The sequence below is a fragment of the Lytechinus variegatus genome, chromosome 12, assembly GCF_018143015.1.
Source record: "Lytechinus variegatus isolate NC3 chromosome 12, Lvar_3.0, whole genome shotgun sequence".
NCBI classification, from domain to species: Eukaryota; Metazoa; Echinodermata; class Echinoidea; order Temnopleuroida; family Toxopneustidae; genus Lytechinus; species Lytechinus variegatus.
In genome coordinates this window covers 2,904,306-3,048,484 of record NC_054751.1, presented here as the reverse complement: position 1 = coordinate 3,048,484, position 144,179 = coordinate 2,904,306, and the positions used below count along the sequence as shown (strand labels likewise).

The 144,179-nt window shown below is 35.6% G+C and overlaps 3 protein-coding genes across 6 annotated transcripts; 2 read left to right on the top strand and 1 right to left on the bottom strand.

The window, feature by feature from the left end:
- The first annotated feature begins 8,785 nt into the window (after positions 1 to 8,785).
- Positions 8,786 to 26,075, top strand: LOC121425213 (allantoicase-like). Its single transcript, XM_041621219.1, has 12 exons — positions 8,786 to 8,868; positions 12,925 to 13,044; positions 14,427 to 14,489; positions 15,153 to 15,366; positions 16,293 to 16,378; positions 17,336 to 17,456; positions 18,161 to 18,231; positions 19,646 to 19,780; positions 21,066 to 21,170; positions 23,399 to 23,456; positions 24,237 to 24,346; positions 25,594 to 26,075. Exons 2-12 carry the CDS (start codon positions 12,994 to 12,996, stop codon positions 25,732 to 25,734), a joined length of 1,155 nt encoding a protein of 384 aa, XP_041477153.1. The 5' UTR covers positions 8,786 to 8,868; positions 12,925 to 12,993; the 3' UTR covers positions 25,735 to 26,075.
- Positions 26,076 to 62,769: 36,694 nt separating this feature from the next.
- On the bottom strand, positions 62,770 to 66,547 carry LOC121425458 (retinol dehydrogenase 8-like). Its single transcript, XM_041621518.1, has 5 exons — positions 66,134 to 66,547; positions 65,358 to 65,537; positions 64,709 to 64,802; positions 63,684 to 63,948; positions 62,770 to 63,106 (listed from the first exon to the last, which is right to left on the bottom strand). The coding sequence occupies exons 1-5, from the start codon at positions 66,396 to 66,398 to the stop codon at positions 62,987 to 62,989; spliced, it is 924 nt and encodes a 307-aa protein (XP_041477452.1). The 5' UTR covers positions 66,399 to 66,547; the 3' UTR covers positions 62,770 to 62,986.
- A 7,811-nt stretch (positions 66,548 to 74,358) lies between these two features.
- LOC121425530 (peroxisome proliferator-activated receptor alpha-like) lies at positions 74,359 to 134,459 on the top strand. Of its 4 annotated transcripts, none has more exons than XM_041621608.1 (9): positions 74,359 to 74,422; positions 99,134 to 99,798; positions 103,397 to 103,460; positions 116,595 to 116,701; positions 118,009 to 118,159; positions 123,811 to 124,022; positions 124,639 to 124,791; positions 130,503 to 130,737; positions 131,849 to 134,459. In XM_041621608.1, exons 3-9 carry the CDS (start codon positions 103,454 to 103,456, stop codon positions 132,097 to 132,099), a joined length of 1,116 nt encoding a protein of 371 aa, XP_041477542.1. In that variant the 5' UTR covers positions 74,359 to 74,422; positions 99,134 to 99,798; positions 103,397 to 103,453; the 3' UTR covers positions 132,100 to 134,459. The 4 variants fall into 4 exon arrangements, with proteins under 4 accessions (XP_041477542.1, XP_041477541.1, XP_041477539.1 ...); XM_041621607.1 differs by lacking the exon at positions 74,359 to 74,422 and adding an exon at positions 97,095 to 97,269; XM_041621605.1 differs by lacking the exons at positions 74,359 to 74,422; positions 99,134 to 99,798 and adding an exon at positions 99,820 to 100,620.
- The last annotated feature ends 9,720 nt before the right edge of the window (positions 134,460 to 144,179 follow it).

Here is a 144,179-nt window from a genome sequence, read left to right as displayed (position 1 = left end):
GCAAACCTAGATAATGCGTATAGCATTTTAAAGCAGGATTAAAGAGTATTGTCGATTATATGGGCTTAGGTGCCGGACATCATATTATAGCCAGGCGCCTTAGACCACTCGGCCATGACACCTCCAACAGTCGGTAATTAATCAAAATGGCACTGTCAATCATTCACTGCTCGGCGAATAGATGGACATGGAAAGATATAACTTTTCGCGATGTTTTTGTAATTTCATTGTTTCGCTGTCATTGGACCTATTGCTATGTCAGGAAAAATTATTACACACAATATTCTAAATACATGATAAAATTGGAAAGCTGCACAATAAGCGGGGGGGGGGGCGGGGGCATGGCAAAAACAAATAAAAATTATGTATACTCCATGAAAAGATAAAATTATGTAGTGCTATGTATCCATAAGTAAAAATGCGTTATCAGTAAAGCTGAAAATCTATCACAACACTCCTAAAACAACATGACGTCACGGGTTGATGAAACAATTACGTTAATAAAAGCCTATTTTTGAAGACCGATAATCGGAGCTAATCTTAAAGGGATGTTCCAGGCTGAAGATAAATACAGTGCGCCCCCCCCCCAAAAAAAACTATACACTTTTGAAATGGCTGCCAAATAACAAAATATATCACTATTGGGGAAAAACTATTACATTTATGGAAACCAATAAAATCAACTTTCAAATGTCACCAAAAAGCCTGGGTTGGAAAACCATTCATGCTTGAGCGAGCACTGCCCACTGAATCAAAGGGTATATGCTGGGCCGGAATAAAAGGTTATCAACAATAAACTTAGGGGGGTCTGTCCCCCATCTCAAATTGCCCCCCCCCCCGCTTCCGCCGCCTATGGTTGAATTGTGATAAATTAATGGTTATCCGTGACCAGTTTAGTTGTTTAAAATGAACTTTAATGCAGGAGTGAACACAAATTACACTTTTTGGGGCAGCATTTCACTTTTTTAATGTGGATCTCAGCAATGTGTTCATATGTGAGTCGGGAGAAGATAGGTGGGAGAAGTCAGTTTATGGAATAAGGGTCAACAGTAACATTTAGCCCCCCGCCCTCCCCTTCCCCTCCTGTTGAGAGACTGATTGTCATTGCCATGTTGTACGCGTGAAGTCCAGAGCAGAATGTTGATTTAATGATAAATTCTGAATTGGGGCATCAACTTTTTCTTATCTGTCATATTTAAACAACCATTTATCAATAAATCAACTAATTCAATGTGAGTTGTGATCAATCAAACATTCATTTCTTTTTTTCAATAAATTATTTCACATAATCAGTCAATTTCTTGGTAATATCTTTCAATGAAAAAAAGACTGACCATCAGCTACCGGTCACTTGGCAGTTAAGTTTTGAATAGACTACAATCCAGGAAGTGAGACGCATGACTTTTAATTTGTAGAAGAACACAAAGAAGAGGATTGCCCTTTTAACCAAGTCATATCTCGCCTTGTAACGGGTACCATCACATTACTCTGACTCTCACAAACAAACTGCTGAGGTCAACAAGATGAATGTGATACACTAAAATTACAATTTCTGTTCACTGATGCATCAGTTTTCAATTTAGTAACTCAAGGGGCAGATCCAGCCTTCGCCGTTAGGGGGGGGGGGATTTTTTCAGCCTTATTTTCCCCGATCGGCCGCTCGAAGATGATTTTTGGTTTCTTTGAAGGGGTAGTCCTTATAGACACTTATTAGCTTTATTCTTATGAATCTTATGAAGAAACATAAATATATAATATTATAATCCTTATTTATATAATGCGAGCATATTATGTATTTTTTCCTAAAATTTTGAACATTCTGGGCAATGTTTGATATCCTGAAAAAAGATGTGTATGTACATGAATAATTATTTCGAACATGAAGCGCGAGCAGAAATGAACTGATGGAAAAAGCATCCGTTAAAACTTGCAGTTGGCCATGAAGACGTTACATGTTTTAAAAATCAAATGATGCGAGCGCGAAGCGCGAGCTGAAATTTTTTGAAATTTTTACCTAAGGAATGATTTTTTTTTAAATTTAAACAGGTTTATAATTAAACAATTGATGCGAGTGCGAAGTGCGAGCGGAAAATTTCGAGATTTAGACCTACTGAACGAGACACTCTATTCAAGTTTTGTAAATCATGAAAAGGATGATTAATTGGGGATCTTCCTTATATTAATGCAAGTGCAGAGCGCGAGCAGAAACTTTGTATATATACGTTTTGAACTGATCGAAAGGTACCTGTTAAGGACTGCTTGCACTTAGCCATCAAATAATGCGAGCGCGCTGAAATATTTTGTTGTTTGTTGAAATATTTTGACATTTCTACCTAAAGAATGTAAAATTTTAATAAATTTTTGTAATCGTGAACAGGGGGGTGTTTCATAAAGCTGTTCATAAGATACGAGTGACTTTACGCACGACTGGTGATCCTTTCTTGTGCTATGTGATATCCCAATGTAAATGAATCATGACCTAAGAACATGTTCCAGTCGTGCGTAAAGTCATGCGTAACTCTACGAACAGCTTTATGAAACATCCTCCAGGATATAACAAAACAATTGATGCGAGCGCGAATGAATTCAGAATGCCCAGATTCTGAAACACGCACACACATGTTTATTGAAATACGCAGCTTGATCTTTATTCAAAACGTGCTAAAATTATCCAGTTTGCGCTCGCATTATTAATGTAGGAACTTCCTTTTCATGATTGACAAAACATGAATAAAGGGTCCCATTTTTAAGTCTGAAATCTCAATTTTTTCCCGCTCGCATCAATAAATTGTTTAGTTTTATACCTAAACCGTTTATTTCAAAAAGTGCTTAGAATGTCATTTTTTAGGTCGGAATGTAAAAAAAAAATCAGCTCGCGCTTCGCGCTCGCATTATCTAAAATTTGAAATATATGTATTGTCTTAATGGCTAACTGCAAATCGTCCTTAACAGGTCCCTTTTCGATCAAGCCAGAAGCCATATTAAAAATTTCTGCTCGCGCTTCGCGCTCGCAGTTATTATCTATTATCTAGTCACATACACATCTTGTTCAGATTCACAAACATTGCCCAGGATATTCAATTTTCAGGACAAAATACATGAAATTCAAAAAAAATTTCAGCTTGCGCTTCGCGCTGACACTTTTCAAATAGTGCTTATAAATGAGATTATTACATTTTTTTAATGTTATTTTATAAGAATAAAGCTAAGAATGACTGTTAGGACATCGGCGTTTTGCCCCCCCCCCCCCTCCTCCCAATTTTTTCACTACCAAGAAAAAGGGACAAAAGGAAAAGACTTAGTGTGAAATATAGGCCTACAATTTTTCAAATGTCATGTCGAAATCTATCACAAACTTTGATTTTTGTGATTAAAATATCAAAATTTTTGCTCGCTCGCAACTTTTTATTAATTTTACGCGATATGCCGTATCAAGCCCCCTCTAAATATTTGGCTCATTACGCCACTGAGACTATACCTTTCAAAGAAACAAACAAAAATCAACTTTGAGCGGCCAATTGGGAAAAATATGGGTGAGAAAAAATTTCGCCCCCCCCCCCTATTGGCGGACGCTGGATCCGCCCTGAAACATAACTTACCAATCAAAATGCGAGCGTGCAGTGCTAGCTGATACGTTTTGACAATCAGACCTGAAAAAGGTATTTTGAAAACTTTATGGAAAACACGAAAATAATAGGTACCTGATAAACAAAATTTGCAAGCGCGCAGGGCGAGCAGAAATGTTAATATTCAGAAAATAAAACTGACATTTTTACAGAGCACTTTTAAAAATAAATTTGTAAATCACACAAAATAATGAAAGTTCGATTTCCGAGGTGAAATATGTTTTGCATATTGACTAATTCCAAACTTTATATTTAACTCCATATTGAACAAGATATGAAAATCATCTAACAGGCAATGCGAGCGCGAGCGAAAATTTTAAATAGCTATAGTGACATGAAATATTCTTTTTATTTTCCAAGTCTTCCCCTCATCTTATTTTTTCACTCGTCTTCCTCATTTTCTTTTTTTCTCCTCTCTTTTCCTTCCCCCTTTTTTTCCCTCTTTTTTGCTCCGCCAATGGGGGGGGGAGGGGCGGGCCACTCTGCCCCCCCCCCTGGATCTGCCTATGTAACTCCTGAAATTTGCTTAAGAAAACAAAACTTATCTCACTCATTGATTTAGCATAATACCCTTAGCTTTGCAAGTTCCAGGAATAACCACTCAAAAAAGTGTAAGGCTAATTCCTAGCCGAGTTTAGTCTCCCAGGAGGAGAAAAGTGGGGGGGGGGTAGAGATGGAGGGAGGGGTTGCTAAATGTCCTGTTGACCTTTATCCCATCAACGTTCTTCACCTACTTAAGTCCTATCTTATCCCCTATTCTCCTGACTCTCATTAACACACTGCTGAGATCCACATGATAAAGACAAATGCTGCACTAAAAATTGCAATGCATGATCACTCATGCATTAAATTTCAATTTAATAACGCATAAAATTTTCTCAGACAACAAACTGATCACAATTGATCATCAATTCCTCACAAAACCCTCAACTTTGCAAGTTCAAAACAAGAACAAACCTGAAGGAAATTGGAAGCCAGTTAATCCGGCCCCACCTTATTTTCATACCCTTTGTTTTATGGGCAGCGCTCGCTCAAGCATGAAAAGTTTTCCAACTTTTTGGTGTAATTTGAAAGTTGACTTTATTGGCTTTCCATATACAAAGTCTCCCCCCCAAAAAAAAATATTTGGCAGCCGTTTAAAAAGTGTATAGTTTTTATTGGACACACTGTAGAGTAAAATTCACAGCATGCTGAAAATTCGATCAAAATCGGATAATAAATATAGGGGAGTTATTGAATTAAAAAATTGCATTGTTCCGGTAGGACAGTTCTATAGGAATGTCTTAATGAATATTCACTAGGTGGGCTGATGATGTCATATCCCCACTTACTTTTTGTATTTTATTATATGAAATTAGGTTTATCAAAAAATGTTCTACCATAAAGAACTAGAAAAAAAATGGATTGACAACTTCCTGATTAAATGCATTAGTTATTTATTGCAGCGAATCTATTTCATCAATTTGAGTTTCGGGCTGAAAATAAATTTATCTAAATAAATAGAATAAAATCCACCTAGCAAAAATGTTGAAAATTTCATCAAAATCCGGATAACAAACAAAGTTATAGAGTATATTGAATTTCAAGCAATATTTTGTGAAAACACTTGTATGCACATGATGAATATGCAATAGGTGGGCCGATAATGCCATATCCACACTTTCCATTTTCTTAAATTATTACCCAATAATTTCCGATTTTCATACGGGAAATTCGTCTCCCTAGTAACAAGATAAGATGCATCAATTATCTTGCAATCATTCTTTTTTGGTCATTCTTGAAGGTGGACATGATGGAGACAGTGGCGTAACTACGGGGGAGGGGGGGCATGGGGGGCACGTGACCCCCCCCCCCCAATCGTCTGACCAAAATAAAAACGGGGAAAAGGAGAAAAAGAGGGAGAAAGGAAGATAAACGTAGAGGGAAAGAAGATATTATTGTTCATTATAATGTTATATCAGTGGCGTAACTACGGGAGGGCATGGGGGGGCACGTGCCCCCCCCCCCCCAATCGGCTGACCAAAAAAAAAAAAACCGAGGAAGAAGAGAAAAAAAGAGGGAGAAAGGTAGAGAAACGTAGTGGTGAAAGAAGAAATTTTTGTTCATTACAATATGTTATATTACAATATGTCATGTTATATCATAAAAAAGCATTTTTCATCACTTTATGAAACATTATTTGCTCAGGGCCTATGTCTTCATTGTTCGTGGTGCTCGCATAGACTGTTTAACGAGATCTACAACCCTGTTGTACTAAAACCTCCCGTTTTCATATCAATATACTGTACGCCAAATATAATTTCCTCGCAATTCGAGTTATTGTTTTATGTAGTAACATTTGCTTCTTTTAATGACCACTTAAAGTGATTTAAGGTCTTAATATAAAAAATTTTCTGTCCGTGCTAACGTTCACATTAGTTGATTGGTGAGATGTCTGCTCTTCATAAATTCCTAAAATCAGTCCTTAAAATTTCAACTTTTCTGATCTCAATATTAAAAATTTTCAGCTCGCGCTTCGCGCTCGCATCATTTGGTAAGTGAAGTAAGTACGGTCTTAGTGAATCCCTGCAAACAAGCCTCTTCAGGTCTGAATTTCCTTCGCGCTCGCAGTATTTTATTAGTGAGATGCGTATGACTATGACTACAAAATGTGCTTCATGTGTTTAGATGTAATTCTAACAAAATCAGCAAAGGATGGCATTATAGCATAAGATGACTATGATGAGATATGTATACTCTTAATGGATTCCTAAAATATAGTCCTTAAAATGTCCCTGTTTGGGGTCAATATATACAAAAATTTCAGCTCGCGCTTCGCGCTCGCATTGCTAGTTTAGCGAGAGGTACGTATCGTGATTACAAACAAATTGCTTGTATTGTCCCTTTTTAGGTCTGAATATCAAAAATTTTCGGCTCGGGCTTCGCGCTCGCATTATTTAATCAGTGAGATACATATCCGTTTAATGGCACTGCATGTCCTTAAAATGTCTCTATTAGGTCAATATACCTGGCAAATGAGCGCGCTTCGCGCGCGCTCCCTAAGTGACTCAAAATTTTTGCTGGTGCCCCCCCCCAATGCCGTGACCCACGGTACGCCACTGTGTTATATTATATCATAATTATGTTATATTAAATAAGAAACATTTTTTTCATAATTTTACGAAACATAATTTGCTCAGGGCCTATGTCTTCATTGTTCCTGGTGCTCGCATTGTCTGTTTAACGAGATATATAACCTTGTTATACTAAATCCTCCCGTTTTCAAGTCAATATACAACATACTGCCAAACATATTTTCCTCGCACTTCGTGTTATTATTGTTTTTTGTACAATAGTATACTTCTTTTTTCATGACTTCTAAAGCGATTGCCCCATTTTAAGGTCTTAATATAAAACATTTCCTTCGCAGTAGTGGATTGGTGAAATATGTCTGCTCTCCATGAATTCCTAGCAGTAGCCCGGACCCGGACGAGACAAAGCATGGGGGGGAGGCACTGCATTGTCTGCGAACAATGCTGTGCCCCCCATGCTTTGTCTCCTCCGGGTCACGGTCCGCCACTGATTCCTAGAATAAGTCCTTAAAAATGCCCCCTTTTCTGATCTGAATATCAAAAATTTTCAGCTCGCGCTTCGCGCTCGCATCATATGGTTAGTGAACTACGTATGGTCTTCGTGAATTCCTACAAACAAAGCCCCTCTTCAGGTCTGAATTTCCTAAATTTTCAGCTCGCGCTTCGCGCTCGCAAGATTTGATTAGTGAGATGGGTATGTTAATCATGATTACAAGTGCTTTATGTGCATGTTTAGATGTAATTCTAACAAAATCAGCAAGCGCTTATTGGCACTCGCATTAGATGACTATAGTGAGATGTGTATACTCTTAATGGATTCCTAAAATATAGTCCTTAAAATCTTCCTGTTTGGGGGTCAATATTTACAAAAATTTCAGCTCGCGCTTCGCGCTCGCATTATTTAGCGAGACAGGTACGTATCATGATTACAAAAGATTAATTATAGTGTCCCTTTTTAGGTCTGAATATCAAAAATTTTAAGCTCGCACTTCGCGCTCGCATTATTTGACCAGTAAAATACCTATCCGTTTAATGGCACTGTCCTTAAAATGTATTCCATTAGGTCAGTATACCTGGCAATTGGGCGCGCTCACTACGTGACTCCAATTTTTTTTTATGGTGCCCCCCCCCAATGCCATGACCCACGGTACGCCACTGGATGGAAACATATAGGGCCTATATACATCAAACATAATGTCCATGGCATAGCTGTTTCTCAGAAATAATGCGAAACTGTAATAAAATGTCAGAAGACAAGTGTTATTCTTTGCCAGCTAGATGATTTTCAGCGTTGTTTATCTGATTTTTATATCTGTTCAAAAGGCCTATTTTCAGCACGGGAGTAATAAGTACCCTGAATCTCAGTTTTTATTTCGTAAAGATCCCGGCCGAGGTCCAATTTTGGCGACAACTTGTTTATGGGCCAAAATGTGTAAATAGAGCCCGCGAAAAAAACTTGTTTAGGGGGTTATTTTGCACACAGCGACTCGTTTAGGGGTTGTTTGGAAATTACATGGTCATTCGTGTGTATACAGCAATATAGCTGCCCCCCCCTGGGGAAATTGGTTGAAAGGCCCCCTCATGGCTAGACGGCCTGTCGACCTGTACCTGTTTCTGCCCACCCTCCTCTTTCCCTCCTATATTTCTTTACCTTCTACTCAGAATTTTGCGAATAGTATAGCCAACGGGGGGGGGGGGGTATCGAGATGCCCCTGCCATTTTTAGCGTTGTGGTTATATATTTCTCGTTTTAAGATCATATTTATTTTTTCTCATTACACAACATGTGAAGGTTAATGAATAACACAAAATCATTAGAATAAATTACATCTGAATATATATAAAAACAATTTCAATAATTCGAATTACATATTGCATGCCGTATCTTCTAGCCCCTGCATGTTAGAAATCTAAATACATGAAACACCAACGTAATCTAAAGTTGAACGTGTCTTATTTTTTGGCCCTAAAATTTACAATACCATAAATACAAATAATTTGAGAAAGTTATGATCCTAACCCCCCCCCCCCCCCCCCCCCGAAATATCCGACATCGATAGAATCTGACTAGCTACCGGTACGGTACCGTGTTATCCGAGTTTCAGTCTGCACTGGATCCGGAGGAGTATGTTCGATTGACGTGATCAGAATTGCAGTCAAGAAAAGGGACAGGTGAAAATTTTGTACAATAATGTTACTGATAAAATTAAAATGTGTTGAATGTTACTGTTAGATTGTAGAGGATGTTGAGTGAAAGTAAAGTAAATGTTAAAGGTGATACAGTAGCTGCCTACTTCTAGATCTTGGATTAAATGCTGGCGACCGCTGCGGCGCTGCATTTAGTAGTTCCAGGCCAGGTTAGCTCGCCTAGCTCCAGGGTCGGGTCCGCTGCGCTATGGCATGCCATGCGCCAGGTCAGGCAGCTCAGCGCCTAACTAGCCTAGACCAAAACTGGCAAAAGCTTCAGTCTCTGTATTTTGGTTGTTCCGCTGAACTGCGTTGGCTCACATAGACTGAAGAGCTTGGAGGCCCGTACGTACAGAAAACGTATTAGCAGGGCCAGTATTCAGTAATGCACGTACCGTAAAATTGTCGCTTGAGAAGTTTCATTGATGGCTTGGAAATCGACTCTGGCAAAGCCAAGCCCAAGGCAAAGCAAACAGTTCTAAACTTCTATGTACCATGACGATATCCACGCACACACGCATCATGCATCATGTATCACTTTTGCAATTTGTTATCCATTACCATTATGACTTTGTTGACAACAGGAGATATTTTTACCTCACTCCCGTATACCATGTATACCAAATCATATGATGACGAGATCTAACATTCGGCGGAAACCCGATTTTCCTATCGTTTTTTTGTATGATGGGGGGATCTAAAGCTACGCACTTTGTTTTCAAACAATAACAACTATCCCATATTTCAACAAAAATCTTTCACTAATTTGTGGCAAATATTCTTAAGATCATTAACCAACAAAAAGAAAATATCGCAAAACTCACTAATACGAAAATCCCGTCGTATTTTCCGAACCCTCTTGATTTCGCCGCCCGATGTAGAAGGGGTCCTAATGCTCCGCCTACGCACTCGATTTTTCATGCAAAAAAATAGTATTTCCTGTGCCTCAATTATTAAAATATATTCATATCATTATAGGATAAAATGAAATTGAAGCGAATAAAAATTCCAAACAGTTGTTGGTTTTCTCAGCATTTAGAGATTTATTGCAGCCTCTGTAGAAAAAATCGAATAGGAATCGTTCGTCACTCTGCAGTCACAGCTCCACACACAGAGTGCGCATTTGCCATAAAAACTGCATGCGCGATGAGTGGTGCGCAGCTTTAGGACCCCATACCATACATAAAATGTCACATTATGAAAAAGAATTCGCATTCATATTTACGAAGAAATTTTTAAAATTCAGAAATATCATACCTTAGACCGCAGTTACTGTTAATTCCTTTCAAATGATGATCAAAACATCGTCATCTTCGATCCTTTCGTTGGTCAACTTAAGTTGCCATCTTGGATGACGTCATCATCCTTACAGACGTATTTATCAGCCGCCATATATCGCGATTTTGCCGCTGCTTTGAGCTGTAGATGTGCGTGCGTTCGGAACTTGTCGCTCGCATATCGAAAATGTAATCGGAAAGCCTTGATAAAAGTACAACTCGTTGACGGTTGCCATATTTTCCTCTCTGGCAGAAAATCAAATAAATAAGGAATAACCCGGGGAATAACTCATCGGTAATGTATATTTTCAATATTTTATAGAACTTACTGAAAATAGTGGGCCTTCGTTCAAGATAATATAATGTCATTTAGAATCTAAAAGAAATTAAAATCTGGACAAAACCCGTCCTTCGAATTGTCGACCCAGATTACACATGCAGGCTCGCACTAACACTACCGTCGGTGAATGTCAGAAATTGTTGAATAAAATCCCCAGAAACGACGGTTTTTCCTGTCTACTCGGGGCCCAATCAAACAAAGTCGAAGAGACAAGAGTTACGATTGATCCAATCAATCTTTCTGTTCTCATCCCTCCGCTTGGTTCGGAGATCGGGTCCAACCCGCATGTGAAGTATCATGAAGACTGAATGTTAGCGATCGTCATACTTACATAAAGTAAATAGAGGTCTAGACAGCTGGCAGCCATCTGTTTCGAGGAGTTTAAAAAAAAAATATAAAATTTTAAAATTTCTCCTCATACAGACGGCTTGCTATCGTGCAGCAACCATTAGGGGACTTACAATGCAAAATCCCTCTTCAATTTTTGTCTTTAAAAAAGTTTAATGAATTAAACTTTTGAAAATTAAAGCGACCGAAATACAAATTGATATTCCCTGTTGGTATTAATCGCCAAATAACGAGAAAAAAATCAAGTTAAAAGGAACAAAAACAGTGACTTACCTCGGCTGTTGCGCAACTTCACCTCCCTGTTTTATCCGAACTTAGTACACATATGGCCATTAAGTCCCCTGTACAGATCGCGCTAGAACTTCGGTCTCTGTATTTGATGAGTGAAGCCAACAGAGTTCAGCTGAACAACCAACATAACAGAGACCGAAGCTTTTGGTCTAATAGAGGTGTAGATAGAAATTATGCTTTGCCTTTAGGTTAGTACAAAATGTCATTTGTCAGTGTCATTTTATATGATTGCATGCTGATGCACTTTATCTGGGATAGCGCCAAGTTATTTATGGGGGCTGGCATCACTTTCATCTCATATTGGCTCTTGCCTGGGAACACAACCTAAAGTAACTGCTGATATTTCTTATTTGAAGCAGATTGTTGTTCTGATCGATATGACACCATTTTAAAGAAAATTGTTTGAAAATGGAACAGTGCGGGCCAAAAGAAAAAAATTTGGAGGGCGTGGCCTAAAAATGCCGAGTCATCATCTCTTGAGAATGAAAAAAATCCTCATTTTTGTCTCACCTGCATAGCAGAGTGAGACTATAGGCGCCGCTTTTCCGACGGCGGCGGCGTCAACATCAAATCTTAACCTGAGGTTAAGTTTTTGAAATGACATCATAACTTATAAAGTTTATGGATTTAGTTCATGAAACTTGGCCATAAGGTTAATCAAGTATTACTAAACATCCTATTAGAGTGTCATGTCACATGACCAAGGTCAAAGGTCATTTAGGGTCAATGAACTTAGACCATGTTGGAGGAATCAACATCAAAATCTTAACCTGAGGTTAAGTTTTTGAAATGTCATCATAACTTAGAAAATATATGGACCTAGTTCATGAAACTTGGACATAAGATTAATCAAGTATCACTGAACATCCTGCATGAGTTTCATGTCACATGACCAAGGTCAAAGGTCATTTAGGGTCAATGAACTTAGACCATGTTGGAGGAATCAACATAAAAATCTTAACCTGAGGTTAAGTTTTTGAAATGTCATCATAACTTAGAAAATATATGGACCTAGTTCATGAAACTTGGACATAAGGTTAATCAAGTATCACTGAACATCCTGTGCGAGTTTCAGGTCACATGATCAAGGTCAAAGGTCATGTAAGGTCAATGAACTTTGGCCATGTTGGGTTTTTTTTGTTGAATAACCATCATATCTCTGTAAGTTTATTGGTCTAGTTCATAAAAAGTGGACATAAGAGTAACCATGTATCACTGAACATCATGTACGAGTTAGAGTAGTTTTCAAAGTCAGCACTGCTGCTATATTGAACCGCGTGATGCAGGTCAGTCGGCCAGAGGCATTCCACTTGTCTTATTTGAAGGACTATTGAGCTGATTATGGTGTCTATCTACATGTGTATGTTTACTTGGCTGATAAATTCATTGGCGTTGTCAAAAATGCCTGAAATATTCTAAAAAGTATTGAAACTTTTAACTAAGCTACATCCTTAGCAGATGTAAACAAAGAAATATGGTTTTCCAAACTGAAGACTATCTCTAGAATTTAATACTAAAATTCACACAACTCTCTGATACTTCAGATGCTCTCCCATTTATGAGAGTGGCTGTTTGCCTCTTCTGCTGAGCTGGATATCACAAACACTAAAATCTTATAAAAATTTGATTGTCATTTTTAGCTGTATTCCCTCTTGCTCTAGAATAAAACTTTCTTAATCTGTTCAACAATATTTGATTAATTGATGTCATTATGTCAAACCTAGGGCTCAATATAACTACGTGCTCATTTTGAGTGATAATGTGCCATTTTTTCTGTCCCTACAGGTCAAGGAATAGTTTGCTGTGCATGTCAGTAATTTTCCTGTGAAAGTTGAAATTTCAGAAATCAAGAAGATGGCAAACTTACCCAGTTTCGTTAACCTTACAGACCTCGTCTCTCGCAAGGTATGTTTATCTACTTTAGAGTTGTTCCCATCATCGTTATCATCATTGTTATCATCATCATCATCATCATCACCACCACCATCATCATCATCATCACCACCATCATCATCATCACCACCACCATCATCATCATCATCATATCATCATCGTCACCACCATCATCGTCAACAACATCACCATCATCATCATCATCGTCGTCAACGTCATCATCACCATGATCATCATCGTCGTCAACGTCATCACCATCTTCATCATTTGTTATTATTTTCATTATAAAGTTATAAGTGGTCGCATTTCATAAGTTGGGTATGCAAAAAGGGTGGCGTATGAACAATTTTCCACACGGTGCCATGGATAAATTGTTGCTACATCACAGCATCTTGACCAAATTTATTGAGTAATATCTCATTTTGAAGCTAGAACTATAGGCTAAATATATTACTATGAATTAGATCAATACAATATCAGGAACAAAAACTATAGCACATTAAGTATGAAGTAACAGGGGTGGTGGAGCCGGTGGATGCGGTAAATGATGAAATATTAATTAAACCTAATTAACAACTTACTATAATATGTAATATGACTGATATCCTCATATTTCTGGGCGTTTTAAAGCAGGGAACAACTAAATGTCATAAAAATTTGACAATTTTGAAAATATGCAGCAATGGAATACATGTGTATGTCAGCTCTGATCTGCAACCTTATCAATTAGTAAACCGGACAGATTTGGTTAATTATCTAATTTGTAATCTTAATTTTTAGTACAAATGTTGTGTATCATTGCAACAAACATTTCTACCCATGATGTTGTCATTTTGCCAAGCATACAAATACAGTGACAGGTATTTTGGGGGCAAAAATGTGAAATTAAATACTGTTAATTAATTAGTATAATTAACATGCATAAAATAATAGATGATTATTCAATTTTTGGTACAGATTTAATCATTGATGTTTCAAGATTATAACTGCAAAATACTAGGGTGATCCAATGTTGCATTAACTTCTGACATCATTTTATGTGCAGCAGGTCCAATTTGAGAAAAACACATTTCAAAATTCACATTTACATTGACATCTATGTAATAATTAGCTGTTAATTAGTCATTTTAAGGAAAAGTAACGGTATTCGAGACTTCAAACTTTTTCATTATTTAGAGAATGGTAATAGCTATAACATATCAAAAAATAAGATTTTTGACCATTTTTACCCTGTTCGCGAAATTGGACCACCTTATGACATGCACCCAAGTAGCAAAACTCCCCACCCTGAAAAGGGAAAATATGGGATAAAAATAACATTGTACAGCTATCAAGGCCTATATGTGATATGATGAGAGGAATTATTGTTTACAAATTCTTCTGCTTTACTCTAGGTTGGTGGAGAGATCCTTTTTGCCACAGATGACTGGTTTGCCGTTGCTGAAAATCTTCTCAAGGTGGGATGTTTTCTTTTAAAGGGGGGAGTGAACTGGTCAACAATCACATTACCTGTGTGTTTGGTCTCAAAATATAACTTTTATGAAAGCTATCAATAATGCAGAGAATGAATTAGCCTATTTGTGTAGTTGAAACTGAAATTTTTTTAGCGTAAAAGTACTTGTTTTACTTGGCAACATATTTGTAGTATTAATGTATTAGGTGAGGTTATGTTATAATTGAAATGGTCCTCTCACTCCTTTGTTAAAAGACGAGAATGTTGCATTATTAGTTTAGGAAGCTGGACAGATTTAAGTTATTTGAAGACTTTAAAGCCCAAATTCACAAAGGTAGGTTTTAAAACCATCGGTTGAACCCATCGTTTATGCAGATTTCCTGTATAAATTATGCTTATTTACCGCATATATTACAAAATGTCCAATGCCGATGCACACTTTTGTCACAGTGGACCCAATTGGTGCTTGTTGCCATGGTTAAGTACGCTATTTTATTCATGAGTCCACTGTTTGAAGAATGGACTCATTAGTTGGAGATTTGTTGTGCTACTTTTCATTCTTTTTTATTTGTGCTATAAAATTTGTTTTAAGTGAGAGGCCTTGCCTCCAAATATCTTTTATATATATTATATTTTATATATCTTATATTTTCTTATTTTTTTGTAGGAGGATGAACCTGTTTGGTGGGAAGGGGAATTCACAGACTTTGGAAAGAAGATGGATGGATGGGAGACAAGACGCAAACGCATCCCTGGTCATGATTGGTGTATCATCAAACTAGGCATCCCAGGTGTTATCCGTGGTGTCGATGCTAACACCCGACACTTCACAGGCAACTATACACCAAAAATATCCATCCAGGCTGCTTGTTTGACACCAGGTAGTTATACATTGGGTTTAAGTTACAAAAAGGGGTTAGAGATTCAACTGGAGTTTAAATCTCTACCCATTTTTTTTTAAACAAATATTTTTTTTTGCTTTAAAAAGCAAATGTTGAATATGTGTATTTCATTATACATGCACTACTAACTTTCATTATCATGAGAAGCTTGTGAGTCAAACACTTTTTCCTGAGACTTTTTAAGATGGCACAGGCCACATAGGAGAAATGAAAAAGAAATTAAAGTGATATTTAAGTTAAATGATTAATCCCAAGCAGAGGGAAGAATAACTATAAGTCAGGAGAACTATAAGTTAAATCCCAGTAAAATAATGTTAAATGACCATTTTCAGGATGGTAATCTCTTTGAAAGAGAAGCACTGTGATGGATGCATGGTGGTGAAAAGACTTAAGTCAATCAACCTCTGAAGAGCAACACTGATGAGTGATGTCACACTAAAGTGCATATAGCGGTATTTAGAAATGCACAAATTGGCCATGTGTGCTCCAAAGAGAAATATACATACTTAAATCAAGAGAGTTCTCGGAAGGTATGTTGAAACAGACAGTAAACAGAAATATAGAAATGCTGCATAGCATAAAATTCTCTTGACACTTTGGTTTAAGAACTTTCATGTAATTGGCTCAGATTTGAAAAGATATCTAAGAGGGGTGTCATCTTTGTGAATTTTTGCACTTTTGTAATTTTTTATTTTTTTAGGGGGGGGGGCTGCTGAGAACAAAGCACTTTTTTACTTCATGCTCTATACTGGGATTTTTTTTTAATTTTTGTTTCAAAATATGATCATGACTAAAAAAAGAATCTTCTAGTGAGCAAAACTCATCTTTATTGGCTAATGGAGAAAAAAACAATTTGACTTGGACTTAAAATTAAATTGATAAAATTCTGGGGTTTTCATGTACAGATGTTGAATTCCCAGACCGATCTAGTGCAATGGGATCTAAAGCAACAGAAGAACAGTTTGAGGAGATGAGGAAATTGCAAACAGAGGTTAGTTAATTTTCTACATAAAAATTCCAGGTTGACATTTTATCACCTCTTTTGTGGAATTTCTGAAACTGCTTTGAGTAGAGGCTTTATACTACTAGTACATGTATTTACTTCAGAATGGGCAAAAAATTTACCTTTTGGCTATTGTATATAAAAAGAAATCATTGACTTGCTTACTTCAATTCTGAGCCCTGAAATGATGTGGTAAATCATGTTTTGTCTATTATGTCTAATAATTTTATTACATTCTTTCGCACTGTTTATAATATACGATGGTTTCATCAAGTTTTATAAATACCTTATCGCACAGGAATTTGATTACATAAGTTCATAATACCCAAGATTTGTTATCACCTTTGTTTGCATATACTCATGCATATGGGTATATCAAAGAGAAATTCCAGTAGTTGCAGTAAACACTGATTTCATGAGAAAGTCTGTAAAACCAGGCTTAATTGTCAGAATATCATCGAGGATCTAGATCTGGTACAGTTACATAAACTGAACTTTGTGAAATCTTGAAATCTACGCTGAAAAACGTTCACACTGAAGATTACCAACACAGATAGGCACACGTGGGACAGTGTATTATTATTGCTGGAATAAAGACCCGACGGAAGTGACCGAATCCGCGCTTATTTTGCTTATTTCTCAGCAATTACACAATTTCTTCCAGGATCCTTTGGCACATATTTTTTATTCATACAAACAGACACTTGGGTGGTCATTATATCAGATTCTGTAAAAAGTCATTTTGAGATCGTTACCAAAACTGGAATTTATCTTTAAAAATGTTGATTCATACGATCAGCTTCTGGATTGCAATATGCAAATTGGTTTATTTGGATCAGAAAACAATGGGGATTAAGAAATTTTTTGCATTGTTCCTAACATTTATTTGAAAATTATACACGGTTGATGATCTAACATATTGCATTGTGTGTTTTTCTTAAAAAGACATGGGAAGAGATAGTTCCTAGATCGTCACTCAGGTCAGGTACAGAGGAAACGTGTCATAACTACTTCCAGGTCAACAGCAAGAAAAGATGGACCCATATCAGATTGAACATGTATCCAGGTAACTAAGCATTTTAGCTCAGCTGCTTGTATTTCGTCCCTCGGATAGGATGTTGAATGGAGGCCCTTTGTAGACATGTTGATAACCCACTGCACTAATTTAAGAGTAGGGGGAAACCCCTGTGTAGTGGTCCACCTACACTCCCCCAATCAGTATATTAGGAAGAGAGACCTGCGGGTCACATAGATTCAGTTCACTTTTCGCGTCCCAGGCACAGGTGTCGCCAAACGATAGTAATTTCTATTAATGCACGTAAATTGCATTATATGATATTTATCACAAACTCTTGCATACAAGGCTCTGTAATCAAGGGCTCGACTCACAAGCCTTGTTTGTGTAGGGATCATGGATGCCAGTGAAACGACTATTCGTGTATAAAATGTGATTTACATTATTTTGGTTCATATATGTATGCTTGGTTTTGAATCAAGTTATATTCATTTATTCATTAAATCTTCATACACTAAGTAATTTCTGTACTGATCATGGCTCATAGTTCACTTTAAGAATATAAATACATAGCTTTATGTCGTCTTTCTTACTTGTATTGATTATTGGTTAATTTTATAAAAACATAGACTGAGTTTTTTCAGAACAAAGTTTAATTTTCGGATTGAACAATTTTCGCCACCTTTTTAGGTTCACCCCCTCCTCCGTCATTGGTTTTGGTTTAATTTTCAATTTGCATTCTGTTTATTGAATAGATGGTGGCATAGGACGTCTGAGGATCTATGGTGATGCGAAACCAGACTGGTCACAAATTAACCAAAATTCTGTAAGTGTTTGAAATGTATTTCCCCCTCCCAAGCCGCTCAGGTTAATTATTAGGATCATATTTTTTGCTTTTCATTGTCATAGGTAAATACTGTGATGTATATCTACTTTATTTATCATCCAACTATGCTTTTCCAATATTAATTAATAACCAGATATAGTTTCTCTCTTTTAATAGCAATATAAGGATTGTAGGTGGTAAATTGGCACCTGGGGCTTGTTTCATAAAGGACTTACAACTGTTGTAACTTTGTCATTGTGGCAACTACCATGGAAACCTTGATTATGATTGGCTGCTGAGCACTGTAACCATGGCACTTGCCAAGTTACAACAGTTGTAAGTCCTTTATGAAACGGGCCCCTGGTCTTTAACCACTTTGTCTATTGTACATTGTAGTCAATGAAATCAATCGTAGAAAAATGTTCTATGATCATTGCTAAGTTTTGTGTTACGGGCCCCATATGATCAATTTGCAATTTAGCCAATTTACAAATTTGTCAAATTTTCAATTAGGCTATAATCATTACATCTAATATCTTCTTGGTTTATACTTGGTCTATGATCCCGTTCTTATTCCTAAAACTAGTGGAAAATGGAAATTGGTATAAGTATTGGAAATGCTCTACAGTGTAAGTGGTGTTTCAAACCAGTTTGGAAAAGCAAATTGTGGTTTAGAAGACCGCTTTGCCTCGTTAAACAAGTTTAAGTATAGATGAGGGTATAACCGTTCTTCGTAAAGCGATCCTTGCACATTTTGCGTGCACTACTCCACACAATGCATGTTTGAAATTATGTGCAAAACATGCCACCCCACTGAGGACGTTCCCGTAGCGATGACCGTTTTACTTAAAGTGGTTTTGAAAACATCTTACAGGTAATCAGATGGGAATACTAGCAAAGAGATCTGCCAAACTGGAGATCTGCCAAACTGGTTTCCTGCACCAGTTTCCACCGAAATTAGTTTTACGATTGTAATGAGAAAGGCTCTAAGTGATTAGATAAACCATTTATGACTTCAATTTTCATTTGAAAATGTGTAAATTAATAGGTAGGCAAAGTGGAATTTAGACCAAGTGGGTATTACACTAAATAAGAATTAGACTAAGTGGATACTAGACCAAGTGTAGTGAAGACCAAACAGCAATTAGACCAAATCGATAGTAGACCGAATTGGATGAACCCAGGGTTAACCCAATCCTTTCCCGAAAAAGAAATAAAATGATTTTCAGTGAGAGATATCTTGAAAGTGTTGGCAGGCACAAGTTTTTTGTGTGTTAATCCTAATTAACAGTACAAAATCCAACGCACATCAACATTGAGTATTTCTTTTGAAAACCCTCTGTACTGTTAACCTACATCTTATATTTATCTTTCTTTCCTTTTTATCCAAATTTTGAATCTTTTTCTTTGTTAGCTGATTGATTTGGTAGCTGTGGAGAATGGTGGAGTCTGTGTAGGATTCAGCGATGCTAAGTTCTGCTACCCTAAGAACTTGATCACTAAGGAAAGATCGGTGACGATGGCTGATGGGTGGGAGACGGCAAGGAAGGTATGGAAACAAAGGTCATAAGGTCATTTGAAGAAAACGATTCACAACTCATGAATATTGTGATTTTTTAACGCTTAGCCTCACACCCATGCAAGAATGAACACAGGTAGACAAGGGTAAATTGCCATTTCGTCTACTGCCAAGTCCTCCACTCATCACATGGTCTACTTTCATTTACAGGTAGTCTAATGCCACTCCGTCCATCAACATTTCGTCTAACAACCATTTGGTCCAATTATCACTTCGTCTAATCATCATTTCCTGTATGACCATTTCGTCTTGTAACAAGTTGGTCTAATATCCATTTCATTTTCATTCATTTTGCACCATTTAACACTTAGTCCAATTAGATCAATTGGTATATGGACTAAATGGTTATTGGACCAACTGGTTATAAGACTAAATGAAAGTAGACAATGTGGTGAATGGACGAACTGATGGTAGACCAAATGATAGTAGACGAGTTGGCAATTGGACGAATTGGCATTAGACAAATTGGAAACAAACCGTAGACAAGGTGCACACTGCATCTGTTCTAGGTAGTCCTTGTCAAATATAAAAAACAGATAAAAACAGATGACTCTTTCGTGGATGTTAATGTTATGAAGCTTGTTGAAATATGCAAGCTAAAGCATCGGTTGCCACAAAACATATATGCATTGCAATGGCCACCTATGCAAGTTATTGTCCTAACAATAATTGTGGTCTAGTGGTTAAGACTCCCGTCTTTCAATCTGAAGGACATATGTTTGATTCCAAGCCATGGTGTGTTTTCCTTCAGCAAGAAATTTATCCACATCATGCTGCACTCAACCCAGGTGAGGTAAATTGGTACTGACAGGAAGGAATTCCTCAAAAAGCTGTGCGCACCAGAATCAGTAGACTAGTGTCACAGATGAAGTAGTTTATGATTAATACTAGTATGACATCTATGTAGAAAATAGTTGAAGAAAACATGATAAGGATTCAAACAAATTGATTGATCGGTGTATCATTTTGCAACGCCTAGTTGACCTACTGACTAAAACCATGGTTAAACTGCCTTTAACTTATTTAATTTAGTCCTCTTGTTACTAAAAAATAAAATCATTTTAATGCTCGTAACGAATCCTACAGATAAGGATTTTGTGATCAATTTATAGTATGACAATGTAAATATTGTGAAATGATTACAGGAAACCTCATGATATGGAGTTGAATCACTAGGTTTCTAACTGACTATAACTATAGTTAAACATTCCAAAACTATAATTGATACTATCCTCAGTGTCTCTTTTCACTTCAGCGTGACAGACCGGCAATCCTGGAGATGGGTCGAAATGGTGTCCTAGAATTCACCAGCAGAGATTGGGCAGTGTTTCGTCTTGGGACTAAGGGGATCATTGAAAGGGTAAGTCAGGAAATAACATCGTTTCAAGGAGACATTAACCTGTATAGAAATAGCGAATGGTGCGATGGTGCGAGATTTCGCATGAGGTGAAAGAAAGATGATCTATTCAACGAGGCGTTAGCCGAGTTGAATAGAGGGTTTCTTTCTTTCACCGAATGCGAAATATCGCACCATTGCAAGAATAAGAATATTCGCTATTTGTGTTGTACAACGCCTCGGAATCTAGCGAAAATATGAAAAAACAGAGTTTTTCCCTCCAGTAATCTATGAAAAGGGAGCAAAAATATTGAAAGCGAAAAGCAAAATTCCACAAACCAGGCCCACAAGCGCACACGATCTTGGACAGCATTGCACATTTAGCCAGCGGGAAGTATGCGCATTGTCACCTTATTCAATGAAATTGTATTGTGACGTCACCTCCTAATGCCGTGCAATGGTACATTTTGGATGGTACGTCTTGCGTGCAACGGTACGAATGTGTGACATTCAGCCTCCCATTTGATCGCGTACAACAAGCTAAATAGGCGTTGTACAATAGTTGCTGACCTCCACCCAGGTGTTACATAATACATTTGGTCTAATATCACAGGATGTCTGAAGTGGAGCATTGTGACACAATGGATCAATCTTCCAACTTTGAAATAGGGTCGTGGGTTCGAATCCCAGCCATAGCGTAATTTCCTTCAGCAAGAAATTTTTCCACACTGTGCTGCACTCTACCCAATTGAGGTGAATGGGTACCCGGCAGGATTAGTTCCTTGAATGCATGAGCACTGAAAGGCAGCTCGAGCTAAAGCCGGGGTAATAATAGTAATAACGCGCCTCAGAATAGAATATTTCTAGATAGATGGCGCTATGAATGCCTATTATGATTATTATTATGTATTTCGCTAAATGCACGATTTCCTTTATTGTATAATTTCTGAATGGGAATAGTGCAGTGCCTTTATGCCGATCATACAATAATGACATTATGCTGATGTACGATGGTCCTGCGTCGATCATATGATTCCCTATGATGTGTTTAAGGGCCTCTATGATTTATAAACAAAATTGTGTCACTCTGCACTAAACAAATAAATTCATGATATTGATGATTGTGAATCTATACAAAGTCATACGATAGTTGCATGCCAACCTATAATATGGTAGGAACTGTCACATGTTTTGTATATAACGAGAATGAAAGACATTTATAAAACTGCATGTTTTTTGTGTATGCTAAACAGATGAGACACAAGCTCTGACAATATTTATGCCAAGTCATGGCATCTCTACTGAATTTGTCATATCTCAAAGAAAACATAGAATATTATAAGACAGTGTTGAAAATACCGCCCAAGTTTTTCTGAAATTTATGGCATATACATGTGGGACAACTGGAAATTACCTTCAAATTTGTAGTTGTTGTTGTTGTACAGCATGTTTTTATGTAAATATTGCCTTTTGCATTTATGTGTCATGATACATGTATTTTCTTGATGTTATGTGAGAAAAATTAACAGAGCAGTCTGATTGTTTATTCAATTAGATGATGATTTGATTTAAAATTTGAATTTTGAATTTTGAAAGTCTTTTTTATTTTCTTAAAAGAAACCAAAACCCAAGGTAAGAATCAGTCATATTTGAAAGAGTAAAATCATATGAACAATTTAAAACAAGTTTCATCATATAGAATAATCTAATGGCCAAATTGTAAGTTGTACCAGTAGTGAGTTAAGTTTATTATAAGTGCCTTGAGCACCCTAATAGGGTGGATATATTTTGCGCATTATAAATGTCTTATTATTATTATTAAGCAAGTTATGGAAGTTTGAATAGTCTTGTTGTTTTTGCCGTGAGAATCCTGAAATTGGCAAACATGCCTCAAAGTGACTAATTTTATAGACAAGTCTTCCATTTCTTTTCATATTTTCTTATTATTTTTCAAATGGCATCTTACCCCTCTTCTGAATAAAACATATATCATGGGAAAATATAATTCACATCCTATATGTCAAGGCCAGGAGGAGACAGTTGAAAAGTATGTAAAATACAGGGAAAATTTGTGTACAAAACAAATTGAAAGTTGTCCACAAAATGAGTCATTACCTTCGTATTTTATAACCAAATTTGGTGAAACTTGTAGATTACTCTTCTCATTTTCTCTTGGGTCTTGGTTCCCTTTAGATTCTTTGCTTGTTTTTGTTTTTCATGGTTTTTAATTTTCTTTATGATTTTCTTAACAGATTGAAGTGGATACAAATCATTTCAAAGGAAACTTCCCAGATTCCTGTACTGTTGAAGGTAAAATTAACTTTGCGTTCAATTCCATTTATACCCTTTCATGTGATCTTGGCCTATATTCTAGAAATCATACTTGGAAATGTCATTCTCATTAATTCTATTGACTGCCGTACAGAACCTCTTGAGAGCCTTTCTTTTTGATTTTGTAGATAACTTGAATTTGGCACTGCAAATTACTTGAAAATATGATTATTTAGTGTTGAATTAGAAAAAAAGCATTTGGCATATTCAAAGAATTATATAAATGTATAAAAATTAGAATTTGGTACAAATGACTGTTATCTCCATATTGATTGCTCAGATTTCTAATTGTAACTGCAAACGAAGGGGGAGACAATGAAAAGAATATGATGAAGGGAAAATTTATCAAAAATAAAATAAGATTATAATTTCATGTTTTTTTTTTACATTTGAAAATAGCTTCCTCCTATATCATGTATCAAAATCATTGAGTTATCGATTTCTCAAAAAATAGAAAATGGTTTTAACTGTATATCAACAGAGAAATAATTTCACACCCGCTCCTGGAAGAAGAAAAAAAATATTTTAGTCATCATGAAATGTGATTCATGCATTTTATATTACAAAGCATACAGGGCAGCTGCTTGTGCATGACATCACAAATAAAAAACTTAAAATCCAATAACTTTCTAAATCTTTGATGGCATTCCCTTGAACCTTCAACAATATTGTTTATCATTTTTTCTGGTATTTTCACAGCAGGGTGAACTTCCCCTTTAAGTTAACAATTTTTTTTAATCTCTGATTTGTTGTTAATAGGATGTGTTCTAACAGATCAAGAAGAGAAGTACGGTCAGATGCCAAGAACTAATAAACCTCATGGTGATTTTGATTCCTTCAGATGGAAGACCATTCTACCACCTGCTAAGGTAAGACATCTCTTCTGAAGTCTCACAAAATAGCGATTTGGTGGGGGGGTGTTTCATTCACAAAGATTTAATTGTGACTTATGGTCACGCTTGATATATAACACACAATCTTATTGATTGATATGCAGGAGCTCGCATCCTCTGACTTTGATTTGACCAATGCGGTGATGCCTTTTATGCCGCATTCAAATGTCAATTTACATGTGACTCTTGAGTCACACTGACTTAAGACTACAGTCTGGCCTTGGGTAATTCCACTCCCTGCATAGACTGCATAGACTATGCACTGTAAGGCTGATGGTTATGTGAACACAGTATTTGAAGAAAAGTCAACTTTTTTTTCTGATTCCATGGGTGGTGATACAATGAAGGGGCAGGGATGGGGGGGGGGTACTTCCTCTTCAAAGTTTGAATAGTGAAAGAAAGAAGGAAGAAAAAAGATGAAAAAAGTCACTGAGAAGAGAGAAGAATTCCAAGAGAGAAGTCTTGGTCGTGGTAGTTTTGTAGATTATGCCGTGGGTAACACGTGTGCCAATTTTCGTAGCTATCACGCAATCGACGGCAGAGATCATTAGGGGGGGGCTGAATCACCACCCCCCCCCTCATTCTTCTTAGCCATCAAAATAGCCCATTCTATTTACGGTTAAATCTCCTTGGTGTCAAACATGAAACTTGTTGTGGCTATCAAGATTGAAAAAACAAAATTTGAACTTCATCACAATTGATGTCTGCTAGATAAAGTCTCCATCTCTGTTTATGAGATAACACTTGCTCTTAATGGCTGACAAATGACAGAAACTATCCACTCATCAATTAGAATGAATAATCAAATATGTTATGTTAATTAACAAACAGAATATCTGCTTTCATATTGTTATTATTCATTTGTATATTTTAATTTGTATATGCATGGCATGCACATATCAGTATTGAGCAGTAGCACATGCTTAAGGGGTCAGTTCACAAATTTATGAATTGCAATATAATTACAAAGCAACAATAAAGAACATGATTACAGTAGTGTATCAAAAATTAATATCTACTTGCAAGATATACGACATGGAAGGTAAGAGGAAGAGAAAGATAAGCAGGGGGTTTGAAAGAGAGGAGAAGGGGGGGATAATGGATAATAGAATGAGAATTGAGTGAGGTAGAAAGAAAAAGAGAAAGGGGCGAAGGAGGGATAGAAGATTGAAAATGAAGAAGTGACACCATATCAAATTTCACATTTTTTCAATTTCTTCTAGCTCTCAGCTCATAAAAGACATCACTACAAAAAGGACGCATTGGTCAATGTTGGACCGGTCACTCACGTCCGCTTGACCATGAAACCAGACGGTGGTATTAGCAGACTGAGATTGTGGGGGCGAATATCATCAAGACTATAATAGTACATTGTAATAGGTAGAACATTATCAAGTGATATACGGTGCTTCACAGAAAAAAGGGAATCTTGGATTCCTAGAATTTTTTCCAACACGGGCAAATGATTTATGGTACACTGTATTCATGTACATGATCATGAATTCAATTTTCTACATTATTTTGAAAACTAATATGAACAAGAAGAGTTTAAAACTTCGATTCCATTACCAAGTTTTGCAGTAAATTAACTTATTGTTAGTATACTAACAAAGATAGAATTATAGATTGTTTCAGGACATTGTCCGCATTCAAATGTGATCCCAGTGGATTTTTTTTCTGATAAAATCAGATTAAATGTTCTTATGATTTTTCTATAAAATAGGAAGATTATTGTGTTTCTTGTTTTCTGGTTATTTTGAATACATGTATTTGTATCTATGTTTAATATAGTAATGTATATCAAAGTCAAATAATGTGAATCTTGAAAATTTTTATCATTTCTTTTTTTTTTTGGGGGGGGGGGTGGATGTGGATGCATATATAAGCATGCCACATTGTGTTATGTATCTACCTCTCATAGTCTCATATATTTCTTATGTCATTCTGTCTGATTTGAAAAAAACACACACACACACTAAAAACAAACATGATCACTCTGATAAATACACATGCATTCATCATCTAATATTAATAATATATAATGAATGTTTACAGATATGTTTATAGATCAGTGTAGTGTTACTGTCTGGCAGCACATATCCTTTGGCTCTGTTATAAGTGAATATTGAGCGTAAACAGATTCTCCAAAAGAGATTTACTTCCTTTATTAGTTTCTCTTGCTCACTCTGATAGATTTTGATCCTATCCCACAAATAACGAAGCAGAGATTTATTGATGAGTTATAACTTAATCACATACAAAAAACGACCAATCATTCTAAAGGTTAGAGTCTCCTCTGTTCATCTGGTATAACATAGAAGATTCCTCTTAGGCATGAGTAAGTTGAAAAAAATTGAAGGGTACCAACAAGTCACCTGGGAGGTGGTATCTGAATTTACCAAAGGCTGTTACTTAATACTTGCACATTACAATCTGTCCATCATGAAAGACCAGTTGGACTAATGCAATTAAAAATTCAGACAGCATGAGTTTGATGACCAAACTCAGGATCGTTATTTGCCTCGGTTTGAAGTTCTATACCATTTTGCATTCTAGACTATTTGCAGGTCTCACTAAAGCAAACTTTCTGTATCATGCCTATATTATGTTTCAAACAAACAACATGTTTGCTTGTGGTTGTACTACCTATTGCCCTCTCTTTCTATTCCCAGATATACTGGGAGAGTTACATCCTCCTTTCAGGTTTCTCTGGGAGTGCCTTTTGCTTTTCTATTTCGGATTGCTGTTTTATTAATTCCTCATGGCAGAAAATTTGGAACTTACACTGTTAAAAAAACCCTGATTTTACAGAAAAATAAAAGAAGATTTTGCAGAAAGCAATACCAGAATCATTCTGTAAATTCATGAAACAGGAATTTTTCTACAATTGAACAGAACAGGTCTGTTAGAAAAAGGGGAAAAGAGTGTTTTATTTAATAGTGGGGTATGGTGTGTCATCCCGTAGGACTAGCGTGCCAAAATTGATTTTTTGGTTGTTTTGGCTTCAATAGGGTCCCCTTAGACCAAAAACGATGGGGTTCAAATTTTCAGACCCCTCCTTCCCTTTGTGGGGGGTCCTTTTTGGCGCCATATTGGCCTGTACAAAGCCCAATAGGATAATCCATTGTTTTCAACCTTATTTCTCACTTTTCCTCGCCAATTTTATTTCTAAGTTGTCTGAGGTGTACAAGAATGAATATTTGATGATGTTGTGATGTCAATATATTTTCACTTTTACCATACGGGGGGCGGATTTTGCGAAAAATGCCCCAAAATTGTAAAATATTACCCCAAATATATAATTTTCCCCCTTTTTGGCACTAGAATTGGGACAAAAAGATTACAAAATGAAGTTTATATGTCTTGTACAGTCCAATAACAAAAGAATACATCACATGTAATTTATATGATTGTTCTTGGTAAATTAATGTAAAAGTCACCCCCATTTCAGGATTTTATGCAGTGAAAACCTAACTACAACACCAGAGGGCGCCATAACTTATGATGATGATGATATTAGTGTGGTACGGTATATCATGACACAGCTCCTTCAGGATTTTTGTGCCAAAATTGTTTTTTTTATTATTCACTTGGGTCCAATCTATCAGGAAATGATAGGGTTCCAATTTTCCCCACCCTCACCCACTGCCTGAGGGGGGGTCACCTATATCAAGACCCACTAAAATCAGGAGTATTAGTAATTTTGCGCCCGGTTAAAAAATTGATTGTTTTATGGTATTTTATCATCCCTAGACAGCTAGAATGCCTATATCTGAAGGCTTCAAGTTAGACGAGCATCCTACCAACCATATCCCCAACCCCCCCCCCCCCCCAACTGACTGGCATACAACTTTCAACATTCGGCCACTCGTTCTAGAGTACAATTTACGATTAAAGGGCTTCAATTCGAATTGTCAATTATATACTTCTCGGCTAATTTCCAATTACTGATAGACAGAAAGAAACACATAAAATATATTTTAGCCCCCCCCCCACACATGCACATAATTATTATTGAAATAAACATGTGGTGTTTAGAGAACTTCCGAACTTACATTGTTTTTCAACAGTTTTTAGTACTTATTGATCTCAGGAATAATGTACTAAAAATCTACCAAAATCTGCATCAGGGAAAGTTGTTATTTTCAAGATAGTATCAAAGATGGCCACCATTCACTTAAATTTAATGAATACGACTCACTCATTATCCACCCTAGAATCCTAATCAGTTTCATACTCCATGGTCTAGGAGTTAAAATAATTTGTTGACACAGGATAGAGTGAATATAATGACCCCAGGATACCTGGAAAATATAAGATGGCATCAAAAAAGGCTACCGTGTGCTAAAAATCCGCAATTTGATTCAATGATTTTAAGGGTGAAGTAGTAAATTGGACAGTGAATGGTCTGGTGGGTCCAAAAATCCATGATGGCTTCAAAAAATTTATTCTGAAATGGCTGCTAAACTTAAAGCAGACATAGCTGATTTCATATCGTCCATGGAAATGTGATTTCGATTTTTAATTTTAAACCACTGGTTTGGGTCAAGTAATATATAAGGATAAGTTACAAGGACAGTCAGTGGTCTGGTATGTCCAAAAATCAAAGATGAATTCCAAAAAATGATCTTAAAATGGCTGCTGATACTTAAAGCGGACATAGTTCATTTCATATCGGCCTGGGAGATATCAGGTGGGTGTTTCATAAAGCTGTTCGTAAGATAAGAACGACTTTAAGAACGACTGGTGATCCTTTCTTTTGGTAAATGGTATACACCATAGGCGATGGTTTAGCGCGTAAGAAAAGATCACCACCTTACGAACAGCTTTATGAAACGGCCCCCAGTTTGGTGTCTAAACCACTGGTTTCAAGGGTCAAATAAGACATTTGGATAAGTAAATAAGGTCTGTCAGTGGTCTGGTATGTCAAAAAATGCGATATGGCCTCCAAAATGCAGGGTCTAAATTGACTGTGGTTCTTAAAAGTAGACATAGTTCATTAAAAATGCACATTGTGGATTTGATTTTGGTGTCTACACTAGAGTTTTAAGGATCAAGTATTGTTTCAAGTTGAAAGAACAGTCGGATGTCAAGTTTATCAAAAATCCAAGATTGCTTAAATGACTGCTTTTACTTAAAAGTGGATATAGAACATTAAACATTAACCTGGGGATATTATTTTGGTGTCTACACTAGTATTTCAAGAGTTGAAATTAAAAATATTCACTAAGGACTGGCTACAATGACTATGCAGTTATCCATTTTGCCTTAAAATCCAAGTTGGCTTTAAAAATGGGTTCCAAAATGACTATTGTTATATAGGCGCTCTAGCATTCAAGGAATTTCTTCGCGCATTCAGGGAATTTCTTCCTACCGGGTACCCATTTACCTCACCTGGGTTGAGTGCAGCACAATGTTGATAAATTTCTTGCAGAATGAAACTATGCCATGGCTGGGATTCGAACCCACGACCCTTTCAAAGTCAAAAGACCAATCCACTGGGCCATAACACTCCAACGGTTGTAACTAATTTTCTGACTTTAAAAATCATGGTTTAGACATCAAACCATATTATTGATGGATATTACATGTCCACTTGTAAATAACAGTGGCTATTTTATACTCTATTGTTTAACACACTCGACCAACGACTCTCCTTGTAACTTATTCTAATGTATCATTAGACTCACTTTTCCATGGTAGTCACACACATTCATATTCCCGGATATTGAACAAACTATATCGGTTTTTCAAGCAGCAACAGCAATTTCAAACTCCATTTTTGGAAGCCATCTTGGATTTTTTAACATACCGGACCACCGACTGTCCCGGTATGTTGAGTCCAAGACTGCCTCCAAAAGTTAAATAAATAAAAAAAGGAAGCGGTATTCTTGTCCCAATTTTGATCGTTGAAACCATGGTCTAGACACCGATTCCATCTATCTCAGGTATATAAAATGTGCTATGTCCATTTAAAGTATCAACAGCCATTTTAGACTCCATTTTTGGAAGCCATCATGGATTTCTGGGTCCTTGTAACTTTTCCCGATATACTTCTTCACCCTTAAAAATCTTTGAATAGAAACCAAATAAAGGTCACTTAAGTACCAAAAAAAAGAATCCAGGATTTTTTTTATTTTAGCCTAAGGTAGCTATTTTGCCCCCCCCCCCCCCCCCCCGGGGGGGGGTGGGTAGAATCAAACAAATTAGATGCCCATACTATGAATCGGCATTGGAAATAATTGCTCTTGAAATGTGTCAGCTTTCAAATTTATTGATGAAATTACAGTGCCTAGAATTTGATTTTTTTAGGGAAGTGCTTATCATAAGTTATGGCGCCCTCTAGTGTTGTAGTAAGGTTTTCACTGCAAAAAATCATGAAATGGGGATGATTTTTACATCAATTGACCAAAAATAATGATATACATTACATGTGGTATATTCCTCTGTTGTTGGATTGTATAAAAAGACATATTCATTTCATTTTGTAATCCTTTTGTCCTAATTTTAGTGCCAAAAAAGGGAAAAATAATATTTTGGGGGCAATATTTTACAATTTTGGGGCATTTTTCGTAGAGTCCGCCCCCATATGGTAAAATTTAAAAAACATTGACATCACAACATCATCAAGTATTCATTCTCATACACCTCAGACAACTTAAAAATATAATTGGTGAAGAAAAGTGAGAAATAAGGTTGAAAACCATGGATTATCCTATTGGGCTTTGTACAGGCCAATATGGCGCCAAAAAGGACCCCCCACAAAGGGAAGGAGGGGTCTGAAAATTTGAACCCCATCGTTTTTGTCTCACCTGCGAAGCAAAGTGAGACTATAGGCGCCGCTTTTCCGACGGCGGCGGCGGCGGGCGGCGGCGGCGGCGGCGGCGGCGGCGACGGCGGCGGCGGCGTCAACATCAAATCTTAACCTGAGGTTAAGTTTTTGAAATGACGTCATAACTTAGAAAGTATATGGACCTAGTTCATGAAACTTGGCCATAAGGTTAATCAAGTATTACTGAACATCCTATTAAAGTTTCATGTCACATGACCAAGGTCAAAGGTCATTTAGGGTCAATGAACTTAGACCATGTTGGAGGAATCAACATCGAAATCTTAACCTGAGGTTAAGTTTTTGAAATGTCATCATAACTTGGAAAATATATGGACCTAGTTCATGAAACTTGGACATAAGGTTAATCAAGTATCACTGAATATCCTGCATGAGTTTCACGTCACATGACCAAGGTCAAAGGTCATTTAGGGTCAATGAACTTTGGCCGAATTGGGGATATCTGTTGAATTCCCATCATAACTTTGAAAGTTTATGGATATGATTCATGAAACTTGGACATAATAGTAATCAAGCACCACTGAATATTTTGTGCAAGTTTCAGGTCTCATGATTAAGGTCAAAGGTCATTTAGGGTCAATGAACTTTGGCCGAATCGGGGGTATCTGTTGAATTACCATCATAACTTTGAAAGTTTATGGATATGATTCATGAAACTTGGACATAATAGTAATCAAGCATCACTGAATATTTTGTGCAAGTTTCAGGTCTCATGATTAAGGTCAAAGGTCATTTAGGGTCAATGAACTTTGGCCGAATCGGGGGTATCTGTTGAATTACCATCATAACTTTGAAAGTTTATTAGTCTAGTTCATTAAACTTGGACATATGAGTAATCAAATATCACTGAACATCCTGTGCGCGTTTCAGGTCACATGACCAAGGTCAAAGGTCAATGAACTTTGGCCGAATTGGGTTTATCTGTTGAATTACCATCAAAACTATGAAAGTTAATGGATTTTATTCATGAAACTTGTACATAAGAGTAATCAAGTATCACTGAACATCCTGTGCGAGTTTCAGGTCACATGATCAAGGTCAAAGGTCATGTATGGTCAATGAACTTTGGCCATGTTGGGGTTTTTTGTTGAATAACCATCATATCTCTGTAAGTTTATTGGTCTCGTTCATAAAAAGTGGACATAAGAGTAACCATGTATCACTGAACATCTTGTGCGAGTTAGAGTAGTATTCAAAGTCAGCACTGCTGCTATATTGAACCGCGTGATGCAGGTGAGACGGCCAGAGGCATTCCACTTGTTGGTCTAAGGGGACCCTATTGAAGCCAAAACTACCAAAAAATCAATTTTGGCACCCTAGTCCTACGGGAGCTGTGTCAGTGACATACCGTACCACACTATAAGGAAATTTGTAAAATTACATACACCAAATACCAATTTCCTGTAAGATTACGCAATCTGGTAAGATTACAGGTGTTCTCGAGACTCTGCTGCAGGAACTTATTTTATTTCAAAGATGAATTTTCTAACAGTGTACGTATAACAATAAATCATGCCACATAGCATAGATTATCCTTGTACACCTCTCTGTTCTGAAATTGGCCTGTTTTTCCCTGTGTCTTCTCTTTTTTAAATAATGTCCATGGAAAATTTTGCATAGATCAGATCTGAAGGGGGGGGGGGGCATAACTTTGGTCAGAAGAGCCCACTTGAAATAGGATTGATATTTTGGATTACAGTGATTATATGTGTTCTTGCTATGTAAATGTTTTCAATTTTTTTTCTTTGTTAGTATAGTATTATAATATTTTCTTATTACTCCTTTTAATGGCATTTTTTTATTGAGTAAAGGTAGATGTGCAGTATGGAGCTAGCTGAACTTTGTATTTCTCCTTTTTTATAATCAATGCGTTAGAAATCTTCAAAAGATGAAGAATGTGCTGTAATCATTGTTGCATAAATCATGAAACCAAATTTGTGCAATTGTTTATTTGACTTATTCCATAATCATTGCTCTGTAGAAACTTAATATTTATAGTTACTTGGAAGTGGTTTCAGAATTTTAAAGAATATGTGGCATATTGGGTTCTATTCTATAAAGTTTGGCTTTTTAAATATTTATGCAATTTCTTCCTTTTTCAGAGATGTATATGTTTCCCATAGATGAACTACATATCCCACATTTTAATATTTCAGTATTCATTTAAATATATGAATGTAAGGAAAGTCTTTAAAAAGACTAATTCTGTGGTATTACCAAATCTCCATATATCATGAAAATAAATTCTCACAATAATTTATTTTTTGTCAATAGAATGCACTTACTGTTACTGTATATGAACAGTATAAATATTGTACCCATTTCATGTGATTTTCTAAATATTATTCAAAAATAACCTGCCTATATTCTTTGAATGATGGTGTGCTTCAGAATTTAAACAAAATATATTCCTTTTTTGAGATATTCTACACTGGTTTTCTTTAATTGATTTTGTTTTCTTCAACACAAGTTGTGTGTTTGCGTTTTATTTTGATCGGGAAGAATTTTTCTTTTTTAAAGGTCAAGTCCACTCCAGAAAAATGTTAATTTGAATAAAAAGAGAAAAATCAATCTAGCATAACGCTGAAAATTTCATCAAAATCGGATGTAAAATAAGAAAGTTATGACATTTTAAAATTTTGATCATTTTTCACAAAACAGTGATATGCACAACTCATTCACATGGAAATGAGACAGATGATGATGCCCCTCACTCACTATTTCTTTTGTTTTTTATTGTTTGAATTATACAATATTTCATTTTTTACAGATTTGACAATCAGGACCAACTTGTCTGTATTATATAGTATTAAACAGTGCTTATTCCACGTTCAGGGAGGAATTAATGGTTGTTTCACTTGACAACGAGGAGAAAATTAGAATATTTCATTTAATAAAATACAAAAAAAATAGTGAGTTAATGATGTCATCAGCCATCTCATTTGCATACCAACCAGGATGTGCATATATCGCTGATTTGTGAAATTAAGTGAAATTTCAAAATGTCATAATTTCCTTATTTTACATCCGATTTTGATGAAATTTTCAGTGTTGTGCTTGTTGGATTTTTCTCTTTTTATTCAAATCAACTTTGTGTTGGGGTGGACTTGTCCTTTAATGATTATTTTTGTTAGTCAATCCAGAGTCACTGAGTGAGATTGAAACATGGAGGCAGTGGTGGGGGGGGTAAAGAAGAGAGGTTTGAAATTAAATATCAGTGAACAAGGAAGAGAGGGGAGCCCCCCCCCCTTGATCCGCCTATGGTAAGATATTCCAAGTCTCATTATTAGTATCAAATTCACTGCTTATCGAGTCCCAGACCAATCATAAGGTGTGCGGTCGCCTTAATGTAAACAGTGAATTGTAATTTTGATAGAATTTAAATCAGGGGAATTTGATTGTCAAACCACATTCCTTTCATGTCATTGCCATTCTTTTCAAGAATAAAAATTTGATCAAAGTAGAATGCAAAGTGTGACAGGGGCTCAAATCTGTTTCCCTGTCCCTCCCTCTCCGTCTCACTCATCTAGCTCTTTTTCTGTATCTCCCACTTTCGACATAATTTTCTATCACAAATAACACTGTAAAACCAGATTTCTGCTTGAATTAGAAAAATGAAAAAGAAATGCCTTATTTCATCTCATATTTTAAAGAAATATATACAACCATGAATTTATTTTGATATTGCGAATAAAATCATAAAACTTGATGAAAGTGCATTCTTATACTAGTATTCATGTTCATGAATAAATCATGAATATCATAACCAGCTTGTAGATTAATAGCAGCTGCATTGGATGAATTTGTTAAATTAGCAACTTGAATTTTTTGTACTGGTTTGTTGATAGTTTGCTCAGTTGAGGATAAAGTGTTCTTGTCCAGAATGATCAACAAGTTAATTTTACAAAACAGTTCTATGCACATCCTGGCCAGTATGCACATGAGGAGATTGGTGACGTCATCCACTCACTATTTCTTTTGTATTTTATTATATGAAATATGAAATATTCTAATTTTCTCCTCATTGTCAAGTGAATCAACAATTAATTCCTCCCAGAACATGTGGTATTAGCATTATTTGATATTATATTATGGTTCAGTCAAGTTGGTCCTTATTGTCAAATTTGTAAAAAATTAAATATTGTATAATTTAATTTTCAATTTTCAATTAATTTTTCAATTTATTTATTCTTTTCCATTAAAAAACAATAAACAGAAGCGGATCTAGAGGGGGGTTGCAACCCCCCCCCACCAAAAACAAAAAAAATCCAGGGACCATTTTTTAAAAATCTTATCTTTTTTTAACTGGTAATTTTATTTTATTCTATTTCGATGTATTTATTTCACTTATTATTATTATTATTACTACTATTATCATTATTATTATTATTTCTTTTTGGGGGAGGGGGGGGGGGGGGGTGTTGGGCGAACAACTGTCACAGGGATTTGTACGGAAACATCCAAGGCGTCTCTTCTGCCAGTCCATCATATTTGACTGAGATTTGCCAGTGAGTATCTGTGACAAGCTGTTCATAATAAAAGTATTAGGCTAACAGTGCTTATTCCAAGGTTCCCAATTCTTTGTATCTGTGTTGTTAACTGGCCTTACATTGCAGGAAAATGCAACTTAATTTTACAAATTTTCATGGGGGTTAATTTGGCAACGACCTCTATACCAAAAATAGTGGTGTTTTAGATGCAAGAAAACGCCATTTTCACACACAGATTTTCAAAAATTTTCCCTACTGTGGGAGGGGGGACACCCCTACGCTCCCTCGCATACCATCCCAACCCCCCCCCTTTATAAAAAACTGGATCCGCCCCTGATAAAAATGTGTACATTTGAAATACACATGTATATACAAAAGTAGATCAAATACATAAGCATAGTAAATTAATATTTTAAGTGATAGAAATAAATGGAAAATGGAACACCTGTAGAAAGCTTTTTTAAAAAAAGCTTGTAAATGGCAGGAGTCCAAAAGTAAACAAAATACAAATATAATAATGACAATAATAATATAAGATGGCGCATGTATTTGAATTCAACGTTTTGAATAAACAATAACTCATTTAATAACTCGACTCATTTGCATGTCACTGAGTTGTGCATATCACTGTTTTGTGAAAAATAAGCAAAATTTTAAAATGCCATAACTTTCTTATTTTACATCCGATTTTGATGAAATTTTCAGCGTTATGCTAGTATAATTTTTCTCTATTTATTCAAAACAACATTTTATTCGGGTGGACTTGACCTTTAAATTTATTTTTTACGGTCTGTATAAATCTGTTTTTTGTAATCTTGACATAAGGAAGTATGCAATGGGAAGGTTCCAGGATGGTTTTATCAATCACGGACAGACAAAGCTAACAAAAGAGGCAATCTGATTAGTGATGCCTGTTCCCATTGACATTATCTTACATCTGATGGCGGCATGTTATGAAACACGAGAGGGTGTATGGGTGTGTGTGTGCGCGTGTATGCATGCGTGGCATTTCATCCCACTCTTATTTGCTTCTTTTTTTGGTAAAACTTTTGATATAAAATGAAAGTTTGTATTTTTTTGTATTTATCTCTAGTTTATGTAAATTATTTGAATGGCATCCTTTATAAAAACATATGTTGAAAAAAGTGTGTGTTTCGGTTTTTTGTCGCATTAATTTATTTTTTAATCATTTTAAGACCCGTGTTGATTGGGCACAAATAGTTTGAGCTGGATAGGAAAGACAAATAATATGAGTTAGATAGGATTGACTACTGTCTGCAGGAGATAAGTTTGCTATAACAATAAGCTTATTCCATTACTGATCCGAACAATAGAATCGCTTGAAGCATTCAAAAATCATTTCTGGTCTCTTCTCATTTTTTTGTTGAATACTGTATGTTAATGTAATTTTTTTTCTCCCCGTAATCCCTCCATCCCTCTGCGCCTTGGAATAGTTTACTAGATAGATGGCGCATAATAAATGCTGTGTATTATTATTACTGTTCAGAACAGTAATAATAATACACAGCATTTATCTCATGTTAGGCCCCTAATGAAAACTTAAATTGAAAAATTATAAGATAAGAAGTAATAAATTGTTAATTTTGAAACGTTAAATTTGCATGTTAATATGTTTTGTTAATAGAATTTCGTTCAACAGCATGGTGAAACATGAGCGATATATATGGTTGATTTCTATTCGAAAAAACATTTACATGTAGTAATGCTCACAAAAGTACGTCCATGCACCGTGATATTCAGTTATGACTATATAATAAGGCAGTAAACACCACAGTTTGGTAATTTACATTCAAATTGCTTGACATATTTTGAACAGCATCAGCATAGATCATAAAACTCTCTAAGAATCCTTATTTCCTTTTGGAGAAACTTTTACACTTTGATTTTGTCGTCAAGGTATGCCTACTAAAATGACAACAAACATATAATCCATCGCTACTCTTTGCAATTCATTTCGCAATTGTATGCATTTACCTTAATAAAATTAATTTTCCACACATTTATGAAGATCAATGCCCACCAATAATTCATCATTCACTTTTCATGCAAACTGGAGCTGCGCCACAAGGGGGGGGGGGGCGACCCCGCCCTATGATATTTAAAAAGTGCATAAACAAAAAAGAAGCACAGAGCAGAAAAGAGGGAGAAATTGGAGTGAAATTGGACACGACTGATGAGAATTTTTTTTACCTGATTAAAGGATTAAGATCTTAATGATTTGAATTTAATTTCATGTGCGGCCCAAAACTATTTAAAACTAAAATAAAAATTCAGATTTTGACTGCATTTCTTGTACCGATAATAAACAATCCTGATTTATTTTAGAAATCCCGGCATTTCAGAAAGTATTAGATTAATACCAGTTCTATCGCAGATCGATATGCAATGCTGAGATTAATTTTGGCCTGGCAGTGGAAACGGGCCGTGCATGGTGACGCCACGCGATTGCATAGTTACCACGGAAGACAGGCCGGCTGTCCCAAAAGGAAATGCGTCAAAGCAAAATGTGTTATGAAGAATGAAAGACCAGAGTGGGGAGAGAATATAGAGAGAATAAAACTGGGATTGAGGGAAAGAAGAAGAGAGAGAGAAACGTACACATAAAGAGAGAACGAGGAAGAGAGAGGGAGAAGGAGAGGGCAGAGTGGAAGCTAGAAAAACATAATATTGGTCGGTACTTATATAATGCTTTTCAAGAGCCCATTCATAATAAATCGATCTGTTTCCATCACTATTTCCACATGTTTACAGATACCCCGCGTGTGTATACTAACTTGCCTGTCCGATGGTTCAAAGGACACTGTGCGTATAGTTTAGGTTTTCAATTTACCTTTACCCGATATAATATTAAAATTTCTTCAAAAATTTGTGTTTTTCTATTCCAATTCTGATATAAGTAAATATTGTCTACTGTCGTGTTCATAACGGATCGCACGACAGTGGAACGAGGTATAATAGAGCAATGGTGACCAATCGTAGACCGAGCTGTATGCAGGGGTACATGGTTTCAGTATGGTATGGGGAATTCCTTGCTCAGATGTTGGTTCAATTAAGAGCCAATACTAAAAAAAAGTTTAAACCAATCACGCGGGCATTTTCCCCACTCTTATTTAACTCCTCCCGATAGGCATATATTATTGTGCCTAATTTAAAGGCCCCGGTGAGTACAGTGCCCTCCTAACGGAGTTTTAAAATAAGAGCTAGCAAACAAAAGAGGACAAAAAACCCCCAAACAAATAATACCCAGTAAGGTTCGAGTTGCACCTTATAAATGAAACACTGGTAGCACCTTTTGGGGGTGTTATGTTGTACCCTAAGTAAATAAATGTGTGCGCCTTTTCATTCATTTTACACCAGGAATGCTCGTTTGCACTTTGCACCTTAAAAGATGCAACTTTTCACCCTTTAAAGCACTTAATATTTGACATTAAAAGAGGTTGAAATTGACAGCTTTATTACATGGGTCTTTTTTCACCTATTTGGGTGCTTAGTGTCTCTAACTAAATACTTAAGGTGCAAAATTAGAATAATAATGATTTCGATTAACTTTAATTAACTTGATTTTACAAAACAGTTTGCTACGCACATCATAGCAAATTAGGTGAATGATTAAGCCACTCATTATTTCTTTTGTTTTTAATTATATGAAATTGAAATAATTGAATTTTCTCCTCATTGTCAGGTGAAACAAAGTTTCATTTCTCTGAGTCCCTGAACATGTGGTATTACCATTGTTCAGTCAGGTTGGTCATGTCAAATCTGTAAAATTGAAATGTTGTGTAATTTTCAAACAGTGAAAAACAAAAGAAATAGTGAGGGGCATCATCAATTCATATAACAGACTGAGGTTGCATAATATAAAATAAATTTTGTGCAAATCAATATTAATTTTAAAATGTCAAAACTTTCTTATTTTAAATCCGATTTTGATGAAATTTGTAGCGTTATGATCGTTTGAATTATCTCTATTGTTTTTTCTAACATTTTCTGGGGTGGACTTGACTATTAGACTAAAAGATAGCTCGAGTAGTTTTAACGTGCACGCACACTTCGAGATGTTGTAAGAAAACATTTGCAATTAGTTGCAAATTTCTGTTAAAATTTTACAACAAATAGGTCAATTCAAGCATTAGCAAAGTAGTTTACATTCATTGTGGCAAGAAGCAGGTCAGTAATCAATTGTAAATTTCCAATAAATAATTGTAGACATAATTATGATTGATTTAGGAACCCAAAATTGATTTGCAATCGATCCCACGGTTCTTGAAACACCACATTATTATATTCTTATAGGAATAATTATATTTTGTGTTTGAAATGTTCTTGTATTTGACTCTTCCAGTTACATTTACAAACAGCAATTAAATAATTATACAACTACAAACTGACAATAAACTTCATGAGGTACCAGTAACATTAGAGAAAAAATTAATATTTATAAAACATTTTAATGCTTATAGCTGATTCTTTCATCCTTTCTTTTCATTGAAAAGTCTTTAAAAATACAATACGCTGATCCGAAAATTTGTTTGGCCCCCCTCCCGCACGCCCCCACCCCGCTCCGAAATTGCAGACGGCGAAACCATTTACTGTGGCCCGCAGAAAATTTCGAGTAATACAAAACAAATCAAATTAGGTTTTGTCTGTCGCTGAAAATAGGCAGAATTAATATGATGTTCACAGAACAAACAAAATGACTGATATGCTTGGAAGTAGCGACATGAGATTTTTCTATTTTTCTTGTTATTATTGATTTTTCTATGCATATCAGAACATTTCTGAGAACCTTCCCCAAAAGTTTGTATTTCAATTCTCTATCATGCTATCATTCTGGAGCATTGTGGCCCAGTGGATTGGTCCTCTAACTTTGAAACAGAGGGTGTAATTTCCTTTTAGGCAAGAAATTCATCCACCTTGTGCTGCACTCAACCCAGGTGATGCGAATGGGTACCTGACAGGAAATTATTCCCTGAAATTCCTCCGCGCTGTAAAAGGCTGCGGGGCTAAAGGTATAGGGTAAAAGTCCTTTGGAAACGGACGTTGTGTCAACGTGCATGTTCGCGCTATACAAGAACTGCGTTATTGTTATTATAATAATAATATTAATAAATTAATAATAATATCATCATCATTATGTCCAAATTATTGCGTTCACCAATGGATCTCCAAGGGAACCAGGATTCGTTTCATTCTGACATCAAATTTGATCAACACAACTCCAAGAGTTTTTAAACTCCAGCGGGATCGTGTTGATCCAACAGAACGATTCTCATGATTGTGTTCTCTTTATAGAGAAAGTTTATTCTAACTGCCTATTTTAGCATTATTTTGTTTTATAAGTTCCGTCACTGGGTAGTCATTACTTTTTTTACTCAGTGGCCGGCGTGTTTCGACCATTTCACAATATCTTTCAATGGGATGTTCACCCTGGCGAAAAGTTTGTTGTAAAAATAGCAAAAAAAATAGTAAAAAAATATTATGGAATGCTTGTGGAAAGTCCATCAAAGAATAAAAAAAGTTATTATAATTTTAATCATATGATTTTTAAGTCAAAATCATGCAAACGGCAGTATGGTAAAAATAATTAAAATATCATTTTCTCATGAAATTAAAAATGTTTTTCATTGTACCTTCAGTATATTACAAAAAAACTTTATCCTTAACCATTAAAAATGACATTTATGCCTTTCATTTCATAACATATGGGGCAGCTGCTCGTATTATTACGTCACAATTGAAGAAAATAAGATTCTAACAATTTTCTTAATCTTTGATGGATTTTACTCAGACCTTCATCAATATTTTGATTTTTTTTTGCTGATTTTACAACAAACTTTTCGTCAAAGTGAACGTCCCCTATAACCTTCAGCGAAAAATGCTTTAAAGAGCATTAAAATCATATAATTTTTTACTATTTTCTCATGTGCTACATGTAAAATGACCTCTCTTTACTTTACTAATTACGAATTTGCTTCAGACTTAATTTCGTGATAACAAAAGAAAAACAACAGATCTTTGCATTTTTATCTGTTAAAAAACCAAACACAAAATACAAAAAAAACCCCACAAAATACAAAAAAAAAAATCATTTAGACAACTGCACATTTTTTTTAGCCAGCGGCATTAAATTAGTCAACCAATGCGCATGCGTCGTGTCACATTCGATTGTCTTTCATGGCGAAGTTTTCATTTCTCATTTTATTAAACCTGTCATCGTAAATCGAGTGTGTGTTAGGCCGTTGCTAGAGCGAACATTATTGGTACCTAAGCAAGCGCGCTGTTGGTGACGTACGATGGAATAGCTTTCACCTGCTTTCATACTATAAGGCATGCTTGGTCGTCGACGACCAAAATTGGTCAAATACTTCATTCAGTCGACTTTACAGGTGCCTTTCTGACACATTTCAATAAAAGTGGTCGCGGAACAAAGGGACACGGGCTGATAGACCTGCAAATTCTTTGTTACCTCTGAAATGTAAAAAATTAATAAAGGCAAATCGCATGGATTTTTAGCAGTTGATTGAATCGTTCATGTTTTTGTTTGCCAGGACGCAAGATTAATAATTTGTGCCAATTCTATCAAATTACCCTCGCTCCTTTTGTGTGACTTTTAACAATCCAGCTGCTCTTTTGGAGGGGACTTTAATTTCCGAAATGCCTAATGAAATGGATCAGAACGGCGGAGACACCAAGAAAGGTGTCGACGAGTCCAACTCACTTAATGCTTCGCAGAATAGATTCCTTCGCGAGAAAATGGAGAGCACACTCCGAAAAGCTCGCGAAAAGGTTGCAGAGGTCCAGCAGGATGTGGGCTCTGACCGATTCGATAAGGCTTGGGAACGTGTGTACGGCAACAAGCAATACCGGCCGTCCTGGATCGGGAAGTTACAGAATCGTGGCTCTCCACCCACCAAGTTCAAACACCATGCAAGGAACAAGAAACAGGGTGTTATTACCGAAGATAAGAAAGAAGAAGAAGAAGAGACTCTTGGGTCTCAAACAGAGGGAATCCCCGAAGAGTTCCGCGCTAAGAAAACTCTTGATCCTCTCAAAATCAAGGGCAAGATCGTTCCCAACGAACAAGCCTTGGATAAATGGCGGAAGGAAATCGACACAGGAGAAGTGACGAACAATAAAATTGTCAAACAAACCAACGTTACTGGCTGGATAGACAACAACCAGTATTGGAAACCTGACGAAAAGAACTTCATGTCAATGAAACCTATCAAAAAGAAGATGGATTCGCAGAAAGTTCCCGAGAATCAAAAGATCAACACAGAGAAGTACGACCTGGTGGGCAAGTACGAGAATCGGGTGCAGAAGGCGGATTTGAAGATTGGAGACAAGATCGTGCCAAAGGAGAGGGATCTGAAAAAGTGGGGAGATGAGCTGGAGATTCCGAAGAATCTTACGAAGCAGGATTTCAGCGTGAAAGCATCCAAGAAACCTGCGACTACAACCTTGTCTGGTGCTGGTGCTGCTGCCGTTGCAGGTGGCGTATCTTCTGCGACGCCGGGAAAAGAAACGGAGGGGCAGAAGAAATGGGATAAGGTGCTGAAAACTGCCGATGTGCCAAATTTCCTTGCCAACGGTTACTGGTAGCCGAGTTTTCGATAGGGGTCCTTGTCATGGTTTGCCCATTGGCCGAAGGCTTCTGCTAATTCTTTCCAACTGCATTGTTTTCCATCGGCCTTGGAAGCTTAGTGGGACACCTTATAGAAGAGAAAGCATGGCGAAATTCAATGTGTGTGCTTCAGATGAAGGACAGCAGCGTAGATTGGCCTTTCTGAAAATAGTAGTCTTAAAGAAGGTTTGGATTAGACAAGGAAAAGAACATTTTTATCAAAGAGGATGATTCCAGTGGAAACGATTCTCTTTGAACGGCGAGGTACTTTGACAACAAGTGAAATTGATATAATTTTTGAAAGAGTGAAAAGGAAAAGACTGAAGATACAAGTTAAAGCAGTATATGGATATGGCATCTCTATGAATCTTGTTGTATCGTTTCATAGCACATTCCCGTATATATTGAAAATGAAACGACAGTAAGCCTGAGTGTAATGCATCTCAAATCTTGATATTGGATTTTAAAGAATTTGCTTTATATTCATTTCCGTACCGATTAATTCCAGTTTCATTTCTTAAAAAGTAATACCAGTCTTTGTTCTACACCACTTATGAGTGAAGTGTGGAATATTTAGACCATTTAGTGAGAATTACACAATAACAATTCGTGGATTCAAATAGCTCACTTTTTTATGTGTAATCATATTTTTTTCCCTTAAAGATCGTTTGTTCACTTTTGTAATAATGCTACAAAAATATGATCATAATTTAATTTATCTGTATCTCTTTTTATTTGTGTAACTTGGTTGAATATGAATGAGAATCCTTCATAAAAACCTCGTTTGTTCTTGATGCTATTCTTTAATTAGTTATTAGCAGGAAAGGCTTGACTAATTTAAGTTGATTTGATTTTATTACCATTGCAACTCGTCATCATGGCGAGTTGTTTCGCAAGTAAGTTTGATATCAAAAGGGAGTTTCCGCAATAACTATGCAGACGCTTTATAAAACGTTGAGAATATTGTCAACATAACAAAGCAGCCTTTGTCGAAATTCGGTGAATCAAAATAACAGTGTCGTCCTGGACTCAATGAAATATTTGCAGTTTTTAGTCCGCCTTCCGAATCTGAGGACGATATGCTGTCCCGCTTCACCAATTTTCGACAAAAACTTCCAATCTGTTCATTGTGTTTTGACAATTTTCAATAGATTCCCAACGTTCGAGAAAGCGTCTATGTAGTGGTCGCAAAAACTTGTTATTATTACTGGCCACTAACTAGCCGTTTATTATACATTTTTACAGAATACCATCAACGTCAAAAACACTTGACTTCAGCCTACCCCGACACTGAGTGGTGGGAGAGCCAATGAGGTTTAGGAATAGGTAATTGATGGGGTTCGGAATGACCAGGGGATAATAGACGTGTGGATAAAGCCATATAAAAAATGTTTTGAATTTTTCACTGGCCTGTAAACGGGACGGAACAAAACAACGGAATGGTGGGGTTGGTGATAGCGGAAGGATGTGACGGGGGACGGGCGATGGGTGTAATAAACACCTGGTGAGTGTTTCATAAAGCTGTTCGTAAGTTAAGAGCAACTTTATGAACGACTGGTGATCATTATTATTATCATCATCATTATTATTGATATTATTATCATAATTATTAATATTGTTAACATCATTATCGTTGTCTTTAATAAAATAATTACCATTACTATTATTATAATAACCCTATTAACCATTTTACTTTATCATCATGATCATTATTATTTATCTTTCTTTATAATGCGATATGTTCATTGTTAATTCTTAAATCATTAATTTCTTCTAGAATAATTAGGTATTCTCTCAAATAATTTTCGTTATCAAAGACCTAATAAACAGTGATAATTGTAGATGAGGATACATTGGGGAAAACGCTTAGGAGAGCATGAGTCAGTATTTTATATTTCTATTATATTTCTGATAGATACGTAACTATGCTATCATTTGTTGTAATCCAAAAAAAATAGTTTTTTTCATTGGAGTGAATCCCTCAACATGAATGAAGCATCGAACCGTTTGACAAGATCTTATTTCAGATTTTGATATTTTTTGTTCGCATGTTTCTCATAACGGTATGCATGGTGTTACCTTCGTTAATTTTGTTAGGTTATCACTGTCCGATATTGTCTAGGCAACCAAATTAAGTCTTGATAATATCATAGATGCAAGATATCATTATGGTATTCATCATATAATACCATCAATGTTGGAAAATATAGTGTTTACACTCTCCTTCATGATGCCAGTCAGCATCGGGTTCATTACTCCAAGACAAACAGTGTGAAGTAATCTCCATTTTTCTCATCACTTCTTCGAAGCAGACAGTCCTTTACCTCGTAATTATGATGATGAATATCTGTAGTCTGAATAGAGACCGAAATCGGCAGTGGACGTTTCTTTGTTTTCCAATGAAACTCGAATCACCTGCTCATCTTTTCATTCAGAGATGATGATGACAAAAGATTTGCACCTTTATATCCCCATCTCGCTTTCTCTATCACCAAAGAGAAATAAAAATATGAAATGTATTATGTGTTTTTCTGAAAGGTCAGCTCATATGTATACCAGTCAAGACCGTGCTCATATGAAAATACCCTTTTGAATTTGTCAGCTATGCCGCAAAAATGCGATTCATCCTGTAATTCTCAGAAAGAGAGAGACAGAGAGAAGAGGGGAGGAGTTGGTGCATATGAAATAAAATAACCACGATAAATTTTACCCAAGGTATGCAGTTTTAGTTAAGTTTAAATTTGACATTGTATTTGTGAGGTTATCACATGATTAATAATAATAGCTGTATTTATAAAGCGCCTTTTGCCAGAGGATACAAAGCGCTGCTATTATTACCCCGACTTTAGCTCGAGCTACCATCACCGGCGCTCAGTGCATGCAAGGAATTAATCCTGCCGGGTACCCATTCACCTCACTTGGTTCGAGTGCAGCACAGTTCACATTATATAACAATTATGATATAACCTATTTTCAATTAGGCTTTATGACAATACAATATCAACAATGGAGGGGTGAGCATATATAGTTAATATTATTTTGTTACGCAATGAGTGTCCCTAATTTCTGTGTCGAACATCGTCCATCCGAGTTCTTGGGGCACTGGTGTCGCCTCCTTCCGCTTTCAGGTATAGCCAAACTTAAAAGTCACCATAGGTCTGTCATTAAAAAAATATATTATGTAAGCCGAAATGTGGCCCTTCCAAACGACAAAATAATATCGACAGAGTATAATGATCATGGATACACAGCTAAGAGAATGAAGAGTGTCCATACACATCTACTACACGCAACTATATTAGTCGAGTTTAGATCGAATAGCCTAATTAAGACGGCAAATAATGTGCCTGGGCTGTTTTAATTTTTCCCGCTTTGCTGAACGAAAATTCCGTGACCAATTGTCTCCTATAATCGATACAGGTTGCCTTAAAAAAAACGCCATTTATCTCTCCACGTGTGAGTCTAAACGAATAGTTTTTCTCCTAATTATTTTATTCAATGGTGTTTCCAAGGTGATAATAATCATCATAATTAGATGGGGTTGGTTTTCTTTTACCATAAACTTAGCTGTGTGCGATAATTATGCCCAACATTTGCAGCAACTTCACTACCGTCGTTTATTAATTAAATTAGCAAATGCACTGCATATTGCAAATGATGTTGCCGCTGTATGGCGATGAGATATCTCATTCACGAATAGTGTGTCAAGATGTTTTATTAGTGAATTAGGCCTCACATTTACAAATAAGGTGCAATTTTCACCCTTAAAGTGCAAGATTAGACAGCAAAAACTGTCATATTAATATCAAGGAGCACATAAGACACTTTACTCGAGTGTTAAATTCACAGTGTTAATTGCACATTCTTTGTTACACCAAATCAACTTCATTTTGGTGCCTGGTCAATCTCTAGGGTGTAATTTCAACAATCGGTTTATTTTCATTTGGTCTAATGCCAATTCGTCCAATTTCCACATGGTCTAAATGCCATTTCGCCCACTCACCATTTCGTCTAATAACCAGTTGGTCAAGTAGCCATTTACGGTAGTACCTTTACCATTTTGCCTCATTAGATTAAGGGAAAAATGAATGAAAATAAAACTGATATTAGACCAACTGGTTATGAGACGAAATGGTCATAGGCGAACTGGTGATTTAGTAAACAAAGTGATGATTGGACCGAATGGATATTGAACCAAATGGTTGTTTGACGAAATGTTTACGGACGGAATGGCTTAATGCCTGTGTATAGCTTTGGTAAAGGGTCAATAATGTGATTGATAATCGAATATCATCTAATATGACAGTCTTACTGAAGCGTAGAGACCGTTAGATATTTTTCCAACTGCACTTCTCTGAGAAAATTTCAAATATTCAAATCTTGGATATATAGCGCCCTCTCTCGGCGATGCTTGTTTTAAATTAAAAAAAATGGGCATTCAAGCACTTATCTTATAAATTTAGTGATTAGATATCCAAAAGTTACAGACAAAGAACATATCTTGAAAGTTTCAGCCCATTCCATGATTTGGAATAGGATTTAATTGAAAGACAAAAACACACAGATATTTTAACTTGATCGGGTGACCCGATCAAGTTAAATTTCCATGTAAAATCGCAAAATTTATCCTGTAAAACACATTTTCATTTCATATCCTCCACATCATAACTGTTATAGGGCATATCCATTCATATTAGCTAGCAATGAATTGGAATAGTGATAGATGCATTTTGGTGGATTTACCAAAACTATACACAAGCTTTAAGACTAAATGAAGGTAGACCATGTGGTCTACACATAATGTGGAAGATTGCACCCGAAAAGATTTTGTTAGTGTCGCATTTAGGGTGTAAACGTAACTGAACCGTTGACTAAATAAATTATGCTCTATACAAGCCATTTAATTTGACTTGTGTGAATTACTAGTTATAAATTATATTAAGTCATTCATAGTTCATCAAATTTCTTTCAATATCTGGCCGTTGCTGTTTATTTCCAATATGTCAAATCTACACAGCAAAAACTGTGGTGTTAATTGGTGTACATACATAAAGGACCACACCAGTTATTTTACACCGATGTTAAATTGGTGGTGTTAGTTTTACACCTATAGGTGGTATTACAACACCTTTTGTCGTTACATTTACACTCTTTGGTGTTATGTTTAATCTCTAGGGTGTAAACACCTCAGGGTGTGGTCCTCTATTAACACCAATTGGTGTCAGTTTTTACATTGTATAATAAAACCAATAACTTTATCATTACTTAAGATTGTCGATATTTGGGCTCACTCGCTTTGAAATATAAATTTTCAAAGACAGTGCTATGTATAATAAAACCCTTAAACGTTCAACTCATTCTACAAAATGACGAGACTAAGGTAATTCATCGTGTCAAAATATGGACGAACTGAGATCATTAAAACATATGATTTTCATGTGGTTATTTATTGATATTTCAATTAATCTATTTTACGTTTTTATTGGTGCTGAAACATTAACTCCGAGGCGATCTCAATTAGAAAGTTGTATTAAGAATGAGTTTGCTCTACTGAATGCAAAGCATATTCTTCTAATTAATATCCAATTGTTGATTGTGTCATTAAGTTGATTCGGTATCTTCCAAACTTTATTATATTTACTAAAACATTAATATATAAAAGTCACTTTAATTTCGTTGGAGGTCATTTTTAATAGGACCGAAACGTGATATTGTCCAAAGACATAGGGGCGGGGGCGCCGATGTATTTTATAGGGGGGGGGGGGGCAAGAGGGCCTTAATGTGGTGTTATATTCTCTTATTTAAATAACTGTGGGGTAATAGAGGGAGGCCCCTACTATATTTCAATACTCTTCTTGGTTTGTCCCCCCTTTTTCCTCACCATTTTCTCCTATTGTCATGATTTTTGTATCACTACTTCAATAAAGACGGGGTATGGTCGCATACTGCCACTCCCTTTCAGCACTGCCCCCTAAACGAGCATGATATATTCCTTTAAATTAAATCATTTAATGAGCAACAAATGCTGCCACCAAGTGCTGTTATCACTCAAATACTTGACTACTGATACGAGTTCGAGTCACTCAACTCTAAAGGAATTGAAGGTTGATCAATATTTAAGATCTCTTTATGAGCGAATTTATCCTTTTACATTAAAATTCCTGACGAAAGGTTCATCGATAATATTGACAAGGGTGGTAATACGAAATTCAAATGCTACTGACGGCTAAGCTCGTGTTTCATACAACCAATCCATTAAAGGTATGACCTTCAATATGCTTATGCTGGATGAAGATTAATCATGTAACATCGTTTAGGAGTCATGGATTAATGTTCATATATGTATTGCTATTGTTCAAATGATATGATTGCAGCTTGCAATATAATGCTTCATTCTGAAACGAACGAAATGTTCTTAGAAAACTGAAAATCATATTGGGAACTGTATTATATAGGAAGAAAACGAGTTCGAGAAATAGCAAGCAATACTAAAGCTTACATACAGATACGATTTCAATTACTCCATAATTATGTGATCTATTACTAAATTGTAAAGGAAAGATTTATGTTTGTCTGTCTTTATTTGTCTGCAGAAAATGTCAATTGGAAAGGAAATTGAAAGAAAAAATAAGTATTTAAAAAAGGCTGTAGCTTTGCAGAACCGCACTGGCGTTAGTTGTGTATGATGTTAAGTACACTTGCCAAGAAAGATGAAAAACTCGGAAACGGATTTAGTTATGAAAAAGCTTGAATAGATAAGAAGACTTTCTGAATTGTGAAGCAGGAATAAGACTTTACATGAATATAATCAAATAATGTATAAACAATACTTTTAATCGCATGTATAATATATTCATAATATATAAACAATGTGCACATTTTTATTATCAACGTTTAACAAATGTATATTATGCTAAGAGGAGAATGCTACATTAGAACAAAAGTATATGAATCTTCTTTAGACATTAGGGATTTAAAACGGGCTACGAACCTTATATGATTTACACAGTGTACATATGCAGAGCAAGCCGTTTTATCATTTAATTATATTTATTAACATGAAAAAATCAAATACTTGAGAGACCTATCATGAAATAAATTTGTGCTATTTTCGTTATATCAATAATTGTGATTAAATGAAGAAACAGCTTGCGAATCGCGTTTCAACATACGATGGCTAAAATCATCCAGGCGTCGACAGTCCCTTAACGAAAACAGGACGCGAACCTTCTGCGCATGCGAGATATAGCCTACATGTACCACACTCCACGCTCTTGTTTTCACGGCATCATTCTGATATTGCATATAGCGTCTTTTATAAGAAAAAAAGTGACAATTTTATGCAATTCTAGTGTATTGCAGTGAAAAAGTCAAGTTCTACATATAAGTTTTGTTCGGGCCTAATGAATGTTCCCGTCCTGTTTTCTAGAGATCTTCTTTTTTGTGTGTGTAACAAAGAAAGGGAGCTCTCAAAACGTTAAGTGCAGGCACACACCGTTTTGGAGTCCCTCCCTCTTGGTTTATATCTTCGTGATTTTACTGTAAACATGGAGTAACTGTATTTCTGAGAAACTCTCTTGTTGTAAACGATCTTGTAGAAATCATTAAATTAGCCAAAAAATATAATATTTATGGTGTGCTCGTTAAAATAGGCGGAGATAAAATAGTACCTTAATCAGTGATCCGTCCATATTAGATCATGTCCTCTACATCATCAATGATACCAATGAATATGTATAATGAAATAAATGCTAGTTGTTGCTCGATGATTATATTGTAACAACTAACGTGTAAATAATGCAACTTGTATATGACTTATTAATGGCAATATATAACCAAACATGATTATTTACAATTTATATGACAATATGATATTTATTACTTCTTTTGTAAAGTTATAATTATATAATCAACACAAAAGCTATGAAGAATATTCTGAATTCCATGCTTAAGTTTGTAAACCCACCTATAGTTAGTTTTGAATAAATTATAAATAATATAGAAAAGGGTGCCATCTTCATTTCAATGTGTATTTTGTTTTATCCGTTCATGGGTTATTCAGGAAATATACAAGACAGAGGAATAAAAAATGAAAAGAGATAAAATAGACGGCATGTAAAGAAAAGACGGGAAGACGAGAAGGGAGATCAAGGGAGATGGGAGAAAATGATGGAGGGAAAAAAAATATTTAGAGAGTCGATGAGAGAGCGGGAGGGAAAAAAGAAAGCGGGGGAGGGGAAGGGGGCGGACGAGAGAGTAGATTCTAGAGGAAAAGAAGGTGAATTTAATTCCAGTCTAAAAACACGTCATGCTGTATTACTGGAGAAAATGGGGGCTGAAATGATGTTTGGCATGTTTGGATTAAAGAAATTTGAAAATATTTATTTTTGTTTGCAAAAAGAGAGTGAAACGCATGAGGAAAGTTTTTTCGGCTGAAGACGCATTTTTTGCATATAAAAAGGCTTAAGGGGAAAGTCAACCCGAAAAAAAAGTTGGTTGGAATGAAAATAGAAAATTCAAACAAGCATAACACTGAAAATCTCAAATTCGAAAACAAAATAATATTTCGTTATTATTTTATAACCCTTCAAAGGGGGGATCTTGGCTCAGGAAAATAAATTTGACGGACTGTGTTTCGTAATATCATAGTAATTGAAGTTTGATGTGCATAATCTCTTTGGTAAAAAAGAAACGAATCTTTACACGTCCTACCTCGATAAAACTTCTCAGCGTAATGACCTTTATCGTCTATTCAAATCCATTTCTGTTGAGATTTGACTTGTCCTTTTATTGTCAGATTATCTCTTCTAGAAGAATTGCTTAATATTTCATAATTTTCCGTCATTTTTTCATAATTTTGTAGATGATCAGTGTACTGACCTTTAACCATAATGGACGTTTAGAACGATGTTCCCGGTCTTCACTATCTTTTATGATGTTCTTCATGTCTTTTATTATTATTATTATTTGCTTGGCGTCACCTGTGCCTGGGAGGCGAAAAGCGAACTGAATCACTGTGACCCGCAGGTCTCCCCTCCCGATATAACTGATTGGGGGGAATGCAGGTGAACCACTCTTATCAAAGATGCTTCTCATATAAATGATATTTCATAAAAATAGGCTCATTATTAACATCTAAAGCACTCAATAATTCTTTTACTTCTTTTAAGATCATGCATGACCCTTTACTCATGAGTATAGCGAGATGGGACTTAAATTTAGGGTGATTATAATGCAAGCTGCCTGATTATATTCACTCTGATAATATCGATTTTTAGAACAAATATGAGGTGGGTGTCTCATGACTTTAATTGGCGACTCTGTTTATATTTCAGGGTATGTCAGATGAGTAATTATCTGCGTTTGACTGTAGCGATATCTAACCGACCGGATTGTACACACAACTCAATAGACATCAGCCCGAATATTCTAGTATATTGAACTATACGGTCGAAAAAAAATTAAGAAGAAGAAGAATGAATGGTGGTGTGTGTCTATTTGGAGAAGTGATCTATTAGGTACACAAAAAAGGGCGATTAATTAGTCATGCAAACTCCTCATCAAGGCTAATATTACTCTCTTTTACAAAATGAATAATTAAACAATAGGTTCGTTGGGACCGTGTGATTTCAGTTGCACATGGATTATGTTGAGGTATGGATCTATGCATCAGATCATTCCCATATGCTCTGATATTCTTCATTGTATTCATTCAATATAAAATATATTATCATATACAGTAAATTATTGCAACGTGTAATCGATATCTGGTTTTCGTTAAGTAATAGAAAACAGTTGAAAATCCCTTACGTTTAGAAGATCTTCATTTTATTTAAGCCAAAATGCTTCAATTCAGTCATCCTGATTACATATATATTGCCAAGAACTAAATCATACTGAATGAATAGATTGATAGGAAAATTGTGGTCACAGCTTTTGGGGCATAAACAAAAATTCTGGGTTAAAATTATAAAAACGTGAGCGCGAAGCGCAAGCTGACTTTTTTCATATTCACACCTGAAAATGGAAGATTTATCAAGTAACATATTTTCAAAAATTTAAATTGCACTTCACGCTCGGATTGCTTACTCGATAGGCATTGCGAGCATGAAGCGCAATTTGATTTTCTTTTTAATTTTCAGACCTCAACATGTGATATTTTAAGCACTTAATCATGTTAATATTCATGATGTGCATGAATACTTTGACATAAATTATTGAAGACCATACAATGTATATATATTTTATCCATTGTATTATTTAATACGTTGACTGTGGCCTTGAAGGTTCTTTTTATTCATTTCCAAAGAATTGTGAAACATGTTAAACAAAAGTTGAATGATAGAATACGGAAATTCAAATTAAAATACATGTTTCCCCATTGCAGATCAAGAAAGCTTTTCATGAAGATTCTTGTCAGTGATGTTCGCTGATAAAATTGCTTCCAGCCAATCAGATACAAGAATTTCAGTAGCTTATAACGGTCGTGAGTGAAAAATCACTCACAAATAGCTACATGAAAAGCTCTCCTGAATGTCATAGAAATCATCAGATGCAATTGATAACTTGATCATCATTATTACAAGTTGAAAAAAAAATTGGGAAATATGTCTACGTGACAAAACTCCTGTTTTTCGTCCTGTTTTTTTTCCTTTTTATCAACATTCAATAGCTCGGTCGATCCTAATCAATGTTAATGATAACTCGGAGAAGGTATGAAAGGAAAATAAAAATGACGAATTCAAAAGAGAGTCGTACTGCATATATGCTGAATCGCGTTTGCACCTTTTTTTTCGTTGCTGCAGCAAACACAACTTTGTCTAAGGAACAGGATTCGAAAGCACCTGCCTTAGTAATATTGCCTGACCCAATTCAAAAGCAAGAAAAATATCAATGTCGGTTCTGTTTCCTCTCGGCGATAGAGAAAAGAAAAGAAAAAAGGCAGCAGCCAGCAGATTAAGGAAAATCTGTTCTTGATTGGTATAGGCTTGTATTTTTGTTATCATTTTTCATGAATGGATCTATTGAGAGATTTATGGAGAAATTCACGCCTTTTATAATACTTTTCGGTCTGATTGCATTGGTATGGTATGGTCGAGCTGGTTACGTTGTGATATTGGAGCAAATAACAACAACACGATTGAGGGTAGTGTGAGAAGTGCACACTCTCAAGTGAGAAATCAAAATTAATGTCAAACTTTCGATAATGAATCGTGGCATTATCAGAATGCCACCCCCCCCCCCTTGGGTCGTTTGGCGAATTTAATGTTTGCCCAGCAAGCCGCAAATATTGGAAACATTAGAAAAATACCATATTTTACTAGGACCGTACTAGAACAGTACTTGAACTAAATGATGATTCTAAGGACTGTTTGAAGATATTTCCTATGCCCTGCTGAGGCGCATAGGCGGATCCAGGGGGGGGGGGGTCCGAGGGGCCCGGGCCCCCTCCCCCCTATTGGCGGAGCAAAAAAAGAAAAAAGGGGAAAAGAAAGGAAAAAAGGAAAAAAGAAAAGGAAGGAAAAAGGGAGGAGAAAAGAAGAAAGGCAAACATAAGAGGAGGAACATGATTGAATAAAATAACATGAGGGGAAGACTTAGAAAATAATTTATTGATAAATATGTTTGTTAGGATATAAAATTTTCGCTCGCGCTTCGCGCTCTTATTGTCTTTTAGGGGATTTGCACATCTTGCTCAATATGGAGCTTGAAATATCAAACTTTGAAGTCAATATACAAAACATATTTCAGCTGGGAAATTGAACTTTCATTATTTGTTTGATTTACAAATTGATTTTAAAAAGGTGCTCTGTAAAAATGTCTGTTATGGTCTGAATATTATCATTTGTCAGGTATCTATTATTTTCCTGTATTCCATAAAGTTCTCAAAAAGTTCCCTATTCAGGTCAGTTGTCAAAACGTATCAGCTAGCGCTGCACGCTAACATTTTGATTGGTGAGTTATGTATATCCCAATATTAATTCTAAATCAAACTACTTTGATGACAGTTCATCAAAAATTTCGGCTCGCATTAATAGATATCATGCATCTTAAATATACATAATTACAAAAGTGCTTTAAATTTCTAGTTTTCAGGCCATAATATTTTATTTCGCGCTCTCATGCTTATATAGGTAGAGAAATAGAAAGATAGTCATCATTTTCTTATGATAACATAATGCCCTTATAGAATGTCCCGGTCCTATGTAAAAACTCAAAGTAATAATGATAAAATACATTAGCTCTTTTTTAACTGTGATCCATCACAATTCACAATTTTCCCACAAAGTGTTTGCAATACAGAGCTTAAATTGACCCTTTGTTAGATCGGAATATCATATATTTTTAGCTCGCGCTTAGAATACCCAAATTCTAGGTCGAAATCTAAAACACACGTTGATTCAGATACGCAGATTGATCTCTATTTAATTCATTATCCAGTTTCAGATCACAATATCAAAAAGTGTCTGCTCGCAGATAGATAACTTATCCTTTTCATGATTTACAAAACATGAATAGAGTGTCCAGAATTTGTTTCCGCTCGCGCTTCGTGCTCGCATTAATTAAGTTTAGTTTATATACTTAGAGTCCTTCCAAGATTACAAAAAGTGCTTAGCCTTTCCATTATTCAGGTGAAAAAGTTCAAAAAAATTTCAGCTCGCGCTTCGCGCTCGCAATATTTGAATGTTGAAATATGTAACGTATTAATGGCTAAATGCAAGCAGTCCATAACAGGTACAATTTCGAGCATTTCAAAACGTATACAAAAATTTTCTGCTCGCGCTCTGCGTTCGCATTATTAATATAAGGAAGATCCCCACTTACTCATCCTTTTCATGATTTACAAAACTAATTGAATATAGTGTCTTGTTCAGTAGGTCTAAATCTCGATTTTTTTTTGCTCACGCTTCGTGCTCGCATGTTTAATTATATACCTATTCTGTTAAGTTACAAAACGTGCTAAGAATTTCCATTCCTTAGGTGAAAATGTCAAAAAATTTCGGCTTTCGCATTATTTGATTTTTAAAAATGTATAACGTCCTTATGGCTAATTGCAAGCAAGCATTTAACAGTACTTTTTCCATCACTTCATTTCTGCTCACTCTTTACGTTCGTAGTAATTATTAAGTTACATACACATCCAGTGGCGGACCGTGACCCCGAGGAGACAAAGCATTGGGGGGCACGGCATTGTTCACAAACAAAGCAGTGCCCCCCCAATGCTTTGTCTCCTCCGGGTCACGGTCCGCTACTGTACACATTTTTTTTCAGGAAAACAAACATTTCCCAGAATGTTCAAAATTTTAGGAAAAAGTACATAAGATTTCCAAAAAGTTTAGCTCGCGCTTCGCGCTCGCATAATATAAATGAGGGTTATGGTATTATACATTTATGTTTCATAAGAATAAAGCTAAAAAGTGACCATTAGGACTACCCCTTCAAAGAAACAAAAAATCCCGGCAAAAATCATATTCGAGCGGCCGATCGGGGAAAATATGGCTGAAAAAAATTCCGGCCCCCCCCCCCCCCTATTGGCGAAGGCTGGATCCGCCCCTGGAGGCGGATACCAGCGCTATACAAGAACCTATCATCATCATCATATTTGGTATATTCCCGCCCCTGATTCCCACCTACCGTATTGTGTGTAGGTGTGCGTAAAGGTATGGCTTTGTGTGGGTGGGTGGATGGGCGCGTGTGTGTGGGTGTCTATGTGTGTGAAGTGAAAGTCTTCTTGAGATCATGGACCTGGTGAGACCATGAGGTGTAGATGGTGCTGAATGTGCACTGGTTTGTAAATGTGAGGAAAGGTGGGTGTGAGGATTTGGGATAGCGCATATCAACGTGAGCACGCGGTTGTGTGAAGGGGGGGGGGGGAGTATTAAGCAAAACCCTCTTTTCTTTCATAAAATGAACTTTGGAAAACAGAGACATTTTGTTAAATTTACCCAAGCGTGCCGGACATTGACAGCACATTTTGATTTTAACTTCTGGGATCGGTCTTTATTTTCTGAAACCACATCGGCTAAACCCATTTGTTGTACCTTTAATATTTTGTCAAACTTAAACTTAGTCTGAGATCTATATGGTCTAATGCCCACTGCGTCCGATGCAATTTCGTCCAATGATCATGATGCTGTTTAGTCCAATATCATCTGTGTTCTATAGCCATTTTGTCCAATAGCCAGTTCGTCTAAGAGTTACTTTGTCCAAAAGCCATGCACTCTTGTCTAATACCAATTTCGTCGAATAGCCAATTCCTCTATAAGTACTTCATCTAAATGCCACTTCGCCAAAAACATGTCCAATAGCTAGTTCGTTTAGGAATCACTTCGTCTAAAAGCGAATTTGTCTAAAATTCACTTCATCTAAAAGCCACTTTGTCTAAGAGGCATTTCGTCTAATAATCCCTTCATCTAGAAGCTACTTCATCTAAATTCCACTTCGTTCAATAAACATTTTGTCCAACAGCCATTACATCCAATATAGCCAGTTTAACCAAAAACCGCTCCGTCGAATGGCGATTTGGTCTGTCCTTTGGTCCAATTCGGTCAAACACCCACTTGGTCAAATTGATATTTGGTCCAATACCCACTTGAGCTAACCGACATTTGGTCAAATACCCATTTGGTCCACTGCCCACTTGGCTAAATGCCCATTTGTTCTAATGTGTATAAGTCCATACGCAATCGAATGGTAATAACAGGTGTGAAGGCCCCCTGCTCTTGCCTTTCACGCCTCCCCATCCACATATGCACACATTCAACCCTTTTGTGAAAACTATTGAGTTTTCCAATGTCAAATATACAATGCAAATTGTATCAAGTTCTTATTTTATTTTTTTATATGCTAAACAACTGCAAGAATATTTATTAGGAGGCTGCACTCTACAAGCTCCGCTTTTTAGCAGCCTCCTCCATTTCCAACCTGATTTGTAATAATCTTGAATATAATTTTCTGTAGAGGAATTTTTGAAATATGTTTTGTTATTTATATATGTCAACATGTACAGAAGAAACTGTAATTGTTGAAAATGGAAATAAACGAATGAATAAATGAATGCAAATTGATTTTCTCTATTCAAATTTTGTTTTCATGAAATTATTTCGCGATCGCTTGCCATTAGTTTCAAATGCAAAAACAACAACAAAGGGAACAAAACAAGAACAACAAGAATTCGATTCCATGGATTGCAAACACATACATCCTAATATTTCCATGTGAACTGACGCCTTGCGCAAGAAAGAGAGAGAGAAGGGGAGAGAACAAATATACACCCCTCCCCCAACACACACGCACAATATTCAATGCAAACGAGACCAAATAGCACACACGGCATCTTCACAAGGATCTACACGGACCAACACGTCAGCAACACGGACCTACACGTCAGCAACACGGACCAACGCGTCAGCAATACGGGACCAACACGTCAGCTACACGGACCAACACGTCAGCTACCCGGACCAACACGTCAGCTACACGGACCAACATGTCAGCAACACGTCAGCTACACGGACCCACACGTCAGCAACACGTCAGCTACACTGTCCAACACGTCAGCAACACGGACCAATTAACACGTCAGCTGCACGGACCAACACGTTAGCTATATTGACCAGCACGGCAAATGAAAACCTGCTCATAAAATAAGCTGATTTTTGTTTATTTTATTTAATTAATTTTCTCATGCTTGTCGCCACATTGTTTTCTGAGTGAATTAGAAAAAAAATATATGTATAGGCCTACATATAAAAACTCAAAATTTCCTTGACCAGTAAAAATGTTGTTTTATTTTTTATACAACACAGTTTACTGTTTTACAGTTGTTATTAAGTTCTTGAAATCTTAAACAACAAATTCAATTTTGAATATTTAAGCTTTAATAAATTAAGCATAATTTATATTAATGTCAACTGTTCAGCAACTACTGAAAAGTTCATAAAGTAAACAGTTGTATAACATTGATGGGGGAAAACGGACTGCTAAAATATACTCCTGGCAGCTACACGGACCTGCACGGCAACTGCACGGACCTACACGTCAGCAACCCGGACCAACACGTCAGCTACACGGATCATCCCGGATTGCTTGTCTACCCGGCAGTCCACGGATGACGCCGGACGTTTTTGACAGTCAAAAACTGCCGCGTTGGCCTCCCGGACGTTCAAGGACCAACACGAACCACCACGGACCTCCAAGTATGCCCAAGTCGCCAACACGGATCTCTCTCCGGACCACCCCGGATCAGATCTGGGATGGTCCGGGGTCTATATGTGACTGGGCTTAAGCTCCTAAAAACGTTGTTAATGAACAATACCCTAATAAATTTCATTGGTTTTTATTTCAATATCAGAGTCATAAAAAACACCCTTAGTCAAAGAAATAAAATGAGGAAAAACAAATGATAGAAACTCCAATATTTATCAGATTCATAGGATAACTCTGACCAAAAAATAAAACGATTCAAAGAAATTCCATGAAAATTTCCATGGAGAAATTAAAATACAATGATTTCACGCAAGTATTGATGACTTTAATGTGAATCTTAAAGATTGTTAATCCCAATATCTGGTATGTCAGAGGGGCCAATGTTCACAATTCTTCCCATAGTGAAGCAAAAAAACTGCAACCGTTTATTGCCCTAAAAATAATCCTTCTTAATCATAAACTTTGGTCGCATCCTGTACCTAGGAATGATGGATTTATGAGCCTGCTTCTATCCTTTCATTCGAGCCATCTTATTTTTGATGTCGTATCCCAGTTTGAAAATGCGTCAGCAGTCACCATGGGCAACCCATTGTAGCCCCGACAAAATGGCGACTGCTTACTTTCAATTAATAACATTCATTGGACATGCGCATCTTAGTTTTTTCAGTTTATCCGAGTCAAGGTTAACTTGACAGCCCCCCCCCCCCAATTACCAAAAAACAAACAAAGAAAAACCCAAAACAAACCAACAAACAAACAGCCAAATATCTTGGTCAGTGAACCCCCACAGTCAGGAGCCTAATTCACTTTTATGCGTCCATTACAAGATTATTAAAATGACCAGAGGTAATATTCATGCATTTAAAAAAAATATGTTATTTGTTATTACAAATTTTAAATCCGTTTTATTCAAATATTACACAACTGCATTTTGAATAAACTTTCGCACTTCTTTGGCCACATATTTTAGGATTTTTAGGAATGAAAGAAAGAAAAACTTTTATTATAACGTGGAACACGAATGTCCTGTAACCACAAGTGTTTATTGCAATGAACGAAATTCATAATCATGGGGGATACATCCCCCACTTTTCGGAGAGGGGGGGGGGGTGGCATGTACAATCATCTCCCCCACGTTTTAGGAAAGAAACGATATATTTTTTAATGATAACTACGGTTGACGCGTTGATTCATCTTTAAATGTGGTCAAAGTGCTTAAATTTGCCAATGTTTGCATTTTTAAAATGCAAATAAAGCACCCTTAATCCCGATAATAATGACCCCTTACTGTTTATTCTTATCTCACCTTTAGCTTGTGAGCAAGTGAGTTTTAACTGAACAAAATATGGACTGTTTATTACTTATTTGCTCTATATATTATTGATAATTTACCTTTATCATTCTCTGTAATATTGTATGCTCATCATTTTAAACGATTGAGAAGCATTCTTTTCAAGGCTCGCTCACTACGCTCACTCGCTGCATTTCTCCAATAATAACACAACCCTTAAAATGCGATTTTAGTCATCATTCTGTCATTACGATTGAAAATTTATTTTATATCCCAACAAATCCATTACAATAAAGCCAGTAAAAATCGATATATGCCTTTAACTGAAAGATGGTAGTATTATGTGCATGGTTATTTACCTCGTATACATAGCCCTTGATGAGGGAGTATCCCCCAAATTTTGAATTTTTAGGTCATTATATTGATATCATCCTCCACTGCTCCGGCCGGACGCCAGCGTTTATAATGGTTTGCAAAAAACAGTGTCATGCATGTAGTGGTGAAGGAGCAATATTGACTCTGGGATCTTGCCTTCCGTTTGGTATATATGATTTTAATTGATTTTGTATGAATTGTAAGAAATTTTCGATTGAATTCAACTTCATGATGATTATTAGCATGTGCGCAAATTATGTTCACCCATCATAAATTATGCTTTAAATTGGTAAAGGTCTAAATATATTATGATCTTTTTTTATGAGGGTCTGAAAAGTATATTATTCAAATTTTGAACGCGATAATCTCAAAATCACGTTTTGGAACGTACCAACCGAGTAAGAAGCAAGAACTTGAGCTTCATCAATTAAGACATGAAATACTCTAATTTTTGTTTTCTGTGCATAATGTTCTTAAAATGTCCAATTCGTACTTTCAAAAAGAAAGAAATATTCAATCTTGTCTACGTACATGTACAAACGCCTTTAATCTCAACTCTGACCACATAGGATGGCGTCATATAATTCAGATTATGGGGAAACGCAATGAAGCCGGTAAGCATTTCGTGAAAATGCATAAAACTTGCATTGTTGTGTTCCGTTTCTTCAAAGCTTTCCAATGATATATTTAATAATAATAATAATTGGATTTATATAGCGCTTTTTCCAGAGGTTACAAAGCGCTGTAAATTGCATATTTAATTATTTTAATTGATTAATTTGTTTATGGGAGGCTTCCACTATAGTCTTAACAAACTTACAAATTACAAGAATAATAGCTCGACATCCCACAGACCATAGCGATATATTACGAGTTATTAGTATAGAAATCTCTATGCTACAGACAAACAGAGTAAGATATGATACGTAATATTGTTCATCATGTTCATGGGGTCGTTTGATTAGAAGTCGATCAAGCCACAGCAAGTCTTTAAAGGACAAGTCCACCCCAACAAATTCTTGATTTGAATAAAAAAAAAAGTTCAACAAGCATAACACTGAAAATATCATCAAAATCGGATATAAATTAAGAAAGTTATGACATTGTAAAGTTTCACCTCATTTCACAAAACAGTTATATGCACATCTCGGTCAGTATGCAAATGAGGGAACTGATGACATCACTCACTCACTATTTCTTTTGTATTTCATTATATGAAATATGAAATATTTTGATTTTCTCGTCATTGTCATGTGAAATGAAGTTTCATTCCTCCCTGAACACGTGGAATTCCTTTATTTTAACATTTTGTGTTTCAGACAAGGAGGTCCTTATCGTCAAATTCGTAAAAAATGAAATATTGTATAATTCAAACAATAAAAACAAAAGAAATAGTGAGTGAGTGACATCATCGACTCTCTCATTTGGATGTAACTGGCTCGTTCATATAACTATTTTGTTAAAAATAAGCGAAACTTTGAAATGTCATAACTTTCTTATTTTACATCCGATTTTGATAAAATTTTCAGCATTGTGCTTGTCTGATTTTTGTCTATTGATTCAAATCAACATTTTTCTGATGTGGACTTGACCTTAAACAAACGGTTTTATAAAAGAACAACACAATTAGCATATATCTAATCTCCCGCGTCGTTATTTCACAGACGGTTTAAGAACATTATGTAAACAGAAAATACGAAGAAAAAAAGAAATTGCCCTGGATTAATGCTCATCGATTGACCTTGGGAATGACTTATCATTTTGCTTCCTTTTCTGCTAGTTTCCTCCTAAACGACTCAAGTTCGGCGACCTGGTAATCGATATGCGAATCGCCCGTCACGTCCTTGTAGATCATCGCTGCGTAAGCTTGACAGACCTAGTAGTATAGTAGAAAGAAAAATGGTCATTCGAGCTTTAAAATAATGGTGGCAGTAGGAAAAATTACATGGAAATTTATATGTATTCTGTTTATGGACTCACTCTCGTAGGAACTCGACTGGACAGCATTTTGCTGGTAAACGCCAAGCAGGTATATAACCAATTACCTAGGAAACTTTTTACGTCTAGGTTAATTAGTGATTAAAGACGACAGATATTACTCTCGGGCCTTTTTATCAAAGTGGAGACATTGGCAGAGTTGGGATTCGAACTCACAACCTTGCGATTATGAGTCCAACTCTCTATCCACTGGACCACACGAGTGTCACGACCCATTGAAGCCCGAACCTTATAAGTGCAAATAAGTTCAGATATTTTAAATAATATTTATATTCTGTGAATACACCTCAAAGGACGACATATTTTTTTAACAGTTAGTGCTTGATAGTCAATGTCTGTACGATTGTCAGCAAGTGTACACATTTCCCCCTTTTATTCAACAATCAGTGCTGCACGATCTTGAATTTGTTGTTCATTGTGATTTTGTTTTGTTTTTAAACTAATTAAGGTTTTACCTCCGATGACTGGTAACGGAAATGAGGCTTGTCTGCCGTTGCAACTTTGAGGGTTAGTTGAGCAATATCTGCAGGTTTTTGGAGAATAGGTAAACCGATGATACCGGGGTGGTAGATGTCTGCGTTTTCGAAGCACTTTGACAATGTGAGGTCGATGTTAGTTGTATTCTTGTTTCTTTGTATTTCGGCTTGTCCTCCTAGACCCTGGGCGATCATGTTCTCGTTAATGGCCGTGTTGACCGCACCAGGTTCAATAACGCTTACACTGTAAACAAAATAAGACTGATATGAGGGCGTAACTACGGGGGGCACGCCCTCCCCCCCCCCCTCCTTGGCTGGCAAAAAACAGGGGAAAGGGAGAAAAAAGGAAGAAAGAAGAGAAACGTATTTGGGTAAGAATAAGAAATGATTGTATATTATTTTACGTTATATCATATATATTACATATAATATATTATATGGGATTCATTTTTTATCATTCCTGGTGCTCACATTGTCTTTTTAATTAGATAAATAATCCTGTTCAAGGGGATTATATGGTATATTAAAACATCCCTTTTCAAGTCAATACACCAAATATATCTCTTCGCACTTCGAGCTTTCATTATTTTCATGTAGTGACATTATGACATATGCTTTTTTCATGACTGACGTGATTGCCCCCTTTCAAGGTCTGAGTATACGACATTTTCAGTCCGTGCTTAGGTTTGCTATAGCGGATTGGTGAGATATGTCTGCTCTTCATGAATTCCTAAAAACAGTCCTTAGAATTAACCCTGTTTCTCGTCTGTATATAAAAAATGTTCAACTTGCGCTTCGCGCTCGCATTATTTGGTTAGTGAAATAGTATGGTCTAAATGAATTCCTACAAACAAGCTTTAGAATGCCCCTCTTCAGGTCTGAATATAAAAAGTTTTCAGCTCGAGCTTTACGCTCGCAATATTTGATTAGTGAGATACGTATCGTGTTCATGATTACAATACTTCAAAAAGTGCTTCATGTGCCTTGAAAAAATATATTTTTACCTAATATTGAAGAACCTTCCAATTATAGCTATCTCCTGACTAAATCCCACAATGGCTTGTTTAGTTGCACCATAAAGACCAAAGTAAGGAAAAGCTGTAAATGCCACAAAAAGAAGGACATTATATTTGTGATAAATCAATTTTCAATACGTTAACCATAAGTTCTTCCAGTGGGGAGAAGGGATATCTTAAAATCTGAACATTTTACTGTATTTATTTAATGATGCCACATACAAAGAAAAAATAAAATCGTCCTTTGTGCTTTGCTTTTTAAATATGAGATAATATACGAAGTCGGAAATGAAGATATCATCAAGGAAAAGCCTCCAATTTCGGAAATTAGTTGGAGCACTATTTATGATTCCAGGGGCAGAATCTCGAGACGATCAACCGTATCATTTATAAGTGAAAAAATATTAATGTGTATAGCTATAATATCTGTAGATTTCATTGAATAAAAAGAAGTCAACTTTGCCCCATCGGTCAAAACATCAATTTAAAACTCTGTTTTGACAGAGCATAGGCCAATTTCTGAAAACTATTGAAGTGCCTTGTTTCAGCCATTCACAGAATATATTAACGAATAAAAGAATAAAACAGTAGATTTACCGTTTACATGTTTTGCATATTTAGACCTCTGATGTCTTACCTCCCAATCCTTGAATGCTTCCCATGTTGATGATTCGACCTGACCTTTGACGCTTCATCACAGGAAGTACTTCCTGTGTCACCCGTACCATACCGAAGAAATTGATATCAAAAACTTTCTTCATGACGTCAAGACTTATCGCCTCCGTAACGTTGTATAGATTGACTCCTGCAATATTGACTAAGGACAACAAGTAAAAGTGAATAATATAATGTAATGATGATAATGGTATATAATAATGATAATAATAAGAAAAAGAATAAGGATAATAATATACTAGTAATAATGATAATGATGATAATAATAATGATAATGATAAGAAGAATAAGAAGAAGAATAAGGATAAAAATAATGATAATAATAATGCTAATAATAATGATATAATAGTAATAGTGTAATAAGGATAATAATAATAAGAAGAAGAAAAAGAAGAAGAAGAAGGATAATAATGATAATCATAATCATCATAATAATATTATAATAATAATAGTCATGCTACTACTACCAATACTACAACAACTAATACTACTACTACTACTTCTTCTTCTTCTTCTTCTTCTTCGTCTTCTTCTTCTACTACTACTACTACTACTACTACTACTACTACTACTACTACTACTACTACTACTACTACTACTACTATTAATATCATTAAAGTTGTCGCAATGTCTCTTATACCATGGATCAGACCTGCTATTAGACTTTGCAGACATAACCACGAATATATTTAGATAAATATTCTCCTTCATTATCTCTCAAATATTTTCTTCACATACTTATTATGTCTATTCGTCCATGATTCTTCATCACCGTGCCAATAGCGTCAACTATCATAGCTTCCTTGGTGATATCCATTTGTAGCGGAAACAGTGTATCGTTGAGGGCGTCTCCTACCTGCAACCTGAACTGCTCTTCTTGTTCCAATGGCTTCAAGATCGTAGCATACACTATAAAGCGTTTCTGTGGATCATGGGCTAAGAGTTGGGCCGTGGACAACCCAATGCCCGATGAACATCCGCTGATAAAAACAATCTCTGGCATCTTTCTGATCCAGCCTATATGTGCTATCGAACAACATAAACAACTACAAGTCTCGCCTGATTTCGCGATCAATAAAATGTGGAAGATGATCAAAATTCCTAAGTCTAAGTCTATTTTGTACCCTGTACTCAGGGCCCTGGGAACGATTTTTGGCTGTGGGTGATGAAGTAGGCCTAAATACAGGGGCGGATCCAGCTTTCGCCAATAAGGGGGGGGGGGGGATTCACCCATATTTTCCCTGATCGTACACTCAAAGATGGTTTCTGTTTGTTTCTTAACCGTCACTTCGTTGCTTTATTTTTATAAAACATAGTAATAGCCATATTAAATTAGTGCGAGCGAAGCGCGAGCTGATTATTTTTGGAAATTTCATGTATCTTGTCTTGAAAATCGAAAATTCTGAGCAATGTTTGCGATCCTGAAAAAAATGTGTAAGATAACTAATCGAAAAGGGACTTGGTGGGGACTGTTTGTAGTCGGCCATAAAGCAATACATATTCAATAATCAAATAAAACGAGCGCGAAGCGCGAGCTGAAAACTTTTGACATTCCAACCTAAAAAATAGAAATTCTAAGCATATTTCCTAATCATGGGCAGGATAGACATATAACTAAACAATGCGAGCGCGAAGCGTAAGAGGGGGAAAAAAAGTTTTAGACCTAAACAAACGGGTCACTCTATTCATGTTTTGTAAATCATGAAAAAATGGGTCATTTGGTTTCCTAAACCAATAATGCCAAAGAAGACTTTATTTATCATGTATAGTGACATGAAAGATTTTTTATTGTATTTTTAAAGTCTTCCCCTCACCTTACTTCATTCACTCTTCTTCATCCCCTTATATTCTCCTCTCTTTTCTCTTCCTTTTGTTTTTTTAATGCCCCCCTTTTTTTGCTCCGCCAATAGGGAGTTTAAGGCCCCCTGGATCGGCCTATGTATGGTTTCACTACAAAATGGAGGTCTTTGATAAGCCAAAGAGCCAAACACAATATGTTGGTAATTTTCCAAACATTTCTCTAAGGTGACACACCAACCAGAATTCCAAGGGGTGCTGCCTATTGAAACTTGGCCGCTTCAGCACCCCCAACACCCCGCTTCCCAGGTCAATGCCTGTACTTTGTACCTTAATGTTGAAATAACTAATATGCGGCTTATAGACGTATAATAGTAGGTTGTGCAAGTATATGCGAAGTGTTGGCAGACTGAGAATCAGTGCCTATAGTATCCACATTTGCTGATTATTTATTTACAGTAAAAAATACAGTGTAGGCCTACGTATTTGGAATCTGGATCACATGACGGTCACGCAACCAGTTGTCGCCATTTTCACGACTTTCCTCCGTCGGGTATAGGGTATACCCATCTTTAGAACATGAGATTAAAACATAATTCTTGATATGAAATGGAAAAAAATTAAACAGGCCTGTGAACCAGAATTTCTATAATAGGCCCTAGTCTAAAGACTACAAAATAAGCGAGCAACTTGCTCAAAACCCTGGCCTACGATTACCAGAAAGGATACAGTTACACCCTGCCTGATGAAGGACATACTATCTACAGTAGGTTCTGGGCTCGTTGCAGAAAGAGTTTCAATCAATCGCAACTCGATTCAAACTTGATTCAAATTCAAACTAGAAAATCAGCACTCGTAGTGCAGTCACTATACAAGCACTGTAAGTGCTAAATTAGCACATCATTTTAGTATCAGTGTAGTATCCATGGCGTATTTTCCTTCAGTCAGCCAGAAATTTATCCCACTGTGCTGCACTCGACCCAGGTGAGGTGAATGGGTACCCGGCAGGAGTAATTCCTTGCATGCACATGAGCGCCGGTGATGGTAGCTCGAGCTAAAGCCGGGTTAATAATAGCAGCGCTTTGGCAAAAAGCGCTTAAACTATAAATCCAACTATTATTTATTACTACATAATCAGCGCCTCATAAATGCTATTATTGTTAACTTTGGGGAAGAATACTCCCGATTGGAATAAAAAATCGCATTCGTATACTTACTTTCTTTTAAGTTCTGTGATTGAGTCATGAATACTAAAGAATTATGATTAGATAAGCTACTTCTTATCATATTTTATAGTGTAAACATATTTCATGTGTAGTTTTTCGACTGAATAGCTTCTTCAGAGGAAAACACAGAAAACAAAAGGTAACGGATAATAAAAGTAATGAATTGCGCAAAGGAGTCCTTACATTGCCGAATTTTAACATTATATGCGATTTTATCTGACGAATTATTCTTCAAGGTCAAGTCCACCCATTGGCGGCGGCAGCCAAAAAAAATAGGGGGGTCTACCTGAAATTTTGTGATGGACGTATGTAAAAAAACTTTGACAAGCAAAAAAAAAGGTCATCAACTTAATTTTTAGGGGGGACAAGATACATTTTAAGGGGGTCCACCAGAATTTAGGGGGGGGGGCGCAGAAAACAAGTAAAATTTTTTTGGGGGGACCGTCCCCTCCAACTCAAATTTTTTTTTTGGACCTGTCCCCCCCCCCCCCCCCCCTCTTCCGCCGCCTATAAGTCCACCCCAGAAAAATGCAGACTTGAATAAATAGAGAAATACCAACTAGCGTATTGCTGACAATTTCATCAAAATCGGATGTAAAATAAGAAAGTTATGACATTTTTAAAGTTTTGCTTATTTTTCACAATACGACTCAGTCGATGATGTCCATCATCCACTATTTCTTTTGTGTTTTATTGTTTGTATTATACAATATTTAATTTTTTTAAGATTTGACAATAAGGACCAACTCGACTGAACCATATAGTATTAAACAAAGCTAAATGCACATGTTCAGGGGGAGGGGATTAATCGTTTCACTTGACAATGAGGAAAAATTAGAATATACATACTTTATGTCATAAAATACAAAATAAATAGTGAGTGGATGACGTCATAGTCTACTCATTTGCATACCAGACAGGGTGTGCATATAACTGTTTTGTGAAATTAAGCGAAACCTTAAAATGTCATAACTTACTTATTTTACATCCGATTTTTATCAAATTTTCAGTATTATGCATGTTGGACTTTTCTCTTTTTATTCAAATCAACTTTTTGTTGGGGTGGACTTGTCCTTTAAATAGTTTCCAAATGACTCGAATCGGCGTTATATTAGATTTTTGTAATGGCAAACATGTTGTCAGCTGCTCTTTCCCTGCATGTCAAAACAACCTTTTCCTTAAATAAACTTCGCAATATTTCAAATCTTTCAAGTCATTGCCTTGCACTTATGTTTTTTTAATCTTAAAACTCACGAGGCAGACTAAAAAGAAACTTATGACAATGTGGATGGCATGCGACCATGCACTGTTGCTAAGCGGCCAGACTGAACATCTTCAACATGTTCAAGCGGTACTCGAAATTTCGGTAGAGAAACGTAGCGCTGCAAGAATGCGTTTTATTAACACCACCCTGATAGCGGCTCAAGTTTTTTTTCAGAACGAAAGGGAGGATTGGTGATGGTACCTCCCAATCAAAAAGATCCTCCCAATCCAAAAAATAAAAATGAATAAAACATAAGAATAACAAAATTTGCCAACCAAATAAAATGGCGGGCTCCTGCAACCATTGTGTATATAAACAGGATGGGGTAAAAAAAAAGGGCCTGGGCCTACACACACCAAAAAAATCCCACTTTTTCAGAATATCTTAAACTTTTAACTATGTACATAGATTTGCAGGAATGTCCCAGCACTCGTTATCTTTAACCAGGGACGCATCCCCTCTCACGTCCTGTAATAAGTAGTGAAAAGCTTCGTCACGCACGCAATTCTAATGTAAAAACGTCACAACCATGACAACGATATTTTTGCTTTATTTGTCAGTTTGTGGTACATATAACTGTCATGTTTGATTGTGGTGTATGGCTTTGTTAAATTCCCTTGCTTAACCCCTTACTCCCCCGTACCATTTGTATTTTTTTTATTTACGGCTCAATGATATCATGAAAATTTTATCTTTTCCATATTCTTATACAGTACAGGGCTGATCCAGCTTTCGCTGTGGGGGGATATTTTCATCTACATTCCCCTCGATCGGCTGCTAAAGCTGAATTTTTGTCGTCGGTTTTGAGGGGGCAGCCTTAGCAAAGACTGAACTACAACTCAGCTTTATCATGATAAATGCGAGCGCGAAGCGCGCGCTAAAATTTTTAACATATTTACCAGAAAAGGGACTGTTTTTTGTTACTGATGAAGAAGATAAAAATGCTCATTAATTTAATATTGCGATCCTCTTCATCTCTTGCATGAGCACATTATTATCTTACTCAACAGGCAATGCAAAGCGTGAGCCAATTTCTCGATTTTACACGACCTGAAAGTTAAACAGTTTTGTACTTGTCCTATGCGCAGTGAGCAAGCTCATGATGGTATAGCCCCACGTATTCATTTTGAACTCATAATATGAAATTAGATAATTCTAGAACTCGCGTCGCACTATCATCTAACGTCAGAGTGCAGGATAGTGCATTTTGGATGCATATGTGCAATTCGCTGAATATCATGTGATTTGGACCAATCAGATTACAGAACATTCTTGGGGGTTGTATAAAATCGTCTAAGAGTTCAAGCCCCCCCCCCCCGCTGAATAAATCCTAGCTAATCCGCTGGTTCTATCATGTTTACATATTTGGCTATACCGATGGCGCTCTTTAATATCCAATTTAAGATACCATTTAGGTCCAAACCTCCATCTCATCAACCGAACTATACCACTAGTTCAGTGATCCCATGCAACGAATATTTTTGTGTTCCCATCCTCCATCCGCCCTCCATCCTAATCTTCAGAACGAACAGTTAATAAAGAATGAAATTGTTAGTTTTCTTGTAATGCACTGTCAAACATTATTCGACCTTTAAAACTCGTAATAACTCGCCACATCTGAGTTTATACGCGAGTGCGTTCCGAGTTTTCAAGAGCGAGATACACGCATTGCGATCGTTTTACGAGTCAAGTGGAGGTGCCCACGAGATTAGCGCGACTTTAGATCGAGCAGCCCTAGTTACAGCGAGTTTCGTACGAGTTCATTCCGAGTGCGCTGCAAGTGCTCATTGACATGCCAGCTGAATGATAAATGACCAGTGATCTATATTTCCTCACATATAAACCACTCAAAAAGTTTGGAAATCTGAGTTTGGCCATTAATTTCTCCCAACTCCAAATGTTACACAATGCATATTTGACAGCATTTAAAAGATCATTTAATTCTCTTTACAATGATACCATGCTTGTTATGATCATGCCATCATGAAAAGAGCAAGATTCAAAAGTGTTGGATGAATTCTAAATTAAAAAGCTTCAAAACGAGCAAAAAGTTTGGAAATATGAGTTTGGCCATTAATTTCTCCCAACTCCAAATTTTACACAATCAAGGGCGCCGGAAGCGGGGAGGCAGGGGGGCACTTGCCCCCCCAAAGAAAATTTGGGGGGGCAAAACGAGATTTTGCCCCCCCCCAATGTGCCCCCCTAAAAGTAGAAAAATGATATTATTTAAGGACAAAAGTAAACGATGAAGGCACTTTTCTGCCTAAGAATTGTCATTTCCTTTGTCAAAAATGAAAAATTTTTGCCCCTGACGGGGCAATTACACATCTTTGTAAGCCTTGGGTCTTTTGACGAACATGTCCCTCTGTGAAACATACCTTTGATAAGCCCCTTTTCCATCTTATTACAGTGTGATAACGTTTAACCTTTTAAACCCCCATTCCACAGAGAACAAGACCGCTGGAAGACCTTTGAAAGACCATGAATTTTGGTTGATCTTTCAGAGGTCTCTCAATGAACCTACAATGGTCTTTGAGGTCTTACACGAGTCCTGACCAATCTTTCAGTGGTCTTCGTGGTCTTCATGGGCTCCAAAACTTTTTGAAACGGTTCAAAACAGTCTTACAACGGTCTTACAGGAAAATTGTCTTTCAGTGGTCTTTCAGCAGTCTGTCAGCGGCCTTTCGATGAACTTTCCAAGGTCTTCATAGTCTTTCATTGATCTTTCGGCAGTCTCTCAAGATTTTTGCGGAGATCACTGTAAGACTCATGAGAGATTATTGAGAGATCATTGAAAGACGATTGAAAGACCAGGCAAAGTCCATGGAAAGAATTCTGAATGATCACTTATTGCATAAAAGATCACATAAAGACCATTGAAAGATCTCGAGAGGACTAGTCTAAGACCAGTACGACAAGAAATATCCATTAGTCTTTCAAAGTTCTTTGAGGGGTCTTTCTGAGCCATTCCGCAGAGATGACAAATTTCATTGATCTTGAAAACCGCTGTAAGACCTATCCAATTTTAAGTCTTTCAGTGGTCTTTCAATGGTCTCCGTTCTGTGGAATGGGGGCCTATTAATGAATACATTTCAGACTTAAAAAATTGCATGCTGGCTGTGTCGGCTAACAAATGCGCGGTCGCCCAGAAACGCTCAGACCGGGGTGGTGTTTCATCAATATTTTCGTCCGACAAGTTGTAAGATCTGACAACTTTCCTGTATTCTGATTTGTTGAGAAGCATTGTTACCATAGTAACTGTCGGATAAAACAGGACTTGTCGGATAAAACGTCCTACAAGTCCTTTCATGAAACGCTCCCCGGACCCGATATCACCAACGTGCGTGAACGCTAGTTACTCGAGCAACATATGGAATCTGAAAATAGCTGTAAAACCGAAAAGTTTAAAGAGTTATAGAGGATTGAGTAGTTGCTTATTGGATAAATGAGAAGATGCTAGCTTGAGTCGGCGAATGGAGTGCAGAGCAGGAGTACTCATCTATCAACTAATCAAGCCTCTTCTTCAACCTTTTCTGGTGTAATGTCTTTATCAGGACTACGCTCGTTTGAACAAAAAATTACTCGACTATCAACTGTCTACTTCCTCCTATCAATTTCACTTCTTCCTCTATCCACTTTTTTTTCGAAAACTCCACATGGTGTACCGTCAACCACATCCGCAGTTGGAATGTAATTGTTTTCTTCTAAATAATGTTACATAATGTACATTATGAACTGCCGTAGTTTGTTAGTTCATGATTATTTACAAATAAATATTTCCTGGAATTTGATATTCATCATTTCCTAGTTATGGTCACATTTCCCCCAGAAAATATGTAAAGAAAAAAGAAGATTTTGAAGGGGTCATCCAAAAGTGCTTCCCAGCCATACAAAACATGCCAAAGGAAACACATAAATCGAGTAATGTTTTAAATTTTCAGGAAAGTTTTAAATTGTTAGACAATAATTAAGCAGGTCATATTTCTTCTTCCTCCAGTTACAAAATATGAAACGTTTTGCCTATGCATGGATAATCAGGGACTCTCTACAATGCTGAGGTCAGAAATGATTTAAATAGAATGGGGATTTAAGCGCTTATCGTCGTCTCCCACGTCAGAACAGTATGACATTTTAAATTTAAAAAGACATTAATTAGAATGTATTTTGTTTCTGTTGTTACGCTTCTTCTGCTTAATACACTCCTTGAAACTTATGATAATTGTGCTCTCTCGCGTCGTCCGTGTATGTAAATGTACATAAATAAATATTTCTGAAAGGATATTGCATGAAATATGTAATTTCTGGTATTTTGAGTCAATATAAGCGTATTACGTAATTTAATTGATCAGACACGAAAACCACATTCCGAATTAAGCGATCGTTTTGGGCGTAGACTTCATAGGTTCTCATAAACTCTGAGTATAGTCTTTCGAAGTGATTTCTATGTTTAATTCTCAAGAAATTTATTTTTGAATTCTCTTAGAAACGTAACTTTAAAACTCCATTTTTACACAAAGTCCTTAACGTGGGGGGGGGGGGTCCCACGCCCTCTCACGCTGTCAAAAATATTGTGCCCCCTTCGGGATTTTGCCCCCCCAAAACTGAAAGCGTTCCGGCGCGCCTGTCTTGGACCCTATAGTATATACCCATTATCACTTCATCATCACTCCATATCTATTTTCCTTTTTGATTAGACATCTTGAAGACACACTACAACAATTCGGCTTCGTTTTTTATTCGGTGAGTCATTTTCATTTTTTTGATTAAAATTGAATATAAATAGAACATAAAGATACAAATTATTTGTCGTCAAATCATTTTCAATCAATAGAATGTGGTTGAGGATGTAGTATAATGAGCGAAATTGAGATAAATGAGTAGAGATTGGCGAGTCCATAGACTTTGGTCCCACGCGCTTCAATTTATGTTTTACTTGTGAGAATTACATCGTGCCAACGCAGCGACAGCCCTAGACAGCTGGCAGCCGTCTGTTTCGAGGAGTTCTTTAACATTTTTTAATTTCTCGTCGACAGACGGCTCGCTAGCGTGTCCCCGCCATTAGGGGAGGTGTCCCCGCCATTAGGGGAGGTACAACGCAAAATCCCCCGGCGGGGCTCATCGAATATTTTCTTAAATGAATAACAATATATAGCTATGTGCGAATACGGGGCATCCCGAGCACTGGTTTTGGTGGCACGGTTTTCGCAAGGGTTTTGCTGCGAGTGGCATCGCCTCTGTCTGGGCGGCTCATTGAAAATGGGGTTTAATGCGCATGCGCACATAGTAGGTGCAATCTCGTGCCTTTTAACAGACAGCTGAAGATGTGCTCTTTCTCTACATATAAGTTTCAATGTGGATACTCGCCTGTAAATTGTGGATATCGGAGCTTGAAAGTTCATCAAATTTTTGGACGCGTAAATGTTCGAAAATTTTTTATGGTAAGTAAAACAAGAATCCGATTAGGTATACAATTTGACTGGAAATATATTTGAATTATCAAAAAATCCAAACTTACGCGATTCTGACGTTGCGCAGTCCAGATATAAGAGATGCCAGCTACCCTTGTCACAGCCGGTCTCTCGGCAGTCGAGCTGCCCGATGCGCCTGCGGTTGGCAGGGCGATGCTACCCTTGTCACAGCCGGTCTCTCGGCAGTCAAGCTGCCCGATGCGCCTGCGGTTGGCAGGGTGATGGGAGCGGTCGATAGTGAGTCGTTCATGCTGGATTGAACTAGATCGTAAATTGCTTACTTGATGATTATGTTGTGCCTTTTTTGGGAAATCTCTGTCATTATACCGTAGATAATTATTCTGATATTGATTTTAATACATACATTTGTCACAGAAAGATTTTATCATCCCAAGGTTATGTGACTCAAGTCAAGAGTCTAGGTGGTTGATTATCATTTCATTTGGAAACTGGATTTGCTTTTGACAGTGGAATATCAATGTTGACTTTTCTAAAATTAAATTCATGGGTGGAAATACAGGGGAGACACGTCCCCCTACCCAAAATAATAGGGGGACATGTAACAATAATACATTTTTTTTTCTTTCTTTTTTTCTTTTTTGGTCAAACTTTTTGGGGTTAAAATGACCTTACAACAGTTTGGGGATAGGCCTAAACTTTTTTTTTTTAACTTGTCAGAGTTGCCAGCATCCATAGGCGGCGAAAGCTGGGGGAAGTGTACCCCCCGCCCTGAATTTGAGGTGGGGGACGATTCCCCCCCCACCTCAATTTTTTTTTTTTGATAACCTTTTTTTTTTCTTTTCTTTTTTTTTTTTTTGCTTGTCAAATTTAGTTTTCTGCGTCCCCCTATAATTTTTGGTTGATAACCTTTGGTGTATTTTTTTCATTATCAAAATAATTTGGTGGTCCCCCCTAAAATTGTTGGCTTTCGCCGCCGATGCCAGCGTCCCCCTACCTTTGGGGCCAATTTCCGCCCATGATTAAAATGCAAAAAATTTATTGTTTAATTTTTCACTCTCAGAGGAAATATTTCACTTCCACATGGCTCTATTGTCTATTTTTTTTTCTATGTTATTCATTTTTTTTCTATTTTATTATAATTATTTTTTTTTTCAAGAAGGGTGCAGGGGGGGGGGGGGGAGGTTGTGTTCATAAGTTGAAATGGGGATGGGATTTGTATAAGTTTTTGTGTCACTTTTGTTCTCTTGTTTTGAGTGTTGGAGCTTTGATGCCTGTTTTTGTTGCTGTTCAGAGCTTATGTGCAGTGATTTCACGCTAGAATATGAACTTATTTTTCATTAAAAAAGGAGTGCTCGAACATGGCCTTTGTTGTAATCATACATATCTAAGAAATACATATCTAAGAAATGCATATATTAAAGCTTAATTTTTATGTTTCCTTCTTGATACTTGAATTACATGCAATGCTACGTCTTTACACCCTCAGACTCTGCTGCTCATCCTTCCTAAAAAAAATTGTAATCAAATGCCCACGGTCTCCAAAATGAAAGCTACATTATCCATCTATAAACAAATTGTTGAAACAATAAAATACATAAAGAATTGGTGAAACAATCAAATACATCAGAAAAGCACACTTGTATTTTTATACCATACAAAGTACATGTACAAAAGGAATGATATTTTTCATTTTAAAAAAAAACGACCCCATACATACATGCACACAATACTAAAGTTGAAAAAGAGCTAATTGTAATTTATATCAGAAAAACAAAGAAATACATTAGAAATTACAAAAACAATACTTTAAACAAATTCATTTAGGAAATTATCTACATGATGCTGTTTTGATGCCAACTAAATTATATACAAATTATCTCTCATTATCACCTTTATTTGGCAAAAAAAAGAGGCGCGTAATTGTAATTTGCATAATCAATTAGAATTAAAAGAAATTATTTTACACATAATTAGAAGAAAAATTACCAAGTGAAATGATTACACATCAATTGAGTTTTCTTTCACCTTTCTATTGATACCTAAATTACTTCAAAGGGCTCAAAAACAAAGAAGTTAGAGCCCGTTGAAGACTTGGGTTCAAAATGGTCACAAAATGGTCACAAAAATCGGTTATGCACTCCATTGACTTTACATTAAGACAATGACCACAAATTTGGATAAATATGCGCGACTTAAACTGGAATAACTTTATAATTTCTTGATGAAAATTTGAGTTCTTGGTATCAATTGAAAGGTCTTTTTAAGGGCTTTCAAATGATACCAAATTCATTGAGATTTGAGGATTTTCATTTTTTTTGTCACATACCTACAATATATAAAAAGAAGCTTACCAAAATGCAGCTTGTTATTTCCTCTAGGCTTTGATTGGCATTTAAGTGGTGAAAATTCAATTGAAAAGGAACAAAAACAGTGACTTTCCTCGGCTGTCGTGTAGCTCCCAATTCACTCGTTCCTCCGAAGTCGATAATGTACACAAACATATGAGGTGGGATGAACTTCCGGGTCAACTGCTTATCGAAACCGTTAGCCAATCAGATCATCTCTTTTACGTCAGGCTTATGAATATTAATTTTCTTTTCCTTTTCAACGTTTGCTCGCCCTGGCACTGTATACGTGGTATATGTGTGACGTAAAGGTCATGGGGCGGAGTCTAACTTTCGCCGGCCACTTTTCATGAATAATTCATTACCAAGATGGCTGCCCACTCTCCGAGTCGCAAGTGTCAACTTTTAGAGACAATCCTCTGAATGCCAGTTTCAAAGCGGGAATTTAGGGTAAGAAACTGTCATCACTTAAACATTATCACCTAAAGGTGCATATAAATGCACTGTTGTGTAAAATATCACGGTATTGAGGAGAAAAACAAGAAATTAGCCGTGGCCATTGAGCCCCCGTACAAACGACGGTTTAACTTCGGTCTATGTATTTGGTGAGTGAAGCCAACGAAGTTCAGCTGAACAACCAACATAACAGAGACCGAAGCTTTTGGTCTACGACAGCCCCATCGACTTTTCTCGTTATTCTTTATGTAGTGAATCTACATGTAGATAATTAAAGTACAGAAAGGAGATTTTGGCTTATTAACCCTAAAAGGAGGGGGGGGCATGATGCTTTGTATGGGTGCTCACATTTAATTTCAGGTCATCTCGCCTGGCAAGACGACAAAAAAAAATTGATGTAATTTTAACTTCTCTGGGGTATTATCTAGGCCTGTCCCACTCACACATTGTACGAGGTTAGTATGTACTAACCTCGTACAATAGACCGTGTTTCACCCTGGATTTCGAAGTAGTCGGCAAACATCGCTTCATTGCTGAAGTAATATTTGCCGAAGCTCCTTCTCGCTACGCACCGGGGCTCTTGCCGGTAAGTAGCAAGAGTTTGTTGAATATAAAAATAATAATAAAATAATAATCCGATAAAAAAAGCACATTTTGCTTACCTCGGCCTCGAAAGTGACTTCGCTTGTCTCTTCCACGGAAATACAAGGAAGCCCGTTGGTGGCGCTAATAATTTCACAACCTTGATTCAGCTCCTCGGTAATTTTATAACTGTATCTAAATTCTTTGAATGCGCAATCCTCATGATTAATTTACTAATTATGGGCACCAATTAATGAAATGCCTTCAAAAAACATAATTAATGATTATTATTGGTGATGATAACACTCATTTGCATTAATTTAAAAAGATGACTGATAAAAAAAAATGAAAATATACGTGCCTGGAAAGAAACCAGCAGTACAAGCTTTGACGAATAGGCGTAAATATTCATATCTGAATGACACGCGCCTTAAAACCCAAGCGAACAACAACAACGAACGTCAATAATACGTATACGGCCGTATACCAAAGTCTATACAATGAAAAGATTGGACACTTCACGGACTTTGCGTAATGCCTTGCGTCGATATGCGTGTAAAATAGTGTAGGTGCCTATTCTTTCCCTTGTCGTGTCTTTGATATGAATATAAATCGCGCGCCCTCTTCAGGAGAAAATTGATATCAACGCTGACTGATTTCTATCTCCGTAAAATCTTCACTAAAGATCAAGAAAATATACATATTTTTAGAAAGAAACTTCAAGGAGAAGTCACGGAAGGATCTAAATGATTCGGTAAGTGTCATAGCAGGATGTGGAATATTTATTTATACATAATATTTTATGTGGGCAAAAGCCCACTGTATTTTCGAAGTGTAGTGGTGTGTCGCGTGCGTATGACTGATAATCCTTCACTCGCGAGACGATATGAACCCATGGGTGGGCCTGTCCCACTCACACAACATGCCAGGTTAGTAATACTAACCTCGCACAACACATGTGATTTCATAGTGGACTTTGACGTTTTCATTCATCACACGAATGTGAGGGAATGAAACACGCCAAAGTCCTTTCAATATTTCTCCACTATGACTCTTGCAATTTAACATTCATATTTTAACTTCATTCTAAAAAGGAATTATTTATAAAACTGTTTTTATCGCTTACCTCCAAATGTCAACCGTTCAATCCGTCCTTAGTTATCCTTGATACTGCGGTGGAAAGTATGCAAACAACAATCGAAAAGCAATTTTTCCTATCGAACATTCTCGATTCAAGTCGTCAGCGCATAATAGGAAATTGTACCAAAAATCAACAGGTTGCATCTTATGTATATACTTATTGGTAAAGTACGCCATCTTTTGACAAGATGATGATGAAAGTGGATTGAACGAGCAAGAAAATAATGCTGATCGCCTAGAATGCAGCTAGCTTGCAAAACCGTAAACAAAGGTACGGTATACCGTAAACAAACGGTAGGCACTTAAGAACCAAGTTTGAAAGGACACTCGTAAAATTACGTCACTCTCGCGATGAATATTCATTAGATCGTGGTCGTGCGTGTTCAATACAAACTCTGCATGCATGCACTCAGTGTGTATTGAACACGCACGACCACGATCTAATGAATATTCATCGGCGAGAGTGACATAATTTTACGAGTATCCTTTCAAACTTGGTTCTTAAGTGCCTACCGGCTTGTGAATAATATCGCGCGCCCTCTTTAGGCAAAAATTGATATCCACGCTGATCCAGAGGCATTTACGTGAAGATCACGAAAAAATGCTTTTATTTTATTTAAAAAACAGCAAAGAGAAGTCAACAAACTATCCATATGGTTTGGTAAGTGTCATAGCACAATTAGAATCCGTAGCTATGATGTAAAGTCATAGTTAATTTGAGCTAAAAAGGTGTGAAATATTCGCGGTGCATATGAATACTTCACACACGAGACGATTTGAAACCATGGGTGGGCCTGTCCAAACAATGTATATTTTGAAATATGTTTTCCCTTATTTTTCTCCCATTTTTCTCATTTTTTCTCCACCCTTTATCCAATTTTGTCTCACCTGCATAGCAGAGAGAGTGAGACTAGGCGCCGCTTTTCCGACGGCGGCAGCGGCGTCAACATCAAATCTTAACCTAAGGTTAAAGGAAACCAAAACCCAAGAAGAGAAGCAATCTTATTGGAAAGAGTAAAATGAGAGGAACAATTTAAAAAAAGTTTCATCAAATCCGGTTATGAAATAAGCAAGTTATGGACGTTTAAAAAGTCTTATTGTACTTTCTATGGGGATCCTCAAATTGGCAAACGTGCTTCAAAATGGCTGATTTTGTGGACAATTTTCCATTTGTTTTGTACACATTTTTTCAGATTTCCCCCTTTATTGTACATATTTTACACTATCACCTCCTGACCTTGACATATATAGTGTGGATTATATTTTCCCATGACATATGTTGTGCTCAGAAGGAGGCAATATGCAATTTGAAAGATAATGAGGAAAATCTGAAAATTTGTGTACAAAACAAATGGAGAGTTGTCCACAAAATCAGCCATTTTGAAGCACATTTGCCAATTGGAGGATCCACATAGAAAGTACAACAAGACTTTTTAATCGTCCATAACTTTCTTATTTCATAACCGATTTTGATGAAACTTTTTTACTCTTTCCAATAAGATTGCTTCTCTTCCTGGGTTTTGGTTTCCTTTAAGTTTTTGAAATGACATCATAACTTAGAAAGTACCGGTACCGGTATATGGACCTAGTTCATGAAACTTGGCCATAAGGTTAATCAAGTATTACTGAACATCCCATTAGAGTTTCATGTTACATGACCAAGGTCAAAGGTCATTTAGGGTCAATGAACTTACATGTAGCCCATGTTGGAGGCAGTCAGACCTCAGGTCCCTATGCTAATAAGTAAAAAGGCCAGATTCATCCAAATCATCTTGTGGCTGAATCCTCCTCCTTCTTGCAAAATCTCGTGATTCGTGAGATTTTCTTTCTCTAAGAATTTACCTGTTTTAACCTCAAGTTAAATGAAATATTATTGCACCATCAGATAGAGTAAAAGTTACTCTTTCATATTGGTCATTTATTTTGTATACAATATTTTGTTAAATAAGTAAATTTCTGGCCTGAAAGTGTGCCTCAAAACTGAATTGTCTTCCTCTGTTTTCTTTTGCAAATTGTGCAAAACTTTTTATTTTGAGCCTCAATTATATCTATATCACCATAAAGCTGAACTTATGTACTTTCTCACAATGCCACTCTTGATATGCGGCACCTTTTAATCGGAACAAGATCACACTTTTCCCACCAAGGTACAAGACGAGATTTCTGAAATTTTGTACTTGCATGAAATCCAGAGTCCTGATTGGCTGGATAAGGTTCACAGAACAACAGGCGCGGGGTATTTGAGGAGATTACCACATAGGAAGTGTGACCTTCCCACGAACTCAGGCACTGGAACCGTTGGAATTTGCCACTGGGTGGTCTCTTTGACCAATCAGAGTGCAGTATTCTTGTTTTCAAACTGCTTTATGTACTTGGTAAATGAAAAGTGTGATCTTGACCCGTTTAAACCAATTCTTATTTTGAAACCTATATCATTTCAAAGCATACATATTCAGCTTTATCATGATATAAAAATCATTTGGGCTCAAACATAAATAAAGTGTGAAAATAGCAGCTTTTGTCAGGTGAAAATATTTATTTTGTAGCATATTTTAGATCAAAATTTTAACCTATATTACAAAATCTTTTGAATAAATCCAAACACATGACCTGAAAGAATGATTCTTCTTCTTTACGATGGTACCAAATTCATGAAATTCGATACACAATTAGAGCAGCAATGACCGAATGAAAAGAGGTGTTTTGGTCCGCATCAAGCTCATTAAATATGCAAAACAACTCAAGTCATGAATATCACTTGGATGAAAGAAGCCACTTTCTTGGGACCTGCAGTCTGACTGGGGGAATTAACATCAAAATCTTAACCTGGGGTTTTTTTTGAAATGTCATCATAACTTAAAAAATATATGGACCTAGTTCATTAAACTTGGACATAAGGTTAATAAAGTATCACTAAACATCCTGCATGAGTTTCACATCACATGACCATTGATCAAGGTCAAAGGTCATTTAGGGTCAATGAACTTTGGCCGAATTGGGGGTATCTGTTGAATTACCATCGTAACTTTGAAAGTATGTTGGTCTAGTTCATAAACTTTGGACATAAGAGTAATCAAGTATCACTGAACATCCTGTGCGCATTTGAGGTCACATGACCAGGGTCAAAGGTCAATGAACTTTGGCCATTATGGGGGTATCTGTCGAATTACCATCATAACTTTTCAAGTTTATTGATCTGTCTTTTGAAACTTGGACATAAGAGTAATCAAGTATCACTGAATATCCTGTGCAAGTTTCAGGTCACATGATCAAGGTCAAAGGTCATGTGAGATCAATGAACTTTGGCCGCATTGGGGGTATTTGTTGAATTACCATCCTATCTCTGTAAGTGTATTGGTCTAATTCATAAAACGTGGAAATAAGAATAACCAAGTATCGTTGAACATCATGTGTGAGTTATAGTAGTTTTCAAAGTCAGCACTGCTACTATGTTGAATCGCGTGATGCAGGTGAGACGGCCAGAGGCATTCCACTTGATTTAAATTCAAACTTGAAATATCGAAATGGGTAACCTCTCTGACCCCCCATGCTTTATAATTAGGTAAAGGTTATGAAAGCAAATTTGAAAATCAAAAGAATTTATGTATGGTAAAGAAAACATGTGTTTATAACATTCAGAAAAAAAAGATAGAAACATGCTAAATTATTGATTTATTTGTATTGTATAATTTTATATCTTTTTCTTTGTGTCAGTCTTGGGAACGTTGGAGAAATGTTATGAATGTTTTTCTAAATAGGAATCAGTGCAAGTTGAAATAATGAATAATAGGCAATCCATGAAGTGGTCTACTGCCCTCTCATGTTAATATCATGCATTCTCACATTGAGTCTAATCCTCTTTTGTCCCAGTGTACACTGGCATCTTTATTCTTGGTTCAAGAAAATTCTATTGACTTGAATTTTAATTGAATCTTTATTCCTCTTTATTAAACTGAAATCTATTGCTTACTGGCATATCAAAAAACAGGGAATTATTTCCTTGTATCCTATCACAATTCGCTCCACATTTTTTCAAGACTGGGCAAAGAAAATTGTGTAGCAGATATTTAATAGGAATGTATAGAACAGAGGTTCTCAGACTACGGCCCGCGGGCCGGATCCGGCCCTTGGAACTTCTCGATCCGGCCCGCGAGACTCTGCTGGGTTTTTTAAAATAATTTTTAAGTCACAATATGAAACATAGCTCAATATGATTACATTGTGTATCCATGTTAGACCTAACCGTAATAAAAGCAATGACAGTCAAAACATGAAACTGTTATAAATTTGTTGGATTAAATGCTCCCAAAATAAGTGCGAGATTGCACAAGAGACCATCTAGGAACCCGACCGCAAGGGTCTTTGCACTTCCCGCACATTTTTTTTTCTAAGTTTCCACTTCACCCTGGCCCTTTCAGGTTTACTTGGAGTCTAATCTGGCCCTTCAAAGAAAAAGTTTGAGAACCCCTGGTATAGAACTTAATAGTTGCAAGTCACAAATAAAAAAAAAATTATATATTCATAACTCTTTTCATTCCTTGATGGATCTGTGACATATGATGTATGCAGCCAGCTCCCCCATGTAAGAATTCCATTTACCAATGGACATAATGAAAATATGTTTCTTTATACAAGGAAGGGTTACATGAAATGTTTCTGATGGAATATCAAGTTATCTTCTGCACATATAAGAACTTCCAAATTTTTTGTGAAAATGTTTTTTTTTCAAGTATATATCACATGACGTATGGAACAGCTGCTCATCTGTGACTTTAAAAATTCATAAATATGTTTAATCTTTGACAGCTTTTCATCAAACCTTTACCACTATTCATCTCTGTTTCTCCTTTTTGTTGTCTCACCTGAATGAAGTTTGGCAGAGACAATAGTAATCACTTTTCCTTGGTTGGTCTGTATTCCAAAATGTTTTTGTTCAACTTGCTCCCATTTCTTTATTTGTGCATCAATTATTTTCATACTTAGTACATATGATCTTTGGGTGATACCAAATATGAACACATGAGAATGATGGGGTTAAAGGTCATCTAGTGATCAAAAGATGAAATGATATGAGCCTGTTAGGTCATGTTCATAAAATCCTTTTTTGAAGTTTTTGTTCAACTTGTTCTCATTTCTTTATTTCTGGATCAGTTTTGATCACACTTGGTTCAACTGATCCTTGGGACATACCACGTGTGTGTTGTTGAGGATGATTGGGGTCAAAGGTCATGTTAGGGTCACAAGTCAATTTTTGTTCAAATTGCTCTCATTTCTTTATTTCTGCATCAATTATGTTTACACTTGGTACAAATGATCCTTGGGTGATACCATATGTGTGTTGTTGAGGATTATTTGCTCAAATGTCATCTAGGGGTCAAAAGGTCAATTTTTTTAAAACTGCTCTCATTTATTTATTTCTGCATCGATTATGTTTACATTTGTGACATATGATCCTTGGGTAATACCACATGTGTGTCCATGAGGATGATGGGGACAAAGGTCATCTAGGGGTCAAAAGGTCAAGTAATATGGGGTCATGTCCATACTTTTTGAAAAGTTTGTTTGCAACTTGTTCTCATTTCTTTATATATGCATCATTTTTATCGCCATTGGTTCAAATGATCATTAGGTAATACTTCAGGTGTGTTGTTGAGGATGATGGAGGTCAAAGGTCATGTTAGGGTCAACATTCATTTTTTGTGGAATTGCTCTCATCTCTTTATCTTTGCATCAATTATGATTACACTTGGTATAAATGATCCTTGGATGATATCATGTGAGTTGTTGACGATTATTGGGTCAAAGGTCATCTAGGGGTCAAAAGGTCAAGTTTTGTTTAAATTGCTCTCATTTTTATTTCTGCATCGATTATGTTTACACTTGGTACAAATGATCCTTTGGTAATACCACATGTGTGTCTCTGAGGATGATAGGGGAAAAGGTCATCTACATGTAGGGGTCAAAAGGTCAAATAATATGTGGTCATGTGACTCATGTCCATCCTTTTTGAAAAGTGGGTGTGCAACTTGTTATAATTTCTTTGTTTCTGCATAATTTTTTTATCACACTTGGGTCAATGATCCTTGGATAATACCACAGGTGTGTTGTTGAGGATGATGGGGGTCAAATATCATGTTAGGGTCACAAGTCAATTTTGGTTGAAATGTTCCCATTTCTGCATCAATTCTGTTTACACTTGGTACAAATGATCCATGTGTGTTGTTGAGGATCATGGGGTCAAAGGTCAAGATTTGTTTAAACTGTTCTCATTTATTAATTCCTGCATCCGATTATGTTTACACTTGGTAAATATGATCCTTGGGTAATACCACATGTGTGTCCATGAGGATGATAGGGTCAAAGGTCATCTAGGGGTCAAAAGGTTAAATAATATTTGGTCATGTCCATCCTTTTTTGAAAATTTTGTGTGCAACTTGTTCTAATATTTTTATCTCTGCATCAGTTTTGATCACACTTGGGTAAATGATCCCTGGGTAATTTGTAACAACAAAGCTATGTGTTGTTGAGGATAATGGGTGAAGGGTTATCTAGGGGACCTAAAAGGTCAAATGATAATAATATGAGGTCTTTGCACGTTCCTCTCATTTCTATCCACATCAATTGTGTTTATATTTGGTACAAATAATCATTGGGTAATACCATGTGTGTTCTTGAGGAAGATATTGGTCAAAAGATCATATTGCATATTATTTATTGAATCATGAAATCAGGCGAGACTCGTGATTTGTGAACTACAGTGTTTAAAAACCAACTTATTCTCAGGGTAAAATTCCCCTTTTAATATGAGGAATGTATTGGTGAGCAGGAATTCTTAGGTAATCGGTGTGTTGGCTCAGTTGGTAGAGAGTCCGTCTCACAACCGGGAGGTTGGGGTTCAAACCCCGGCCGTGTCAGACCAAAAGACATTAAAAGATGGGAGTACCCTGTTTGGCGTTCAACGATTATAGAGATAGAGCCTCGTTGATCTGGCGCTGCACAGCGGCTGCTAGACCAAAAGCTTCAGTCTCTGCATTTTGGTCGTTCTGCTGAACTACATGTACGTTGGCTCCACTCACCAATACATAGACTGAAGAGCTTGGAGGCCTGTACGTACAGCCAACATATAAGTGAACTAAACGATTTATAGGTAGCGATTTAAAATTGTTTTTTAAGCAAAATTTACAGTTTCATGGTTTCCATTATCAGGGAAATATAAGTAATTGCGTACCTTGGACCGGAGTTATTGATAAAAATCCTCTGGATGATCCAGAAACCTTTCATCTAAGACATTTTCACCTGAGCTGACGTTTTTTCTTGCAAGTTGCCATCTTGAATGACGTCATTATCATTAATGTCTCGATTTATCAAATATTGTCTGCTACCTGTGATCGTAGCGATTTAGCTCTCATGTGGAGCAGCTCGCATTATAATTAATATCGAAAACAATATTGATATCACATTCGTAAATTGTTGATGCACTCTCCGTTCGTTTGTAATTTTGGCTGCTATTTTGGGAGTGATTCGGGTGTCCAAGTCGCAAGAAAACATCGGTAAAGTACCATTTTCATACCTTTCAATATAAATCCTTGATATTTTTCATTGATTAGAAATTATAAATTGATAGCTTGTAGTTGATAAATTCTTGGAGTGTAAATTTGATGTATAAAAAGCACATCGAAATCTGGACAGTCAATCGACAAAAGGGAGGGTGTGATAACACATGCGAGCTCACACCGTCGGTGAATGGGGATGATAGTAAAATGTCAAAAATCCTAAGAAACAACGGTTATTCCTGTCTAAGCGGCTGCCGGGCCCACGATCAATTGGGCAAAGTGAATTTTTGGAGTATTTCATTTCATGTCTATTTTGAACAATAAAATATGGATTTTCATCATTTTCATTTCTTTCTTTAGTTGTAGACACAATCAAAACACTTTACAAGAACTTCCTACAATCATACCTAACCGAACCAGACTCTTTTGGGGCAAGTTCTGTCAAAGATAGGAGTACATCATAATATGTATGCAAAAGAAAATGAGGCATCACTAATCGACACATGGATTTGTTAGCAAAACCCAAGCAACCTTGGGCGCTTGCACGCTTAATGGGATATTTTTGTTTTTGCATCAGTAACCATTTGCAAGTATGGCAGTGACCTTTGAAAATTCCTTGTAAAATTTGTCATAATGTGGAAAAAGTACCTGCATTTATTTTTAGTGCACATATTTTCTTTTCTGAATTACTGGCAAATATACCAAATATGTTTTGTTCCTTATTCAGTCTGAAAGGACCTTTTTTAATGCTTGACATTTGCATTCTATTTTGGTTTCTATTGGTGTCAATAAGTTGATAATGAATGATTAATGTGTTTAGATTTTTAGTGATTTTCATCACCTTTGGCCAATCTTAAACTGTTGTTCAGTCAACACATCACAAAGCATTTGGTTTAATCCAGCCATGTCAACATACGTATTGCATAATACATTGACTCAGGTGTATATTATAGTGTAGTCTGGTTCTATACTCTTTTTATTATTTGTAATTAGCCATAGTGCGAACTATCAAGTGGAGACGACTGATGATGTGAAACCAAATATCTGTTTCCTGCATCAATTTCAGAAAAATTGATTGTTCATTTTGATGGTGAATTGCTGGTGATAGATTAAATCTGGAATTAGACCATCTGCTAATAGACCAAGTGGTTTAGCCACGATGGTGTTTGATTAAATCTGGAATTAGACCATCTCCTAGCAGACCAAGTGGGTTTAGCCATGACGGTGTTTGATTAAATCTGGAATTAGACCATCTGCAAGTAGACCAAGTGGGTTCAGCCACGATGGTGTTTGATTAAATCTGGAATTAGACCATCTGCTAGCAGACCAAGTGGGTTTAGCCACGATGATGTAAGATTAAATCTAGAATTAGACCATCTGCTAGTAGACCAAGTGGGTTTAGCCACATTAAATCTGGAATTAGACCATCTGCTAGTAGACCAAGTGGGTTTAGCCACATTAAATCTGGAATTAGACCATCTGCTAGTAGACCAAATTTAGCCACATTAAATCTGGAATTAGACCATCTGATAGTAGACCAAGTGGGTTTAGCCACGATGGTGTTTGATTAAATCTGGAATTAGACCATCTGCTAGTAGACCAAGTGGGTTTAGCCACATTAAATCTGGAATTAGACCATCTGCTAGTAGACCAAATTTAGCCACATTAAATCTGGAATTAGACCATCTGATAGTAGACCAAGTGGGTTTAGCCACGATGGTGTTTGATTAAATCTGGAATTAGACCATCTGATAGTAGACCAAGTGGGTTCAGCCACGATGGTGTTTGATTAAATCTGGAATTAGACCATCTGCTAGTAGACCAAGTGGGTTTAGCCATGATGGTGTTTGATTAAATCTGGAATTAGACCATCTGCTATTAGACCAAATGGGTTTAGCCACATTAAATCTGGAATTAGACCATCTGATAGTAGACCAAGTGGGTTTAGCCACGATGGTGTTTGATTAAATGTGGATTAGACCATCTGCTAGTAGACCAAGTGGGTTTAGCCATGACAGTGTTTGATTAAATCTGGAATTAGACCATCTGCTAGTAGACCAAGTGGGTTTAGCCATATTTAATCTGGAATTAGACCATCTGATAGTAGACCAAGTGGGTTCAGCCACGATGGTGTTTGATTAAATCTGGAATTAGATCATCTGCTATTAGACCAAATGGGTTTAGCCACATTAAATCTGGAATTAGACCATCTGATAGTAGACCAAGTGGGTTTAGCCACGATGGTGTTTGATTAAATCTGGAATTAGACCATCTGCTAGTAGACCAAGTGGGTTTAGCCACATTAAATCTGGAATTAGACCACCTGCTAGCAGACCAAGTGGGTTTAGCCATGACGGTGTTTGATTAAATCTGGAATTAGACCATCTGCTAGTAGACCAAGTGGGTTTAGCCACGATGGTGTTTGATTAAATCTGGAATTAGACCATCTGCTAGTAGACCAAGTGGGTTTAGCCACGATAGTGTTTGATTAAATCTGGAATTAGACCATCTGCTAGTAGACCAAGTGGGTTTAGCCACGATGGTGTTTGATTAAATCTGGAACTAGAATTTTAATTCGTCTTACGGACGAATTAGGTGATCTGTCTGTGAATCTCATGATCACGATCACGATCTATTTTTTTAATCATGATCATCATTTCAATGCAGATCAATATGAATATCATCACAATAAACGTAGTTTTATCAATGAAAGGACCTGTTAAATACTGTTGAAAAACATTAAAATAAAAGGTTTTATCAATCTTGTTTTTCTAAAGAATGTCAATTCCAATTTAGCAAGTAATAACACGAAATAGTGAGCATAGTGTTGACGAAAGCAAGATTCTAGAATCCAGTTTTGAAAAAAAAAATTAAACCAGTATGCATTGACCAGTATTTAGTTGCCTCATGAGCAGTAATGACTAAATGACATTTAATTTCTTACATGACGATATGTAGATTTCATTGCAAGATATTATACAAGCATGCCTTACATAGCAGGTTGGAGCAATTGCATAGACCAGGTGAATAGAATAGCAAAGCAATGAACACTGACGGAGGCATTTGTTGCATTTCTTTCTGGAGTGCAGCGTTAGCCGTGTTCTTATAACAATACATAGCCAACTCTGAAATACCAGTTGCTAGTACACGCATTGTTGTTTTTTGCATGTATTGAATCGCACAATCTAAAAGAATAATCAAGACATCAAGGTTGTTACTAATATCTCATTAAGTATAAAACAATCATGTCACTTTAGTACCAATGAACTTTTTCTTATCATTTGCAGAATGAACCCCAAACTGGCTTTTACACGCAAAATGAGACAAAATTAAAAAAATATATAATAGATGCTGATGGGTTTCGATCCAGGGACCCTCGCATTACAAGGCAGATGCACTAACCATCAGACCATAGTAACTGCCATACACTTGCAAGGCAACGATAAAATATAACCTCAAATTGAATTTTTAAGGTGAAAGTTATATCATAAATTATACTTCTATACATTGTTAATATTTATGATGATCTCCTGCTCAAAATATTACAAATGTAACATAACTTGGAAGAATATATAATTAACTACAATATGTCGAAAACCGGGCGAAAAACGACCAATGATTACGGAGTTATAGTCATATTTGCAAAATTATTAAAACGACATGAAACAAAAATTGAAAATTTTAGTTTTGACGCCAATTTGAAGACGTTATGATAAAATGTATTGTCAAATGTGACATGAAATCACATCTACAAGTCCTACTCTATCCGAATATAAAAGAAAATTTGGGGGTCAACGGACTATCTGAAGAGTTATATAGAATTTTGTAAAAGCATGTTTTTGCACATTTTTGGCCTATTGTGAACGCGCGCTTGCGCGCGTAATTCAAACTTTGACGGATGCGCATTCCTTCATTACTGGTCGTAGAAGGTCGGTTAAGGTATCAAATTATTGAAAATTTCATAAAGAATGCATTGATGTAAAATAAAGTGCAATTGTACGTTGCGTAAGGACGTTACGCGCGTAAACGCGCGCGAAAACCTGTGAGCGCGCAAATTTCTGAAATGCTTAGAATGACCTGATTCGTACTCTACTTTGATCAAAAAGTGATTTTGAGCATTTTAAAATTTTGACGCGCGCGTACATGCGCGTCGTGACCTGTAAAATGACCTTTGATGACATGGACAGTTGACCCTTGATCTGAAGTTGATTTCAAATTAATATTGTTAACTTTTGATGATTGATAATGAAGATATGATTGATAATGTGATTTTACAAAATGGCGCGTAGATGACGTCACGATGACCATTTGACGTTGAACTTGTTTCGTACACATCGTATGATAACTGTCCATAATTGATAACATTTTGATGAAAATTGATTGATTAGTTTTGATGATTTTGGTGGAACAAGAAAAGGGTGGAAAAAGAAAAATAAATAAAAAGAATAAATAAAGAAATAAATAAAAAAGAAAATTCGTAGAAACACAAGAGGTGATCTGTCAATTGACAGATCACGTAATTAGACCATCTGCTAGTAGACCAAGTGGGTTTAGCCACGATGGTGTTTGATTAAATCTGGAATTAGACTATCTGCTAGTAGACCAAGTGGGTTTAGCCACGATGGTGTTTGATTAAATCTGGAATTAGACTAACTGCTAGTAGACGAAGTGATTACACACCTGATTGAAATAGGATAGTCCATGGTTCGTGTTTAATCCATTGCAAATGACAAATAAAATTAAGAGTATGTACTTCAAACAAGACTAATTGAGCAGTGCTTGTTGCTTTGACTATGATGGTGAAGAGAGTCTATTTTTAGGCTTGTGTGTGCATATTGTTGATTACTTGCACATTAAAATGTTTGATTCTCAGATTGGCAAAGAAACTTGATCACATTAACAGTAGGCCTATTTTTAGTTGAGGTTTTTATTTTCTTAATCAATTAGGATTTTGTGTGTTCTTAACTCTGCAAGTTATCGATAACAATTTCTTTGAAAAAGTCTGATACAGTTGTTACTTAATCTAGATTTGTTTCAAAGATTGACTATGTAGGGAAAGGTGGTGAAATAGATACTAGGGAGTACAGAGAATCAGTGAGAGAGAGGAAGAGAAAGAGAGGGAGAGAGAAAGAGAAAAATGAAGAAGAAGAGGGAGAGAGGTGGGGGGGGGGGGGTGAAGAGATGAGAATTCAAAGAATACAAAAGGAAAATAGGACAGAGAAAGTAAAAAATGTAATAGGAAAATGAGAGAGGGAGATTTGATAACTTACATGTACTGTATATAAATCAATTTAATTTCAGTAGTGCATTTGAAATAATAGTTAAAAGATAGTTTGACTGATTTCATTAGAAATATGAAATGTGAAATGGATTATTTTCATGACTCTTAAAAAAGTGCACAAAATCAATCTTCCTTTACAAATAATCTCTTGCATTTTGTTTAACAAACAGCATGTGAGACTCTCAATAAATCATTTAACTAATTTTGTTTATATTTAATTTTAAACTTATTAGTAAAGTTATTAGTTATGTGCGATACGTCGATTGAGATGTCTTTTCAAAGTCAGGCTCAGTGATCATTTCAGGGTTGTTTTTTTTTTGGGGGGGGGTGATAAAGTAGGTTTTGGTCTGACAAATTGTATTGTGGATGGGAGGTTTAATTAATGCATTCACTTTATGCATATGTGCAGTAATATTTGGGGTTTTTTTTCAATATCAAATTTCCTTTGTATTGCAATGTAAACTATTTCAATGTTTTTTTATGGATCCCATTGAAGAACAGAGTAATTATGTTAATGACTCTGAAATAGGCAATCCTTTTACTATTTTATCTATTCAGCATTTTGCAATTAATTTTGTTTATTTCAATTGATGCCCTATATGTTGTTCATTTATGTTATATACATGTATATATATATATATATACATGTATGTATTGTGTCTTTTAATAATTGGAAAATAAACAAACAAACAATCAAGGTGTCCTGTATCAGAAAATTGTGATTTCATGTTTTTATAGACATAACAAGAAGACAAACAAACATTAATTGTTAATTGAGGCTAGAGTTGTTAGGAAATTCTATTCTACCATAGGTCATTAAGAGGCTGAAACAATGTTGAGTATCAGGAAATGATCATTCAAAAATAGTCTTGATTCAAAATTCTTACTTTATAACAAGTGTATTTTTTTGGTGTTATTAACGTTTTCAGATTAAATATGAGATTAAAAAGAAAAATCAATGTTATGTATGACAATATCATTATCATTGTGAATACTGACCCAGGATTTAAAAATTAAGAGATGTTGATTATTACAGAATTCAGACCCAAGCATATCATCGCCGTCCGGGTGCACTGACAGAATCGAGCGATATTGCTGTCGAACAGCTTAGGTAAAAAATTGAACTCGTTGGATCGAAGGCTGTCGAGCGCACAAAGGCTGGTTGCCGGCTGCAGGCCGCTAACACATCGGTCGATGATCTCGCAGCAAATTCAAGATTGGCCAGGCGATTACTTAATATTGGGCTGGTGACCGATGGGAGACCGTCTGGGAATCGATGGGTCATCTGCCTATCACTGCTTGGATGCCAAACAGAAAAGTTCCCAGATTTGGCCTGAGTAATGGGTAATCAACAGGGCTCTGCATGCTACTTATCTGTTGGTCGCCGCTCTGAATTGTGACTGAAGCCTAAAACACATCTACATGACATGTATATAGCCATCAATAGTAACAAACCCTCTATCGGTGGAGGAATATCACATCTGAATCAGTTTTGAAATTTTATTAGCACAATAAACAGATGAAGCTTGGAGTTAGGCTACACTGATAAAGGAAATCAATCTTACGATCAAGAGGAAAAAGGCAATAGATAAGAGTGATGTATTGGAAAAAAGAAATGTTTATAGATCTATACTGGGGACACTTGTTAATGAGTTTAACAGATAAGGAAGATGTTTAAGCTGATATGGAATTGTTTTATTTTTGTAGGAAGAATATCTGTTTCCCTTTTTCATTTTATTGGATCTTATTTTTCTGTGTTTTCTTTTTCGTCAAGAATACATCTTAGAGAACTTCCAATCACTATTTTCTGTTCTTGTACTGTGCATTAGGATGCGGACAGGTTGTGAATTTTACATACAACACATACTTGTATCTTTTTGTGGAATGAATTTTTAACAGAGAACAAGTGTGTGATTTATGACTGATGTCAGTTTAATGATGGATAGTGTGTTAATTGTAAATTTTGGAAAACATTTTCAAGAGATACATTAAATAAAGATGAATAACTATATAAAACTAAATTTGTTCTTTATGTTGTGAAATTCACATATTGTCCATGTTTTTGTTGCTTTTCCATATTTTCAATGTATGCTATGTGTTTATGGTACATGCTAGTAGGAATAAATAGAGGATTATATAGCAAATAAGCTTTTAATGGCTCCTCATCTTGTACCCCATTTCATCCCTTTTCTCCATCTTTTCTCCTTTTTCCTTTTTTTGAATTTTTTTTAGGAATGGTACAAAGAATAGTTGTACAAAAATATTTGATTATTCGATCTTTATTTTCTGCTTTATAGCAAAATTTTGAATATTCACATACATGTAGTAATAATAAAAAAAATCAAAATTTCACATTTTGTATAGTTTGGTAGATTACATAAGTTAATTGTGTGATTTATGGCCAACTTTATCTAGGGTTGATTTACACCCCTTCTCCCCCCACCACTGTATAATCCAAAAAGCAGGGTCCAGGGGGGCGTTTCATGAAAGGACTTGTCGGACATTTTATCCGACAAGTACCAGTTTATCCGACAATTACCATAGGAACAGTGCCTCTCAGCCAAATCAGAATTAAGGAAAGATGTCAGATCTGACAACTTGTCGGATGAAAATATTGATGAAACGCTCCCCAGGTGCCCATTTCATAGCATCTACATCTTGATTGTGATTGGCTGATGAGCCTGTTACCATGGTGACAAAGTTACAAAACAGGAGAACATCAGCTTTGACTTTGACAAACCTAAGTAATAAAAAGTACTATGTCTTTTCCAGTATGTGCCAGATGAAACACCATTTCCATGTCAAAACTAGAAAATATAAAGGTCAAGTTTGGTTTGCTAATTTCATTTCTGTTCTTGTTGTTTTCTTCCTCAAAGGGGCATTGAAAAATAGAAATTATCAGCTGATACAGGTACATGTACTTGTACTTGTATGTCCATGTCAGTTGTAGCAATTAGCCATGCATTAATCAGGTACTCCCAGCTCCCTGCATTAATTGTGTCATCAATGCGCAGTACTTCTTCAAAAACTTGCGCAGACAGGATGTGCAAAAACCAACTACACTGGAATTTTCGTTGTTTAATTGTGATCGCTTGGACAGAGCTTAATCGACTGATCACAAAAATAAGATAAATAATGTTCTTATTTTCTTTGAAAATTTCTTACACTCTTGTTGTCTTGAATTCCATTTTTCTGCCTGAGAAAATACAAAAGGTTATATCCCCCCTTTAAATATACAGTATAGCTCTTAAATTGATGGATCATTATTGTTAAAAGCAAACATTTGAAAATAAAAGTAGAGGAAATGGACACAATTCAGTTCCTGTTTACACCATATTCAGCTAGTTTCATTTTAGGTACATTTGAGTGTTGGAAGAAAGTGACTCATTAGTCTGAATGATGATCCATTATATCCAGTATTTGAAACTGTTCATGCCTACTCTGAAAAGAAAAGAAATCCAGGATCGGCTCTAATAGTGACCAGCCAAATGTAAGATTTAGATTTAAAACCCTGTGGATTTGAGATGTTTGGAGATTTAAAAGTTAATCCTTGGCTGGTCACTTTTCATGGTTGATTTGGATTTATTTTGAGTCCCTGAAGGTTTAGAGAGTAATCTGATCATTTTTCTTTATTTTCTTATATTTTTATATATATTGACTTTATTCATTGGAGTTGTTCATTATTAGATTTTAGAATGATATTGATGAGTTTCCTTTTTACCTGACTCTGTATCATAGAAAGACTTGTAATTGATTAGAATCAATCTCATTTTAAGATTGGTAAGATTTGTGATCAATAATTGATTTCAACTCGGTTGAGTCTAACACATAGGCCTGGATGTGCACTTCTGTTTTAGCACATTTAAATGTAGTCTACCTCTTCAAGATTTGCAGATTAATAATCATCATTATTACACAATTTGCTTTGCCTTACAGTGGAAAAAAATTCTGAAAAGAAAAGGGTAAAAAATATAACACAGATAAGCAACATTTCATCCTTGGTGTAACACAAAATCACAAGATTATTATCACTCATACATTGTGATTCATTATGTAACATTATGATGTTCAGTTTCGTACAAGCCAACAAATTATTTTCATCATCATGGAAATTAGTAAATTTAATTTTATCATAAACACCTGTGTCAGTTCTTTTTTAGACTGTTCTTAAAGACAACACTTTAAATACAAACAAATTATGTTAAAGCTTAATATAAAAGTCTCAGGATATTTCTGCATCATCAGTCATGCTTGAGCAAAAAACAAACACAAAAAAACAAACAAAAACATCAAACACCAATGAAATGAAAAATGTCTGAATTCTTAATAATTTTGTATGGGTACCTATAAACAAGTTTATTATTATTTATTAAACATTTCAGTTCTCCTTATCTGAAGATTAAATACACGTATGAACCCGGCCTTTCATAATTTGCTTTTAACACAGTCGGCCTGGACACGTTATGTCATCTATTTGCCTTTCAAATGGATGAAGTGCTTTAGCAAATTGACTAGTTTCAAAGCAATGGATTAATCATCAAAGAAGATGGAGTTGTTTGCCGCTGGTATAAAAAGCAATGAATAAAAGGAGAATGAATGAAAGCTGCTGTGTGGCGCGACCATGAGATTTTCATCCCTTATTGTCAGTTTTAGTTCTCTCTCCATCTCTTGGTTCATTTTATCTGACTGTGTCTTGATCTGAGTAGTGAGGCTGTTCTCATCTTTGGAGCGTGAGGCGATATAAGTTTTATAGAGGAATCATTGGACTGTTGAAATACTGTTTTTTATCTGGTGTGAAACTGTAAGTGTAGGCCAATATCATCACTGAATCACATTTCTTTTGGTAACTAGATTCGCTGTTTACTTGCAAAATGCAAACCAAGAGTGAAACCAAAGAATGTTTGGTGGGAAAAATGTGAACTTGCTTTCGTTTAAAGTATTTTTTGTCAATGTCAATGAACACATCAGTATATTAATTGTTTTATGACTTTATAAAAGGACATTTTTTGTGAATTTTCTTCTACATGTAGAACCTAAAAAAGGCCTATACAGTAGATGTGCAGTACAATTACATGTATGTCATGTGTTACGGTTAGGGTTAACCCTAGGTTTTTTTCATATTCTCATTATTTGAAGTTAGGAGGGGCTTACCAATACAAGCTTTGCTTTTTGATAAGTCCTTCATTTTCATTTTCACATGTTGATAAAGGTCAAGTCCACCTCATAAAAATGTTGATTTGAATCAATAGAGAAAAATCAGACAAGCACAATGCTGAAAAATTTCATCAAAATCGGATGTAAAATAAGAAAGTTATGACATTTCAAAGTTTCGCTTATTTTTTTTAAACAAGCCAGTTACATGATCCAAATGAGAGAGTTGATGATGTCACTCACTATTTCTTTTGTTTTTTATTGTTTGAATTATACAATATTTCAATTTTTACGAATTTGACAATTAGGACCTCCTCACCTGAAGCACAAAATGTTAAAATAATGGAATTCCACATGTTCAGGGAGGAATGAAACTTCATTTCACATGACAATGACAAGAAAATTAAAATATTTCATATAATAAAATACAAAAGCAATAGTGAGTGAGTGAAGTCATCAGTTCCTCATTTGCATACCAACTGAGATATACGTATACATGTAACTGTTTTGTGAAATGAAGCAAAACTTTAAAATGCCATAACTTATTTTACATCCGATTTTGATGAAATTTTCAGTGTTATGCTTGTTGAATTTTTCTCTTTTTGTTCAAGTCAAGTTTTTGATGGGGTGGACTTGTCCTTTAACTACATCACTTATATGACTTGTAATTTTCAATTGTTTGATTTAATATCGAAATGTGTTTTGAAACTACGACTTGTTTATATTTACCGATCACTTTTATATATTATTTGTAACTGAAGTATCTATTATTACGTTTATTCTGTTTGGTATATTATGTATGTATATGTTTGTTGTTATGTTTATCATCTGAAAATGAAATAAAATAGACTGAATTGAATCAAAGATTTTATAAGCTTTATAGAGCGCTGTGTAACATATTTCATTATTTGTTTATCAATCCCTTTAATAGTTAAATGTGAAAACAGGTTTAATTAGTGCCTTGTTGTAGGCATTTCATTATTCCAGGGGGATAGCTTGGTAAATTATATGGAGGTGCATCTCCAAAGGAGGGGGGCAGAAGATGCAGGGCCGGTGCAGGGCCGGCACCCCATACAATTTTGAAAATATAAGGGTTCACCCCCTTAGCAGTCCATCACTGATTGCACACCCTGTAAAATGAGCGATGAACATTGTTTTTTTGTTGTTGCTAGTCAATCTTTTCAGGAGATGGAATGCCCTTCATTTTGGACTGATGTGATTTTTTGGGAGGTCCTAGGGCTTGTTAAATTATTTGGACAATTTTGCACCCCGTCAAAGTCTGTCTCTAGAACTGCGTCTGATATGCATGCTTGTTGTGGTTACATTTTTTTTTTTGCTCTAGGTATTTTCACCAAAATATGTTGTTTGCTGCTTCCATCAATATTCTTTATATGAATAGACCTTACTCTAAACTACTACAAACATTTTAGAACTTCATTTATCAAGTGAATCTACTGTAAACATCATTTATTAATCGCTCCTTTTCTCTTTCCATCTCTCTCTCTCTCTGACAGATTCTTGGTACAGTCGATATAAAGAAACTGAATGCTTCAGAGTCCCTCAATCATATGAACACATACGTATAGGAGATGCATGCTAACTACTTATAACCTTAATGGAATAATGGATCAGTGATGAATGTTGAGGCAACCGTCAACAAACAAATCGTCTTCAGCCAGCCAACCAAACACAGACAAGCACATAAATTCTCATCAGGTCTGAAAATGGGTGCCGAAGGATGAACGAACGCACGTTTGAAGAAGGGTTGGAATGCAACGGGATGTGGTGTAGACTTGGAAGGAACAACCAAGAATTCATGTCATTGCACCAATGTCCAGGTTGTTCTGTTTTGAGATGTTTCAATGAGCTTTAGCTTGGAGACTCAAGAACTTTGCTTTGTCATTGCTTTACACCAATGAGATCAATTGTTGCAGGAGACGATGCCATAGGTAGCAATGTGATGGTCTGTATCAACAACGTGAGTGGAGGGACTGTTTCCCAGACCTTGGAGAAGTAACTTTTGAGCCCTGACCTCATAAAAATTGTTTGATTCTGGAGAACTTTGTGGATTATACTGAAACAGTTGGTGTTTTGAACCGGGTTGGAGGACATCAGAAGGGCGTAGCTTGGCTTGGGAAGGTTCAGCTGCTTGTCACCAGTGGGCAACCAGTAGAAGAAGGTAATATCAGGATGATTTCAAATTTAAATTCATATTCATGCTTACTTATTCCCAACCATGAAGAATTACTATTGAATCAGAACGTTTCTCTGTCGGGACAGGAAAATTGCCTTTTAATCTATGTGTTCCCTTATCTGTCACACTTTTTGATGCACATGTAGTATAAAAAGGAAATTTGAGAACATTGCAATTTCTAGAATTTTTTGTGGTAGATATTCCTATTTCTTGGTCATCAGGTATTTATCCCTATTGTACATAAAGTGATGGAAAATAATTAGACCTGATAAATAAAGTGTATGACTATAATTGACTGAATGGATGCATGGTGAGGAGAGAGAGAAGGAAACAAGGAGAATGGATGAGAAAGATTCATGAAAGGATAAGGCACACAGCCAGGATAGACACACGTACGATTCCGATAAAAATGATGTCATAACTTTTCAAAGAATCAAACAATGACTCCAAAAGAAAATTATCTACGTCACAAAATCTGTTCAATATTCCATCATTAACCCGTGAAAAGATGACGGCATCAATGAAAAGGAAGAAAAGGAAAGAGTTATGTGGGTTTTGCTTTTCTGTTTGGGTGCTGCTATTTGCCATGCCTTCCTGTATAGTCCTTGGTCATGTAGGCGGAACTTAGAAGTGATATACGATGGTTGGTAGGTCGTAAAATGCTTTGCTAAGGGTGATTCACTGTGTTGGTTTAGTGATGGTGAAAGCAGTCCGTTGAGAAACAGTGATAGGGAAGCAGTCGCTGTATCTGGTTGGTATCTCCTAAAGGAAATCTATCAGTGATAATATTGCACCATGATGGAAAATGTAAGTTTTCCTTTTTTGAAGTTTCAGAGCAGTTTTTATATTTTGTCTATTTAAATGGGATCATTATTTGCTTTGAATGACTTAAAATGCTCTTTTACAGCATGATTGTATTTGCATTAATGGTGTGTATCGGTGATCAAGATTGTGTCCTCTTTTGATCTATGTTGCCTATCTGTCGTCAGTTGACCTTTCAAAAATAGTTTCCCAAAATAAAATCATTTTGAGGACAACTCAAGAAAAGCACTATATCAGAACATGTATCCTATTCTCCATGATTAGAATTAGGATGAATATAGGCCTACATACAAGTTATAAGTTGCAAACTTTTCTTGCCAAACTCCTGAATTTAACATTTACAAGACAATTATGAGGATTCTACCATTCACATATATACAACTTTTCTGAGCATAGATTTCCTTTATTTTTGTTGGGTATAGTAGGTTTAACGGCTGTAGATCAGTCAATTTTATTGTTTGTTTGGGGATTTAATGTTAGTCATCGCCTCATTCAGTTGGTTTTCATCAACAGCTTAATTGATCATTACTTGGTTTATCAGTTAGATTGTGTTTAAAGTACTTTTGGTCATTGGTTGTCATGGAAGTGTGTGGACCATCAGGGTATTTCCCAATGCCACATGCATAGCATGGTTATTTTGAGTTGTATAATCTCCAAATGTTCCCCTTCCCCCCAAGCAAATACATAATGTAAATGAAAATTAAAAAATAGATTTTAGAAATTATGAAAAATAAATGATAAAAAAGAAGAAAGATAGATGAATAAATAAAATCAAAGAAAAATGAAGAAATAGATAAATGAATTAAAAATAAACAAATGAAAAATAAAATTAAATGAGAAATAAAAAATAAAATAAACAAATCCATGAAAAAATAAAAATGGAAAGAAAAACACATTTTTTTTTCAATTTTTAGATTATTCTTTAAGCCATAATGAAATCCTTTAAAATAGTGTCCCATAATTTGTCTGTGTGTGTAAACAGTGTGGAACGCAATGTGAACTTGTCTTCTTATGATTTGATGGGTAAATCACATTGTTCACAGATTTAAAGGTCAAGTCCATCCCAGAGAAATGTTGATTTGAATAAATAGAGAAAAATCAGACAAGCATAATGCTGAAAATTTCATCAAAATCGGATGTAACATAATAAAGTTATGAAATTTTAAAGATTTGCTTAGTTTTCACAAAAACGTTACACATGTATATGAACGAGTCAGTTACATGCAAATGGCAGAGTCGATGATGTCCATCACTCACTTTTTTTTTATTGTTTGAATTATACAATATTTCATTTCTTACAGATTTGATAATGATGAAAAACTTGACTGAAACGTATAGTATTAAACAATGCTAGTTCCACATGTTCAGGGAGGAATTAATCATTGTTTTACTTGACAACGAGTAGAAAATTAGAATCTTTCATAAAATACAAAAGAAATAGTGAATGGGTGATGTCATCAGGATGTGAATATTATAACTTTTGTGAAATTAAGTGAAACTTTGAATGTTATAACATATATGTACATCTAACTTTGATGAAATTAGCAGCATTTTGGTTGTTTGACTCTTCTCTCTAAACTCCAATAAACGCTTTAATAGTTTGGGAAACTTTGGGTTGGCTTGTCCTTTAAATCACATTTTTACACTTTTGGAAATATTAATCTCAGTCATTGTTTACATTTATATCCAAAGCTACTGTATTAAAGTGTTACTTTGTCATGCTACTCCATGTCATCCAAATTCTTGTGGTATTTCTGTGAATATTTTGTTAAGTTGATTATTGATTAATGAGATAGTTTGATAGATGTACTTTGATTTATATTTGGTCATTTCAATTCTAGAGAAAACTTATCTACAAATGCTATAATGCATACTGTATAGTTCCATGAAAAGGGCCAGAATGACAATGCCCAATATTTCATTTAAAAAAAAGTAAATTGCTATCTTCTTGAGATTTGTTGAACAGATTTTTGGTCATAAAAAAATTGTAAAAAAAAATCCTCAATATTTATAATTACATGATGATGTAGGGCCTGGGGATTGAACCTATTTGAAGTGTTAGTTTTGGACATTTCGTCGAAATTAATTCATTCTAGGATGAGCAGGAAGTTACACTTACATGTACTGTATACATGCTTTAATTTAATGATTGTTTTTAGAACTGTTCACGAAATAATTCAAAATCATGTATTAAGAAATATAAACTTTCCTAGTTCATATTGCTTTTGATCAACAAATTTAAATTATCTCTTTCAAAACTACATGTACCAGGCCTGATATACCTTTGTACTATCATTTCATTTACATTCATGTTTGCTTTTTGTAATGATTAATAAACTCAGTGAATAAAACACAGTAATGTACACAAATGTAAACTTTCCTAGGCTTCATTTTGTGCTATCATCCAAAGAAAAGCTTAAAACTAAAAAAACGAAAAGAAAAATTTGGAAGTTTATTTTACATTTGTTTCTTATTAACCTCTGTTTGATTTCTTAATTACCGTAAACTTTTTTGTAATTGCACCTCTGCTCTTGAGTCTGTTTCATAAAAGTTCCATCTATGGAAACTATTAGTAGAACTTGATTTTAATTCACTGCTGAGATTTGCTACCATGGTACATACATGTTTGCCATATTCTGTTCTTGGTCATATTACAACAGTTTTTGGAAAGTATATGAAGTTTTTAATATGAAATTGGGTCCCCAGATTTGACATATTAACATAATATTCTTTTCTTTTCTTTTCTTTTTTATATGTTCAGGTATATGTATGCAGACAACCTCTGAGAGTGAAGGTAGAGAGGAGTAAGCCTTATAAAATGTCGGGTAAGTCAGATATTAAGAAGAAGATAATAATTTTTCTGTGAACAGAAAATCAACAGTATGGGGAATGGTTTGAGGCTCTAACGAGAATGTGCAGTTAAATATTGCTGATGAGGGTCAAGATTTATGCACATCCCATACTTGTCTTTTTATCTCCCCCTTCCCCTTTATAGAGCTTTCTACTCCCCCTCTCTTTCTCTCTGGTTCCTGTTGTAAGATGTGAAAGGAAAAATTTCTAGCCCACAATTTATGTTATCATATCAAAATCAGTTCACTCAAATAAAGCTTTTTTTTGTATTTATATGTTTTATTGGGTCCACACTGACCAAAAATAAACAAAAATAACAAATCAGACATAATTAAAATATTTACAAGTGATCATAACATCATTAGAAAAAAAAACAAAAAAAACATATAATAATAAAAAGAATAAATAAGAAAAAATAAATAATAAAGAAAAAAGAGCGGAAAGATTTATGCAATGGCACAAACATGATATCTTATACAACTTTGATGGCAAGTATTTGTATGCATATATACACGGTAAACATGATACATATAATGATACATGTAAAGATGACAAAAATTATAATTCAAACTTCCATTTCTTAAAATGAGCCTTGAGTTTATGTCTTTTTTTGGCCACACAATATTCATTTTCCCTTTGCTTTTTAACAAATGATCTGAAGGCTCCAAAGTTTGGATCAAATAAAGCTTTGTTAGCCTTCCCCTTTCCCCCTCCCAATTGACCTACATGTATGTCCTCTCCTAGCCCATTGCCTCCTCCCTTCTCTTCAGTCCCCTTCTCCTCCCTCTTTGATTTACTGGAAAAAGGAGATAGTTATTTTCCAGCTCACTCACTAGATCATTTTAAATCAACTCAAAATGAATTCAATAGAATAATTATTTGTTGACCTTCTTTAAAAAACCCCCACCTTTTGGAAAATTTCATTTAACATACATACATGTACAGGTAGACTTGTATACCTGTATTTGAGTTGGCAGGATCTTGCCTGTATAAAATATTTAGCTATTAACCAGAGGGGCTATGTGTATTGTACCTGCTGGTCTTTGGGCTGAAGACAGACCAGGGTAATGATATCCAAGTCCTTTGGAAACGCACACAGATGTTGTATGTCATATTTATGTCCTATACAAGAACTGTGTATGATTATTATTATTACCACAGAGTACAGAGGGTCAAATAATTGGTAACCTAAGCCCACCTGTTCATCAATATATTAAACAGTTTTGGAAAACTTGGGGGAGATAAGTCAAGAAGTAAATATTGTGTAGTGGAGAATGGTACCTGATGGTATTTTCAAAGAATTTTTCCACATTTGTAGGAGAGCTTTTATTGAAATTTAACAGTTGTATACAAGAGGGGGGGGGGGGGTGGGGGTACTCCCCCTACACTTTTCACGACCAAGAAAAAAAGAGGAGAGGAAAGGTAGAAATATGATATTATTTTCTAAATATCATGTCAAAATCTATTACAAAAATTGGATCATATTTTTAATAAAAAATGTCAATTTTTGCTTACTCGCACGCAACTTTTCAAAAAATTCTGTCCGATACGCCATATCTAGCCCCCTCAAAATGTTTGGCTCATTATGCCATTCCACCTTAATTAGTGTAATTAGATTTTGTGAATAGATTACGGTGATTTATAGGCTATCAGAAGATGATGACATTATGCAAAGCAGTATACAGAAGGTATTACTGATCTAAATGTACATGTACTTTGTGTTCATGGGAGAAAGGATATTATTTTTCATTTTTCAAATGTCACATGTTTCAAACAAAAATGCTCTCACTGAAAATAAGGTCATTAACTTTAATTCAAACCTGACATCATCCTCAGCTTTATTCTGATATTCTAGTTTCTGAACCCAAAAAATTCATATTTCAAAATCCCCTTCACCCTGATGATATTATTCTAGTAAGTCTTTCAAGAAATCAACTTACAAGGATTTCTCACCAGAGAAACATTCTTGTCACCAAATAATGAATAATGAAATTTTTCTGTAAACATGCTTATGGTGTCAGTGAACCCTGTTTTGAGGTAAACCTAAAGTTCCTCAAACTTTCCTTGTATCCATTTCTTGGAATTTGTTTGTAATGCAAAAAAAATGAATATGTGAACTCCTTTTGAACTGTGAAGGACCCCAATGTTCAAGAGATCTTGAGAGGCTATCTAAATACAGCTTAATGTAATTGTTTTTTTCTGAATTCTGTGTACATGTAGGCCTACATAGATTATTGCATATTTTTGTCACATAACATCACATGCAGAGGTATACTCAGTATTAAGGGATTTGTGGTTCATCCAGATCGGCTGTGGTTAATCAGTCCTGTCAAGCTTTGGAGTTACTCTAAGGATAAGTATGCAGGACAATATAATAATGTTTGAAAACTGTTGTGATCATCTGAATAATAAAATCAATATTCTGACCAACTCTGTTTGTCCAAGGACCAAGCAAATATCTTGGTTTATAATCTGAACCTCAAAAATATGACTTTGAGCTCCTAAAGTAGCTTTTGTTTGCTTCCAAGAGTCTTGACGGTGTCTGGGTCCTGGTAATATAGCGCATAACTAGTGATTGATTATATGGGCTTGATTTTCACAATTGATCATATGCAATATTCAATGCTATCAAACTAAATCTGCCCAACAATCAATCGCTAAGCTTTATGTCACAGGGTCCCTGGACAGTGTGTTAGACCTGAGAAACAGGTCAGATCATCACCTTTCATTCTCCTCCCTATCTATGTTGTGCTTTCAAAATACATGTACTCAGGGTGCTACATAACTTTTTAGAAGCACTTGCCCAGTCAGGCAAGTATGTTTTTTAATAAGTGGAATATACTTGCCCAAAAATGCATTTCACTTGCCTGAAAAAATCATTGAAAAAAGTTTTACCTCTCCAGAAGAAAGTTTTGCAGATTTATAAACCATTGACCTTTTTATCTCTTTTGACATGAACTGATCTACATTGTTATTGCATTTCTTTTTCCAAAGTGATTTTATCTTGCCTGCCATGACCAAAATTAGGGTCAATATATCATATCGACCCTAATTTTGGTCATTCTACTGTGAGAATTTTGCTTGCCCAATTGGGGCAAGTAGTTTTGGTCTTCAAAACACTTGCCCGACTCTAAATTTTACTTGCCCCGGGCAATCGGGCAAGTGCTTATGTAGCATCCTGGGTACTGTATGTCTTGAATTCACTGGAGAAGACTACTTTTTGTCTGACAAGGTTGGTTGGATCTGGCAACTTTCCTTGATTTTGATTGGCTGAGAAGCACAGTTCTTAAATCTTGGACAAAACTTTTTTAGTTTGTCGGATAAGACATCCAACAAGTCGTTTCTTGATTTGCTCCCTAGGCCTAGGAGTCTTGATGATGTCTGTCTGGACAGTGTGTTTACTAGTCCTAGGAAGCAGGTCAGATTGCGACCTTTCATTCTCGACCCTCTGTTGGGCTTTCAAATATGTGTCCCATAAATATATTTGAGATATTGTGTATCCACAGCAGCTGGGTGGTAGAATGTGAAAAGTGGGCAGAGGTTTTACAGATGATGGTTTTGGAAAAAATTATCTTTAGTCTTCATAATCCATGCATTGTAGACCTGTTCATTTTTAAGAAAATGTTTGAGTATATGAATGCATTATTTTGTTGTAAAGTCAAGGAGGAAGAATGATGGGGTTGAAAATGAAATATTAGTGCATTCTCTTTAAGAAATCATTTTGCAAACAATTGCAGAGATGTAGACAAGGCAGGGTGCTACATAAGCACTTGCCCGATTGCCCGGGGCAAGTAAAAGTTAAATTAAAGTCCTGCAAGTGTTTTGCAGTAAAGACCAAAACTACTTGCCCGAATTGGGCAAGCAAAATTATCACAGTAGAATGACCAAAATTAGGGTCAATATGATATGATATTGACTCTAATTTTGGTCATGGCAGGCAAGATAAAATCACTTTGGAAAAAGAAATGCAATAACAAGGTAGATCATTTCAAGTCAAAAGAGAGAAAAAGGTCAATGGTTTAAATAACCACAAAACTTTCCTTTGAAGAGGTAAAACTTTATTTCAAGGATTTTTTCGGGCAAGTGAAATAGATGTTTGGGCAAGTATATTCTAACTATTTAAAAATCTACTTGCCCAGCTGGGCAGATGCTTCAAAAAAGTTACATGTATGTAGCACCTAGACAGGAATAACCGTCGTTTCTGGGGATTTATTCAACAATTTTTGACATTTTACTATCATCCCCATTCACCGATGGTAGAGTGTTAGTGTGAGCTCTTATGTGTTATCACGCCCTCCCTTTTGTCGATTGACTGTCCAGATTTCGATGTGCTTTTTTTACATCGAATTTACACTCTAAGGATTTATCAACTACAAGATATCAATTTATAATTTCTAATCAATGAAAAAATGTCAAAGATATATATTAAAAGGTATGAAAATGGTACTTTACCGATGTTTTCTTGCGACTTGGACGCCCGAATCACTCCCAAAATAGCAGCCAAAATTACAAACGAAAGGGAGAGTGCATCGACAATTTACGAATGTGATATCGATATTGCTTTCGATATTAATTATAATGCAATCTGCTCCACATGCGAGCTAAACCGCTACGATCACAGGTAGCAGACAACATTCGATATATCGAGACATTAACGATAATGACGTCATTCAAGATGGCAACTTGCTAGAAAAACTGTCAGCTCAGGTGAAAATGTCTTAGATGAAAGGTTTCTGGATCATCCAGAGGATTTTTATCAATAACTCCGGTCCAAGGTACGCAATTACTTATATTTCCCTGATAATGGAAACCATGAAACTGTAAATTTCGCTTAAAAAACAGTTTTAAATCGCGACCTATAAAACGTTAGTTCACTTATACGTTGGCTGTACGTACGGGCCTCCAAGCTCTTCAGTCTATGTATTGGTGAGTGGAGCCAACGTAGTTCAGCGGAACAACCAAAATACAGAGACTGAAGCTTTTGGTCTATGTAGCACCCTGCTACGGAAAAACCACACATCGTTCTAAACATGGATCCTACATGTACAAGTCAATGTTCTGAATCAAGAACCCTACCTTACTCCTACAGTGTACATATAATTGTTGCAGGTTGTGTTACTATGTAGATATATGGTTGTCATGGGGGAAGGTTTACACTATTCGAGTCATAAATCATAATATAAACTTGTCTTCACCCTTTTACCCTTAATGCCAGTGGCTGAATATAGAATGGCCCTCACTTGAATTAGACTTGGGACTTCAAATAGCTATAAATCTACAGTCCTTATTTTTCAATATCAAGTTGATTTGAATAAAATGAGAAAAATATTTCAGTTCAGTTCAACTCACTTTTTTCCATTTAAAGATGCAACATGAACTATGTACACAACATTTTAGCAAATTATGTAAACCACATAGTAATTATAGTAGGGGCGGGGATCGGGGGGGCACACTGCTCCCAATTTTTGAAGCACTGAAAAAATGCCCTTTTTTACGCAAGAAAAAGAGCCCCTCACGAACGTGTCCTGTGCCCTTTCACCTGAGAAGGACTCATTTTATGTCATAGCAAGTTCTCTCTTTAATACCCTCTTATAATTGCCCTTTTCTCGAATCAGTGCCCCTTTTACCCAAGAAAAGTGCCCCTCATGAACATTTTCTGTGCCCCTTTCACCTGAGAAGGATCGTTTTATGCCATCAGCAGGTGGCCTTTTGTTTTTTTACAGGTACTCTTTTTAGTATCAGTGCCCCTTTTACCTAAGAAAAGTGCCCCCTATGCACGAACATATTCTGTGCCCCTTTCACCTGAGAAGGACCTGTTTTATGTGTTCACGATTGCCCCTTTGCCTTCTCACAGCCACAGGTGCCTGTTCTTCAGTAAAGTTGTCCTGAAAAACCACTCTTAAATGAAAAAACTGTATGGCTGTACGCAGCAGGGGGCAGTTGCCTCCCCTCCCCCCCCCCCGAAATTTTGGAAACTCACATTTTTTATACTGCAGATTTTCACAAAATTCACCAAAAGTATGCACAAAATCCAATAACAAACTGCAAAAGTGCCTCAATGATATGCTTGGTCACTTCGCTCCTTCGCTTTCGATTTCTTCCCAAAATGTTTATGCGTGCTGCCCCCCCCCAGTGAATTTTTTTGCATACGGCTATGTTTTTAGCTTATGCCCCTTTTCCCTGTGCCCCCCCCCTTTCAACTTCGCTCCGCTGCTCCTGAATTATAAAAAAGTATGCATATGCTTACCATTACACAATAAATAAAAAAGGGAACGTATAAAAACCAAAAAGATGAGTTTGTCAAGATGCAAAAAAGGCATCACTGAAAACTAAAAAAAAGAGGGAATAAAATCATGACATACTAAAGTCAGAGCATTGCAGGATAAAGTTTTACATTGAAATCAGTTTTTGATCATAGATGAGCAGTGTTATTTCAGTTTTATAGCTTTTTACTTGTGCATGTAGAGTTAACTCATTTGTATCTGAAGATTTACATTTTGTTTGACTTAATAATGCTGAGTTTAATAAAGAAGCTTGAAATTATAGGCAACTGGTTGCCGAAAATTCTTAGTTTTCCATACCGAAATTAAATTTCAATATTTTCCACCAAGTCTGTGATCTACATGTACAGTACATCAGGTTAATTTCTAATTTACATCATAGATTTGTTTAACTTGTTTAATGAAAATTAGCAGTGGAATTTTGTTATTGCAATATTAAGGAGAGACTAGCTGGACATGAATGGGGCCATGCGGCTTGAAGATGCTGTCTGTGACTTTGAAAGTTTGGGAGTACATTCCTGCTCTGCTTTGTTTATTTGTGTTACGCTGTCAGCACTTCATCACCAAATTATGTCGAGTTTTTATCTCCCCCTGACATTGCTATAGTTTCAGTTCATGTTTTCGGCTCTGATGCAAAAGTTATGTCTATTTCTTGGTGTTTGTATGTGAATAGTTGGATCAGAATGGGAACATCACTGTTATTGATATCATTCTTCTACTAGCATTATTGAATGTATTTTACACAATATTTTTAGGCCCCTTTTGACTCTTATTTACTCCATTGGCTCTTTTTTTAGATAAGCAGTTTTCAGCAGCTTCTTTTTGCCACAATATTTTTTATTTCAAGTACAATTTGATCAACTTACATGAGGGAAAATGAATATTTTATTTTGTAAAGAAATGAAGTTATTAGGGCCAATAGTATGTACATGTATTTTCAATTTCAATGTCTCTATGCATGTACTAACTACATCATATATGTGGGTATAGAATTAGTTCATTAATACTATGTCTTGATAAAGAAAGAAATAAACTTATTTTCTTCAGATTGAACATTCACATATAAAGAAAAACATTCAAGAGCAAGACTGAGTTGATTTATCAAAGAAAGATATATTTGACAGACTGCTGTATAACATTTTTACATCATCAACTCTGGCCTCTCGATAATTTTGTGGAAAGTAAAATTATGGGTCCTAGAATGTAGACTACTAGACTAGTCAATATTTGAAGATTTTTTAGATGCAAAAATATCCAATTAGATCTAGGCAGTGTAAAAACTAGATCTATAATGATCTGTCAATCAAATAATTTAGCTTTAGGTATATCAATCTATGAGATTTATTGACAATAAAGAAACTGTGAATTTTGTTGGTTTTGTTTTCTTATGTGCAGTTATGGCATTAGATGAAACAGAAACTGTAGAACAAAAATATTCTGCTTTTGTTTAAACTGAAGCTTTTGTTTATACTGAAGCAAATTATTGTGCTCATTATGGCTAAATGTAGGTCTACATACTTCACTTGCATAATAAAAGTACATTGTACATGTACAATTATTTTTATGATAGAAAGGAAGAAAGGCCTGGATCTTTAGAACAAGGGATGTAAACCATTCAGATCTGTTCTATTCAATATCATTTGATAGTTTTGTTTGCCAACTCTTTAACCTAACAGATTTGTATAGATCTTCACACACATGCACCAACATATATTTTTGCTGAATTTTCCACCAAGTTGTTACCATGTTACTACCATTGGCCTTGTGAACAGAAGCTAAAAAGTCTAGACACCCTTGCTTTGAAGGGGTCAGCATGCCGAGTGATTATAAATCATTTTCCAAACTTGCAAATTATTGCAGCCTTTCAACCTCACTTGAGGATCCCTGAAGCTCTACTGACATGTTCCAGTTACCCCGATAGCCTCAGTTTCAGGGTGGGAGACAGTCTTTCCACAGCTCAAAAACAAACTTACAGAAATTCATGGGCATTTCCTGAAATAGTCAAGTTTGTAACAATTAAAAAAAAATCAGACAGTTATAGAGTGAGGTTGATCCATGAATATTGAACATGGTGTAGCGACCAAAAATAAGGAATTTTAGACTTTTTTGTGCACCCACTTCCTAAAATGAGTGACGGAATATATACGAGTGCAGAGTGTGAGCGTAAAACTTTTAAGCTACCTATATGAGGTGATTAATTCAATGAAATAAATGATTCAAGAAAATAATCATGAATAACTTCGTAAAGGACAAGTCCACCCCAACAAAAAGTTGATTTGAATAAAAAGAGGAAAATCCAACAAGCACAGATACAAATGGTGATTTTCACTGAGTATTTATAGTAACAAGCTCCTGAAATCTGTTTTTTTAACCATTTTCATCTCAAAATTATGTGTCTTGACAAAACTTTTTTTTAATTATTATTATTTTTTTTTCATAAATAATCAATTACAAGAAATCACAATATTTACATAATTAGACATGATCATAATCAAACAAAAATAAAACAACAACATTGATAAAGAAAAAAGAACAAAACCTTTGTGAAAGAGGTACTGAACCCATTTCTCTTGTAATTCTGTATCATATTAAGTAGGCCTATTTATTATCATTTATTGTCAATTCCAAAAGGAAACAAGGTGTAGTTTAGAATAGGAGACATGAAGATGTACTCTTCAATTATGATCTTTGAAAACTGTATACTTTAGCCTCTGGATACTGTATACTTTGGCCTTATGAGAGTTACTCTCAAATTTTAAACAGCAAGAATGACAAGTATGCTCAATTATTGATAAATAATAAAGTAAATTTAAAATGTAGTATTGTGAATTTGCATCTTAAAGGTGTGTTTTAACAATTTTAACCATTGATAGTGCTCTGGAACATTATTTTTTAGGATTTTTGGTGTATCACAATGATATCTTGTAGGACTAGTTCTTTTAATAGCCTCAGCAATATGGAAATGCAAAAAGTAAACAAAATTATTAACAAAGAACAAAAAAATATGAAAATGCAATGCAGGAATATTTGAAGTTGGTTCCCACACTATGTTGCCTTTCTTTTCAAACCAATTTGATGCATATTCATAATCCATCAATTGACTTTTTTCATGTTTGAAAGTGACATACTATTGCACCATGGAGCTAACAGAGATTGCACCATGACGAAAAGCAGTGGAAGAATCTCTGTTAATAATGAATATGAATTGATATGAATTATTGCTGAATTTAAAGGTAGTTCAAAAATTTCCTGGCAGTTATGCTTGGTATTCACAGCTTGCTGGCTGGCTAATATGAACTAGGACCCTTTTTTTTTATTCAAGCGGTTGTGAGACAGACACTCTACGAACTGAGCCAAAACACCAGTTGGTCTAATCCTCAAAGTAACACCATCATTGCTAAACCGTCTTGATCTAATTTCAATAAAACCATTTGATCCAACCATCATCTGGTCTGATGCTCATTTTGTCTAAATTGTATTTAGCCTAATTTCCAGTTGGTCCAATTTCCATCCCCCTCTTCAGCCATTTATTATTTTGATCTTTGTCAAAGCAAAATTTGGTTCATGAAAACAGTATAGACCTAGTGGTATTGGACCGAATGGATATAACAGGGGGTGGGCTGTTAAAACCTTATATATCTCAAAATCTGAGAACTTGAGGGCAGCTTAGAAAAAGCTGTATTTTAGAAATATGACAATGGTGAGAAATCTCATATTGTCTGAAAACATTCTTCTGATACCTGTCAATAACTCTTTCTAGGCATAAGAAGGGTGTTATCCTTGAAATTAGACAAAAGGGAAAAATTGCAAGTAGATAAAATTGTTAGTAGACAATCTGTTTGTAGAGGAACTAGGAGTAGATCATGTGGATTGTAGACAAAGTGGGTTTTGACCAAGTGGCAATTACCCACTATGATGTCATGATTAAAGAACTCATTATAATCCTCCTATAATAAATATACTAAATTGCCCCTTCGTACCAGGAACACAAAAACCCCATTCATACCTGAATTTAAAGTTTGAATGACCCTCACTCTTCTTCACACTTACAGCAATTTAAATTCATACCAATGAAAAAAAAATGTACAAATCCTTGTGTGATGCACGACCATACTTGCTTGTGTCAGAAATGCAGAAAGACCCCATTCATACCTGAAATTAAAGCCTGACAGACTCTCATTCTGAAAACTTTCAGCAAATTAGATGTTGGCCTAGACTGATTTCATACCAAGCACGGTTTTACACTGTTTGTTGTGCCCAAACAAGAAGTTCTGTAGGAAGACATGGACAGTTGAGGTTGTCTGAACATGCCGTTCACCAAGGTGCTGTTACCAATACTTATGTATTCAGTTTCAACGATTCCTTTTAAAAAAGTATTACTATTCCATGCATTTGGTGTTACTTGTCTTGCATTTTCAGCAGATGTACCTGATTGATTCCTTAGATTTATAATATGCACAGAAAGACTGGGTTAAAATATTTTTGCTTTTCAGATATTATGCATTTGATTTTCTTCACTTCTCTCACACAGAGATACATGTACACGTATATGTATCATAAATATCTTTTCCTGCAAGCTTGAATTGATGAAATTTACAGCTTTGACCTATTTTTGCCATATTTTATCTCCCACTTATTTGGCTCAGCTCTCCAGTTCTATCTGCATTTAGACAACAACTATTCCTGTCAGAGAAATTTAGGCCCAATAAGGGCCAAACAAATCACAAAAAAACTTAGTAGGTTTCCATCCCTCTGCAAATGGAAAAATAAATAGAGTTCATAATCTGGAAATAAACAAATTAATCTATCTTTACTAAGTACGAACCTATGGAATCACAACCCTCCTGACCCAGTGTGACGTCACATAAATTATTTTGTTAAGAAATACAATCCAATAGTCATTGGATATAATGCCATTATATTAAAATTATGTTTTTTATGAAAAAAGAAGCATAATTTGTAATATTTGTATTGTCATGATGATATAGAGAGGACCATGAGCATCATGCCTGACACAAACATACATGTACAGTATGCGTTCTAGTGTTGTAGAAGAATCCAACATTATTATTATGAGTACTTATTAACAACAAAAAAATATACATTTGACATTGAAATTAATATTTATCATTGCTACTTCAGAGAAAAAAAAATCAAAACGTCTTTAAAGTACTTAAAGAATGTACCGGTGTAGTGGGACACTTTATTAGCTGATTCGGCAAGCTAAATTCTGCAAAATGGAATATGACTTTTCACATTGGTGACATAATAAAAAATAAATTGACTTGGTAAAATATGACCCCTTATGATGCTGCACATACATAATGAAGCTTATTTTAAGTTCAGTGGGTTAATCTCCCCAAACATTCATATCTAGACGATTACAGGCCTACACATCTATGTGCATATATGACCTTTTTAAGAAATTCAAATTCCTTAAAAAAAAACTAAGTACTTTTTTAGACATTATTTTTTTTGTCTGTGCATATAATGAAATAAAATATGTTTCATTCCCATCCAGATTATTTTACAGACCCTACATAAATGATGGGGTCTGTAATGATTTATGAAATATTCATATTGAGTTTTATTTGATTAATTTGTTCATGTATAAACCCACCTTGCCTTGTTGCACATATTTGCTGATGTTATTTGAGGGTAAACTTTGGAATCAGGCGGCAGTTCAAACTCCAAAGTACACACATAGCTGGCAGACTGCAAATAACATTTAAGCTGAATTGTCCACTTCATTAGCCTCATAATAATCTTGCATTTTGTGCTGCTCTTTTCAATTCAATTCGTCCTTTTGGAACCTTAAGATGCTGCTTGCTCGAAGCATGCCTATTCCTCAGTATGGTAACTGTGCTGAAATTATTTTCTCCTTGTTTCTTATTTTGCAAAATTTATTTCAAAGTAGGCCTACAGGCACCCATTTCACAAACGGGCCGTCATTGGCCTATTTAAGTTCGGCGATATGTCATTGAGATTCCGAATTACAGTATGTGTGTCTGAAGAATTCAGCTAATAAGAAGATACATGAATTTGATGGTTTTAGAAATTAACAGCAGTTCAATAAATGTTCACAGTAATGGTACTTAGAAAAAATTATACCACCATAAACTATGGCAAAATTGTTAAAACTTAGCTCCTGCTTCATTGTGAAATTTTAAGTATCCAGATATATGCATATGATTTTCCCACTAAAGTGTGTTGTGTAGATAGACAAGTTTGTAAGATTAATTTTTGGATTCATGATAAAAAAAATAATATATTCAGACCACCTCAAAGTTTGCAGTTCCTTGTATTTTCTGATTGGGAAATTTCCCTTATCTGATTTGATTCATACATCTTCCTTGCAAGATTGGTGCATTAGAAATATACTTTCAAAACATGCTGAAATGATTTACAGAAGCACCGTGATGTAGAGGATCCGACTCTCACCTTGTAATCAGATTGTCGTGTGTTCGAATCCCACCACGGCCTAGCGTCCTTTGGCGAGGCATCAATCCACTCATTGCCACTCTCCACCCAGGTGCTAATTGGGTACCAGTAGGAAAAAAACAACATTGTGGTTGGTTTAGCAAGTGAGCACCTAACAGGTTGCTTGAAATGCTATGAATCCAATGACCGGGTAATAATAATTTCTGAAGCGCTTTGAGCTTTCATAGATTAAGTGTTTTACAAATGCCAAATATTATTTTTATTTTATTGTTATTATTTATTATTGTTATAATTATTATTCAAAACATTTTTGAAATGTTTTAAAGATATAAGATAAAATCTTTTTATCCTAAACTTTTCGTGTTTTCTTATTTCTGTAATCTTCAGGTTGTGACAAGTATCTTGACTATGTGGAGTTGAGTATGAAATGTAGAGTGTGCGGAGATAAAGCTTCAGGGTTTCATTATGGTGTGCATTCATGTGAAGGATGTAAAGTGAGTATATCTTTTGAAAAATATTAATTTTAGCTCTGATGATAAAAGTGGAGCGTTGTGGCCCAGTGGATTAGTCTTCGGACTTTGAAACAGAGGGTCGTGGGTTCGAATCCCAGCCATGGCGTAATTTCCTTCAGCAAGAAACTGATCCACGATGTGCTGCACTCGACCCAGGTGAGGTAAATGGGTACCGGTAGGAAGTAATTCCTTACGAAGCTGTGTGCGCTGTGAACGCCTAGCTTAGCCGGGTAATATGGGAGCACCTTGAGCACCTAACAAGGTGGAAATGTGCGCAATATAAATACCCTATATTATTATTATTAAAACTAAGGGCTCTGGGAAAGATTTTTTACAAGGTGTGCTGATGTAAATTTGACAAGCCCCCCCCCAAAAAAAAAATGAATGAATAAAATAAAAGGGATTTGTTACAAAATGAAGGTCGTTTAGGTCCCAAGATATTTGACAAGCAAAAGAAATGCGGAGTTGACTTAAAAAATGTAGGTCCTTTTGGTTGCATATATCCATTTTGCCACACCTACCTGAATTCCAGGGGGTGCTTCTATGGAAATAACACATGCAGTACCCCCCAGGAAAATCATTTCTCAGGGCCATGATAAAACACAATTGACTCAACTAAAGTTATAGCCCATACTTGTACGGGATGCTATAAATGGTAATCTTGTATTTTGAAATAAACAGACATTTATTATGATGTACCAATAATTTTTATTAAAATTGTTAGAAAAGAATATTATGCTTTTCTTAAAATTCTATAACTAAAGTAATTTTTGGACAGCTTTTCACTGCATGAATGAAATAATTTAATATGAAGAATTTGCAATTAGCATTCTAGAAAAGTGTAAGTTAACCTTCATGTGCATGTATGGTTATTGAAAAACATTGCTATGAGAATAAGTACATTATATTTCCCCAAAATGTATTTCTGTATATGAGTTTGTTTGTCTTAAAACTCTTTATGACCTGGATTGAAAGAAACAAATATATTGATGTATTTTGCAACTGTTTTATGAAAATCTAATTTCTATCCCATCCAAAATGCAAATTGCTATATATTTAATTTTTGTATGGTTAAACACGGGGATTAATTACCAGTACTGCAAGTGCTACATTAATTAGTTATACATGTACATATGGCAACAATAATTCCCCAAAAGTGGCATCATAAAGATTTGAAATCGCTCCAGTCAAAGGGGTGAGAAACCACTAAAGAAAAAAATCACTTAATCATGGAAATCTACCTAAGTTGTTATTTTGATTGACAGAAATCCTATTTTTCTTTCCTACAGGGTTTCTTCAGAAGAACACATAGAATGAAGTTAGTGTATAAACCATGTCCATTCGTCAAAACAGAACCTTGCAAGATCAACATAGCAACAAGAAACAAGTGTCAATATTGTCGCTTTCAAAAATGTATGCAGGTTGGGATGTCACATGATGGTAAGTCAATTCATTGACCTGATACTTTATAATAATGATAAAATAATAATAACGCTTATTACAGTAGTTTCTAAGCGCTTAAAGGGAAATGAAACCTTTGGAACAAATAGGCTTGTGTAGAAACAAAAAAATCAAAGAACTAGATTTTAATTCGTCATGCGGACGAATTAGGTGGTCTGTCTTTATTATTGCCATCATGATCACTATTACCATGTTCATGCACATCAATGTGATCTTCATGATGACGACGGAATGTTGATTATGGATAGAATGCTTGTGAAAGACGGGAGATGATAAAGCACTGTAGGGCAAGTCCAAGAATTCGCGCGCGTTACGTATGGGACATTTCAGAGGCTTCAATGACCTGAAAAATAGTGTTGACTTTTATTAGATTGAATACCCTCATGATGGTAGACACCTAGGAGAAGAATAATCATGGAAAAAATGGTGACATATGAACTTGACCTTGACCTTTTAGAGAGAAAAGATGGACCGTTACGTATGGGACGCAGAAAAAAGACAATTTTTAAAACATTTTTTTCAAGTTGAGAATTCTCTGAAAGTATTTCATTTGACAACTTGTAACTTAGTGTGATAGAAGTCACAATACTCTAGTATATCTAAGGCAAGTTTCATGTCATAAGTCAAATCCCTCTAATTACAGACTCTGATTAAACAAATTAATGACATGTTACGTATGGGACAGTTACGTATGGGACATTTTGTCCCCATAGAGAACGTACACAATTCCCCATAATTAAAAAAAATTGAAATAATTCAAAATATGGAAATAACCAAAGAGTTTGTCTTTTCAAATGTTCTATTGAGACATATTTGATATGACTGAAAAGAAAATTAGCCATTTCAACATTTTTTTTCTTGTTTTTCATGGTTTCATGAATTTCTTATGTATTTCTATTGTTTTTTATTTTTTTCATATTTTTCCATTTTCAAAATTTTTTCGCTTCAGTTGTTTTCATTAATCAGTATTTATAACAAATAAGTCTTCAAAAACTAAAGAAAATGTAAATAATCACTATTTAGAGCACTCTTGAAATTTGTTTTTCTCCATTCACTTTGTACACAAACCTCCCCATTGACATTGTGTGTAAATGTCCCATACGTAACATGTTGTCCCATACGTAACAATTTTTTAATCAACTTTTAATTAAAAAGTAAACTCTATTTTTGAAACTTTTTGTGGTATAACATTTTCATACTTTATAAATTAGAACTTCCCAGAGATGCAACAATACAAGTATTGTATTATGAGAAATAACTTAAAAAAACATCCTCAAAACGTTACGTATGGGACATTCCATCCTTGGACAAGACCTAATTTGCATAATTAATTAGACGACACCACTTTTTTTCCCTCATAAGTATTAAGATGTTAGGGGGTCCATGTCCCACCTATGACTAAATCTCACAAGTTTTGTTTTTATTTTCTATGAGTTTTTATAATTGTCCCATACGTAACACCCATTTTACCAATTATGCAAATTAGGTGCCCCAAATGAGCATAAATATGCATATTATCACATTTTTCTTAATGAAATTTCAAAATTCAACATTTAGGCTTTCTTACTTTACCAAAGATAACTTCTTAAATTAAAGATGAAATTTTGCCTTCTAGGGTGACCTTTTCTTGGACTTGCCCTGTAAAAGGGTCTCTTTGATGTATGACAATACATGTGATATGAAAAAAAGTAATAATAATCTGTTTTATCTTGCTAAATTTTAACTTTTGTACCTTTAAATTATCATAAAGGATCATGTACGAGGTGGTAAAAAAAGAAAAAAAAAATCATCGTGTTTACCCCAGGACTCGAACCTCCGCCCTCGAGAAAGCAAGTCAAATGCGTTATCCATTGAGCCACGATATTCCCCATAGAGATTACACGTAAGCAATTTTTAGAATTACAATTCCAATTTTGCAAGTGAAAAACGGGCATGATCCCGGCATCTGATAAAAAAAATGGAGGGACCATTTACGAAAGCTTAGGATCTCAGCTACATCATACTAAAAGATCAGGGAAAAGTGACACTAAAAAATGGAGATATGGCTCACGAAATAAAGGAATGTCGAATCCAGTTTTGAGAAAAAGTCATGTCCCATAGAGATTACACGCAAAATGAGGAAAAATGACATGCCTCTTTTCATCGCTGTTTTACGCCATGATGCGTTTTTCAAAATGAAAATTCATGTTAACTCAGGAAAAAGAGTACATTCTAAACTACATCGTAATCAAACCTGGGCGAAAAATAATTTATATTCGAGAAGTTACAACCAAATTTGCATAAATTTGATGACGTCATTTTTGAAAAAATGAAATTTCTAGTTTAGGCGCCATTTTGATGACGCCATGATCAAATTGAGGGACATTGGTAATATGAAATCAGATTTACAACTAATACTCTATCGTTTTATGAAAAAAAAATTGGGGGTCAATGGACTATTTAAAGAGCTACAGTGAATTTTCAATAGGCATGTTTTTGCCCATATATGGCCTATAGTGAGAGCTCGCGCGCACACGTGCTGCAAAGTTGAACGGGTGTTAATTTCGTTATTAATGGTTGTAGAAGGTTGATCAAGTTATCAAATTTTTATTATCAATGCAATGATGTAAAAAAAAAAACGGTGGTTCTGTGTTGCGTTAGGGCGTTACGCGCAGAAATTTTTGAAATGCTTAAAATGACCTGAAACGTACCCAAAAAATTTTATAGGCCATTTGGAGAATTTTTTTACCTTTGACGTGCGCGTCATTACCTCTACATGACCTTTGATGACATTGACAGTTGACCTTTGACCTGAAGTTGTCATGTAAATATTGTAAATTTTTGATAATTGATAATAAAGATATGATCAAATGAAGAATTTTACAAAATGGCGCGTAGATGACGTCATCATAAGCATATGACCTTGAAAAGCTTAGTATGCCGTCTCTATGATAAATTCTATGTATGCCGAAAAAATCAGCAAAATTGATTCAGCCAATTCCGAGAAAAGTTGGCGACATAGGTGACAAGAATAAAGAAAGAAATAATGAAAGAAATAAATAAAATTCTGACGAAATCAATAGGTGATCTGTCATAGACAGACCACCTAATAAATAAAGTTTGAGAAAAACTGGACAAATAGTGAGAAAGTTCTGTGCGTTTGAATATTGCAATCACTAATGCTATGGAGATCCTCACATTGGCAATGCAACAAGGATGTGTGATGTCACTGATGAACATCTTTCCCTTTGGTGGACTATAAAATACCCTCAAAATGTCCCTTTTTGCTTTTTCTTATGATGATACAAACTCTTTATCCATGATGTATTCTTAAAAAATATGTATTACATGCCCTCATGTAGAAAGAACACATGATTTATTTTATGGATAGATGTGATAAAAGAGGCAATTCAAGTGAAATATATAAGTAATGGGGAGAGTTGTTCACAAGTGACATCACACATCTTTGTCGCATTGCCAATTTGCTATATCCATAGCATTAGTGATCGCAATATTCAAATGCTCATAACTTTCTCATTATTTGTCCGATATTTCTCAAACTTTCGTTGATCCGTTTCTTTGATTTTTCTGTTTTCACACAAGCTCTCTTGTTCCAATGGTTTCATTCTCCTTTAACCAACAATAAGTCACCCAAAGTAAATTTTCAATTTTCATTTACATGTAGCATGATAAAGCAATTTATAAGCTCCAAAAAGTTACATAACTTGTTATAATTGATCCACACAAGAACTTGATATAATATAGAAGAGATTCAAAGAATTAAAAAAAATCATAAGATAAGCATAGGATGTGCACACTGCATAATCTTGGGGAAAACATGCAAGCAGTCTGGAGAAAGTGTTGTCAAATACTCTTGCTTTTTTTTATTTCATCTTCAAACTTTACTGTAACTTCAAATTTTGACAGTATGAAGAATCATTCTATCAGACAAGCTTATTTCATTACTAACCTTTTGAAGACCAAATACTATTTTGGCTATTTACTAGAGAACCTTCTCTGGCAACCTTTTTTTTTGGGGGGGGATGGGTGGGTCAGATGTAAACTCTCCTGCAATATAGCTGTTCCCTATTCCATTTCAGACATATATACCCCCTCCAACATCTTTGATGTTAGAGACATATATACTCCTCACAAGTCTGAAATCACATTTTTACCAGTTTAAGAGTCTGTTACAAGAACAACAGACTCATTGTCACGTGGGAAGTGACTTTTTTAATTATTTATCTACTGCTGCTTGACACCAAATAAGGAATACGTAAAAACTGAGGATTACAGTTATGAAAGATTTAATCAAACCTTTTCAACGTTTCTTTTGATTTCTTTGACAATGATTGTACAAGAAAATATACATAGATGTGGATTATGGATAACAAAATATAACTTAACTTAAACGGTAATCGTTGATGTGAGCCCCCATCATCCTATCTGGTCTGACATGCCCCACTCGGCCCTGGTGGTCGGTCCAGTTCCTGGCCTCCGCAGGTTGCGATGTCTCTTCTCCACTCGGCCTCGGCCTCCGCAGACTGTGTTACCCCTCGATGAGTAGCCCCCAGATAAGAGAGATGTGGCTTCAACGAATTAGTGGATGAGATCGAGCCCCAAATGATGACATGATTTTTGACCAGTCATGTCGGTGGAGAACCGGCGGCAGATGGGGTCGTTGTCTCGTCACCGACGTAGTCCCTCAGTTATAACTTAGACTGCCAACACGAACATCTGTAGTCTATTCTAGCTTAGGTGGTTCTCCCTGAATTACTGAAATTAACCTCCTAATATACCCTACCGTTACTAGGACTGACTGTACAATTTCTATAAATTAATCCAAAGAATTTCAATGGCAGATGAGTGCATAAAGCAACACATTCTTATTAATAAAAGACACTTCCTGTGTATCTATACATCTACACTCATCAATGCTAGATCACTTTTGGTTATTTACGACACCTGTATGAAAATGCTTCGCCTAATAAGAAATATTTCTAAAACCTGTATAAAATATGACATAAACCTGGTACACTTGTACTTTTAAGATGGGGGGGGGGGGTGGTATCTAGCGTTTCCAATGCTTGCTTTTAAAATATTCAAAACATATGTACATATACAATTGTCTATAGGCCTTCTCTAACCTGGACCAAGTTAATATTTTAAACACATGTTTGAACTCTTCAAATGTATAATTAAATTTCTTTCCTGACACTCATGATCAAGCGCACTTCTGAGGATTGGTCGAAAACCAAGCAGCATATGTTTGCTGGAGTAATGTTTTCATTTTAACTCCTTCTAAAAGAATCACCCTGACAGTTTGATAATTCTTGCCTGAAAGAGAACTGATTTTAACATTTTGTAATTAATGTACATTTGTGTATCAGTTTAAAGTGTATAAGATTGTTATTCTAAAAAGATTGAGCTATCATCATGCCTGAAAAGACTGGTAGGAGATTCCCCCCCCCCCCCCGAAAAAAAAATGAAACTAACTACATAAATGAATAAACAAGCATATAAATAAATGAATAGATACATAAATGAATAGATAGATAGATAGAAAGTCTTTTGAGAATTTTAAAAAGGAACAAGAAATCTCAGCTGTTGATTACTCAGTCACGATGTTTATTTTCTCTGTTATTTGGCAGCCTCCAGGTTTGGTCGCATGCCGAGGGAGGAGAGGCTGCGGCTCCTGGAGGAGCTGAAGGACGAGGAGACGGAGGCGACGGAGGAGGAGAAACACAGGGCTGAAATCAGAGAGCTAACAGACAGGATACACAGTATATATATTAATATGTGGATGGGACAGTTCATCTCTATGCCGGTGGGAGCCAGAGCATCCCGAAGCAAAGAACACAACGTAAGATCCTCTTTGAATAGGAGGATATCCTGTTTTCTTGTTAATAGTGAAGTGATATCTGGTTATGAGAGATCCTGCTTAGAATTTTGACCTTTTGAATAATTTGAAGGAAGGGATGATATTTTTCTCTTTACATATACATATAGATATAATATTTAAAGTTTTTTATTTATTGATATATTCATATTCCACAATCATCAAAGTACATTTCGTAATAAATCATGTTTACAATGAAAAGATGCATAATACATGCAGGATTGAAACGTAGCAATGAAATGAAAAAAAGTGGAGGGGCCTACTAAAAAGCAGAGCTTGTAAAATGTAGACCCCCTTTAAAGTCCCTACCTCTTTAATCAAAAATTTGCAAATAGCTGACTGAAATTTCAGTTCATAATTTAATTTTCAAGGTCATGGAGGTCAATAAAGTTAGTATTTTATTATCATATGACTGTTGCTTTTTTGTAGAAAATTTTTCATTTCAGTTGTTTTCAAAGGCAGCATTGCTGCTTTTTTAATTGTGTATGAATGCGGGTGAGCCTGCCAAAGCTGTTCAATTTGTTTTTATTAAAAATCTAAGGGCTGCTATGTCCAACTTTTGTTTCTCTTTATGCATTAGAGTAAAAATGAAGACCAAAAATCTATGAAGGAACTCACAGAGAAAGAGGCCCTCACAAAATTCTGCAGAGGGGCATTATTAGCGATCATAGAAAGTTTGGCGAAGTTTGCAAAGAAACTCCAGGAATTCAAGAATCTCGATTTAAATGATCAGGTAAGAAAAATCCATATCTTTGACAATTCTTGGTCTTTTTTTTTGTTGACCATAAAAAATAAATTAATGCAGTTGCAGTAAACAGTGACTTGGTGAGAAATTCTGTCAAGATTTATTCAGTCGTCACTATACCATTGCAGATTTGAATGTGGTACAGATTCAAATGGAAAAAGAGCCAACTGGCAATCACCAACACAGATTATTCAAGCCGAGCGTGATGTCTTTTTTCTTGTATCGGTTTATACAGTATGTAAATGAATACATCAGTGGCATATTGAATGTTTAATTGTAACTAATCTTTTAGTACAATTGGTACTGTTGCTCTGCACAATGGTTATCAATGTTATAAATTATTCATTTCCACTGATCACAATTTCCCCTTGAAGTATAATTGATTGGCAAGCATGCTTGATAGTTGCATCATTCGTCTATCTTTTTTAATCTCCTTTCCATAAATCTCCTCACCCATATTGTGTAATAGATAAAAAATGAAATAAAAATTTAAAAAAATATCATATTGGTAATTGGAAGAAAAAAATTGTTTAATTTCTGGAATATTATATTGCTCTTCAACTATGAAATTTAATATGCAGTACCGTTAGGCACATTTGTGAGTTACACCAAAATGAAAACATTATCAAGTTTCCTGTTTGTGATATAGAATTTCTATTTTTTTTTCTGGAATGTATTGCATTTGCTTATCGATCTATATAATTTGATAGCTTTTAGGCCTATTTTGCAACAGAAGGCCTTGCCTTTAAGGAAGTCTTGGCGTGATTGATTTACTGCTGATAATGATCTCTAAACTGATACCGCTCATAAATTACATCCCCCACGGAAGCCTCAATTGCTGAACAGAACAAATGTTCAATATTGATCCATGTCTACACCCTGCCTAGAAAGAAGAATTAGGTGCTTTGGAAATTAATGCTTTATCATAATGAATAGGATATTTTTTGATATAAAAAAAGTTTTTTTGTTGTCTTGAGGAGGTGATATTTTTATTTTTATTTCAATGCAGACGTTCTGATTAATGATGAAAATTGAATTCCTAAAGAAATGCTATACTAAACAGGGTTTTTTTTCATGAAGCTTTTCATATTATGTTTCGTCAAACTTTACAAGTGACCGATTACCCTTTTTTGTGCCTAATGAAATTCAAATTTTTTTTCTCCTGTTTTTGATAATTTATATTTACATTAACCCTAATCAAAACTTTGAATGTTACATTAACATGCTTTGTAATGATACCTAGTTCCCACCGATCCGTTACAAATGCCCTATGGCAGCTGATCGCAAAATTTTTTGAACCGTCAAAATTATTTTTATACAATCACAAATATTGTCATGACTGACCTGAAGATCAGATAAGATCAAAGACTATCAAGTACAATTACTACATGTTTTAGACCTTGGTTTCAATCGTGGCACAAATTGTGACAGTGGGAATCAGGTTTCAGATGAATTTTGATCTGAAATGTAGCTGATTGGGGGTCTGATTAAATGAGCTGACACAATTGGAAGTTTTTAGCAATCATATGCTGACGTACTGTACGTGTGACCAGACTTTTTCTCCTTTAATTCCATTTCTTAATATCAAGGATTGCATTTTCTTTACAACACAAGATATTACAAATTCAAACCTTTACAAACATGTAAGAAGAATAATTTTGTGTTTCTATAAAAAGGTAATGATAAATTATATCAGTAAATACATGTAGGACTAAGAGATGGCTTGCAATACCCTTCTTATGTTGGCATACAATGAATAAAACTTTCTGGTGGATATTTCATAAAGCTGTACGAGGAACATTACTTAATACAACATGAAATGTTGATTGGTGATGATTCAGTGTATAAGAAAGAATCACCAGTCATTCTTAAAGTCACTCATAACTTATGAATGACTTTCAGAAACACACATCGCGTGTGACCGACAACCCCGTGTATAGCACCCACTCATTAACTCACAATAAACCTTTGCAAAACATGAAGTAGTAATCAGTAGAAGTGCATTTTTCTGAGATACCCTGGAGTTGAATTGATCTAAAGGAAAGGAGAAAGTAGAGAAACGCAGATGGTTGTGGTAAACAAACAAAGGAAAGAATTCAAACTCAGACAAGCGATAAATAGAGATGTATTGTGCCGATAACAATGACAAGAGAGCAATTCACAAGATTGTAAGTGACTTTCACTGACAGAGTTGCCTTCACCCAATCAGATGCAGTGATTTTGGTAGCTTTCAACACTCGTCATTGAGAATAACTGACAAAAGATTTATGAAACGCGCCCCTGATCTTTGATGGTATGACCTGTCAATTCAAATCATCTTTGTTTCAATGTTTATGACACCACATAACAGATTAAGAAATTGCATGATGGGGATAAACGCTTTCACAATTTTTATATAGAGCTTGATAGTCCTTGAATATATCTATTTTCCCCTTTTGTATTCATTCATTAATAAAAAACTTAAATATAAGGCTTGAAATGATATTACAGATCTATAATGCAGTTGGAAGACTGGTAACTTTGCACCTTTGCATGGTTTGTGTGATATTTTGTCAGTCTGGTCAATATCATGGATGGGCCGGGCACTGACTGCTTGGTGGCCAGCGATACTTTGCTTGGGCTTGGATTATGCAAATTATAACAACATGACATAACACACCCATTTGATATACTTTTGGATATGGATCAGGGAATCTCTTGTCCCCCTACCCCCCCCCCCCCCCTCCCCCCTCCCCAAAAAATAAAATGAATTCAATATGCTGTGTGTATCTAGTATCCATGTATTTTTGTTTTTACTAAATAGAGCTGTCGAGTGTTGGGCTGAAAGATGCCCCCATATTGGACACATTTTCCATGAATCATTACTTTATCAAGGGAGAGAGAATAATGATATACTAATAATCATGATTTAGGTTCTTTTTCTTTTGCATATATCCACCTTGGTAGGTACTCAAGATGCTTATATATTACCTTGTTAAGTTACCGATGTTGGTGTTCACAGCTTTTTGAGGTATTCCTTCCTGCTAGTACCCATTTATTTCACCTGGGTCAAGTGCAGTATGATTTAGATAAATATCTTGCTCAATGAAATTAACGCAATGGCTGGGCTTGGAACCCATGACACTCTGATTGCAAAGTGGGAGTCAGAACCACTAGACTATGACATTTCGACATGACCTTTGGCTAATGCCATGCCGTATACTCTTTGATGGCCAGCAGTTTGTCGTCAAGCATGTGTACATTGTAAAGATTTCCCTTTAACTTTTGGAGCTATTCATTTGAAACTGAATGTTATTGTGGATTTAAAACCAGGGAGTGGTTTCCTACAAGATTTTCACTCTCCTCAAGTACAATATTGAAGTGGGTACCATTACTAAGAAAATAAAAGCCGAGGTTTCTGTTTTAAGCGGTCGTTATCCCTTCAAGGAAGTGAATCTGAGAAAGGAGGGAACTTGACAATATGAAATCAAGACGTGTGGTCATGTTTAAGGAAGATCTTAATTCTTTCTTTCATTAAAATTGTTTATGCTCCAAATTTTCATTCTCCTTTAAAGCAGATAGATAATTTACTCGTATCAGAGCAATAAATTTGGATCTTGTTGAGTGTATAATGGGAGTAGCATTAATTTATGATCTCAAATGTTCACATTTACATTAGGTTAGATAACCATGTGAATACCCTACATGTACATTCTGTATAGTAAAAAATATCCGAATACACTGTATTTATAGCTGGAGTGGAACCATTTTTTTTCAGACCCGGGCCTGTCTTACAAGGAGTTGCGATCGATTCGATTAAGCACATCTAGGGATGGTAAGCAACGTCAACATCTGAAATGCATATTTTTTCAAAATATTTTCTTAATATGATAATGTACATTGTTCTCTTGAAGAATCAGTGTGATTCTCTTTGTTTACTAGGGAGATTGTGCAAATTTCCTGTAGAATAAATTATGTTATGGATGGATTTCCATAAAGTTGAAATTGATTGGATCAATCGTAACTCTTTGTAATACAGGGTCAGATTTGTGCAAACTGTGGGATAATTACATAGGTCTACTATTTAACTGTATTTGTAAAGTCAAATTTCTCTTCAGAGTTCTATGGTTCCAAGGGATAAGACCAAGACAGAGATTTGCACCTCACTATTTCAAAATATTTACCCATCAACTTATGTGTATTCTTCTGCTTATGTGTTTTATGTCAGTCTAGTAGAAATGAACTTCTGGGCCCTGTCTTACAAAGAGTTACGAATGATCCAATCAATCTCAACTGTATGAAAATCTGTTCATACCATATATTTCTTCAATAGGAAATTTGCACAATCTCCTCAGTAAACAAAGGGCATCACACTGAATCTTCAAGAGAAGGATGAATGTATGAATACATCATATCTAGAAATTTGCATTTTAGATGTTGACATTGCTGGCCACCCATAGTTGTGGTTGATCAAGAAGGGAGGCCCTAATGGTTATTCAAAGTACATAATGATCAGTTATAGACAAATCAGAGTTTTGATTTCCTCTCGTTTTATTGTTCTCTCATTCTTCTAAGAATCTGAAGATCCGTACAAGTCATTGATACTCCCTGTGATATTTCCCTATACAATGATCTAGAATGGAATACATCATGTGCCTTAATTTTGTATAGGATATACATGTAAATGTAAATGATAATGACTTTTGAAGAAGGAAATAAACCTCTCATTTGTTTTAAAGTTATTTTTGCATTTGAAGACGAAAGAATATATGAATTATAATTATCATGTCACATTGAACTCTTCAAATCTTCTCTCAAAATTCACTTATTTCATACATCTGTAGTAATTAGCTAAATTGGATGAGCCTGTGCCTATGAATGTTCTTGAACAGAAATATGGTACAATATAAATGCTGTGGATCATCATCATCATTTCACTCAATATTGATTGAAGTGAAATGAAACAAAAGTAAATGGCATATATTTACACAATTGAAAAATACTAGAAAGGTATAACAATTTCGTTTTAATGGGGTGGGGGTAGAATATTGTCTCAATATTGTCTCAATATTGTCTCAATATTTGTAGATGTCTAGATGAATATATGTGTTTAATTGAGTTTTTATAGACTTGTATCACTCAGAAATGATTATTTATTTCTGGGACCGTCATTTAATATCACCATCTGAAAGATACGACCAGGGCCCTGTGTTACAAAGGGTTGTGATCGATCCGATCAATCTCAACTATATGGAAATCAATCATGGTTATAACTTTTACTACCTGAAATTTGCACATTGTCCTGTTAGAAGAAAGAGGAAGCTCACTGAATCGTCAAGACGACAATGAATGTACGAGTAAAAATCATATTTAGAGGAAATTTTGAACAAACAAGCATCGTAGAAGTTGGTGGTGCTGGCTTTCCATAGTTGTGGTTGATGGGATCAGTGGCATATCTCTCTAAGATGGGCCACAGGGCATCAACCTTGAACCTCCTCTAAACCTTGTAATTCCCTCTCCCCCCCTCCCCCCCCTCCCCAATTTAGCTTGGATTACAGGCGCTTGTCACAACGCCCATTTATAACTTACCATTTGTGCTGGTCATTGCTGTTCAACCTAGTCTGATTTGGCAACAAATTTTTCAAAAATCCTGGACCACATTACAATAAACCACCTTTCAGATTTTGACAACAGTCCATACTGCTTTTTTCCTTCTACAGGTCTGTCTTCTGAAGCATGCTGCCTTTGAAGTAGCCATGATCGCGACGTCATCAAGGTACGCATCAGATGGGCTTTGGTTCCCCACAGATGGCGTCTACTTCACCAAGAAGATGTTGGAGCAGCTAGAAATCTCCTTCTTTGACGGCAAGTTCAAGTTCTTTGAGAAAATGAAGAAGCTGAACCTGACGGATAGAGAGCTGGCACTCTTTTGTGTCCTGTCATTAACATCACCTGGTAAGTTGCTAATAGGAGTGGAAAATCTGTTGCATAAATGAATGATCTAGTAGGAAATTGAGAGGCATTGCATTATGGGACTGGTTACAGAATGATATGGATAAGATGTTTATTGGTATCTACATTTGAGACTTCTCTATGTGGGTGTAGTATTGGTACCCATTGACCAGAATAGTGGTCAAAGTCAAACTGTGAAAGACGTTGGTCTTTATTTGAAACAGAAACATGTACTTTTATGCTTTGACAGCAAGTTTGGCAAGACAATAATCTTCATTTTGGTTTGAAAACGGTAACCTTTTGGCATAGTAGTTGTCCAATCAATCTTTGCATGACATTAATCTTTATTTGAAACTCTCAATCTATGTGTAAAATGGGGTGCTGTTTTGACAGAATTGTTGTAAAGTCAAACTTTCAAAGACTAATCTACTATTGCAACTCTCAGTCTACCAAAATGGGTGCCCTTTTGACAAATTGTTGTAAAGTCCAATTTAGAATAGAAAGTAATCTACATTTGCATCTCTCGGTCTTCAAAAATGGGTGCTCTCTCGACAGAACAGTTTTAGTCAAACTGTGAATGTCATTAATTTTTATTTGCCTCTGTCCATCCAGATGTAAAATGGTTGTACCCTTTATACTAGCAGCATGAATAGAAGAAGTTGTACATATTAATTCAGTTGTATCAATAATATGAGAAGTGGAAGCTTGGTTATCTCAGCAGTTTTACATATACATCATTAATTTATCTCCATGCATTCACATTATATTGAGATAAGACAGTAAAAAATTGATTAACAATGTGAGTTGAAAGTGCTTTTGGAGATGTTCCTGTGAAACTAAATCTAAAGATTTTAAGTTTGAAGTGGGTATTGTTTTGTCATTATAAAGAGGAGTTATATTATTATCGCCTAGGTGTTACTTCTAATTCTAGCACACGACTGTAAGAGACTAGTCTGCATGCACAGACCTTTGGTGTTCACAATTTGCATTGTGGAGAGTCTGAAGTAGTGAGACTGGATCCACTATGACTGACACAGACAGAGAGCTTGGTAAATGTTTCAAATTCAGAATTTATTGAGGACTCACTTGTATTTTTTCTTGTTTATCCATTCAGATCGGGATGAATTAATAGAACGTGACGAGGTGGAGAAGTTCCAGGAACAGGTCTTAGAGGCGATCCAGATGGAACTAAGAACCAATCACAGTAACCACAGGATACTCCTACCCAGACTCTTATCCCTTCTTGTAGACCTCAGGCAACTAGTCCTGGACCATATCAAGCAGGTCCAACAACTCATGCTGATGGACGATCCTTCTTATTCAGGTCCTCCACCGCTTATCAAGGAAATATTTGGACTTTATTGATTTTTGCTTTGGGTGCTCACAATTTGAACTTCTCTAACATAGACTACCTGATAGTACTTTGATAGTACTTTAATAGTACTCAGGCAACATGACAACTGTGATGCCTAACGCTTGTGCTAAATACAAACTTGAACTATTTGATAGAACTATGATGGTATGTGCTAGATGTCTACTTTCAGCTTGGACTACTTGATGTGGGAGTATCTTGGTGTAGTGGTTCTGACTCTCGCCATGTAATCAGAGGGCTATGTGTTTGAATCCCACTGCATCCTAGAGTCCTGTGGCAAGGCGTTGGTCCACAATTTTCAACTCTCCACCCAGGTGTTACCTGGGTACCATGTAGTATGTCTAGCAATTTCCTGGGACTACCTGATAGTACTATGATAGTGATATTCGTGACAAGTAATGTGACGTCTACATCCTTGTGCTAGATGTGTTCCTTAAATACGAACTACCAGTTGTTCTACCATAGGTCACATGACTTCTAAAACCTGTGCTAGATGTACGTTCAATTTGCACCAAGTGATGGTACTTTAATAGTACTATATCTAACAGACCACTTGTGATAGAAATGTCCTTTCAACTTCAAGTACGTGATAGTACTATGATAGCACCACAACAGGCCACATGGCAACTTATATGTAGTCTACAAACTGTGCTTGATGTGTCCTTTTAACCTGAACTACCTGATAATACTATAATGGTACGGTATCAAACCATATGTCAACTCATTCGATATCCAAGGCCTGTGCATGATGTCTACTCTCGACTGTACTCTCAAGTTCTCAACTACCTGATAGTATTGTGATAACCATAACAACTCTTGTGATGTCTTACATAATGTACATGTATGTGATAGTACTATGATATGCAACGTGATGTCTGTAGCATGTGCTAGATGTGAATTTTCAACTTGGAATACATGATAGTACTATTCATGACAACTCATGATAGTACTATTCATGACAACTCATGATAGTACTATTCATGACAACTCATGGAACATCTAAAGCCCATGCTGGATATGTTCTTTCAGTTCACACTGCGTGATGTAATACTCATAGTACACAACATGACAATGATGTGTCATCTGCTTTTATAGTCCTCGATAGAAACTGTACTAAACCAGCCCATCTAATCACCTGGTTTCAACAGCCTTTACTGGATGTGTACTAATAAATCTTGTATATATCTGTTCTGTATGAAGACCTCATCTTGGTTTTATATCATTAGCATGGTGCTAGAGCATGCAGCTCTGTTCTTTCAACTGGACTGTATTTTATCCTCTCTCCGGATCGTCATCCCTGTAGATAAATACAGACAGTTCATGAAGTCTCTCCAAGACCATGACCCGTCTGATAGTGGATAAAGCAAGATCTACATGTATTTATCTTTTTGTCAAGTAGACTATGTTGCCCCCTGCAATCAACATTGCCATTGGCACAGGGCTTTTAGCGATCAATCATATGGACCTGTATTCTGAACCCAAATTTAACTTAGACCATGGTCTAACTCTATTCTGGAATTATCGGAAGCCAAACATGTCAAAATTTGTTCACATGGTATGTTCTGTTTACTGTGCTCTATCCTAATTCTTTAGTAAGTGAAGATACTTATCTTTTTTATCCTTCCCAGACAGTTAAGAATGATTTGAGAGTCAAAAGAGCTGAACGTCTACTGTCAGAGATTTATGTCACGTTTGGCTATCCATAGTTATACCACTGACTTATAGACCAGAGTTTAAATCAAACCTGACTTCAGAATACGGGCTATAGTCTATTTATGTGCTTGATTGTTCATAAGAATAATCATGGTAATAAAGTGTAAAATTCAGCCCTGGTGGGTGTCTCATAAAATTGTTCATAAAGTTACAATTTACTTTACACACGTCTGGTACATGTTCTTAGGTGCCATGTCTGCTACATAGGGATATATCATTTGGCACAAGAAAGGGTCACCAGTCATGCGTAATGTCAATTGTATTTTACCAAAAGTTTTATGAAACACCCGCCTGTAATCAAGAACTAAATCTTTGTGTTACAAAGTCTGGATTATGCATTTACAGTGTGATGGAAATGTGAGCATGATTTAATATCAAGGGTTGAGGACAGGAAATTTATTTGTGAAAATTTCCATTTACAAAATATGTCATGGGAGTGTTTCATGATAATATGTCCAAATGTGGCTTCAAGTTATTCTTAGTGCTGACATGAACATGCTTATTTAATAGTATACAAACAAGGCATGCACATGAGTTCATGATGCAATCTATCCTTACTTGAGTTTAGCCTCTATTCAATCCATGGGTTGAAAACAGCCTCAACAAGATAGGATAGGTCGCATAGGCTGCAATTTTCTATGAAAAAAGCACTTGGTATTTTCTAATTGGCATATGAGCCCATCCTGATTATGATTATCATATTACGTGTTGGCAACTCAATTTTCTTGAAACAACTCACTTATTTCTTTTGATGGATTCATAAAATTAGAATATTAATTTGAGCTGTCGTAATGGAAAACTGACAGTTGAATGTTTATGCAACCTGGGCACCAAGGTAAATTGTGCGAATTATTATTTTTTGGTAAGTGTAATGGGCACTCCTCAAAACAGAGAATTACATTATTTCAAAATGTATTGGCTGACAACTTAACCAGTTGCTCCAACACTCAAGAAAATTGATGTTTCAAGTTAAAAAACGTGTTTCATTCTCAAGTTTCAACAACAATATGCGTATCAAAGAGGAGATAGCAGGCCTAACATGAATTTTTTTCATTCATTCAAAGAGGGTAAGATTTTTGTCTCAAAAAAGGGGACGGTAATATTTTGATTCCTTTCCTTACATGAATGGAATGGCTACGTTTGGATTCTGTTTAACAATTATTATCTGTACCTTTGCTATTATAGAAAAATTGGAAAAGGCTGATCTCTTTTCGTATTCTTCATATATTTTCTCATTTCAAATTAGATAGCTTATCATTTGTCACTTTCAGTGATTGTAATTTAAAAACTGAATTTTCTTCAGCATTTAACATGTAGCCTTCTTGAAGTGACTGAACCATGTACAAAACTTATGGAAATTATAGATTTGAGTATCAAATGGGTTAAACTGCATTGTATATCATACAACTGCATTAACTGAATAGAAAATCTTCATGTATGTGCACATATTGTCTTTCTTTGTATTTGATGCAACACTAATTTGTCTTTACAAGTCATGCTTTACAAAGTGAATGGTGTTAATCATATGCTTTTAATGATGAATATTCTAGATTTATTTTTGTATTAAAAGTATCTGCAATTAAAATGCGAATTAGCCCTGTAATGCAATTAGATATGACTGATACTTTTTAAGACTTTTTATGTAATTATGCAGTTAATTGAATAATTGATTGCATCCTTTCTATTCATGATTCTATGATTTTTTTTTACAATGTGATATGTGACAATAAAACACTCTCAGTCATGGATTTACAGTGAACAGAAATCTTTTACAAAAGCTGCAATAGATGTTGGGTCCATAGATTTAATTTGTGCGAAATTAAGATATTCTTCTTGAACAAATACATAAGGAAAATAAATACAATCAACTTGTTAGCCTGTGTACTTTATTATCATACATTTGAAGGTCAACAGCTCTGTTTTGAAGATGGAGGTGTGGAAAAGAAGTTTAAGATGATAAAGATATCTACATTTGTTTTCTCTTGACCTATCAGTATTTTCTTGATTTTTTTTCAAGTGGTGATATGTTTTGATTAAGATTAAAAGCTGTTAAGTTTCGTTGACAGTGTGTAATACTTGTTGGTACTTGAATATACTTCTCTCAAATAGTAATAAAATTATTTGCTGAAATTATGAAAATTAGAATGTAGATGTTTATATCCAAACATATATGTGAGAGAAAATAAGATGATATTTTTCTGTGGAAAGAATTCACAATCTGTTTAAGAATTCAAGTTAAAGATGATTTTAACCCATTCTATTGTCATAACATCTATGCCATGTATACATAATTTGGATCATTCTGGAAACTTCTGTAGTTCTCTAAACAAAACATTGCCCAAGCAAAGTGTAAGTGTTTTAGGAAGAACAAAATCCTAAAATACATGTAATGTCTGTTTCTAGTATAATTATGATTGTTGTTGTTTTTTTTTATTGAGTATGATTTCTACTACTTGTAGAGGCTGCATACATTTCTTTTTATATTCATATAGATGGCAAATACTGGATAGAAGTTTGTGTTATTTGTCCTCTCTTTTGTCATTATTGGTGACTTTGTATATCTTTTCAATTCTAGAAGGTTTTGCCTTTGATGTACATGTAATACCCAGTCAGAATTTAAAACCATGTGTTAAATTACATTTTGAATTACATTTATTATTTATTTTTCTGCAAGGAACTAGTTTAAATCTTGGCTCCAATTTTGGGATGACCTTAATGCTACAGATACACTGTATCTCTGCCTTAGTCAACTCTTCTGGGACCACAGAAAACTGTACCACCTGGGAGAGGTATGATCTAAAAATAGTTGATACAATATTGCATAACATAAAATCCATAAACAGTGGGGGTTAAGTTCCCACCAGAAATCTAGAAAACTGACATTTTTTACTGAAAATCTTTCACATAATCCACCAAATGCACAGAATCCCCCATTTCACTCAAGAAAATGCAGAAGTGCCCTAAAAGACATGCTCGGTCACTTCACTCCCTTGCTTTTGAGTGTCTTCAAAGATTTTTATGAATGAGTCCTCCCCCCCCCCCCCCCGGATAAATTTTGAAGTATGGCCTTGTTGCATAATCTGGTTTCAACAATAGCTTGACACAAAATTGGCAGATGTCCATTAAGAAAATCCTATTTCATAAGGAATCAAACATTTCATATATCAGTGTATAAGACAAACTAGTCAGATTTTGCATTTTAAACTGATTTCACCCCATACGTGTTATGCTGAAGTCAAGTAGCTTGCAAATAGTAATATTATCAGTGTAAATATGAGGTCTTAATACCTCGTGGGAGGTGAATAGTTACAAAACCTTATTTGCATTTTTTTAAATATTTTGGCTTCTATTTTATCTTCATCTTTCTGTCTCTTCATTTTCTTTATCTTTGAATATTTTTATTGTATCTTTTGTCTATTTCTCTTCCTCTTGTTTCTTCTCCTTTTATTATGCTTTTTAATCTCTCTCTCTTTCAAATTTTCTTCTTTACCCTTATTTGTATATCTTTATCATGGCAATTATTATTCATGTTATCTATTCCACTTCCCTCCTCTTTTTTGTCTATCTATTCCTATCTCTCCCCCTATAGCTCCCTTTCTCCTCCCTCCCCCCCCCCACTCTCTCTCTGACTCCCTTTCCCGTCCCTCTACCCCCTCTCTATTCTAGTCTGTTTCTTAGTCCTATCATCGAGAAAACAAAGCTCACATTGGACTAGTAAAGGCTTGCCGAGAAGTCTCATTATATTGAAAATAATATTTCTGGCTTTCACCAAGTAAATAAGATTACATTTTTCGATCATATGCAGTAAGTTAGAAAAAAATATGAGATTGATCAATACAATCATATTAATTGGGTGAAAGCCAAAAATTGCATTTTCAATGTAAAGAGCGCACACTATCTGCTAAATGAATATTCAGAAGGTTCAACAATGCCAAATGCATGCAATATTTTATTTCCCATTATTGTAAACAGTAGCATTATGGCTGGCAATAACAGTCCTAATTTGTGTACAGATAGCAACGCTGATAAGTTTGTCACGTCCCATTGGAGCAAATCAGAGCTTAACAGACACGATGGAGCCATCGAGTCCAAATACTCAAGATAACATTTCTATCAGTTACGACCCGAATACCCAACTTCAAGTGCCATCCAAATATAATTGCATCTGTTGTCAAGTGTTGTCTTAGAGATAGTGCTATCTGTTACATGCAATGAAAAATTGATGATGATTCTTGAAATAGATTTGACCTGCTAATATTTACTGTGAGATAAATTGTGTACACCTGATTACCATGTATTGGAAAATCATTGAAATATTAATAAAAAGGATGGAGTATACTTTTTTACAATTAAATGTATGAGTTTGATATGAGGGTAATTCTAATGCACTATTGTAGAGCCCTAAGAGACTTCTGATGAAGTATCTCATCTATGAACCGTGTATTTAATTAATTTTTGTTGCCAAAGTAAATAATGATAAGTCCAACTGGGCGTAAGACCAAATGCAAATTAGACTAAGTGAGTATAGAGAGTGGAGACCACATGTTAATTAGACCAAATTGATTTTAGACCATGTGGTATTAGACTATCTGAGAAATAGACCAACAGACTAAGTTAATCGAAACCTAAGTAACACCTTCAGTGGTCTCAGCAAAAGATACTTTATTCAAATGTTATGAGGGGATTTACAAAACCCCTTATCTCCAACTACTTCAGAACCAATGTCAGATATTCCTTTGTGAATGTGTTTAATGTTGCCTGAATTGCATAATGATAGGCTAATATTTGCTCAGATAAAGCTATTTCCACATAGACAAATCAAAGTATTGATAGTGTTATCAATGTGAGTGTACTATAGAGTGTGCTATGTTTAAGAAGTTATTTAAGGGGATACTCCGTTATAATGATTTAAACAGATAAAGTAAAATCAGACAAACAAAACACCAAAAATTTGATCAAAGTCAAACAAGCAATAACAAAGCTCTGGCATTTTAAAGATATGCTTTATTCCGGTGAAACTGTTCTAAACATGTCTTCATGAATATTCAGTAATGATGAGCAATGATGTCATATCCCCAATTGTTCTTTTTATTTTATCATATGAAAGTAGATTTATTCAATTTTTTTTCTACCAAGAACTAACTGATTTAGTGCATTTGATATTCATTGCTGAAACTTATTTCATTATAAGGGAGACATATCATTCACACATGTATGAAAAATTAAACAATGTGAATTTGCGTTATAACATAAGAAAAAGTAAAGTGGGGATGTGACATCATCAGCCCACTTAATGAACATTCTTGTTGACATGCATTTGACTATTTGCAAAAATATTGCTAAACTTTAAAATTTCATAACTTTCTTATCTGATTTTGATGAAATTTTCAGCATTTTGCTCTGTGAATTCTACTCTATTGATTTAGATATAAATATTCTCAGCTTGGAGAACCCCTTTAATGTGGTAGGTGGCACAGTGTTTTAAAAATAACGGCAACATCTCAGCCAGAAAGAAAATGATTACACCGTTACTGATGTTGAATCATGAATTACAATCACAGGTTTGGTTAGCGAAATTGGTTTTGAAATGGCTAGATATATAATATACAAACATGTGGGTCTTGTCACTTGTGTGAATACCTATGAGATTTTGGTTCTTGTGATTATGTATGCAATCCAGGGGAGCGTTTCATGAAAGGACTTGTCGGACGTTTTATCCAACAGTTACTATAGTAACATTGCTTCTCAACCAATCAGAATCCAGGAAAGTTGTCAGATCTGACAACTTGTCGGACGGAAATATTGATGAAACGCCCCCCAGGTGCACATTTTATGTATGAGCTCCTTGCAGATAGATATCACTTGAGAGTTGCTTAGCCTGTGACCGTTTAATATTTGAAATTTAGATTATTTACTGAAAAGTTTGGAATTTAGATATTACAGATCCACTTTCATTTTTATGCCAGATACACATTTACCTAGCTACCACTACTCAACCTTTAAAGGCTAGACTGATCCCTGTTTCATAAAACTTGTTATAATAACACATTTGCAAAAACAGTTTTAAGCTACCGAAATCATTCAATTTGATTGGCTGATAGTTAAACTTGTTATATTGTGCATTGCTTATGATAACGAGTCTCGATGAAACAGGACCAATTACTAATTCAGAATTAATGAAATGTATCAATTATGATGAAATGAATATTTTTCATTTATTTTGGAAGATTAGTTTGATATGACAATAGTTTGTTTGATGGGCTAAGAGAATGTGAAAATATTTGATAAACAGTGGATATTGATGGAAAGTTTTGATCAGATTGAACTAATTAGTACGCATTACAAGTCATAGGTACACTTCCTATCCATGCAGAGCCAAATTAATTTATACAATTTTAAAAATAATTTATTGAAAGCCATCTTAACCGAGTTGTATGGTTATTGGTTGGGACCTGTTGCCTTGAAATGAAACAAACTTTCTGTCCATGGAGAATTTTTCAGGAACGGAAACTTTGTTAGAAATCTTGATATAGTGGTGTTTTGTTGTCCAGCATTCTTACTCTGTGCTAAAATTATGGGAAGCCAAAGATGTCAAATTTTGTTAACAATAATACTGTATGTTTGTAATGTTCACTGTGTCCTTTTGTCAAAGCTTCATGTATAATGGGGAAGGGAGCAAATTCAGTTTTTATTCTCCGAGAGTTATGAATGATCTGATTGATAGATAAACTAATAAATCATGCTTATACTGTTAGAAATTTGTCGCAATAGGCTATCCATATTTAAACCACAACGTTAGACCAGAGTTTCAATCTATCCAGAGCTGTGGTGATTTTACCATCTGTGGTAAATTATATAGGACAAGACCACCTTTATATTAGTGTGAATATTTATTGTGTGTAAATATAAACTTTGAATATACTCCGACTGACTCATAATGTGTATAAACGTATAAAGCTGAACTCGTGTGTAAGTATTAACATGTGCAGTTACAAGAAAGTGTATACCCATGTAATATTAACTCGTTGAATATGAATGTATTGAAAAATTATAATTATATCAGAAGGAATATTACAATGAAAAGAACATGATCAGAGTGGCGATAAAATGATGCCAAATATCTTCCGCACATTTGCCAAAGATGATTTTCTATATGATAAAATATACTTTGATTAATAAAATGATTGTTTTTATTTAATCACACTTGTCTTGTTTCTTAATTTTCTTTATTTTACAGTTGAAATTGATTTGTCATTTTTTTTCAAATACTTGTCTTTGAGTGTGATGAATAAGGGTGGTAGGAAGAGGGAAAGAGACAGAGAAAGATCGAGGAAAGGGGTAGTGGGAAAGAGGAGAGAGAATGATAGACAGAGAGATGGAAAAGTAGAGTGTTAGGGGCTTGAATAAAAAAATGATTGACAACCTTTAATATCTTATTTACCGGGGGGGGGTACGTTCTTGAATATTTCCTGAATTTTCCGAGAACCTTGCATAAAACAAAAACCTCTGATACGCATGCCTAGCTTATATCATGTTCATCCCTTATTTTACGAGTGAACCTAGTAGAATGACAAAGTGTATCATGAGTGAATAAAAATGTAATATAAAGTGAAATGTTTCATGATCATGAATTTATCGCAACTTTCATGAATTTATTGCAACTTTAGTAACTTTAATATTACTAGTGTCCTCTGCTTATTGTGGTCACTAAACAAAAAAGTACTCTAGGTGGCATTGTGACATTGTGAACTGAATTTCGCCAGATCTGGTTTCTTGGTTGTGCGCTGGTAAGAGCAAATTTCCGACTGTTTCCATGGTAACTGATATATCATGAAAGCGTTCATAAAATTGTCCTCGGGTCTTTGGAGGGGCTAAAGATTGACAAAAGAATGGAAAGGGATTTTTTTTTAATAAATCATGTAAGATGATGATGATTTTTTTTCTGTAAAATAAAATTCATAGACACAGGCTCGTCCAATTAAGCCAATTATTACACATCTGCTGAAATAATTAAGTTTTGAGAGATAATTTGAAGAGTTTAAAGTTGTCAATTTCATGGAGTGAAGAAGGGGGAGTTCCAAAGGTGTGGAGCAATAGATAAAAAGGATATGGGATATGAAAAAGATATAATCTTGTATAGATAGGGTGGGAGGAAATGAATTTTGCCACATGATATTGAATAACACACCTAAATATCAAATGCCAAATTTTGACACGCAGATGGCGCTCTTTTACTTAAATGGTAATATTGACATTGAGAAACATTTTAAGCGTTCGCCAGATCCCTTCCAAATAAAAATGAAACTGAGATCAAGATAAACACAACAAAACAAGGCAAATTTGATAGATTTTTTGCATAATATCTGGCATGACCTTTTAAAAAGTTTTTTTTAAGCGGCGAGGAATTTTTTTTTTGGGGGGGGGGTATCGTAAACGATACCTCCATTAAGATTCGTTTGTAAATCTAATTTTGTAAATTTGCACCCAAAAAATAGAAAGAATGATATAGACTTATTCAATAATTTCTCTCCAATACAACGATAATTTTGATTAAATAGGTGCATCGGACTTCGATGGCACTGAGAAGACTGTGTGTGTGCGTGTATTTAATGATTATTTACGTCTGGGACCGACCTTTAACGTCACCATCCGAAAGACATGACCAGGGCTCGAACCTTTGCATCAATTTGTAACTTCTCCACAACTTGGATTACAGGCGCACGCCACAACGCCCAGTTTGTTACTAGAGGATCATGTCATCGACAAAAGTGGGCGCTTATGATTCTACCAATTTGTGTGGATACCAAAGGAGAAAATAGCAATGCAGGCCATCAATGTGATTGTGTTTTCCACATTTATTGTGACATTTCTAATATAGACTGAGGTTTAACCATTGCTACTCAGCAGCAATTGTGTCCTCAGATGCACTTTGTGAAACTAAAGGTTGCAGACTAGACATTTTTTTTTATATACTACGATTTCAAATTATTATTAACTTTTTCCTTCAGAAGAATGAAATACTCAACTAATACATGCTTATTTGATTTTATGGAGGGCATACAAAAAAAAAATGAAAATCAATGTGAATATTTAATAGATTCATAAATCATATATATATATATACACCTTTTGGGAAATAGATACCTATGCTGTGAAAACCAATTACTGAAAATTAAATTAGTTCGTGGGTCATAATTATGTATTCAAGAAATTCGATTAAACAGTTTTCGGAACGAAAAATCTTGAAGGGTTGATTTGCTGACTTTTCTGTATTCTCTCGTACAGTGGGTCCATTAGTCAATTTGGGGAAGGCATGTCTCTGCGGTTTTTCTCAGATAAATACAAGAATGATACGGACATATTGATCAATTTGTCACCAACTGACCAATTTAACACTAGGCTAATTTTGATATAACGTCTGAGCGTTTGAATCCGGGGGGGGGGGGGGCACTCGACCAAAAAAAGTGGTAGGGGTGTGCCGCGGGCGAGACAAAAAACGGGGGCCTTGGAGCGGGTTTATTGTAAAAAGGAGGGCATGCGTACATGGTGCAGCTAGCGCGGCCTCCGCCGGGTGCGCTCGCGCAGAGACGATGGTCGGACAGCGCTCGACGGCCGCTTTTCACCAAAATTGCAGCAGATCAATGCGACCGGAACGGCGTAACGAAAAATATGTAAAGCTTTGGAGCGGATTTCTTTCTTCTTTTTTCTCGATAAGAACAAAATGCTATGCCTTGGAGCGGCTTTCTTTGTTTTTTTTTCAATAAGAGAAAAATGCTATGCCTTGGAACGGAAATTTTGGGTGTAAAAATGGGGGTCCCCTCCGCGGCACATACCTACTATGCATTATATACTGAGTGCCCCGCCCCCCCCCCCCCCATCGTTACGACTTTACCGATTCACATCCCTGTCGGATATCTCAGGAATTCCTTCCAATCAAAATTCTGTCGATGACCTCGACACTGAAAAGGTCACGATCTATTGCTCTTTAAGTATCATATTATGAATTGGGCAATCTTGTAGGTAACACTTGGCAATGGTAGCTCAGATTTCACTGAGTAAAGTTAAAGCATCAGTGGCGTGCAGATAGAGGCGGGGGCTAGGAGGGGCTTCCCCCCCCCCCTCACAAAAAAAATCACAACCAAGAAATAAAGAGAAAAGGAAAGAGAGAAGGGTGAAATATTATTTTCTGAATATTATGCCAAAATAATATCACAAAATTTGATTGTTGTACTGTCGATTTTTTTTTTACTGGCTGGTAACATTTTATTGATTTTGCCCGATACGCAATATCTGGCCCCCTAAAAAATATTACGCCACTATAATGCATAGCACTATATAGAGCCACATCATGACAGGAGCG

What these genes read in the sequence shown, in the direction of transcription:
- LOC121425213 (XM_041621219.1), top strand. Translation starts at nt 12,994, where the DNA reads ATGGCAAACTTACCCAGTTTCGTTAACCTTACAGACCTCGTCTCTCGC. An exon ending in CAGATTGAACATGTATCCAG is followed by an intron (nt 17,457 to 18,160) that starts GTAACTAAGCAT and finishes TTTATTGAATAG; the next exon opens with ATGGTGGCATAGGACGTCTG. An exon ending in AGATTCCTGTACTGTTGAAG is followed by an intron (nt 23,457 to 24,236) that starts GTAAAATTAACT and finishes TGTTGTTAATAG; the next exon opens with GATGTGTTCTAACAGATCAA.
- LOC121425530 (XM_041621605.1), top strand. An exon ending in ATTCATGTGAAGGATGTAAA is followed by an intron (nt 116,702 to 118,008) that starts GTGAGTATATCT and finishes TCTTTCCTACAG; the next exon opens with GGTTTCTTCAGAAGAACACA. An exon ending in CCTGTCATTAACATCACCTG is followed by an intron (nt 130,738 to 131,848) that starts GTAAGTTGCTAA and finishes TTATCCATTCAG; the next exon opens with ATCGGGATGAATTAATAGAA.
- LOC121425458 (XM_041621518.1), bottom strand. Translation starts at nt 66,398, where the DNA reads ATGCCAGAGATTGTTTTTATCAGCGGATGTTCATCGGGCATTGGGTTG. An exon ending in AAGCATTCAAGGATTGGGAG is followed by an intron (nt 64,803 to 65,357) that starts GTAAGACATCAG and finishes TGGCATTTACAG; the next exon opens with CTTTTCCTTACTTTGGTCTT. An exon ending in TCCGTTACCAGTCATCGGAG is followed by an intron (nt 63,107 to 63,683) that starts GTAAAACCTTAA and finishes CTATACTACTAG; the next exon opens with GTCTGTCAAGCTTACGCAGC.